General features: G+C 42.9%; 1 protein-coding gene and 1 pseudogene across 1 annotated transcript; both read right to left on the bottom strand.

Annotated features, from left to right (window-relative positions):
- Positions 1 to 44,677: 44,677 nt before the first annotated feature.
- Positions 44,678 to 107,136, bottom strand: LOC143638109 (E3 ubiquitin-protein ligase RNF213-like). The gene is given in 56 exon segments (XM_077105622.1): positions 44,678 to 46,167; positions 48,123 to 48,298; positions 48,383 to 48,475; positions 48,908 to 49,102; positions 49,654 to 49,731; positions 50,893 to 51,094; positions 51,322 to 51,502; positions 51,788 to 51,871; positions 52,214 to 52,310; positions 52,312 to 52,350; positions 54,789 to 55,037; positions 55,598 to 55,689; positions 56,643 to 56,823; positions 57,424 to 57,583; positions 60,015 to 60,109; positions 61,287 to 61,321; positions 62,103 to 62,184; positions 62,500 to 62,742; positions 63,151 to 63,261; positions 63,974 to 64,102; positions 64,220 to 64,222; positions 64,844 to 65,034; positions 65,208 to 65,421; positions 66,084 to 66,195; positions 68,158 to 68,257; positions 68,349 to 68,518; positions 69,213 to 69,395; positions 69,487 to 69,587; positions 72,729 to 72,849; positions 73,464 to 73,644; positions 73,863 to 74,076; positions 75,370 to 75,524; positions 76,680 to 76,825; positions 77,531 to 77,722; positions 79,890 to 80,028; positions 80,314 to 80,458; positions 80,862 to 80,989; positions 81,411 to 81,542; positions 82,271 to 82,389; positions 83,312 to 83,407; positions 83,940 to 84,070; positions 85,616 to 87,162; positions 87,165 to 89,223; positions 89,870 to 90,025; positions 90,233 to 90,426; positions 91,342 to 92,494; positions 93,498 to 93,662; positions 93,772 to 93,912; positions 94,882 to 95,099; positions 96,119 to 96,284; positions 97,084 to 97,670; positions 100,505 to 100,654; positions 100,833 to 101,006; positions 103,277 to 103,457; positions 106,507 to 106,524; positions 107,125 to 107,136. Coding segments are annotated over 56 exon segments (12,570 nt in total). The 3' UTR covers positions 44,678 to 46,013.
- Positions 107,137 to 127,271: 20,135 nt separating this feature from the next.
- Positions 127,272 to 131,057, bottom strand: LOC143638128 (large ribosomal subunit protein uL18 pseudogene; annotated as a pseudogene).
- Between the last annotated feature and the right edge of the window lie 13,122 nt (positions 131,058 to 144,179).

The following is a 144,179-nucleotide window of genomic DNA, read 5'->3' as shown; positions in this document are numbered from 1 at the left end:
AACACAATGTAAGAGGAAACCCAGAGAATGGCTACTCACCAAAGGAAGAATATTAATACAAAGAAGGAAATTACAAGAGAAACCAAATGAGAGTCTGGGCACTGAAAACCTTAGTACTGAAGTGAATAGAAGCCTTAGATGATAAACAGTGAATCAGAACATGCAAAACAGTTTGCAAACTTAAGAAGATTATCTGGAATGACATGCAGGTAAAGAGAGCATGGAAAGAATGAACAGCAGAGTAACATTTTTGATATGAGGTGTCCCCCAAATGCTTATGAGTTATACATTGCAGAGTTGAAATGATGAGTTTATGAGAGCTGAAAACCAATTCGTAAATTACACCATTTGATAGACTGATAATTTGGATACATTCATGAGTGGTAACTTGAGGCAGATATGGTATTGCTAGAAAAAGTATGTCACCAGGGGCATAACCTTAGGGATTATAGTATCCCTGATGACTTGCACTCAAGCTCTCTCTGCTTCTTGGTGGCAACATCTGGACTTGTTTTCCAATGCAATACCCTTCAGGAATCATGTATATACTGCCACACTTTGGGCAGACAACAATGTGCTCAACTCACCATGGACTGAAACCAAGAAAAAAATATCTTTTTCTCCTCAAAGCTGTACTTGTCATGTCTTCTGAAAAAAGTGATGAAAAGATGACTAGAACAACCACCTAAGAAATTTCTTGGAAACCATGAGCATTGCCAACAAGTACTCAATTGTAAACACCAGAGGAGGGAGAAAGAGTGTAAAGAGAATCAAAACATACATGAAAAAAATAGTGCATAAAACATACCAAATATGATGATACACATGAACCCATACACCAAGGTGATAAATACCAAGAAAACACACCCAGTGAGACCCTCATCAAGACTCTGTAGTCCAACTGTCCAAAACTGAAAAACAAAAGTGACTCTGAGAAGAGGGAAAAAATGCAAATGAAAACACAGAAAAACTGTATATCATAAAATGAGCCTCCAGAAAATAAAGGGATGGTGATGGCAGACTAGGATGCTCCCGGCCCTTGCTCTCCCATTAGAACTCCAAATGACAACAACATACTAGGGAATAAACTTTTGGCAAGTGAAGCAATCAATCCACATTCTGCAGCTATCAAATGAATGATTACCCATTTCAGGAAAAAAAAATCCAAATAGGAAATTTTATGACATATTGGTTCAACTTGCCCCACTTGCTTGTGACATGGAACAGCAAAACTGGAAGCAACATACACACTGCTGCTAACTTGCTCTGACCAAAGAAAGAAACACAAGTAATTTTCAACATTCTGGCATCTCAGAAGGGATGTCTGGGAGATTGTGTTCTGTCTCACTTGACTCAGTATTCACTTCAGAAAGAAAGGGTAGCATATTTTAGATCTCGGGTATAAGGAAGTTTAAAGCTCTATTGGATATGAGGTGTTGATCTTCATGAGGCATGCACAACTAATAGCAACTGGGGTCAAGGAACAAGAGCAGTAAATATAATAGAACATCAGAAGTCCCAGAGAATGAGTATGAAGGACTGTCTGAGAAACAGACACTTAAAAGGAATGAATATAAGCATATTAGGAAATTCCAGGAAAGATTGAGCCACAATGGAACTGAGAAGTCATTGTACTTCCTGGATGATAACTGAATGGTTTGCCTTGTATGGATCTAGTGTATAAATACTATAGGCATAGTGACTGTCCTTCAAATGACCAGTTTAAAAAAGAAACAGAAAGAAAGAAAGAAAGAAAGAAAGAAAGAAAGAAAGAAAGAAAGAAAGAAAGAAAGGAAGGAAGGAAGGAAGGAAGGAAGGAAGGAAGGAAGGAAGGAAGGGAGGGAAACTTGACCTACCCAAAAGACCAAAATAAATCTGCCTAAAGCAACAGTAGAAAATAAAAAAGGCTTAAGACATATTACAAAAAGACATCTGTCAGACTTCAATATCCTCAAGGGCTAAGGGACAACAAGGATAGAGAACTAAGGAAAACAGGAAAGAGGTGTCAACAAAAAGATTATGAATAAAAGTACAAACTGTAAAGAAGAACCAAATTTTGCAATAATAGTAAAACTTGAGTATAAAATAAAATAGGAATATTAAACTGCAACTCAAATATGAAGAAGAGTAAGTTGCAAAAGAGATCATTTGAAATTATCCACTCTTTTTTAAATTAATTTTTATTGTTGGTTGTTCAAAATATTACATAGTTCTTATATATCATATTTCACACTTTGATTCAAGTGGGATATGAACTCCCATATCCACTCTTAAGACAATAAAATTAATGAAGAAACAAAAACAACTACTAAAGCACACAGCCACAAAGCAGACTTAAAAGTGAATTATGGCAATATTCAAATGAAAAGTCAGAGAGAAAGACATATTGGAAATAATAATGGCTGAAAACTTCCCAAATGACAGCTGGGCATGGTGGTTCACACCACTATACCCAGCAAATTGGGAGCCTGAGTTAGGAGGATCACAAGTTAAGAGCTGGCCCCAGCAACTTAGCCAGGTCCTAAGACACTTATCCAAAATGTGTCTCACCTGGGCACCCGGGCACATGGGTAATTCCAGTGGTTAAGGAGCTTGAGAAGGAGGATCATGAGTTCAAAGCCAGCCTTAACAAAAGTGAGGCACAACTCAGAGAGACCCTGTCTCTAAAAAAATACAGAACAGGGCTGGGGATGTGGCTCAGCGGTTAAGTGCCCCTGAGTTCAATTCTTTGTATGCCTCCTCCCTCCTAGGAAACCCTCACTGCTAATGTGCCCCAGAATTTAATTCCTGGGACAAAAAAAAAAAAGAAAGAAAGAAAGAAAGAAATCTTGATGATAAAAGAAGAAAAAAATTATGAAAGCAGATTTATAAAAACAAAAACCACTAATACACTAGGGATTCTACTCAAGAATATCAGATTTCTCAGCAGAAACCTAGATCATCAATAGCATCTGGGATGATACGTTTAAAATGCTTAAAGAAAATAAACTGACAAACAAGAATACCAGGGCCAGCAAACTGTCCTTCACATTGAGAAAGGAATTAAGACATTTCTTGACCCTCCCCCCCACCAAAAAAAAAAAAAAAAAGAAAATAGGTGATCAACTACATTGCCAGTAGAGATGCTGTTTAAGAAATTTTAAAGGGAGTCCTTCCAATTGAAATTAACAAACCTTCAATAGGAATGCAATATCTTAATATAAAGTTCTCTGGTGTATGTAAATGTATGTGTATGGATGGAAAAATATAAAAGATTATTTTTAAATTGGGACTTTTAACTTTTTATTTTCCTGAAGCAATGAAATGGAAAAAAAACATGCAAATTGCACATCGATAATAATGAGTAGCCAACAGATGAATTTTTGTGACAATAAGACAAAGGGGAGGAGGAAAAGCTGCAGAGGAGTCTTGGATGTGATTAAAGATATTGGCTTAAAATGCATTGTGGTAACTTTAGAATGCTACTTGTAATTCCCTTGGCATCTAAAGGAATTTGATGCTCTTTTAACCATCAGGAGTCACTTTAAGTGTAAATAGGTAAAACTCCCAAATCAAAAGCCATATGTTGGTAAAATTGGTCTAAAAACAGGATCTGAGAAGATTGAAAGTGGTGGATTAAAAGAAAGTTTGCTTTTGCAATTGCTCCATTTCTTTGGATTCCCGTGCTTGGGGCTACCGCTTCTCGGCAATGTAGATTAATGAAGAAATTCACTGAAATTCATTATAAGATAGGCAGAGACTCTTAGAGACCCAGAAATTCGAGCCTACAGAACAAAGGAAAAGAGGATTTTTGAGCCAACCCAGTGGCATCTGGGGCAGAGGTTCACCACAAAGGGGAGGGAATAACACAAACAGAAAAACACAAAGGACAAAGATGACATAGAAAAACCTGGAGAACAGAAAAGCAGTCTACACTTGGCTGTATGAACCTGGTGTTTGAAAAGATCTCTGTGCTACTTGACCTGCAAGCAAAAGACCTGAGTTGATTCCCTCCAAATAGGCTAAACCACAGCCTGTTATTGTGCAAGCTGAGGAGATCACAGGAAATATTACCATGCTGTTTCTCAGCCCATTCATGAACATCACGCCCATTTTTCACTTTGATCAGGACCTTCCTACCTGCAGTCACACAGAGCCAGAGGAATGACTGCACTGCTGCCCCCCATATAACAATATGGGGCTCCCTCATCCCTCCCCCTCTTAGGACACAGCAGACATCACCATAACCCTCCACATGTAGTAGCCTCCACCTTGAGACAATGGACAGACAAGGCCTAGAGGCAGCTGCCCACCACAGCACTGCATACAACAGTGCTACAGCCCCATCAGGTCACCCATGCCAACACAAGGCCCACCCTTTCAACTCCATCTCTGAAAGCCATCACCCCTATCTTGGGACCTCTTTGCCACCATCTTGGGTTACCTCTGCTGCCACCACCACCATCTTTCATTGAATCAGCTTCCATCTTGGGACACTGGATGGGGCCAGGAAACCCAACTACAGGATTGGTTACACCAGAGTTATCCCTGCTAGGTGTGCTATTACCCACCATCTTCTTGAAGAAGCAGGAGAGAGCCTTGCATGGAGTTGCCTCTTTTCTCATGCTAACAGCCAATATGTTTGGAGTCCTCTTTCACTTTTCCTAAGATCTAATGTCTCTATATTCTCACCCCCTACCTCATAAATACCACACCCTGTACCCCTGGCCTTCTTTCTTTGCCCATCATTAGGAAAAAAAAATCCAAACAGGAAATTTCATTACAAGCTTGCTCACCCTGCCCCACTTGCTTGTAGCATGGAACAGTGCAAGAGCAGTGATGAGCTCACTTGCACAGTGGACACCCATAGGTGTATGGAGATGCATGTAATCCACTGAGCCTGCAGAGAATTTCTGCCCACTCTCTGCAAGCCACCCACTGCCATTTACTACCTCATTACTGAACAAATAAAAAACAATTTTCAACATTCTGATATCTAAGAAGGGACACCTAGCAGGTAGCTTTCACTCACTGGACTCAGCACTCAGTTAAGAAAGGAAGTATAGCATATTTTAGAGCTCAGGCATATGAAAGATTAAAACACTGTTTGATATGATGTTCTGATCTACATGAGCACGATGTAGGGAAACTAGGAAACAAGGAATGTGGGGAGTAAATATAATAAAACATCAAAAATCCCAGATTATGGGTGAGACTTTCATGGAAATAAAGACACTTAAAAGGAAATCAATAAAAGTATGCTGGAAAATTGGTGGAGAAACATATACAAAACCCAGAGAATACTGAACCAAGCAAAAATGTACTTGGCTGATAACTGAACATCTTCCCGTGTGTGGATCTAGTCTGCATATGCTAGGCCTACTAGTGATTCTTCAAATGATCCATTTTTAAAAAAAAAAATACAATGAATAAAAAAGGAAAAAACCTGACCTACTCAAAAGACCAGAATGAATTACCAAAGTCAAGCCTGAAAAATAAGTCTGAAGATATTTTACACAAGGACACATGCCAGAATTAAATATGCTGAAAGGCTAATGGACAATATACATTCAGAACTAAGAAAAAGTGGAAAGAGATGTAAACAAAACAGATTTATCAAGAGATACAAACTGTAAAGAAGAGGATTGTAGCAAGAGAATAGACAGGAATAATTTAGAGTAGTGAAGTACATGGGAAAACAGTAGGGAAAACAGTAGAGTACATAAAACAAACACACAATTGTATTTAGAAAAATATAGATGTTAAAATAGTAAAATTTGGAGAGAGAAAGAAAAATGAAAGAAGAAAAAAGAATAAAAGAGGGCATATAAAACACGTCTATATTATATAATTTAGATGACTCGGTTTTCAAAATCCTATTTCCTACAAAGTTCTTGGTTTTATGTATGTTGGGGATGTGATGGCTGTCCACTGGAGATCCAATCTGTGAGTTGCCCCCACCTTATATGGTGAAAATGTTGTGCCAAGATGGAGGTGGTCTGCTTTCAGTGCCAGGTATCTGGTGAGGTGCGGAGAGCCGGGTGATGGTGTTGTGCTGTAGGTGGGTATCAGGTGAGTGACCTGCATGGGAGCAGAGTGATGCCTTGGGGATATGCAGATGTTTTGATAGGTGATTCTGCGAATGTGCTCTCCAAGTCTTGCATGGGCTAGAACTTTGGGCTTTGGGTCCTTATCCAACAGCAGGCATCCTGCTTGAACGCTGAGGCCCAGAGCCCTGCACGGGTTCATAGCACTGGTGATTTCTGGGGAGATTGGCTGTATAGGGGTCTTCTAACACTCTCAGAGATACAGTATTCTGAATAGGTGATATCTGGATCCCAGAGGGACACAGAATACTGCCTCCATCTCTCCCTCCATCTTTCCAAGCTGTTTCATTAGTAAACATGTTAATAACAACAAATTGTTCATAAGGGGAATGTGGATGATATTGGGATCTGCTAACATTGTTCTTCCCAACAAAGGAGAGGTCTTGGAACCCTACCAGAGCACTACAAACCTGTAGGGTAAAAACAATAACTCTCCAGACACAAAGAGCTGGGAAGGAAGACACACAAGCAACATGAAAAGACAAGCGAAGAATGAGCCCCAAACAAATCAAGACACCAAGTCCTTAGAATCATTGGCAGCCACAGCAGAATAAGTGACAGAAAAAAGGTTCAGGATGTGTGGATAAAATGTTATGTGAACTCAAGGATGATATAATAGGGCAAATACAGGCAGTGAAAGATCACTTTGACAAGGAGCTACGTAAACAAATACAAGAAGAAAAGATCACCTCAAGAGAAGATAGAAGTTTTAACAAACAAACAAACATAAAACCCAAACAAAAAGAAATCCTTGAAATGAAAGAAACGATAAACCAAATTAAAATCTCAAATGAAAGCATGACCAACAGAGTTGATGACTAGGAAGATAGGACATCAGACAATAAAGATAAAATTAAAAGTCATGAAAAGAACATAAATCACAAAGTGATAATGGTAAGAAACCATGAGCAGAACATTCAAGAAATATAGGATAGCATAAAAAGATGAAATTTAAGAGTTATTGACATAGAGGAAGGCATAAAGATCCAAATCAAAAGAATGAACAAGCTATTCAATGCAATAATATCAGAAAACATTCCAAACTTGAAGAATGAGTTGGAAATCCAATTTCAAGAAGCCTACAGGATGCCAAATACACAAAATCTCAACAGTTCCACACCAAGACACATCATAATGAAAATGCCCAACATACAAAATAAGGAGAGAATTTTAAAACCACAAGAGAAAGGAATCAGATTACATATAGAGGAAAACCAACTAGGATAATGGCAGATTTTTCAACACAGACCCTGAAAGCCAGAAGATCCTGGAATAACATATATCAAGCTCTGAAAGAATATGGGTGCCAACCAAGAATCTTGTCAACCCAAATTAAGCTTTAGATTTGAAGATGAAATAAAAACCTTCCATGATAAACAAAAGTTAAAGAATTTATAGCTAGAAACCTGGCACTACAAAATATCCTTGGCAAAATATTCCATGAAGAGAAAAAAATCAGCAGAGAGATGTAGTACCCTAAAGAAAAAACTAATCAAAGAAAAAAATCAAGTCAAGATAAATATCAAAAATAAAAAAAAATGGCTGGAAATACAAACCATGTCTCAATAGTAACCCTGAATGTTAATTTAATGGCTTAAACTCACCAGTCAGAACATATGGACTAGCAGAATGGATCAAAAATAAGGAAGAAGAAGAAGAAGAAGAAGAAGAAGAAGAAGAAGAAGAAGAAGAAGAAGGAGGAGGAGGAGGAGGAGGAGGAGGAGGAGGAGGAGGAGGAGGAGGAGGAGGAGGAGGAGGAGGAGGAGGAGGAAGGAGAAGGAGAAGGAGAAGGAGAAGGAGAAGGAGAAGGAGAAGGAGAAGGAGAAGGAGAAGGAGAAGGAGAAGGAGAAGGAGAAGGAGAAGGAGAAGGAGAAGGAGAAGGAGACGGAGAAGGAGAAGGAGAAGGAGAAGAAGAAGAAGAAGAAGAAGAAGAAGAAGAAGAAGAAGAAGAAGAAGAAGAAGAAGAAGAAGAAGAAGCAATAATATGTGAGAGAGACTCTTCTGATAGGAAAATACATATACAGACTGAAGGTGAAAGGTTGGGTAAAATCATACCACTCAAAAAACTGCAGAAGCAAGCAGGGTTTTCAATCCTCATATCAAATAAAGTAGACTTCAAGCCAAAGTTAATCAAAAGGGATAAAGGTGGATATTACATACTACTCAATGGAACCATACACCAACAAGACATAGTAAATAAATAAATATATATATATATATATATATATATATATATATATATATATATATATATATTTCCAAACCATGGTGCAGCTATGCAGCTATGTTCATCAAACAGTCTTCTCAAGTTCCAGAGTCAAATTGACCACAACCCAATAATCTTGAATGACTTTAACATACATCTCTCTCCACTGAATAGATCTTCCAAACAAAAGCTGAACAAAGAAACTATACAACTAAATAATATAATAAATACCTTAGAATTAACTGAAATATATAGAATATTTCAATCTGCATCATGCAGATAAACTTTCTTCTCAGCAGCACATAGATCCTTCTCTAAAAAAGACCATATCCTATGCCACAAAAAACTCTTAGCAAATACAAAACAATACAGATACTACCATGCATTTTATCAGATCATAATGAAATAAAATTGGAAATCATTGACAAAATAAAAACTAAAAATTTTTCCAACAACTGGAGATGAAACAATATGCTACTGAGTGAACAATGGGTTGCAGAAGACATCAAGGAGGAAATTACAAAATTCTTAGAGGAAAATGAGAACACAGACACAATATATTGAAATCCCTGGGACACTACAAAAGCAGTAATAAGAGGAAAGTTCATTGCATGAAGTGCATTTCTTAAAAGAAGAAAAATTCAACAAATAAATGACCTCACAATAAATCTCAAAGTCCTAAAAAAAGAAGAACAAATCAAGAGCAAAAGCAGACGAAGGCAAGAAATAATTAAAATCACAGCTGAAATCAATGAAATTGAAGCAAAATAAAAACAACTGAAAAAAATGACAAAACAAAAGTTGGTTCTTTCAATAAGTAAATAAAACAGACAGACCCCTAGCTACCCTAACAAAGAGAAAGATAGAGAAAATTCAAATTACCAGCATATGTGATGAGAAAGGTACTATCACAACAAACACTATAGAAATACAAAGGATAATTAGAAATTATTTTGAAAACTTTTACTCCAATAAAATAGAAGATATTGAAGGCATTGACAGATTTCTTAATTTATATGATTTGCCTGGATTGAATCAGGAAGATATACACAACTTAAACAGACCAATAACAAGTAATGAAATAGAAGATGCCAACAGAAGTCTACCAACCAAGAAAAGCCCAGGGAAGGATAGATACACAGCAGAGTTCTACAAGAATTTAAAGAAGAACTAATATACCAATACTCTTCAATTTATTTCAGAAAATAGAAAAAGAAGCAGCACTTCCAAACTCATTCAATGAGGCCAATATCACCATGATTCCAAAACCAGGCAGAGTCACATCAAAGAAAGAAAATTTCAAACCAATATCTCTAATGAATGTAGATGCAAAAATTCTCAATAAAATTCTGGCAAATCTAATAGAAAAACATATCAAAAACAAAAACATATCAAAAATATTATGTACCATGGTCAAGTGGGATTCATCCCAGGAATGCAAGGTTGGTTCAACATACAGAAATCAATAAATGTAATTCAACAGTTCAATAGGCTCTACAAATCATATCATCATCTCAATAGATGCAGAAAAAGCATTTAACAAAATACAGCACCCTTTCATGTTAAAACACTAGAAAAACTAGGGATAACAGGAACATATCTCAACATCATAAAGGCTATCTAGGCTAAGCCTCAGTCCAACAACATTCTAAATAAATAAAAAAATTGAAGACATTCCCTCCAGAAATGGGAGCAAGACAGGGATGCCCTCTTTCACCACTTCTATTCAACATAGTTCTTGAAACACAGGCCAACGCAATCAGACAGATGAAAGAAATTAAAGAGATATGCACAGGAAAAGAAAAAAATTAAATTAGCAGGGTTTGCTGATAACATGGTTCTATACTTAGAAGACCCAAAAAGCTCCACCACAAAACTTCTAGAACTAGTAAATGAATTCAGCAAAGTATCAGGATGTAAAATCAATACCCATAAACCAAAGGTATTTCTGTATATCAGTGACAAATCCCCAGAAAGGAAAATGAGGAAAACTACCCCATTTACAATATCCTAAAAAAATAAATAAATGAAATACTTGGGAAGGAACTTAATGAAAGAAGTGAAAGATCTATACAATGAAAACTACAGAACCCTAAACAAAGAAATCAAAGAAGACCTAAGAATATGGAAAGATCTACTTTGCTCTTAGATAGGCAGAATTAATATTATCAAAATGACCATATTACCAAAAGCACTATAAAGATTTAATGAAATTCTGATCAAAATACCAATGACATTCCTCATAGAAATAGAAAAAGCAATCATGAAATTTTTCTGAGAAAAATAAGAGACCCAAAATAGCTAAAGCAATCCTTAGCAGGAAGAGTGAAGCAGGTGGAATCACAATACCAGACCTTAAACTATACTAAAGAGCAATAGTAACAAAAACAGCATTGTACTGGCACCAAAACAGATTGGTAGAACAATGGTACAAAACAGAGGACACAGAGACTAACCCACAAAATTACAATTATATTAGACAAAGGTGCCAAAAACATGCATTGGAGAAAAGATAGCATCTTCAAAAAATGGTGCTGGGAAAAGTGGAAATCCATATGTAAAAAATGAAATAAAACCTTGCACAAAACTCAACTCAAAAGTAGATCAGGACCTAGGAATTAAACAAGAGACTCTGCATCTAATAGTAGAAAAAGTAGTAATCTTCATCATGAGGGATTAGACCCAAATTTCCTTAATAAGACTCTGAGAGTGCAAGAATTAAAACCAAGAATTGATAAATGGGATGGAATCAAATAAAAAAGTTTCTTCTCACAAAAGAAACAATCTGTGAGATAAACAGAGAGCCTTCATCCTGGGAGCAAATTTTTACCCCTCACTCATCAGAGAGAGCACTAATCTCTAGGATATATAAAGAATTCAAAAAACTAAGCACCAAAAATAAACAAACAAATAAATAAATAAATAAATAAATGGGACAAGGACCTGAATAGACACTTCCCAGAAGAGAATATAAAATCAATCAACAAATATATAAAAAAAATGTTTATTTTCTCTAGCAATTAGATAAATGCAAAAGATAGTACATATAAAAGACACTACAGAAATAAAAAGGATAATTAGAAATTATTTTGAAAGCTTACACTACTCTAAGATGTTGTAACACTCCAGTCAGAATGGCAGGTATTATGAAGATAAACAACAATAAGTGTTGGCGAAAATGTGGGGGAAAAGGCACACTCATACATTGCTGGTAGATCTGCAAATTGGTTCAGCCAATATGGAAAGCAATATGGAGATTCCTTGGAAATATGGAAATGAAACCACCATTTGACCCAGCCATCCTCTCCTCACTCTATACCCAAAAAGACTTAAAAACAGCATACTATAGGGACACATCCACATGAATGTTTATAGCACCAAAATTCACAATATCTTAACTGTGGAGCCAAGCTAGATGCCATTAATTGAATGAATGGATTAAAATAAAATGTGGCATATATACACAATAGAATTTTACTCAGCAATCAAAGAGAATAAAATCATGGCATTTGCAGGTAAATGGATGGCTTTGGAGAAGATAATGTTAATTGAAGTTAAAAAGACCCCCACACAAAAAAAAATGCCCAATGTTTTCTCCTAAGGAGATTGACTCACAGTGAAGTAGGGAGGGGGAGCATGGGAGGAATAGATGAATTCTAGATAGGGTAGAGGGGTGGGAGGGAAAGGGAGGGAGCAGGGGTTTATCAAGGATGGAGGAATGTGATAGACATCATTATTCAAAGTACATGTATGGAGACATGTACTTTGACATGTCAACATACTTTATATACAGCCAGAGATATGAAAAATTGTTCTGTATATGTGTAATAAGGGTTCTAATGCATTCCATTGTCATTTATTTTTTTAAAAATAATCTACAAAAGAAAAAGAAAAAGAAAGAATGGCAACCAAGAAAAAAATAATGTCAGCTGGGGTTGTGACTCAGCAGTGGAGTGCTTACATAGCTAATGCAAGGCTCTGGGTTCAATCCTGAGCACCCATAAAAATACATAAATAAAATATAGGTATTGTGCCCAACTACAAAAAAAAAAGAAAACAAATAATGTTGCCAAGCACAGTGGCACATGCCTGTTATCCCAGTGGCTCAGGAGGCTGATGCAGAAGGATCCTAAGTAAAAAGCCAGCTTGAGCAAAAGCAAGGCACTCAACAAAGCAGTGAGAACCACTCTCTAAAAAAAAAAAAAAAAAAAAAGAATACAAAATCGCGATGGGTATGTGTGTCAGTGGTCAATTTCAATCCCCATTAGATCTCCCCACCCTAAATGCAAATAAAATAATGTCTTAAGAGGAACCTATGTGGGTGAAGAAACAGGAAGACTCCACTAGGCCTTTGTTATATGAAAACAACAAATACATTTTCCTGAGGCATTACACTGACAGGCAATAGATGCAGTATATAAGAGTCATTCAGATGTTTATGGACTTCCCAACATCAAAGACCACCCACCAGCTCTCCTGAAACCACTCTCTCTACACCTTCAATATCTTCAGAAAGGTGCTATCACCACCCATCTTAGGACCTGATCAGCACTGGGGATCAAACCCAGGCAGAGACTGGACCCAAGATTTCACCCATATTCCCTAGTTCACAGGATATAAACTCATAATAATCCTCATATATACATTTACAGGGAGGTTACAGATTTTTCTTTTAGAAAGAAAAGGCACCAGAGGCGGCAAAGGTATTCCAAAAGGAAATCATCCCTCCTTTGGCTTCCAAAGATCACTACAAAGTGACAAAGGTCAAGATTTCAGGCCACAAATTACCCAGCTAGTAGCAAAAGCACTGGGGATATACTATTATCTACATTTCCTTAAGCATCATTTTCGTCCAGTAATATAAAAAGCGCCAACCATTCCCTTAAGAGTACTTCTGCTAAGTAGTCAGGCAACATCCAAAACTGAATAAATTTATAACACATTGGCTTTAAGAGAGTTAGAAATACTCTGAAAGTTAATCTGATGTTACATCCATATGAGATATCAGCAAATATAATCATTGACCAGAAGTGAATCAGATTCTACACTACCTGATTGATCTGGGATGAGTTCAGACCACAGTCCAAGAATAAGGAAATGCCTGTTGGCCATGTCCAGTAAATTCCATAGAGATACACAAGAAAGGAGAGCCAGGAGACCAGGTTTTTCTTGAGACCTGGAAGGATGTGAAGCCATCAAATCAGCTACAACCTAGATGGAAGGTACCTTACACCTCATTTTAGCTCCCTCTATGGCCATAAAGGAACTCAACATAACAAGTTGGATCAACCTCTACTGGGAAAAAAACCCTCCCTCAGGATCCTAAAGATATTCCAGGCTCACACACAGTTTCAAAGAATTCATCCTATGGGCTGTGAATTTCTTGAAGAATCTGCTTACTGTTCTGGCATTATAACTCCTCAAAATCAGATATGTACTTCATAATTATTAAGTGAAGTTTGCTTGCTCTCTTTGCTACTTCACTTTTGCCTTAGGACAACTTCTCCAAGTATGAGCAGTGACTAAAGCCTTTAATCTCTCCTCTTCTTGGCTCTGCCCTTCTGAAACCGGACCAAAAACAGTTTTTACTGAGACTCTGGAAACAATGAGTTGAAAAACAAACTCTTCAACTTCCTCTCAAGTTTCTAAAGTTTCCAAATGAAGCTACAGAAAAAACTTCTATCAACATCCCTTGCTCTTATGGAGCAATATTCCATATCCCATCACTAACTTTAGCATCCCAGATCTGGTGTGTTTTATTTCTCACAGCCAGCTTCCCAGCTCCTTCTTTGCCTCAGGGCCTCCCATTATCATGGATGAGCCCACTGGCCCTTTCTAAAGCAGTGTACTCTCACTTCAGTAACTCCCCTTGCTCTGTCTACTGAGTGTCTCCTCCAATTCTCTGTCCCTAACTAAAAACCCCCTTTTGTTGCATCCATCTGGCAACAACACCTTTTCATGACTACAAGAACAAAACAATTATAAATAGAAGGAAGAAAAATAGCTGGATGTGCTGGAGCATACTGGTAATCTCATAATATTCAACAAATGTGGCAGAAAAATTAAAACTTCTAGGACACCCTGGATCCCTTTACCAGACCCTGTCTCAAAATAAAATTTACAAAAGGGCCAGAATATACTTCTGTAGTTGGTATAATTATGTCTAGCATGTGTGAGGCCATGGGAGAATTCCTTCGTACTGTAAAAGGAAAAAAAAAAAAGAACACTAACAAGAAAATAAAGACTACATATTGGAAAAACACACAGCTACTATATTGAATCATCAAAGATTAAAATCTTTTCCACAAAAATGAAAAACAGACAAGGATACAGGTTTTTTTTTTTTTAGATAGAGAGAGAGAGAGAAATTTTAATATTTTATTTTTTAGTTTTCGGCAGACACAACATCTTTGTATGTGGTGTTGAGGATCGAACCCGGGCCGCACGCATGCCAGGCGAGCATGCTAGCGCTTGAGCCACATCCCCAGCCCAAGGATAGAGGTTTTGACTAGCCAGATCAATCAGCAATAAGTAGAGAAAATGGTCATACTAAGAGGAAAAGAAGAAGTATAATTACCTTTGACTAAAAGCCAATATAAATTCATATCTCAAGAACCTTGAGATCCCAAGAAAATAATTAGCAAAATGAATAAATACAATAAAGTTGCTGATACATAATCCAACCACACATAAGCTATGTTTGTATGTACTAAATTTAAAATATGGGAAAAAATCAAGAAAACAATTCAATCTATCATATCAAATAAAACATAATACAAGACCCTATGTAACCAAGAAGACCAAGGATTTATTAGCTGAAAACTATATAACAATGAAGGAGACACAGAATGACATCAAGAAGTGAAAGACATCAAATATCATGGGCAAGAACACTTAGATGTGTTAACACAAATTTGTTTTTGTAGTTTCAACATTACCCAAAGCAATCTATACTTTCAGTGCCATCCCTAAGAAAATCCTAACTTCTTTTTTATGAATACTATATTCATATTTTCATATTATATTTTATTTGTACTTTTTAGTTCTACATGAGAGGAAAGTATATTTTGACATATTTATACAACTACAGACTACACCTTATTTTAATTAGAATCCCAGTTTTGTGGTGGTACATAAAGTGGAGATTCTTGGCTGCAAAAATTTTAAAATCCATCCTAAAATTAACATGAAATACAAGAGCTACCAACTATTGAAACAATTCTGAACAAGAACAACATTGGAGGTCTGACACAGCTTAATTTCAATATTCCCTGCTGAAAAGCTACAGTCATAATAAATGGTGTAAAAATGAAAGAAAGAAACGTAGGTTAATAAAAAAGAGTAGAAAATCCAGAAACAAAACAAAACAACCCTCAGGGCTGGGGATGTAGCTCAGTGGCAAAGCACTTGCCTAGCATGTGTGAAGCACTGGTTTGATCCTTAGCATCACCTAAAAATAAACAAATTATAAAGGCATGTTGTTCATCTACAACTACAAAAATGTTTATTTAAAAAAATAACATAAGTTCTCAAGAGATTTCTCACAACAGCATTCCATGGAAATGGACAGTCTTTTCAACAAATGCTGTTAAGAAAACTGGATAGATAGCCACTCACCAAACAAGGAAGTTGCACCCTTATCTGACACCATAGAAAAAAAAATCACTCAACATGGATAGAAGACCTAAATGTAAAAACTGCAACTATAAAATGCATAACACACAACAGAGACAGTCTATTACAATGGATTTGAAAGTGATTTTTTGAATAGAACACAAAAAGCACAGCCAACAAAAGAAAGAATAAACTACATCAAGCCTGAAAACTTGATTCTTCAAGGGACACAAACATCAGTGAAAGGGCAACACCCTAAATTCAAGAAGACACTTGAAAATCACATTTCTGATAAGAAATTAAGATCTATGATATAAAGAGCCCTTATAGCTCAACAACTAGGAAAGAACAACCCAGTATTAAAACAGGTAAAGGACTTCCAAAGAAGATATGCAAATGGCTCAGAAGCACATGGGAAAATGTTCAACATCAATAATCAGTGGGGAAATCAAAATCACAATGAGATGCAGCTTCACACACATCATCAGGGCTACCATCAAGAAACAGAAAACACCAGTGCTCCTGAGAATGTGAAGGAACCGGAACTCTCCTGCACTATGAATTAGAACACAAGTGGTGCAGGCTCTGTGGAAAACTCATTGGTGGTTCCTCAAATTATCAAAAGTAGATTTCCATGATCCTTCAATTCTACTTCTCTGCAAACACCTGCAAAACATTACAAGAAAAGGCATGGAGAGATATTTATACACATACAATCACTCAAGGATTGTTTATTACACTCAAGGTTCCATTGAGGAAGAATTTTTAAAAATTTTTAGCTGTGCATTGTAGTTATATATATGCATGGAATATCATTTGCTCCAATTCAGTCTTAGAACTTGCCTATTCCCTCCCCTTCTACCTGGCTCTCTCTCCTTTCTTCTTGTCTACTGGTCTTCCTTCCATGCATGTATAGTTTTCTTAACTAGAGCTTTACAGACATACATAAAGATGACATTCACTATGGTCTCTTCATATAAGTGCATTGGATAGTTTGATCAAATTCATTCCACTATTTCAGCCTTTTCTTAACCCAAGGAAGAATATTTTACATGTAGCATATGATGGAATATTATTTGGTCTGAAAAATACAGGAAATTCTGACCTATTATAGAATAGGGATGGAACTTGAGAATGCTAAGTAAAGGACTATATACTATATGATACTACTTATATGAGGTACAGCACATAGAGAGAATGAAATAATACAGAGAGGAGAATTGTGGTTTCATAGGGCATAAGAAAAATTGAAATTATTGCCTAATAAATAAGCTTCAGTTTGGAAAGAAGAAAAAATTTCTATGGTTTCATGCTGGTATCAGAAGAATGTCAAAATAAGAGAAATAAACACCACTAATGCACATTCTGAGTAGTTAACTTGGAAAATTTTGCTGTATTTGATCACATATAAAAATTAATCTCTTGTTTATTTATTTAAACATAACTAAAACCAAAGAGTTCTCCACTAGTAGAACTGATCAGTAAGAAATGTGAAAGGATAGTTCATGTTGAAAACATGATTTATTCACTCAGTCCTGCCAAGAAATGAACAATAACATTGAGGGTAGCGCCTCAGAAAAATTTAAAGCCAGTATCATTGTACATTTAGTTTTTAACTCCTCTCCTAATGTAACTGAAGTGCGACTGTGTAATATTTATAGAGCTCATGGGTTTGCCAGTACATGTACACCAAGAGCTCAGGCATGTGCACACATGGACCATCAATAGACCCCGGCTGGGAGGGGCCTGTGGGGACTTATCCTTAGGGTCTTGGCCTTTGTCTTGGCAGAAGGAAAAATCCAAGGGAAAAAACAACAGGTGAACAGACATAAACAACTCTCTCAGCTCCTCTAAAGGACATTCTGTCAACTCTAGTGAACTGCCCTTGTGCCCACCTGCCCATGACTGAGAGAGCAATACCACATAATACACTGTACACATTGAACTTAACAGCACTAAGCAAGATGAAACCAGGAGCTAGCCATTCATCTCTAACAAGCTGGATTGGTGAAAAATGAAGCCTTTTCCTCTCACACCTCTCTGTCTCTTCATTACTGGCTGTCTCAGACAGAGCAAAGCAGCACAACCAAACATTTTATAGTTATAATAGCTGCAATCCTCTCTAATCATCAAAAAGAAACAACATATTTACAAGACACAATGGCACAAGGGGGATTGCAACTGGCCCACAAGAACAGGAAACCAGCAAGCAAGAACGAAAAAGCACAGCAGTGCAAACGTTAAGTCTAGTGCTCCAGGTGTGGAATTAGGACACATGACTGGTGTGATATGGGCCCCTGAGAGCTTGGGCATCTTCACCCCTCCAGTCTGGCCTGGTGTGGGGCCACTCCCTGGAGCTAGCTGTGCTCACTGTCTGTGACTTCCCTTGGCAGTTGTTTCATAGGTCATTGATGAGTTACTGAGGTCTTCATTACAACACTCACTCCACCCTCACATTTGACAGATACCCATTTCTGGGCCTACTAGCTTGGACTCTGTCTGGGACATGCACTTCCGGGCCTCAAGACTTTACTCCAAAATATCAGTGCAAACCTCCACAAACCCATGACCCTTGCATTCTGAAATTTTGATAACCATCATCAAATGGACAATGCCAAGGTCAGCTGTAACAAGAACATTAGCCAGACCAGCCTGGGCCATGGCCTCTGTGGGTCCATATGGTGTTAGTAACACAACAAAATAAATCTTCAGGTAAGGAATCCCATGACATTCTCCTCTCCAACAAGTCCTTGAGCCTACTACAAGTGGGTCCTTCCCATTCCTGAGATGCCTCAAGTTGCCTTCTCTAATGTACTGGTGCCAATTACTCAGCTTCTTTGTAATACAAATAATCCTTTTACCAGCCACACCAGCCTTGGCCCCAACATTGTGAAGCTTTCCTTTCTGGAAAACCTGAGAGTATTTTATACCTTTCTACTCTGGCTTTTTATAGTGAGCCCCAATGTAAATCAGGCTAAAAGCAGCTAGTAATACCCAGGCCATAAATCAAATGCTGTACTGCCTTGAAACATTCTCTGCTGGATTAATCAGTCTGTGTTTTAGTTGCCTTTTACATTACTGTGACCAAAAGATCTAACAACAACAATTAGAGCAGGACAAGTATATGTAGCTCATGGTTTCATAGGTCTCACTCCACTGACCACCAACTCCATAGCTCTGGGGCCAAGGTGAGGCAGAAAATAATGTTGTAAGTGCAGGGAGTGGGAAAGCAGCTCAGGATATGGCAATGAGGAAGCAGAGAGAGAGAACTCTGCTCACCAGGGACAAACTGTGTACCCCAAAGACATGCCCCCTTTGATTGACTACAGGTACCATGTATGGATTAACTGGACTCATTAGGATTAAACTATCAAAACCCAAACATTTCCCCTCTAAACTTTCATGTGTGATGCTATGATATGGGTCTTACACATGAGCTTTCCAGGGACACCTCATATCTAAAGTATAACCTTCTCTTACCTTAAAATAAGCCTCCCATGAATTCTAAAGACATGTACAATGTAGGCTAATTCTTGCCAGAAGTAATGTGAGTGGGCTCTATACCAATTCCCAAAATGGTACTTATTTCAGTCTCAAAATGTCATGGACACAGCCTCTACTGTCTGCATTTCTCCACACATTCTGATCTGACCTCACGTCAGCATCACCCACAAAGCTCTCTTCTAGCAATCTAGGCTTTCTCTAGCCTGTTTCTCCAAGCTCTTCCAATGTCTCCTGGAAACCAGTTCCAAAGTCCTCTAAATCACATGACCAAGTATACTCAAAAACACGTGCACATTCTCAGCACTCTTTTTCTGGGTTGATCACTTTTCTGAGTTAATCAGTCATGTGCCACAGTACTAAAATATCTGAGATCAACACCATGAAAAGAGAAAAGATTAATTTGGGCTCATTGTTTGGAGGATACAACCCATGATTTCTTGGCCCTGTTGCCTTTGGACCTCAGTCTGGGCAGTATAATATGCTTGAAGAAAACTGCTCACTTCAATGTGGCCAGGAAGCAAAAAGAAAAAGAAAGGAGGTAGTGACAGAAAAAGGCCCATGTCTCAATATCCCATTCCAGAGAACAACTCCAATGCTATGATTAACTTCCACTGCATTCTGCCTCCTAACACCTCCCCCTACCTCCCAGTAGCACCATCCACTGCAGACCAAGCTTTTGACTCATGAGCCTTTCCCAGACGATGATTACCCAACCCTTATACTTATACTTCTCAAATGCGTGAGACTAACATAATTATATATCAGGACCACACATTCTACTAACATCATGAAAGTCATCAAGAATTACATGCCACAATATACAAAAAACACAATTACTAAGCATCCTGTATACACAGATATAGGGACATGGGCCTTTATCTATCACTACCACCTTTCTTTTTCTTTTTCCTTCCTGGCCAGAGATTCTAAACACACACATCCACAAATCCATGAACATACACCTAATCACTTGGGTGCCTGCATACAAAACACAAAAATGCTAGTCTTGCATGCAATGAGACAGAGAGTTGGATACCAGCACACACGATTAATGCACACATTAATCTCTATCCATGTATGAATATATACATAATTTCCAAACAGGAAAGGAGAGACAGACACATAAATATATCCAAATCATGAATATAAAGAATCTTTAAAATACTACAAAGTATTCCACATCTCCAGAATGCAGCCTGCCAACCTCACCAGCCAAACGTTCCTCTTCACACCCAGAAATGGCATAGCATTCTCCAAAGAAATACACTTTGAATACTCCTAGCAACCTCATTCCCAATGAAGAAATTTATAGAATTCAACCAACCATCTACAAATCCACAAATCAATTTGCATGCCCATGACACAAAAATTATCTCAAGTATATCATCTAAAATACACATAAGCTCACTTATAAATCCCAAATAAAACAGGTGAATAGAATACATTTGATTTTACTCAAATGCTAACAAATAACTGTATCATGTGACCCTAAAACATATAAACACAATTCCCACAGCCCCTGTATATATGCACAATGCCACCTCTTCATCACATACATAGATCCTTACTTCCCAGTTACAAATAACTTTCTACATCATACATATATGGCCCCAGAATGCAGACATCAACTGCCATGTCCCTTAAATACACATACTAATTGACACTTAAATAGTCTCCTTCTCACAGCTATTACTAATACAGGCAACACAAACACACATACACCTGAATTGTGGTAGTTAATACAACCTCAAGACAGAAGTAACTATCCATAGGCATCTCATTTCTACACAGTTACCCATTACATAAAAATATGCTAATATGCCCAATTATAGACAAAACATTATACTATACAAGCTCACACACTCCCAAATATGAATAACTCCTTGTCTTCAAAAATGAAGAACCCTACCAATTCCACACCACACTTGAACATATTCATCCTACTACTCCACCAAATTAGTAACTGACCAGCCTTCAGGCATGCAAGTACATATACATGAATAAAGAAATTTTGTATAAAACCCACATAACAAAGTACCATATCCCAAATATACAAACACCCCTCCTCCACTTCCCAAATACATCAATCACATGGCAAACCCAGAGATATATACCCAAACACATTCATTAACATAGCCCATACACAAACACACATATTACACCCAAACATCCAAAGGTGCATTCATGAGCCTAAACAAATAAACAACAGCCCTCCAAATACACCAAACCCTGCACAGTCTCACAAAACATATCATGACTTTCCCTTGGTCTCAAATAGCCACCCAGACACCACCACCCACACCGGTGAATACTTATCAGATTCTCATGGGTAAGTTGAAAACAAAACAAACCCTAAACTTTGAATGTATTCAACACATTAGGGACACCAGCACACCACAAAAAAAGAGTAAAAAACACTCAAGCCCTCTGAATTCTTACCATCCCTCCAGGAAAAGCGCAACATCTCATTTTCTCATACAAATAACCACCCCATGATCTTCATGCCCATCAAAATGAAAGAAAAACTTACTGGCATCCAGAAATACATACAAGGACTGCCCAACAGCCCACCAACACCATGTGAGAACATATCATCAATTTCACTGAGTAATACATGAGAACCACAAAATCGAATATAAAATATGAATCTTTTTATTGCAAAAATTCCTTTTGTTCAAATGGCTCTCTTATAATAATTATAATCAAAGAGTCATCATGAAATAACATATAAGCCCTTCACCCAATCAAAATCCAATTCTCTTAGCTTATACTTGCCCTATCTCTCACAGATTATCTGCACACTATAAACCCAGCTAGAAATGCACAAGACCCTCCCTTCTTGGAAACTCCCTAGTACAAAGTTATGGGAGAAGGTCACACCTGAAAATATGCTTGCCAGAAATGTTGACCATGCCAGGCACGGTGGCACACACCTGTAATACCAGCACCTTGGGAGGCTGAGGCAGGAGGATCGAGAATTCAAAGCAAGCCTCAGCAATTGTGAGGTGCTAAGCAACTCAGTGAGAACCTGTCTCTAAATAAAACTCAAAATAGGCAGGGGATGTGACTCAGTGGCCAAGTACACCTGAGTTTTAATCCCCAGTAAGCAACCCCCCCTCTGAAAAAAATGAAAAAGAACTGTTGACCACAACAAAACCCACAAACCACTCTAATCAAGAATTTTAACAGAGAAACCTTGATCACTTAAGTCTTGTTTAGGTATACTGGACCAGAACTCTTGGTGACCATACATGAATAAAATAAGATATCAACAGACCACACTCCAGAAGAGGCTACTTTTTTGAAATACCAGACAACTGATGCACCCATCTAGGAATATCATAAGTTCCTTGAAGCCTAACATCTTCCATTCCATCAGGCCAGCTTGTTGCTAATAAAGCTCACTCTCACTAATTCTCAAGTCATTGACTCTACTGAGTTACAGTGAAAACACACACACACAATGTAAAATGCTCAACAGAACACAAATTCTCTCCTGAAATTCTTCCATATCAAAAATATATATGCTAGGGGCTGGGCCTGGGGCTGGGGCTCCGTGGTAGAGCACTTGCCTAAAACACCTAAGGCACTGAATTCTATTTTCAGCACCACATAAAAGTAAATAAATAAAATAAAGGAATTGTGTGCATCTACAACTATGCTAGCTTTTAACCTCTCATATACTGGTCTCACTGCCCCTAAATTAACATATATTAACCCAAACATTGTACAAAGACACACTACTCTAAAATACAAAAACAACTCCCACAATCCTGAACACAAACACACATTTGTTTTTTTTCTTCCTCAGAATGGAAATGAAAGTAATGAATTTGAGCTGAACAGTACTAGACTATGTTCGATACTGACACCTGCAGGCTGGATCTATTCTCAATGAAGGGACTTGTTTACCAATTTCTGAGAAGGCTGCTGGAAACAGCCTTGGCTGTCAGCTCCTTTGACACTGCATCAGCTATAGAGAGCACCCTCAAGAGCTCTTACAACTTTCTAGGGAGGTTTCATGGATAGATGGGTAATAAAAAGATGAGCATAGCCCTAATGACAATATTAATCCTCCACTGACACATGAGGTTAGCTGAGACTGTTTGGGGGCCTGAGTCATATTTCAACTTTTCCTCGACCTGATTATGCCTTCGTTGAACTTTTCTTAAAAAAAAAAAAAAACCAGCATGCTTACAAAACTGTCTCAGGAACTGAACTGCAAGGAACTCAACATAAGACAGCATTCTTTGATTCCTTCAATGTTTACTCATTAAGCACCAAGAGGCACTGAAAGACCATCCTCTTATGGATATTTCACCCCACAGAAGAAAATAGACAATAAGCAAGTATATGTATTATGGATTCACACATGGAGTTTTTGGAGAGATCAGTCAGAAATTAGATTAAGGGACAGGGTCTCTACAGAAAGAAGGGAAGGGCTACAAATATAGACTTGAGGAAAAGTGCAAATGGAAGAATGCATTCCCTCATACTAAATGGTTCCAACTTCTGTGTTTTTCTCTTCACTGGATACAATCTTATCTTAAGATGTACATTCATTTTCGGGTGCACTAGATACCTAGTGAACCCATATTGTAGACTAACAAACACTGGAAAATTCAGCAATTCAAAATGATATGCATTTGTCCTCTCAGGCATGGCATCTGAGGGCCAGGATTAGGGATGGCTCTGCCAGATAGCTCTCCTTCCCCAGTCTGACCTCACTCAAGTGACAGGGACATGCAGCTCTCCCAGGGCCATATCCTCCAGCAATCAGCCTCATGATGTCCTCCTGCCAATGATAAAAAAAAAAAAAGAGGAGGACTTCCAGCAAGGCAGAAATCTCAGAGCCAGGACACAAGGAGTCATATGGCATGGGGGAGATTCAGTGAGGTAGGGAACCAGGTCATTTCTGCTACTCCCTCAACTAGGTGTAGACTCTGGGGAACAAATTTTACCCAAGAGCAAGTTATCATACTTGAACTTTTGGAAAGTCAAAAACACACCCTCCTATCTCTTTTTTATTCTTCATTGCTTACTTAATGCAGTCACTGAAGGATGCTTTGGAGGATTTGAAGACAATGGGACTGCCCCCTTTCCCTGAGGTATCAATCCTACATGAGACAGATGCTAAACTCAATGTTCTTATGAGGGAGAGGTGGAAGTTGGGGCTTTAGGAGCAAGAGCAGGGAGCCCATGTTCCCCATGGGGTATAAAATACATGCTGATGCACTGATATGGATGGAAAGTGGGGGGCGTATTAAAGAGATGGATATTCTGGATGGACCAATAAACAAAATACCAAACATTTTGGCAACTACTAAGAACACACCATTCACTGCTCCAAGCACTTTACACCTTAACTCTAGTCTTCACAATCGTGTAGATTTAGCTTTATCATTCCAGTTTTATAGAAAAGTAAGCTGAGGCTCAGAGAGGTTAAGACACTTGAACAAAGCCACTTGCCAAGGGTCAGTGCATCACTGAACACTGTGATACACTGTGTTTAGTGGCACCAGTTTGTTTGGGAAATTTAAGCATGGTGGGACACTTACACCCCTGTAAAATAGAAGTCAAGGCTCTTCTGCATACTCCTAAAGCACATCTTACTAGCATACCTCTAGTGTGTGTGTGTGTGTGTGTGTGTGTGTGTGTGTGAGGTTTGGGAGGCACATGGTAGCTGAGGCACAGATTTTGCAGGCTTTCGACAGCTTAATCCAAGAAACCAGGTATCTCTGCCAACCAGCTGTGTCCCAGAGAAGCCAACAGCCCCTGTAGCTGCCCAGCTGCTTATCAGAAGGTTCTGCATGGAGAGAACATCTCCCATTTCACCTCATGCCCAAGAAATCACACAACTTTATGACTTCTGCCCATGATGTAGCCAACGCTATGAACGTTCTGCTCTCCATAGCTATCTGCCCACCATGCTAACCATTTCATGACCCAGATCCAGGACCACACAAATGGTGAAGAATTATGTTCCTGCTTCAGGAACAGACCTCACTGGATCTATCCACACAAAGAAGAACAGAAATCAAAATTTAGGAGGATTCTTTGGCCCTGAAAAGTCAACTAACCCAGCGAGGATCAATGTAGTTATCTCTGCATAGACCAAGGGTCCATAATCCCTGATGCCCAACTCACAATACATGTAGAGAATCCAAACAGACTGTTGCCTGAATGTCATTACTTCACACAAACATGTACTCATACTTACTGATCTCACACACACACACACACACACACACACACACAATCATGAGCACTCACACACACACAAACACATACACACACACAATATGCTAGTAAATATTTAATAAGATGTTCTCCAGGGGAGGCAAGCAATCCTTCACTTTTTAAAAAACAGAATATTTATTTTTTGTTGTAGTTGGACACAATACCCCTACTCCATTCATTTATTTCTGTGGTGCTGAGTATTGAACCCAGGGGCTCACACATGCTAGGCAAGTGCTTTACCGCTGAGCCACAACCCCAGCCACCATGCCTTCACTTTCAATGTAAGTGCTGTAACCACCCTGCCATGACTGATTTCAGCCTACCAACCTGATGTCACTGAACACAGAACTAGACAGAGATGAGCACCAACAGCCCTCACAAGCTAGTGCCAGCCAGCTCCAGCCCATATGTAAATATGTGCACACATTACACCTGTACCCAAGAAGGAACTTCAACTCCAACCACAAATGTACAAATAAATCTACAACACATATCTCTAAAACACACACTGCTCATAACTCCTACACAGACACAGATCTATGAAATAGGGAACAGGGTCAGTAGGTGTCAGTGGGTCTTGGTTTAGCAGGCCACTTATGAGCTGGTCTTGGTTAACAAAAGATACCTGCAGTTTCAGGCCTCCTACTCAACCATAAATATCCTGCTTGCGTCTGACTGGACAAAATAGTATTCTACCTAACTACAAAGTGACTGCAGTCTCGAGCAAGCTCTGCCTGGTTCCTCACACAGATGCTGCAGATATATTCCTAACCCTAATTTTCACCTTGTTACTTATTGAGGCTGATCACCATATGTACACATACACCCATTGGTTGCATAAGTAAATGCTAATGAAACTGAGCAGGGTTCCACAAAAGACCTCCCAGTTCCAGAGAACCCCCTTCATATTCAACCCCTGCTTATAAATATTACTTCCCCTGAACAATATAAGCCACCAACCAGCTGACTGGAAGGCTACTCGGCCTCTAAATACGGCCACACTCAGGCTTTCGAGTGTGTACTTTTGCTTTGCAATCAAGCTCTTTCACTTTCCCTAAAATCTGGGCCTTAAATTTGTTTCTGCCAAGAAACCTGAAGGTTTGAGATTTTTGAGGATCCTACATTTCTGAGGACCTTCTCAAACCCTTCACTGGTGACACCTGCACCATCAACACATAGACAAATTACCAGTTTCTACCTAAAATAGAAAACCCTAGCACCCTGAACGTTCACATCATTCCCATAACTATGCACACACATTCACATGTGCTAGATACAAACATACAACAGACACACTGTCCATATGCACTTTGACATAACAACCACATTTCTGAAAATAAACTTACATGATTCATCCACCCCATAGCTCAATATACACAAAGTAATACACATGCCAAAGACACACAATATTCTCTAGCACGCCACTTAAAAACACACATCAAACCACTTATAAATTTTAAAAATTTTTAATTTTTTAAAATGGAAACCAGATCCTACATCCCCCAAATACTAAGCAATATGTGTAGCATATTACACACCTGTAATACGTACAAACATAATTCCCATGTTTTGGCATAAATGCACAAGCCCAGCATTCCATCAGATACCGACAGCCTTACTTCCCAGTTACATACTAGTAAGTCCCCACATTGCCCCAGAAGATATTCATCAAAATTGCCATACCCCTGGAATACCTGTACCCATATCCCATAAACATTCTTACTTCACACAACTCTGATTGTAAAACACCCCATACAAAACCAAAGAATGCTAGTAACTACAAATTCAATACACACATAACTCTCCACAAGCATCAAATAGCTACATACAAATATGCAAATATCATCTCACACTACCTGCATATACAAAGTCACACACTTCCAAATATTCACAAAGAAATAAATCATCCATTTCCCAAAATGGAGAATAACATACACTTCACATCACATCACAATCACACATATTCATTTGACAACTCCTCAAGATTAGCCATAGACCTGACCTCATACAAGGAAATACAAAAATTAATAAAACAACTACAAACAAACCCACAACTATACATGATATCCTGAGTACACAAACATTCCCACTACATTGCCCAAAATGGATTGCATACCCACTGAAAATATACTCAATGACGTTACTAAAGCATTGCCCATATGCACATGCACATATCTATTCCAAATAACCCATGATATAAACTAAAATTGCTGCATTTGTGGGGCGGGCAGTGCAGAGTTCCACAGGTGAAATATCCAAAGCCAAAATACAAACACCTACACCAAACTCCCTGAGTTTATATGTATTATTTCTCACACCCTCCAAATGCAACTTTCCTACTCTCCCACTGCAGATACAAAACTTTCTCTCAATAATCCATCCAGAAACATACAAATCTCAGATTCTCACCAGCCAACTTCAAACATAACAAACCCAAAACTATGAATGCAAATAAACACATTAGGAACACCATCTTCAAAATGGACATGCAACCAAAAATTCATGGCCTCTGAATTTCCATAATTCCCCAAAAGGTAAAAAGCTTGCAACATAGTCAGATGCAACCATGCACCCCACAATTTTGCACCGCAGGCAAAAGAAGAATCAAAACGGATTAGCATCCCCAAACCAAACTCTGACATTCCAGTGGCCAATGAACATTTACAAAAAAGAACGCATAACTTCACTAATGTAAAAGAAGAGCACCACAATATGCAATAATACAACATGACTCTCTTTATTGCACACGACTTGTGGTCACACGGTTCTCCTATCATCATTTAGGTGCTCTGTCCCGACGTGCCCACCAACAGCCCACCTAGGAGGGCTCCTCAATCACAGTGTGACCAAAGAGGACTCAGCACACTCGGCTCAGTGTGTTCCCTTCTGCAAAGTTGCTAACATCATGAGAAATGCGCGTCCTTCAGCCTAACAACCCGGATGCCAGTTGACAGTGTCCCCAACATTCACAGCTTTCACCAGGAACAAGGAGATGACCTTCACCACTTCCTCTGACACCGACAGGAGCCATGGACCTGCTGACCTGGACCTCGCTTGTCAAGCACTGCACAGGTGCCCTGGAGACCGGGCGCCACACAGGCTGCAAGGGACACAGATGGACAATGGCCATCTCACTGGCCAACTGCGCCCCTCAGTTCCAGGCCTGGTGCGGGCAGCCCACGCCCCAAGGGGAGGCAAGGCCGGCGCCTGGGCTGCCCAGCATGGCACAGGGGACGGAGGACCGGGCCGGGACACACTGGGGACCAGAGAGGTTCGCGGATCCAGTACCTCGGGGCCTATGGGACTAAGTCTGGACACCGCTATGGGAGCCCAGCCGGCCGTTGGGAACCCGCCGTCTGCGCTCGCGCCTGCGCCTTGCCCTGCTGGAGCCCCAACGGACGCCCGAGTCCCAACCGACCCTAGAGCCCTTGGGTGGTGGCCCGCAAGCGCCAGAGTGCCTCCAGCCAAGGACGTGCGCATGCGCGAGGGGTCCAGAGTTGACTGGAAGCCAGGAGCAACCAGGAAGAGAACCAAGTGGGGCTGAAGGCTTCCAGGTGTCTCAGGAAAGGCGGCTCCTCCTCTTCCCAGAGACTCTGGGCTGGCCCTTCATTCAGCCTTCAGCGAGTGCATCTGCAAACCTGCCATCCCTGCATTAGAGACCACCTGCTGCAGTACTTGGATTCTCTGGACCCTGAAACACAGGCTCATCTTGGGCCCAGGGATTTTACCCCTTTTGCACTCAGTCCTTTTGATTCCTGTTGTTCACTCAACCAAACATCAGTGTGTGCTTTCTTCCCAGTCCATCTGTAGGTTCCAGTAAGAAACAGTTTTGGCAGACAAATAAGGTCTGGGCAACCTCTGAAAACCCCATTCCTTGATTTTGCCTACTGCTGCATTTACTGTCCTCGGCATATTACTGAATACGGAGAGCTCTCCCAATAGATATGGATGCTCAAATGTTCTCTCTAAAAGTTTTTCTTCTATGTTTAATGAAGACTTGGCAATGTCCACCAATTTCAGCAGACAGCAAAATGATCCTCTTCTTTTTCTCCTACATGGCATACTTTTAGCTGGAAGTTGTTCGAATGTGTACCATGGATTCTCATGACCTTAGAACAGACTGAAAAAGAAAATCCACTCCTTTGATGCTCTCTCTGGGGATTTGGGTAATTAGTATCACTCTAAAAGATAATGTTGAAGAGATGTCACAGGTGACACTGACAAGGGCCTCCCCCTGCATAGACCTAAAGGCTCTACAGGAGGCAGACAGGGCCTTTAGCCATTCGGCCAATGTTCCTGATTAAGTGGACATCCATGTTCAGAAATCTTTTTGTTTCATGATAGGGCAGAAGGACATTTCACGGCTCCTTCTCATGGCCTCTTTGCACGAATTGGATTTGAGCTAGTAGGCTTATATGCATCTGGGGTCTAGCATTTTGAAGCAGTGCAAAACTGATTGCATGGGGTAGAAGGTGAAGCAAAGTATCAAAGCACTGAAGCAAAGTATCAAAGCACTGAGTAGAGAGTTTGCAAGGGCCCTGAAATCTATCAGTCTAGCAAATAAACCTTGCTTCGAAAATATACTCTCCATCATTAGTTACAGTAAATCATTATTTTTTTAAAAAAATACTGATTGTGGAATGAGGAGAAGACACTTTTTCCATACTGCACCTATCATTTCACTTATTTCACTGATTAAAAGAAACCTGCCAGATATAATATCAATGACATGAATGTGGGAATTAATTAGAAGACTTGACAAGCGAAGAAGACAAAAGAAGCATGTTTTCAGTTCCTGAGTATCAAAGATTGCCTCTGGGTTCCTTTGAAAAGGCTTATAACAAGATGTTGAATATTTCATGAACACCAAAGTGTGCATTTTGCAGACATGATGGGATGGAAAACCATTATATCCGGAGAATGCAAGCCACACCCTACAGCTTAGAGTATTGGCTGTTTATACCCATGGTGTTATGGCTGATGAGAGCCCTGCTCACTGGCCCTGCCCAGCAGGGGGAGAAAACAAAAATGATAGGTGAGGCTTTGGAATAGAGGGGCACCTGTCATTCCACTCTCCTGTGCATTTGAGGAACTATTCCAAAATGGCCCAGAGGCACACACCACTTGTATCACTACTAAACTACTTGATGTGAACTTGAGGTCCTTCCATACCTGCCAGAGCTCTTCATGGAATGTCTGCCCAGTCCCCACCCAGGCCTGCTGCCCTCAGCCCCTCCCCCCACCTGCAGAATGTCTGGACCCAACATTCCACTGGGGTTTACATTCAAGCTTTGCTCAGTTGGACACTGAGCATCTGCTATAGCCAGGTCACTCTCTGAGTCCTGGGTTGACATTTCGCACTCTGGAGACTGAGAGACTCTGTATCCAGTGTCCTAGCCTTTAGAAAGAGGTGATCCGGGAGGGTTTGTTTTTGTTTTGTTTTTGTTTTTGTTTTTGTTTTTGACTTCTGATCACTCCTTAAATCCTTCGGAATTTGAATGGAGTGCTCCCTCCATGTGAGTAGAAGTAGAGGAAGGAAAGACCACTAGAGGACACACTTGACATGGCTGAGGAAGCCCAGGGAAGACTGATACTGCCCATGGGGGAGAGGGCTTCTAAGACATAGATCCAGACGACTCACAGGAAGTACATGGGGCCAGCAGAAAGGAGACAGGCCAAGGGATTGAGTCCTTGAGAATGGACACAGGTCACTGCATGATTTTTTAGGCAGTCAGAGATGGTATCACAATGTTGGGAAGTTTGGGCTCCCTGAGGGGGGGAGAGGCTGAGACCTGAGTCTATTCTTCAGACACATGGAAGCTGCCTGGGATATCATTCTGAGGGGTTCACCTGAAGGATCTCAGATCAGTGGGCAGTGGTGAGAAACATTCTTAGCTAGAAAACAACCCAGTGGGGTTCTCCAGGACCACAGATGCAGTGTGATATACTCTCTGTGGGTGAGGCTGCAGGACTCTCCAACTGCCACAGCCCAGGGCACCTTGCCAATTCCTGCCCAGGAAAACTTCTCCTTTCCCCATTCAGACAGTTGGTGTCCTTGATTCCTAAAGGTCAAGGAACCCAGAAAAACCTAACCCACATAGATTTGGACCCCTGTGAGGTCTTCTGAATTGTTATCACTTTCATGGAAAGAGGAGTTCTTTCAGAGCTTCTTGGTGTTGGCCCCTCTCTGTGGGGTAGCCCAAGCCCTTTATTTCATGTTGGCAGGAAGACTTCTCTCATCTTCCTTGTTTGGTACTCCATGAACACATGTGGAGTGTCCTTCTTTTTCCAGGATCAGGTTTGAAGATGACTGGGTTATTTTCAAGAGAAGAAGGAGAGTAGCACACAATTAGGAAGGGGCCCTAACTCATATTGTCACTTGAAGTTAGGCAGGCGTCCTGATCAACGTTTGCAAGTGTGGAAGTGTGGTGGACCTCACATTCCTTGACTACACTAGTGAACAGCGATGTGCTCCAGACAACCTGGCCACACCTGGCAGCTGGCACAGACCTGATTTGCTGTGATATTTTCCTTCCTCTGTTTGGGAGCTCAACGGAAAAGGACCACAGAATGGCACCAATTCTCAGTCCCAGTACCAACATGACCAGTGGCTGTGAAAATCTCTGAAACGCCCCAATCCTCACCATCCCATCACCTTCCCTGATCCTCAGCAGCCATTGCTGGTCAGGGCAGCGGAGGGTCTCAGGGAACTCATTGTCTAACACACAGACCTCTTCCCTGAGAATAGAGCTTGTGTGTCATGGTAGGGACCAAAGAACACTGGGGACACGGCAGGCCAGAATCAGTCCCCCATTTAGTGTTTACTGTGGGAAATTCTGGGAGAAGCACCCACATTCTGAGCAGGAAGTGCTTCTGGCTGACCTTCAGGGTTCCTCAGCCCCTAGCTAGGGACATATTTTATTCTGGGGATTTTTGTTTGTTTGCGCAAGTCTAGGAAAGAAGGGGAGGGGTACACAAGGAGTATAAGCAATAAGAAGGCTGAGGAGGTGATGGGGCAATAATCTTTAGAACCTGTCACCTTCACAAATGACCTTGGAGTGCCTAGAACTTCCCAGGGGAAGGTCCCTTACCCTGTTGGCGAGCATGGGGAGGGGCATGGTGCCACTGAACTGAGTCACATTGATCCATTTCTAGGGAGTCACCAGCACCACCACCATTTGCCCGCCTGGCCCCCATCGCTTTCCCAGTGAATGCCCAACAATCACCAGATGGAGTGTATGGGGAGGGCGCACTGCCCACATTCCAGGATGCGATGCCACCAGATGACTCCAGTGGACCTCAGAGCAACTATGAAGATTTCAGGCACTGGCAGCATTTCAAGACCCTGGTCCACAGGCACCTTCCTCAGACTCCAGATGTGGAAGCACTTTCTTGCTTCCTTGTGTGAGTGTTCTTCCCAGGGACCCAGAACTGCTCCTACAACTCTGACAGGGGGAAAAGCATGGGATGGACAAAGGAGGCCGGGATGTAGGAGAAATGGAAGGGAGGTCCTGAGAGTAGGGGACAAGCTGAGAGACCGACATTCCCAGGAACATTGATCTTGCAGAAGTAGATGAAATGTGCCTCAACCAGGTGCCCATGAGAGCCCTGTGAGTGCAGCAATCTTTGTTTCCAATGATCCTCTCCATCACTCAGAGACTCAAGGTCAGGGGAGGTTCCTGAGCTAACCTGAGCCAGGATTTGGAGTTGGCTGTCTCACTCCATAAGATGGTCCCTCCCCTAGCAATTTCACCTTCCATGGACCTGATTGTTCCTGGAACAAAAGACATCACAAGGAGAAGTGGGTTTAGGGGTACTGGCCCCAAGGGTGAACATTGCACACACCCACACACTTTGTCCTGAAACCCCAATCAGGATCCTGCGGTGATGTGGCACTCATGGGGAAGCTCACTTTGGATTCTGGATGGGGATGCTTATCTTTGCCCCAGTTTGTAGCCCTGCTCTGAGGCCATTCTTTGCATGGTCTTGGTTATCTTGGGCTGCCATACTGAATGCCATAGACTGGGTAGATAAAACCCCACATGTTCATTTCTCACAGTTCTGGAGTCTGGAGTCCCACAGGAAGGGTGCCTAACCCAGAGTTCCATGAGAGGTCTCTCTTCTCCTTGCTAGAGAAGATGGCTGACTCACCTGTGTCCTCACATTACTGACATGTCTTCAGTGTCTCTTCCTTCTCCAGGAAGACCACTAATGTCCCACCCTCTGGATCTCATCTAACCCTCCTAAGCACTAAAGCCAATCTCCAGATATCACCACTTTGGGGCTTAGGGTTTCAACAGGTGGATTTGGGAGGATAAAAAGATATTCAGCACATAATACACCATACCACAGAAGAACCCAAGTAAAATCACAAGGCCAATGCAGACCTTGGTGTCAATGTTTGGCATAAGGAACAGTGTCCTCGAGTCCCAATGCGAATGCTTTGAGATGAACAAGATGGGGCAGATGTAACAAAGGTAGGAGGGCATGTTGGGAAGATAAGAACAGAGGGTGACCTTGTGGACCCTGACTGATTCCAATGAATTCCAGCCCAGTGCTTTGGTCTCTGTCCAAACTGCAGCCCACCATAACTATGGAGGAGACCATGTGGAAGGGTTTGCAGGAATGGCAGCACACATGCAACTTTGACTGGATGGCCTTCTATGAGACTGTAGAAAAGTGAGTCAGGTTTCAGGGTCCATACCTGAGTGCTGGAGAATCATGGTTTGCACAGCAGGATCTGGTAGGGCCTGTCACCTACCCATGTTTTGGTTCCAAGGCATCTAGCTCTCCAGATAGCGGCTCCCTCTAGCTGGAGGCCTGGACATTCCCTCTGCAACAATCCCAGAAACTGCAGCCTCCATACTCCTGATCCCAACTTTGCCTTGAGGTTCAGGGTCAGGGTGGGGAGGACTAACCAGCTCAGCCAGAGGATCTCCTTGTGCTTTGTTGGCTCTGCAGAGGTGAAAAGTTGCACTAGGCTCACACAGGCTACCTGCCTGGGAACTGGCACCTCTTTACAGTGTGGTGTCAATTATAACTCATGAAAGTGGCCACTACTTCAACCTTGTGTTCCAGAATGTGTGGCAGTGGGGAGTGCATATCAGGGGCATCCAGCACCTCAGATGCCCCGAGGACATATCTCTGGACTTTACAGCCCTTTCTCTATATAATCCCTGGCATACTAACAAGGGAAGAGAAGGAAAAGAACCAGTCCTCATTGGAAGCAACCCAATGTTCTCAGTTTAGTTTCCATTTTCACATGACCTCTCCTGTCCTTTGGTCTCTCAGGTGATCTTTCCAGGGTTCATGATCCCAGCCTCATGTGGGAGGACATTTTGAGATACCCATATTCGATATACTTGGGCCACATGGACTCATGTCCTAGGCAGATGGTGTGTTGACTCTTTACATAGGCAGGGGGAGAGAAGATAGCACCTTGGACTAGGCTCTATCCACTTCAAATCCAAGGGCATCTGGAATCCCAAATGTTCAGGGGCTGTTCCACTGGCAAGAGAAGTGCCCTATTCTGAAAAAATGTTCACATGTGTGCTATCACACTCCATTGTCACCTTTTTTTAATCATAAATTTTTATGGGAATGTGTTTAGCTCTCTCTTGCTGCACAATCTCAAAGACTGGAGAATGTGGAAGATTGAGCCTCTATGGGATTGGATGTGTCTGACACTGGAATCTATCATCAACTGAAGCTTTGGGTCCTCTATTTCTTCAGCCTCAAATGATAATGAGGAAGCAGAGAACTCTGCTCACCAGGGACAAACTATGAACTCTAAAGGCATGCCCCCTTTGATTGACTACTTCTAGGTCTACCCTACTTGCCTACAGTTACCATCCAGTGAATCCATATCAGTGGTTAAAGCACTCATTAGTATTAAGCTCTCAAAACCCAATCACTTCACCTCTAAACCTCAAATCAGCATCACCTACAAAGCTCTCTTCTAGCACTCTAGGCTTTCTCTAGCCTGTTTCTCCAAGCTTTTCCATATATCCCAAAAACCAGTTCCAAAGTCTTCTGAATCACCTGATGAGGTAGTGTCATAAAAATGAGCACACACTTGGCACCATTTTTGGGGGGTTAGTCAGTCATCTGTCACAGTGTTAACATATCTGAGATCAACATCATGAATGAAAGAATGATTAATTTGGACTCATTGTTTGGAGGATACAATCCATGACTGCTTGGCCCTGTTGCCTTTGGACCTGAGGCTGGGCAATATAATATGCTGGAGGAAAACTATGGCCAGGAAGAAAAGAGAAAAAGAAAGAAAATAGGGAGAGGGAAAGGCTCAGGTCCCAATATCTTATTCTGGGGAACAACCCAATACATGATTAACATCCAATATCTTTGAAGTACCTGAGTGGGGTCTCTTGAAAACTGTGTGAGGTCTCTGTGGAGCTAGGTATAGAGGATTTTCTGTAAGATTTATCTTCTTTGAGGTCTCTGTTGTGGTGAGATATCTACATACTCTCAAGTGTGGGTTGTCTATATAGGAGGAGGTCTGTGTGGGAGACTGTGAGGGCTTTGTAAGCCTGAGGGGCACTGTAGGAGGTCTGGGAGAGACCTCTGTCAGGACACTCTGGGGCAGTCTTTGTGTGTTGTCTCTGGGTGATGTGTATATGGGAGAATTCTGTGGGAAACCTGTAAAATCTCTTTTTGAGGTCCTCTGGGTCTATGAGGCAACATGAGGTCCTGTGGAAATAACTGTGTAAGGACTCCCTGAGAGACTCCAGCACCATCACCTGGTAACTGTGCATGGTTTCTCTGTAGACAGTCACTCTGTGTTATCTATGGGAGAGATCATCCTATGGTGCCACCACACAAGTTTCTTTGAGGCTTCTCTGTGCTGTTCTGTGTCAGAGGTCTCATTGGGGAAAGTCTCTGAGGGTGAGCTTTGTAAGGTCTCTGGGAAATCTCTGTGAGGTTTTGTTGTTGCAACAAGAGTTCTGTACTGTTTCTGTGGTTTCTTGTATAGTCAAATTTCAGGGGTCTCTGTGAGATCTCTGTGAGAATCTTTGAAGCTTCCATAGGGCCTGAGAGGCTGAGTGATATCTCTGTGAGGGAGCTGTGTGAAGCCTGTGGCACTGAGAAGTTGCTCTGGCAGGTCTCTGCCTTAGGTCTCTGTAAGAGGTCTCATTGCAAATCTCTGTCAGAGGACTGTGTGGAGGTCTCTGTGAGATCTGTGTAAGGATCTATTCCCTTATATTTGAGGGCAATCCTTGTTTGTTTTCTGTGTTAGTGGTCAGAGGTCTCTGTGCAGTTCTCTGTGTGGGTCTTTGTTTGGATCTGTCATTGTAGGGTCTGTGTGTGGGTCCATGTGTGTATCTTTGTGAGGTCTCTGGCTGTCTATAGCTTAAGCAACAGACACTTGTTTCTCATCTTCTAGAGACTGTAAGTGCAAAATTAGAGGCCCACCATGGATGGGTTCTGGGGAGGACTGTCATCCTGAATTGTAGATGGCAGTTTTTGCATTGTGTCTTCACATAGTGAAGAAAGAGGGGATGCTTGTTCATGAGGGCTAAGCTCATTCTTGAGAGCTCCACTCTCATGACACTCCTTTCCAAAGTCCTCAACATCCTAACACCATCACATTAGAGATTAAGTCTTCAATATTTAAAGTTGGGGTCAAGACATTTAATCCATATCTTTTCAGCTACTAGGAATGGAAGTAGAAAATCACAAAAAGGGTTGAGTAATGGATAACACTCAATTCTGAAGATTCATGTTTCAATTTGTACTTGGTTCAGCTTCTCCTGATCAGTGTCTTGGAAGCAAGGACTCAAGGCAACACTTGGACAATGACTAGAGTGACTTACATGCACTGCACACACCCAGCAACAAGGAACAGCACACAAGCAGGTGGATGCTAGCAACAGGCTTTGAAGGAAAGTTGTTTCAAGACTACAGAAAGCATCTCTATAGGTATTTCCAGTATCTTGTGTCTCCAAGAGTTTTTCTGTTTTGCATTTGATGATCCACAGTTTGTAAACTGTTGATTTTTTATTGGTCCATAAAAATTATACTCAGCAATAAAAGAGAATAAAATCATGGCATTTGCAGGTAAATAGATGGTCTTGGGGAAGACAATGCTGAGTGAAGTTAGCCAGTCTCCCCAAAAGAAAACAAATGCTGAATGTTTTCTCTGATACAAGGAGACCGATTCATAGTGGGGTAGGGCGAGGAAGCATGGGAGGAATAGACAAACTCTAGATAGGGCACAGGGGTGGGAGGGAAAGGGAGGGGGCAGGAATTTAGCAAGGATGGTGGAATGTGATGGGCATCATTATCCAAAGAACATGTATGGAGACACAAATTGGTGTGAATATAATTTATATACAACCAGAGATATGAATAATTGTTCTGTATATGTGTAATAAGAATTGTAATGCATTTAACTATCATTTATTTTTTTAAAGAGAGAGAGAGAGAGAAAGAGAATTTTTAATATTTATTTTCTAGTTTTCGGCAGACACAACATCTTTGTATGAGGATGTGTGCTGAGGATCGAACCCGGGCCGCACACATGCCAGGTGAGCGCACTACCGCTTGAGCCACATCCCCAACCCAAATTTTTTAAAAATCAATTAAGAAATTTTTTTAAAGGAGAATAAATACACTGAATAGTGGGTTTTATTGTGTTATATTTGTATATGTACCTTGCAAATTTTTTTTAGTTGTAGATGAACATAACGCCTTTATTTTATTTATTTTTATGTGGTGTTGAGGATCAAACCCAGTGCCTCATATATGCAAGGCAAGTGCTCCACCTCTGAGCTACAACCTCAACCCATGTACCTTGCAAAATTTGATAGATTTAAATCCTTAGTACCCACTTGCCCTCCCTTTCTCCATTCCACTCATTCCCTTTCTCTACCTTACTGCTCTTCCTTCTAATTTCAGGAGTTTCCCTTTTTCTTCTTAAATTCCACGTTTGAAAGAAAACATGGTTCTTGATTTTCTGAGTCTACCTTATTTTGTCTAATACAGTGTTCTCCAGTTCCATCCATTTCCCTGCAAATGACATAATTTTGTGATTCTTTATGCCTGAATTAAATTTCATTGTCTATATATCATATTTTCTTTATCCATTCATCAATTGACTGATACCTAGACTGGTTCCATAAATTGGTAATTCATAGAATAATTCACAATTCACAAGAGTGAATAGTGCTACTATAATCATGGACAGGCATGTGTCACAGTTGTATGCTGATGTTAGTTCTTTGGATAAATACTGAGGAGTAAATGGTTTACTGGATGATATGGTGGTTCCTGTAGGTATTTCTGACAGTGGAAATAGGGAAGCAGTCCCCCAGTGAGCAAACTCCTGGGATGGGGGGACATAACTGGTGCCCTGATTTCCATGATTGGAATGCCCAGACATTCCCTGCTGAGGCTATTAAGATAACTATGCTGATGCACTACCTGGCTTACATAGTGACATCCTTTGAAGGAGAGAGGCTATGTGTTTACATTAACCTGGACCTTATCTTAGTTAGCTAGCACTCAGGGTTAAAGGAATACTGGTCAAAGTGTAATCACTGTTAGTAGGTAATATGTAACTTTTTGGGTTATTAAAATGATGGCAGAGAGGGGTAAGCATTCCTTTTGTCTGCCATCCTTCTGTCTGTTTCCACCCTTCCTTGTGTGTCTGTGTCTGTCCTTTGTGCGCCTCCTCCACAGTTCTCCCCACACAAGTGTTCCTTTACAGTCTTGGGGGGAATCTCCATAATGATTTCCATATTAGCTGTACTAATATAGATTCCTAGAAATGATGCGGATGGTCCTTCCCCACCCCGTTCTGCCAGCATTTATTGTTATATGTATTTTTAATGGCTGTCAGTTTAAGTGGAGTGAAATGAAATCTCAGTGGAGTTTTGATTTCCATTCTTCTGATGACTCTAGTTGTCAAACATTTAAAAAAATTTTTTTGGCTGTTTGTACTTCTCCTTTTAAGAAATGTCTCTTTAACTTTTTTGCCTATTTATGGAATGGGTTTTTTGATATTGAGGGTTTTTTTTTAGTTATTTTAATATTCTAGATATTAATCCTCTGCCAGAAGAATAGCTGGCATTCTATAGATTGTGTCCTTGTGTTATGAATTGTCTCCTTTGCTGTGAAGAAGCTTTTTAATCTGATGCCTTCTAACTTATTGCTCTTATTTACTGAGTTGGAGAAGTCCTTAATATTTACTGAGTTGGAGAAGTCCTATTAAGAAAGTCATTGTCTATACTTATATGTCGGAGCTTTTCCTTTTTTCTCCTCTTTCAGTTGTGAAGTTGAAGGTCTTTTCCTAGGTTTTTGGTCCAATTGAGCTGACTTTTGTTACAGAGTCATAGATAAGTACCTATTTTTAATCTTATGGATATCCTGTTTTCCCAGCATCACTTGTTAAGGAGGCTTTCTTGTTTCCAGTGTAACTTTTTGGCACCTTTGTGGGTTTGTTTCTGTGTCTTCTATTCTGTTTCATTGATCTACATATCTAAATGTATGTTAGTACCAAGCTGATTTCATTACTATGACTCTGTAGTATAATTTAAAGTCAGGCATTGTGATACCTCTAGCTTTAATCTTTTTACTCAGATTTATTTTGACAATCAAGGGTCTTTTGTTCTTCCGTATAAATCTTGGGACTTGTTTTTTATGGTTTTGAAAAGAATATCATTGATATTTTCATGGAAGATTACATTAGATCTGCAGATTGATTTTGGTAGTATGGTCATTTAACAATATTAAATCTTCCTATCATGAGCATTTGTGGTCTTCCCATATTTTGTTGTCTTCTTCAATTTATTTTTTCCATGTTTTGTAAATTTTGCCTATAGAAGCTTTTCACCTTTTTGGTTAAACTTGTTGCTGTTTTAAGTTCTTATAAGCTATTGTTCATGATTTTTTCCTCTAATTTCTTAACAGACACATCAGTAGTATATAGGAAAGTGATTGTTTCTATATGTTGTTTTTGGATCCTGCTACATTGCTGACTTTGTTTATCATCATTAGAAGTGTACTGGTGGAGATTTTTGGATCTTCTAAGTTCAGTATAATATCATCTGCAAACAGAGACAATTTGGCTTTTCTACTTGAATTCCTTTTATTTCCCTTTCTTACCTAATTTCTGTGGCTAGAGTTTCAAAAAAATATATTGAATAAGAGTGATGAGAGTGGACATTCTTGTCTTGTTCTTGATTTTAGAGGAAATCCTTTCAGGTTTTCCCTATTCCATACAATGTTGGCACTGGGTTTGTTGTTTATGGCCTTAATTATGTTAAGGCCAGTTCTGCATATCATCATCAGCAGGACGATCACCAGCAGTGTCAGCTTGGGTGGAGGGTGGTTGCCTCAGGGTGGCAGGTGGCAGCTGAAGGCACCCTGCACAGCTGTAGTGCAAAGGTTTGGGTAGCAGGCACCCCTAGGCAGTGACTCTGGGTGGGAGGCTGTGAGGCATAGAGGCAGACACACTGCAAGGCTTTCCTCTGACCCTCCCTTGTGCCTAGGCAGACAGGGGGCAGGAAGGAACTAAGCAGCAGGGCACTGCTATCCCCTCATTGCTACCTGGAACCCAGGACCTTCACACCTAGAAACCACAGTAGCAGCTAAATGTGCTCCCATAGTGGACTCAGTGTATCTGAGGAGAGGGGTTGAGCACTGGGATATGCTGAGGCCACAACACTTTCTCTGGTTTTCACCCATCAGCAGATCCCTCGTCCCCCAGAGACACCAGATTTTAAACAGTGGCTGCAGCAGCTTCTTGGCCTGGGTACATTGTACTTCTAATCTTGTTGAGTCTTAGAATTTTTTGGTTTCTTGTAAGATTTCTTTGATGATCCACTCATCATTACTGTGTGTATTGTTTAATCTCCATGTCTTTGTATATGTGGTTTACTTCTTGCTGTTGATTTTTAATTTTACTCCATTACCATTGAAACAGGATATGTGGAATCATTTCATTTTGTTTTCATATTTGCTAATGATTACTTTGAAAATCATCAGAGGCAGGTAGTACAGTAAAGGAAAAACTAATCAAAGAGGAAAACTAATTCAAGTTAAATAACAAAAATAAACAAATATGGCTGGAAATACAAACCATGTCTCAATAGTAACCCTAAATGTTAATGGCTTAAACTCACCAATCAAAAGACAGGCTAGCAAATTGGATTAAAAAAAAGATCCAACAATATGCTGCCTCCAGGAGACTCATGTGATAGGAAAAGACATACACATACTAAAGTTGAAAGGTTCCAAATAATCATACCACTCACACAGACTGTGAAAGCAAGCAGGGGTTTCCAAAATCATATAACATAAAGTAGACTTCAAGCCAAGGTTAATCAAGGATAAAGATGGACATTATAAACTGCTCAAGGGAAGCATACACCAATAAGTATATAATAATCATAAATATAAGTCCCAAACAATGGTGCAACTATGTTCATCAAACAAACTCCAGTCAAATTGACCACAAAACAATAATCTTGGGTGACTTTAACACACCTCTCTAGCCACTGGATAGATCTTCAAAACAAAAAGTTGAATAAAGAAACTACAGAACTCAATAATAACACAATTAATAACTTACACTTAACTGACATATATAGAATACTTAAACCTGCATCAAGCAGATACATTTTTTTCTCAGTAGCACATGGATCCTTCTCTAAAATAGATGATATCCTATGCCAAAAAGCAACTCTTAGCAAATATAAAAAAGTAGAGATACTACCATGCATTTTATCAGATCATAATGGAATGAAATTGTAGATCAATGACAAAATAAAACATAAAAATTTCTCCATCACATGGAAACTAAACTATATGATACTGAATGAACAATGGGTCACAGAAGACATCAAGGAGGAGATTAAAAAATTCCTAGAAGTAAATGAGAACATAGACACAACATATAGAAATCTCTGGGACACTGTGAAAGCAGTACTAAGAGGAAAATTCATTGCATGGAGTTCATTCCTTAAAAGAAGAAAATGTCAATAAATAAATGACCTCACACTACATCTCAAAGCCCTAGAAAAAGAAGAACAAACCAGCAGCAAAAGCAGTAGAAGGCAATAAATAATTAAAATTAGAGCTGAAATCAATGAAATTGAAACAAAAGAAACAATTAAAAAAATTGACAAAGCAAAAAATTGGTTCTTTGAAAAAAATAAATAAAATTGACAGATTCTTAGCCAGGCTAATGAAGAGAAGGAAAGAGAGAACAAAAATTACCAGTATACACGATGAAAAAGTTAATATCACAACAGACACTACAGAAATACAGAGGATAATTAGAAATTATTTTGAAATCTTATACTCCAATAAGATAGAAGACATTGAAGGCATTGACAAATTTATTAAGTCATACAATTTGCCCAGATTGAGTCAGGAAGATATACACAATTTAAACAGACCAATATCAAGTGAGGACATAGAAGAAACCATAAAAAGCTTACCAACCAAGAAAAGTCCAGGACCAGATGGATACACAGCCAAATTCTACAAGATCTTTAAAGAAAAACCAATACAAGTACTCTTCAATTTATTACAGGAAAGAGAAAAAGAGGCAGTAATTCCAAACTCATTCTATGAGGCCAATATCACCCTGGTCTCAAAACCAGGCAAAGACACATCAAAGAAAGAAAACTTCAGACCAATATCTCTAATGAACATAGATGCAAAAATTTTCAATAAAATCCTGGCAAATCGAATAGAAAAACATCAAAAAGATTGTGCACCATCATCAAGTGGATTTACCCTAGGGATACAAGGTTGGCTCAACATATGGAAATCAATAAATGTAATTCACCACATCAATAGACTTAGAAGCATGTGATCATCTCAATAGACACAGAAAAAAGCATTTGACAAAATATAGCACTCCTTTATATTCAACATAGTAGAAAAACTAGGGATAACAGGAACATATCTCAACATTGTAAAGGCTATCTACGCTAAGCCTCAGAACAACATCATTCTAAATGGAGAAAAATTGAAGGCATTCCCTCTAAAAACTGGAACAAGACAGAGATGCCCTCTTTCATCACTTCTATTCAACATAGTTCTTGAAACACTGGCCAGAGCAATTAGATGAAAGAAATCAAAGGGATATGTATAGGAAAAGAAGAACTTAAATTAGCACTATTTACTGATGATATGATTCTATACCTAGAAGGCTCAAAAAACTCCATCAGAAAACTTTTAGAACTAGTAAATAAATTCAGCAAAGTAGCAGGAATATAAAATCAACATCCATAAATCAAAGGCATTTCTGTATATCACTGACAATACTTCTGAGAAGGAAATGAGGAAAACTACCCCATTCACAATAACCTCAAAAAAAAGATATTTGGGTATCAACTTAACGAAAGAGGTGAAAGATCTATACAAAGAAAACTACAGAACCCTAAAGAGAGAAATCAAAGAAGACCTTAGAAGATACAAAGGTCTACATTGCTCTTGGATAGGCAGAATTAATATTATCAAAATGACCATACTACCAAAAGCACTATACAGATTTAATGCAATTCTGAACAAAATCACAATGGAATTCCTAATAGAAATAGAAAAATAAATCATGAAATTCATCTGGAAAAATAAGAGACCCAGAATAGCTAAAGCAATCCTTAGCAGGAAGAGCGAAGCAGGTGGCATCACTATACCAGATCTTAAACTATACTACAGGGCAATAGTAACAAAACAGCATGGTACTGGCACCAAAATAGACTGGTAGACCAATGGTACAGAATAGAGGACACAGAAATTAACCCCAAAATTACAATTATCTTATATTAGACAAAGGTACCAAAAACATGCACTGGAGAAAAGATAGCCTCTTCAACAAATGGTACTGGAAATCCATTTGCAACAAAATGAAATTAAACCCCTGACTCACCATGCACAAAACTTAACTCAAAATGGAAAGGACCTAGGAATTAAATCAGAGACTCTGCGTCTAATAGAAGAAAAAGTAGGCCCTAATCTTCATCATGTGGGATTAGGGCCCAACTTCCTTAATAAGACTCCTATAGCACAAGAATTAAAACCAAGAATCAATAAATAGGATGGAATCAAACTGAAAAATTTCTTCTCAGCAAAAGCAACAATCTGTGAGGTGAACAGAGAGCCTACATCCTGGGAGCAAATTTTTACCCCTCATACATCAGATAGAACACTATTCTCTAGGATATATAAAGAACTCAAAAAGCTAAGCACCAAAAAAACAAATAACCCAATCAACAAATGGGCCAAGGACCTGAACACACACTTCTCAGAAGAGGATATACAATCAATCAATAAATACATGGAAAAATGCTCATCATCTCTAGCAATCATAGAAATGCAAATCAAAATTACTCTAAGATATCATCTCACTCCAGTCAGAATGGCAACTATTATGAAGACAAATAACAATAAGTGTTGGTGAGGATGTGGGGGGAAAGGTACACTCATACATTGCTGGTGGAACTGCAAATTGGTGCAGCCAATATGGAAAACTGTATGGAGATTCCTTGGAAATCTGAGGATGGAATCATCATTTGACCCAGCTATCCCACTCAGTCTATACCCAAAGGACTTAAAAATAGCATACTACAGGGACACAGCCACATCAATGTTTATAGCAACTCAATTCACAATAGCTAAACTGTGGAGTCAACCTAGATTCCCTTCAGTGGATGAATAGATAAAAATAATGTGGCATATATACACAATGGAATTTTACTCGCAATAAAAGAGAATAAAATCATGGCATTTGCAGGTAAATGGATGGCACTGGAGAAGATAATGCTAAGTGAAGTTAGCTAATCTCCCCAAAAAAACCAATGCCGAATGTTTTCTCTGATATCAGGAGGCTGACTCACAATGGGGTAGAGAGGGGAAACATGGGAGAAATAGATGAATTCTAGATAGGGAAGAGGGGAGGGAGGAGAAGGGAGGAAGAAGGGGATTAGCAAGGATGGTGGAATGTGATGAACATCATTATCCAAAGTACATGTATGAAGACATGAATTGGGTGTCAATCTACTTTATATACAAACAGAGATGAAAACTTGTGGTGATTATGTATAATAAGAATTGTAATGCAACAAAAGTACATGTATATAGACATAAATTGGTATGAAAATTTGTGCTCTATATGTGTAATAAGAATTGTAATACATTCCGCTGTTGTGCATTTAAAAAAAAAATAAAATCAATAAAAAGTAAAAAAAAAAAAAATCCATCAGCTGGCACAGTGCATGCTAGCCTTGAATTCAGTGCTATGCCAACACTGTCTTTCCAGCTGCCCTTGAGGCACAGTGGAGGGGAGGGGAGCTATGTCCCCAGCACATAAAGGGACAGAGTAGAGAGTCCTATTTTGCTTGCCGGTCCTGTTTCTGTGCAACTGCCACTTTCCATATAGAGACGCAGCTGGCCAGCAGTATCTCTTCTGGGAACTGGGATTCCACTTCCGGAAGAACTTCGCTCTCCTTAGTTTCCATGTAACTCACCAGAGTGTCCCTCAGGCTGCAAAATCAGGCACAAGAGACAGTGTTTAGAGCATTCAGGAGCCTATCAGCTCTCACTCTTTCCAGGACTGGGGTGCTAAGACCAGAAATACTTAGGGTCAGCTTCAGGTCAGCCAGCTGCCCAGTTCCTGAGCTGGACCTGGAGTCCTAGACTCAAGGCTTCTGGGGGGTGGAGCTTCCTCGATGATGCTCAGCTAGGCCATTTCAGGCACTCCACTGATGGGCCTGTCTGGCTGCATCAGAAACAAAGCTTTGCCACTCAGAAAAAGGAAGGTGTTCCCTCTCATGGTTTATCTTACCAAAGGTTGCAAATTCTCTAGGAAGAGGAACTTTACTGTACAGGCATGTGCCATACGGCCTGAGGGCAGAAACAGCAAATGTAGCCTGACTGTGCATCCAGAAAGCCAGTCAAGTGAAATACCTGCCTCATACCACACATAAAAGTGAACTAATGAGAGAAATGTGCAATGTAGAACTATAAAAGCAGCAGGAGAAAACAGTATGGCTTAGCACCCTGGGATGTGATAAGGAAGTATGTCCCTATGGCAGCTTTTTTTGGGGAGGCAGGGGAAGTACTGGGGATTGAACCCAAGGGTGCTTAGCCACTGTGCCACATCCCCACCCCCCACACTTTAAAAGAAATATATTTTTAGTTGTAGATAAATGCAATAGCTTTATTTTGTTTATTTATATGTGATGTTAAGGAGCGACCCCCAGTGCCCCACACATGCTAGGCAAGTGCTCCACCACTGAGCTACAATCCCAGCCCACATCTCCACCCCTTTTCAATATTTTATTTAGAGATAGGGCCTTGCTGAGTTGCTAAGGGCCTTGCTAAGTTGCTGAGGCCGGCTTTGAAGTTACAATCCTCCTGAGCTCCTAAGATTACAGACACACACCACTGCACCCAGCCCCACAGAGGCTTTATGAAAAAAATCCTATCAATTGACTTCTTACTTCTATCAATTGTAACATGTAGATCAAAGGAAATAATCTATTCTATACAAAGAGCTTTCACAAATCATTAAAAAAGAGATAAAGGGGCTATGTAGACCACTCACCTGGGTTTGATTCTCAGCACCACATATAAATAAATAAAATAAACATATTGTGTCCATCTACAACTAAAAAATAAATATTTTTTAAAAGAGTGAGATAAGGGCTGAGTTGTGGCTCGGTGATAGAGTGCTTGCCTCGCATGCGTGAGGCCCTGAGTTTGATTCTTAACACCATATAAGAATAAATAAATAAGATATTATGTCCATCTACAACTAAAAAATATTTTTTAAAAAGGAATAAACTGGCTAGGGGTGGTGGTATATGCCTGCAATCCCAGCAACTCAGGAGGCTAAGGTAGGAGGATCACATAGTTGAGACCAGCCTTAGCATTGGTGAGGTCCTATCTCAAATTAAAAAATAAAAAGACCTGGGGATGCAGCTCAGTAGCTAAGTAACCATGGGTGCAATCTTTGGTACTAAAAAAAAAAAGAAAGAAAGAAAGAAAAAAAAACATATCAACTGCCCTGCCCAATAACCAGAAGCTACCAAGAGCTATTTCCGAGGATGATAAACAAATGGTGATAGATTTAAAAATGTGCCCAGCCACACAAGTAGGTAGGAAAACAAGTGAAAACAAGACATCATCTTTTGGCCATTAGATTGACACAAATGTAAAATTCACAAAATTTTGGATATTTCAGATTTCACACATTGGTATAGCTTAATCTACCTAATCTAAAATGCATACTTCTTTGACATAGTTAGGTCTACTTGTTATAATGAGCATATGTGATTTCATAGTTATCTTTTAGAAGTCCCCAAAAGATTAAAACCAAAGAAATAAGTTCTCAGTTGCTCTGGTGATGGAGAACAGTAGACAGAGGGTCCTGTGGTAAGATGGAACTACCTTCATGTCAAGGGAGATGCCAAACATTCTAGGAGTGCACACCCTACCTCCATTCAGGGTTGAAGCTCTCCCGGGCCTGGGTGTTTCTTAGTTTCAACACCAGCAGCTCACGGAGCTCCATGAGGAAAGCATCTAGGTCTGTGTGATTCAGGAAGGTGCTGAGGAGCTTAGCAATTTCTGGGCTGAGGTCTGCTTTGTACCTAGAACTGATTTCCCAAAAGGGATCCTAAAAAAGATGAACAAGTACAACATCAAAGCCTGGGACCAGTGTGCAGCACCCTCAGTCTGGGCAGAGGCAGGGCAGACTCTCTTTCTTCAGTCGCAGTAGCTGTTCCGATTTATGAGCAGAGAGGAATTGCCAGAGGACAATAGCATGTTTTAACTGACATCTGCTTAAAGCCTGGAAAAGGAAGAGAGTCCCAAGTAGGAGTGAAGGCTCACTCTGAGTGGTACCCAAGAGCACTTCTCCCTAATTTTGTCCATTTTCATCATGAGGCTATCTCTGTTCCATCCACAAGTCTACCTGTCTCATCTTGGAAACATCTGAGAGTCTCCCCCTCCTGCAGCAGCTTGTAACTGTGAGTATCACGCAGTGAGCAGGTAGTCAATGTCCTCAGTCACCTGTGCATCCTGCTCTACTAGGTGGTCAGCACTGAGCGTCCCTGCCTCTCCCGTCCTCAGTGTGCACTGAAACTCTGTGGACTGGTAAGGGGTAGGGTTCCTGACCACCCCTTTCCCCAGATACCTGCACCAGGCTCCTGCGTGGTGGCATTCTGGCAGGAAACTAAGACCAGGTGGTCCTGATTCTCCTTGAAAAGCACAAAAGACCTACCTTTAAAACCGGAGTTGTTTGGTCGCTCATTCGCAGGATGTCTTGGACATACACATTTAGGTGCATATTTGGATCCCCACCAGCTGTGCCTAGAAAGCCCAGAGTGACCTCTATGATAGACAGTGCTTCACAGACATCACTGTAGGACCGAAGCTCTCCACTGATGGCACCCATGCCCGAGTTGGGGAGGGGGCTCTGAAACCAAAATCAGGACAGAGTCTTGGGTCAGGCTATTGCTTCTCCTACTTAGTAAGAGCCTAACTGTGAGCTGACAGCACAGGCGGGGCCAACTATCCAGCACTTATGGTAAGAGCTGATGCTTGTGCTTGAAGGGATGCTGAGTGCCGCAGCCTTTCAGACTTTGCACAGAAATCAGCCCAAGTTAACTGAATCCACCACATGATCCTTGAGGACAAGGAGAGGCACAAGAGCCTCTCCACTTTTTGGTAGCAGAACCTAAGGAGCAGGAGTAACCTTTAGCACCTGAAGCAGCTGCTGATCTGTTGCTGAATATTGATATCTGGTCATGATATCATCATTGAGAAAACAACCCCCAAGGGGTCGGTCTGTTCTCATCAAGAAAGTTTGGTGATCTGCCATCCTGCTTGCCTCTCTGAGCTCTGGGCTCCCTAAGCTCCTCAGGGAGCCAGAAAGCCTGGTGCTTACAGCAGACACCAGGATGAGATTGTACTGTCCTTACATATGTAGATGGAACAACCCTGCAAGTGAGGGTTTATCATGACCACCTGTGCCGTTTTGTTCTTAATGTCCACAAAGAGATGTTCGAAGTTCCAGTCATGTCTGTATACCAGCGTGGGTATTCCCTATGTGAGAAAGAAAAGAAAGTTTTTGGAAATTAAAATAGAGGAGGCTTCCATCTGATGACAAATGTATTCTTCAGCAGTGACTCAGTGGAAGTACCAAGCCGGACAGTATATTCCTGGGATGTAACTTTGTTGTGTTCTGATGACTCTGTTCTACCCACACTCTTTGGACACAGTAACACAAGAAATCTAGCCTGGCTACAGTGACCTTGCAGATATTGCCCTGTAGAACAGTGTATCTGCCGACCACAAGAGAGGAAGAGCGCTGGAGGAACAGGAATGGGAATGTGCACATTTGTGATCTATCCAGCAACACTGAGCAGAGACTGTGCACAAGGCAGCCACTGTCAGGATGAATTAAAAATGACTTTAGGCTCAAACAACTGACAGGCTGACTATAATGAAGGAATAAATACATCTGAGAATGACACCTGACTGGACCCGTAAGGATGAGTGCAGCTACGGTAAGGGACAGTATAGAAGTGCCACTGTGTTCAGGGAGTCAGGAGGCAGTTCACAGGATTTGATGCAACAAGGAAGGAAGGGGCTGGAGACACCAGGAAGGTTGAGCTAGGGTCAGGTGACAGGGCCTCTGTGCCAGATGGGGGAGTGTGGTGGAGGCCATGTAACTGTCCACATGCTGTGGACTTGCTGGGGGTGGGGGTTCCTGACCGCCCATTTCCAGGGGTGCCTGCACTGATGCTCCCCACATAGGGGCATTCTGGCAGGAAACTAAGATGAAGTGGTGCTGCTGGCACTGGACAGCTGGACTGACAGCTGAATGCTCTGAAGTGAAGCCAAGGCCATGGCAGTTAGAGGACGAGGGAATGGGGAAGTTCTGCATGGTGGTTCCTGGGCACGGACTGCATATGCAACTGAAGGGGTGGCAGCAGTGAGGTCTTCTTGGTGGTGCCATTAACTATAGTGGAAACCCAGTCCACTGAGACTTGAGGCTGCCCTGGGGGACAGGTTCAGACAGTGATGGTGATGTGGAAGAGAGCTGGGGATACCTCCCGGTCCAGAGAAGGTGTAGGGACCACAGATCACTAGTAGGGAGGAGATAACACAGACAAGATCCTGGGTGTCACTTGTCTGTTCCCCCTGAAACTCACAAGGGCTGTTCATAACTACAGCAAAGCGTTGGCAGAGGGCCCAGCCTACCTTGAGGGTCAGCTGGGGCTTGCCCTGGAGGAAGTGGCTGCTGATCTGCCGCTGGATCTTCTCCAGGTCAAATTCCTGTGAGGTCTCCCCACCTTGCTCCACTTCATACTGACAGTTGGAGAGAATCAGAGGCATCAGGTCCCGCTCCACTTCGTAACTGACAACATGCAGGTCAGTGATGTCTGAGGCATCCTCAGAATAGCTGAGGGACACAAGATACAGGTCTTAGTGTCCAGAGCAGGTGTGTGAGGCCTAGGGCTTTGGGGCATATGCTCCTGCTTCTGCCCTTATAGTGTAAGCAAGTGAAAACCATGTGCAAATACGGGGCTTTATTGAGGAAGGCTGAGAGAAGATCTGGGGGACAGGAGCTGTTGCTGGCTAGAGTCTGCAGCCCAGCTTGGTGGCAGGGGTGGTGAGTTTACACAGTACCTGTTGTTTTCCTTGGAGAACTTCTCCAGCGTGTAGATGATTTCATTATGTAGATTAATCAAGTAGCTAACTAACGCAGTTGAGCAGAGACCCAGGCCCCGACGCCGGGGCAGGATGACCTTAAAATCTGTGTCCAGATCCAACTCAGAGTTGTAGTAGCCTTTAGGTAACTTGATTTCACCTTTAAAAGACAGGGTCATTACTAAGCAAAGGGATGTTGCTCCAGGTGTTTGTCTGGAGGCAGGGGAAGAGAAGGGAAGCCATGGGCAGCCATGTCCAAAGATCTAGGCCCTGGCTGTTAAGTTTCTAGTGCCCCCAACTCCTTTCTGATTCCATATTTATAGACTCAAGATGACTGAGGGTTACTTTGGAGGTTGATTCATGTATCTCAGCACATCCATCAACAGGATGTGTTGCCACACACACATCAGGGTGCTGGAAGAGCCACGTAGAGGAGGACACTTACCATTGGTCTCCAGTGATCGCCTCAGGGCATTCCATGTGGACAGGAAGATGGTGATCCTGTTGTGGCATAGCTGCCTTAGCCCATCTGTTGAACACAACACTTGGTAAGAGCCCCATGGAAATAATCCCCACCACCACGCTGGCCAGGGTCAAACCACAAGGCGTGTTCCCAAGAACCTGACCCTGCACCTTCCCTCACTCAGCAGCATGCCTGAGTTTCAAGTTTTAGGCTGCATGAGAAGCTGGAGAGGCTGAGGGCTTTCTAGCCACAGCATTGGCTCATGGCCATCTCTGGGATTTAGCATCCTTTGCCTCTTTCTCTACCTTAGGACCTGAGCCCCACCCTCATGTCTCAGCCTGAATGATCCTTTTGAACCACCAAACATAGATGGTCCTGATCTTTGGTTGCAGCAGACAGCAGTCATACCTGAACTGTGACTGCTAATAAAACTCCTGATGGAACAGGAATATTCATCTTCTGGAACATTCTGGAATTGTTTCACTAGATCCCTTTGCAGGGCCAAAAATCTCAGGTAAGAATTTCACCAGTCTCAGTTCTGCTTCCTGGAGAAGAGAAGATAGCTCAGTAACACTTCCTCTATTTAACTGAGAAACAACATGGGGTGTATAGATTTTAGGGCAGGCTGGGGACTTTCTGTGTAGTTTAATTTGGTCAGTGAGTTGTTTTACATGATTATACCCTGAAACTTGCAAATGGGAAAGGAGTCATCCCATCCTTTCACCAAGTGGTGAGGGATGTAGGATGAACTGGATCAAGTCCCCGCCCTCCTCTAATAAAAAGCTGCCTCAAGGACTGAGCTGGGCCCCATCTCTCAGTTTGCACAAGAATCAACTCTAGATGACCAAAGACCCAGATGTAAGACTTGACCTCTGAAGCTATCAGCAGAAAAACAGGGGAAACACTCCAAGACATTGGCATAGGTGATGGGTTTCTGGATAGGACCCCCAAACCAAAGGAAGAGCAAAATGACAAATGGGATCACATCAAACTAAAAAGTTTCTGCACAGCAAAGGAAACAACCAACAGACCGAAGGGACAACCTAACAGAATGGGAGAAATAGCTGCCAACTCTTCACCTGACAGCAGGCAAATACCCAGAATATATAACTCAATTTTTTTAAAAAAATCAAAGTAATCCAATTTAAACATGAGCAAATGATCTGAATAGACAATTCTCAAAAAAAAAAAAAGAAATATAAGTGGTTAACAAATATATGAAAAAATGCTCAATATAATATCCATCAAGGAAATGCAAATCAAAACTACAATGAGATGCCATCCTACCATAGTTAGAATGACTCTTATTAAAAAAAATAATAATATAGGTGTGTAATCTCAGCTACTTGGGAGCCTTAGGCAGGAGGATCACAAGTTTAAGGCCAACCTCAGCAAGTTCTAAGTTAGTCTAGGCAATTTAGTGAGACCTTGTCTTAAAAAAAGAAAAGGCAGGAAATGGGGGCTGTAGCTCAGAAGTACAGCATTGTTTGCTTAGGAAGCCCAAGAAGGCCCTGGGTTCAATTGCCACTAGTCCCCCACACCCAAAAATAGATGAACCCAAACATAAAATAATAAATGCTAGCATAGATGAAGAGAAAAAGGAAATCTAATATATTTCTGGTACAACTGTTAATTAATACCTCATAATAGAGAACAGTATGGAGGTTCATCAAACTAAAAAAAAAGATCTACCATGTGCTCCAACTATTCCACTCCAAAGGAAATCAGGTATCAAAGAGGTACTACATGCTCATGTTTATGTGGCACCATTCACAATAAGACACAGAATCAGCCTAGAAGGCCATCAGCAGATGAATGCATAAAGAAGATGTAGTTTAAATACATAATAGAATATGATTCAGCTATAAGAAAAATGAACTCCTGTCATTTTCAGCAAAATCGATAGAACTAGAGGACATTATGTTAAGTGAAACAAGCCAGACACAAAGACAACATCAATGCATGCTATATGCATACATGGAAATTTCACACCAATTCCCATTATGTATATAGCTAATGAATTAATAAAAATAAGTAATTTGAGAAAAATTTTTTAAAAATTGACTCTTGGGACCACGGTTGGGTGTGAGGCTGCTGAAAGGAAAGACCAAAGCCTACTGCAGTGGTAGCTGATGTGATTTTGGGTTTTGTTCTGAAGGGCCAGGATCCAGCATCCTCAGTCAAATAAAACCATGTCTTAATAAGAGATCACAACACTAACATGAAGTCCTTCCTAGTGTGAGCACCAGATGTTCCCCAATCATTCTGCTCCCTGCCAGCTGTGGTACTGGTCCATGAAGGAGGTGGTGTGAACCTCTACTGTGGCCCAGGAGAGCTCAAGTGGGTGAAAGCTGGGGATGGTTTCTGGGTCTGGCAGGTGTGACTCTACACCCCACAGCCCCATCATGCAGCACACTGCCTCCCACCTACAGGGCATAGGGAGGGCTCTGGTTTGGTTTTGGTGTACATTCTTTGTTTTTAATATTTTTTAATTGTAGTTGGACACAACACCTTTATTTTATTTATTTATTTTTATGTGGTGCTGAGGATTGAACCCAGTGCCTCACACGCGCTAGGCAAGAGCTCTATGGCTGAGCCACAACCCCAGCCCCTTGGTGTACATTTTTGACTGTTCAGCAGGCACTTGCTGGTGACCACCTACTCAGCTTCTGGGGATGAACACAAGGTATCACAGTTGAGTAACCAGTGTGGTCTCTCCTGGCCTTCCTTAGAGATCACTGTTAACCTCACCATGCACTATGTAATGTGCATATTACTCCTGTGACTTCAGCAGATGTGTCTTAAGATCTCTGCGCTCTTCCCTAAGACTCCTGATACAGGTCTTGCATTCAGAATCACAGTGCTGATGGGGTTGCTTAGGATTCTGCCTCCAGGAATGATGACTTTGAACCCAGGCACAGAGCCTCCCATTCCTCAGGGGAAGTCTACCAGGAAAAGGGGGCAGCCCATGAAGCAGACACACCTTCTGCAGGAACTGCCAGAGCACGGGCACCATCTCCTTGCCGTTTTTCTGCTCCACAACGTGCTGGAGGTACTCGACTGTGATCTTCCTGCAGCTCCAAATCTTTGAGCAATGAGCCACACTTTTCTGGGGCAGCTGGGGCAAGAAGCTTGCTGGGTCACCATATATGATTTTGGCCACAGGGCTAGAGCTGATGCGCTCATCCTGGCTGATGAGTGCGCCCACAGTCAGCAGGGTCTTATCTAGATGCTGGATAAAGAAATGACACAGCATTCTGCAAGTGAGTCATTGTCACAGACAACCAGGCAGCTCTTGGACCCACGGTAGCTCCTTAGGAATCTGCCTGCACAACCCGGATACTTGCTTTTGCCATCTTTCACTGATTGGGGGGTTCCTTGTTCATAGGGCTTTTGCCTCCACAAACAGAGTGAGACTCGGGGCCTTTATTTCACTGCCCTTTTGCTTCCTGACTTCCCTGACCTGCTGTGGATAGTCAGCTCTGTGATGTTCTCAGCAGAGCAGTCATGAATCCAGAGAGATTGTCGATGCATTTCCGGAGGGTCTCTGCCTCTTACTTTCACATCCTGCTATAAAAAGCAGTGGAGCAGGCTGCCATCTGCCCTATGGGAACTCCTGATAATCCTTGGCCTTACTTAAGACTAGTGCAGGAGAGGGATAGCAGAAGGAGGGGTTTCTCCAGGTAAGGCCTCTAACAGCCCTCCTGAGGATAGTGGGCCAACAGTGCTCACAGATGAATGGGACCCCCTCCTGGACAGAGGGCTAAGGAGTGGTCACCACTCACCACTTACCTCCAGTTCAGGCAGAAGAAGAGCTTCGACATGTTTTTCCCAATTGTTTCTATGTCCTTTTTTTGACAATTTTGCATCAAAATTTAAATGCCCTACAAAGAAAATCAAAATGTGTCTGTTACCCAACAAACAAAAAGCAGCACTCTCTATACAGTAAACACTGAATAATGTTAATAGAGATAGTCCTCCTTTTGGGGTGATAACTTCCTAAGTTCACCAGGTACTGTCAACACCAGCCTCCAGGCCTTGTGAAGACACTTTAGTCTCTGATAACCCTCCAGCCCACAGTTGTGGCCTTGAAAGTATTTTAAACAAATGGCTAAGGACAGGACGTGAATCAAAAGCCTAGGGGCACAGCAATGCTGACAGCTACCCAGAGCCACCTCACTGCTGAACACACCAGGACAAGAGGTGCTCGGCAAAATCAGTGTTGCTAAGATGGGAAGGACATGCTAATGCTGGTTTCTGATGAAGACACCCCTGAAGTGGAACAGATTCTCCGGTGGTGGTAACAGACATTTTATTGTTACTGTTATTATCTGTATGCTTTTAAATAACATTGTTCTACAATGGTACAATGATTGTTTTAAAAGACTTTTGCAAGTAAGCAAGAAGAAACTGAAATCCCTCCTAATGCCACTCAGATAACCACTTACAGATTCCCCTCACAGACCTTTGCTTTTAGCCTGGATTTAAATGTTTAGAGTAGAAGAGTTAGCTTGGCAGACAGTGTTTTGTAGCTTCCTTTGTTTATGTAACAAATTGTGTACATGTACATATTAGGTCGGGGTACAAGTGTGACATCTCTGGAAAGCAGAAGTGGGACATGTCACCTGCTGGGGTGCCACGTGCTCCCAGGGCACAGGTTAATGGTGCATGCACAAGCACCAGGTATCAGTGCTGCAGGCCCAAGCCAGGCAGGTGGTGTGTGGAGGAGTGCAGCAGCCCCTCCAGCCCCCGCAAGGAGAGCAGAGCGCTTGCTCCCACTCCTATCATGCTATTCACCAGGAGCTGAGGGAGCCTGGCCCCTTGGCCTCTTGCTTACTCCAGTCAGGGAGTGGGTGCTGCTCTTTGAGAAGGCAGCGCAGCATGAGGTGGACCACATGGGTGGTCTCGTCGGCACTCTTCCCCAGCATCTTTGTCAACTGCTCCAAGTCTCTCTGGATGTGCTGCTGCAGGAATCCTTTTGGGTCACTCACTGGAGGCTTGATGATATTTATCACAGCCTGTGAGGGCAACGAGACAAGACGTGTAGTGAGATCAATGCGTAGAGGACACAGTGAGAAGCCAAGGGAGCGAAGCACCAGCACTGGGGAGAGGGTGGTTTCTAGGTGAGGTCAGGGTGCTCTCAGCATGACGCAGGCAGCAGAGGAAGGAAGGGAGGTGAGTAGAGCCAGAGATTGCTGGCTCTGATGTCATCCTGGAGCAACAGGGAATGCTTCCCTGCACCTCCTGCAGCCACCACAAGGGTGTAGGTGACAGGGTCCCACCACCTCCCCATGCCCAGGTGTGGGCATGGACAGTTATATACTCTGAGTAGTCTATATGATCTGATTGTTGCATTGTATACACATGCTAAGATGTCACACTGTAACAAACGTGTAATTGTTTTGTGTCAGTTAAAACAGATTTTAAAAATTAAAAAAATGAGGAGGATTTTCCATAATCTGAGGAGTAGTTCCCCATTGCATCATATGCCCCAGAGGGAAAAGTAGGATCTATAACTTTTGCATTACCCTGTGGACTTGTAGACAAAAGGACTGGATGCAAACACAGCAGGTTCTTCCTATATCAACATAAGAGAGTCTAGCGGTAGCATCTTATACCTCGGGATTTTGAGTGGCTCCCCAAAGCATAGCCAGATGAGTGAGTAGGCGCATGAGAATGAAGATGACTGGGGACAGGTCTCGGTCAGACACTACTATGACATCTCTGGGTTGCGGGTGGCCTAGCACATGGCCAGTCTTGGTTCTGTCTGTGCTGTCTCTGGAAAGGATGAGAGGAAACAGGGTGAAGACTAGAGATATCTGTTTCTCCTCAGCTCCAGGGGCCTCACATGTTAATGACTAGGTTCCCAGTTTGGTTTTTTTTTTCTTTTTTTTTTTTTTTTTTGGTTTTGGTAATGGTAATGGGGATTGAACCCAGGGGCTCAACCATTGAGCCACATTCCCAGCCCCCACTTTTTGGGGGGCACTAGACCACTGAGCCACATTCCCAGCCCTATTTGGTATTTTATTTAGACAGACAGGGTTGCTCAGTGCCTTGCTTTTGCTGAGGCTGGCTTTGAACTCACAATCCTCCTGTCTCGGCCTCCCGAGTTACTGGGATGATAGGTGTGCATCACAACACCCAGCTAGGTTTCAAGCTTTGAAGAAAACACTAAAAGAACCAATTATTCCAAGCCTAGACCACCTCCCTCCACATCTTTCTCTCTTTAGACCCACCCAGCTGGATGGGCAAACTCTGCAACTTTCCCAATGTTAAATGGCTGCACGATGTGGCCATTAGGGCAGGGTGTCAGGATGGAGACCAACACTTTCCTCATGACAGCAAGTTTGGGGCATTTTTGCATCCATGTGAGGATTGTCTATGTAATTCTCAATTTTCCCAAATCAAAAACTGGGATATACAGACTGGAAAAAGTTTTCAAGATTCAAGGACATTGATAATTTAAGAAGATAAGTCTAGACTATTTTAAGCTTTGTAACAGAAAAGCCAGATAAATGGTGAGGTAGAAGGTGCTGCATGTCATCTTAAGGGAGCTCTGACAGCCACACTCATCTCAGGATCAAGCATGGGACTGTGAGATCAGATTTTTATTTTTATTTATTGTTTTCAGTTCTGGGAATTGAATGGGGGCTTCACATGTGCTAAGAAAGTACCCTACTTTTGAGCTACACCCCAAGTCCTTTCTATTTTTATTTTAAGACAGTGTCTCACAAAGTTTTCTGAGCTGGCTTCAAACTTTCAATCCTCCTGCCACAGCCTCCTGAGTAGCTGGGATTACAGGTGTGCACCAATATTCCTGGCTGAAGGTCAGATTTTTATCTAGTTTCTGAATCTGGTATAGTTAGCCTTATGTATCTGCAGTTCTGCGCCTGTGAAGTCAACCAACTGTGAATCAAAAATATTCAGAAAGAACTGTGTACTGAAGAGTAGTTTTTTTCTTGTCACTATTTCCTAAAAATATGATAAATGGGTATTTACATAGCATTCAATTTGCATAAAGTATAATAAGAAACCTAGAGATGATTTTTTAAAAGTCTATGGGAGGGCTGGGGATGTGGCTCAAGCGGTAGAGTGCTCACCTGGCATGCATGCGGCGCTGGGTTCGATCCTCAACACCACATACAAATAAAGATGTTGTGTCCACAGAAAACTAAAAAATAAATATTAAAACATTCTCTCTCTCTCTCTCTCTCTCTCTCTCTCTCTCTCTCTCTCCCCACCCCCCCCTTCTCTCTGTCTCTCTCTTTAAAAAAAAAGTCTATGGGAGGCCAAGTACAGTGGTGCACACTTGTAATTCCAGTGCCTTGGGAGGCTGAGGTAGGAGGTTCACAAGTTCAAACCCAGCCTCAGCATCTTAGTGAGACTCTATGCAACTTAGCAAGACCCTGTCTTTAAATAAAATATAAAAAGGGCTGGTGTTGTGGCTCAGTGCTTAAGAACCTTAGGCTCAATCCCCAGTACCATTAAAAAAAAAAATGGTTTACAGGAGGATATTTGTAGGCCACAAGCAAATACTGTGCCATGACATATAAAGGAACTGAACATCTGGACCTGAGTATCTATGGAAGAAAATGTCCTGGAAACAAGTCTCCACAGATATGGAGGAATGGCTGTAGTTAATATGACTGATTACAGGGCTCGAGCTGGAGCTCAGTGGCCGAGTGCTTGCCTAGCACATGTAAGGCACTAGGTTCAATCCTTAGTACCGCATAAAAATAAATAAAATAGTACATGTATGAAGACACGAAGGATGGGGCTCTACTTTGTGTACAGCCAGAGATATGAAAAATTGTGCTCTATATGTGAAAAAAAGAAAAAATAAAATAAAGACACTCTATCCATCTACAACTAAAAAAGTTTCTAAAAAACACTGATTACATGTGTCTTTCACTTTTCTCAAATTAAAAAAAACAAAACAGGGAAGGGGTGCAACTCAATGGCAGAGCTCTTGCCTAGGATATGTGAGGCCTCGGGTTCCATCCCCAGTACCACAAAAATAAAACAAAGCAAAAAACCCAAAAAGCTTCAGCACTACATGACTACAGATGTGCTTGATGTGGATCCCCAACATGACACAGCCCAGATGTAGAACAGTGGTGTTAGTGATCCTATAATTCATATGATTCATCTGCTGGAATGGACTGCCCAGCGCCTCAGGCTCCAAGGAACGGAAGCTGAGTCCACATACCTGATACTTTGGAAGCCAGCATGAGGTCTATGGTTGATACCTCCTATTTTAGCACCACAGTCAACACAGAAGCTCTGCTCCATCAGCTTGCCACACTGGGACATAGGGAGGACACACATTCAGCACTGCATCCAGCATTGGTACATGTGCAGAAGCCACCCTGCATAGGAGGTGGTGTGTGCCACAGACTGCATCTGGTGCATGTGTGTGTTAGGGAGGAGAAGGAGCCCTGGGGAGAGGGTGGGCACTTAACCACATATACTGTTCATGGGCAAATGTGGCTTCACTTTCCAAAAATAAAGTTTTTTACTCCCAAGTAGAGTGACTAGTGTGTATAGCCCCATCTTCCTTTCTCCTATTCACCGCCTTCTCCATCCCTGTGTCTAGCATGCCAGCCTCTAGAACATCGTTATCTAACACCAGGAATGATGGTGTTAATAACTTCTAAGCAGACCTCCTCACATCCACTGGCAAAACCAAAAAAAACCCAACCATAAGATTTGCCACCACTAATGGGCCCAGGTTTCCAAGTTAAATGGCACCCCACTACATGCTATGAATCATAGCCACAGCAGGCCCCTCCAGCTGCAGTGCTCAGACCACAGAACTCAGTGATAAGAGGGGCCCTGGAATCTCTTCTTATTTCACTCCTCAGACAAGGAAGCAAGTGGGAGTCAGGAAGGGAAGTCACATCAAGGAGCATCCTGTTCACTTTAGGGAGCAGCACACATAAGTCTAGTCCAGCAGCAGCATGTTGCTCAGCAAGTGCAGATAGAGCAGCCCAGGAGATGCCCTGGAGTCCCAGATGAGCAGCCTGTGCTTGTCTCCCAGGGCTCATCACCCATAAGTCTTTCCTGTCCTCTCCTGTCCTTTGGTCTCTAGCCCACATTCCTCTCTGACTAGTGAACCAGCTGAGGGTCTGTGTGGCTGAGCCCTGCTGCAGGGCCAGGGAGGGAGGTAGGGCTCCCAGCCAGCAGCACCATGGCATCCCAGGAGACTTGGGCAGTGCCTGCAAACATTCTTGGGCATCACACTGGGCTAGGGGGTGCTGCTACACCCAGTGAGCTGAGGCTAGGCGTGCTGCTAAATATCCTGCAATGCACAGACAGATCTGCAGGAAAGAATCATGTTCACAGTGCCATTTAGACACTCAGTTGGAACACCCTGAGTAGCCCTCAGAATACACCTATGTCTCCCTCATTCCCTAGGCCCTCCTTCCCCTCCCAGATGGGAAATGCACATTTTGAGCCTCCCCCAAACACCATGGCTCACCTCTCCTACAGAACATGGATGACCATAGGGACAAGCTGTTCAAAGAACAATAGGACACATGTTAGCTAGTGAGTCTCCACCAAATGACCTCTGTGGGAAGGGGAAGTTGCTGCCCTCCTCTCTAGCCCTGACCAACAGGACACACAGCCCATGTCCTCATGATCTCACCAGAAGCCTTGAGCCATGCCATCAGCTAAGTTTACTTGACATGTCAAGTAAACTGGAGCTCAGTGAACACATGTCATCAGTGAAAAATGTCTGCATTTAGCTTTCAGAGAGAGGTTAGATTCCATACACACACCAGGGGTAACTTAGTGGCAGCGGGGATAGTGTTTTATACTTTTATATTCTCTTGGATTTTTCCTTTTATGGCAAGAGAATGATTTTGAACAACTTAAAAAATAGTTTTAGAAGGTTATTTACTCAAGGCAACAGCATAACTCACATAAAGTCAGAGGTTATATGGCTGTCTCCCAGGTCCAGACTACAGGAAGCTCTCTCTGGGTCAAAAACCCCTGGATTGTGACTAGCCTTTGAATGAGCCTCAATATGGTCCCCAGGTCCCCCTTATTCTAAATGGCATGTTCTGCCGAGCAACAGTGCATTCCAAAGGGTCTTGTCCCATGACTATGCAGGGAAATGATTTGGTCATCTAGCCAGCCAAGTCTGTGGCCCTTGAACCACCAGGAGGAGGCAGGTGACATGGGCCTTCAGCAGAACCTTGTGAAGCCAAGTACAACCTCATGTCTGGCATGGCCGCAGGCTGACCTTCCAAGCTGAGAGGAGTGAGACCCTTCCTCTTAGACCGATACTCACTATACCAGTGGACGCCTTCCAGACCCTCCCACTTCTGGGCTTGAGCCAGCAGGTCTTCAGGCATCATTGGAAGAAAAGCATTCTGAAAGACCAAGAGCAGAAGTGGCCCTGCTGAGTGAGCCTGTGGGCTGCAGCTGCAACCCAGCAAGAGGGACAGAGTGAGAAAGTTTCTTCTCAGCTCGAGAGCTGTTCACAGAGGATGAACAACAGCTCTGTGTGAAACAGCAAAGGGTAGGGCATGTTTTCACCAGCACTGTGCTGAGGATCAAGTGGGGCAACAGGGCAGAGAATCTAGAAGATGGACAAGTCGGAGAGTTCCCACAGCCACCGGCCAGGTCTCAACATGAAAAACCCTGAAGTTTCACTGTGAAACCAAAGTCATCATCATGCAGCTTACCACCATGCTGGCTGGGGAGAAGGCCAAGTTCCTCAGGGGCACCAAGACTTTGCTCTGTCCACACAGAAGGACAGCCGCAGTGTGAACAGCCATTTCTGTCACTGTTCCTTCAAGACTGTCAGCACCAGGGCCCGCGCTCAGCAAGGGCAGAGTGTTGGCCACGAGGGATGCTGCGAAAGGCCTAACCCCTGGAGGAGACAGGATCTTGCTGTCCTCAACGAACCTGCTCACAGCCTCGCATTGATGGCATGAAAGATGTTTTTCATGTTAGGATATGTCAAAGAAGAATACTGTGTGAACTTAGGGTTTTCTCTTTGAAAGTCACATATTTTGATACTGAGTGCACATCAAATATCAAGGTAAATATATTTAAAGGATTACTAATGGAGGAGAAATTCTTCAGGAAAGAGAATTTTCATATAAAAACACAGCAACCTCATTCCTGAGTGCAGATCTCAACACTCTGTTTTGATAAACATTAGGTAATGTTCCTGAGACTGTAAGATTTAGGGTTAACAGAAAATAGTTCTTCCACGTAACAAGGGTACACCCTCTTTTATCCTGATAGGAAATAAAAGTTTATGACTTCTACTGTGCTCAGAAAGTCCCTCCTAATCATGAGACTGAATCAAGCCCCAATGTGTCACTCACCTCTGGCTTAGGATGGAGGTTCAAGTTGTGGGAGCAGTGGAGAGCAGCCACTTCTCGGAACAGCGCCAGCAGCAGGTAGACGGCCTGTTGAGCTCCGGGGCTCCTGCAGGCCTGCGGGTGGAGCGTGGAGCGAGCACTCAGAAGCTACACAGCGCTACCTGGAGCAACCTTCCATGGGCCACGTACCATGGCCCTCCACGCACATGACTGTGGCTATGAGTTCAGGTTAACCTCAGTGCACAAGGGCCAGGCAGTCATGATGGAGAAACAGAAGTCAGCACCTGTTCTCCTCCAACTACTTCACTGGTCTTGGAAATGTTTCCTGAGAAGTTTTTCTATTTCCTCTTTCCAGCATAAGGCCCAGATAAACTGGGACTCAAAAAGGAAGCAAGACCAGAACAATTTAAAGATTAGAATCCTGGGGCTGGGGTTGTAGCTCAGTGTTAGAGCTCTTGCCTAGCACGTGTGAGGCACTGGGTTTGATCCTTAGGACTGCATAAAAAGTAAATAAATAAATAAAATAAAGGTATTGTGTCCATCTACAGCTAAAAATATTTTTAAAAGATTAGAATCCTAAATCCCTGTATCAACATCAAAATAGACACATAAGCATATATGTGGATTGTGAATCCATACAGCTATGGATTTTGCTAATTGTCCTGACATCTTTCACTTACCAGTGAGACCATAGGCATCTGCCTCCTGGCATATAGTGTCACTCTAGAAGCTGTTCAGAGGCCCTCTCCACCACATCTGCATCCTTTGACATAACCAAGGTCAGGGGGGCGACCTGCATCAGGGAGAATCTTTGAGCCCATCCTACCATAAGAGCAGCCTCGAGGCCGGAGACCTTGCACTCGAGCATGGCTTTGCCCACTGCATCACGAAGTGCCTTGTACTTGTCCCCATGCACCAGGTATTGGTCCATCTGGCCCGTGTGGTCTTTCTGCAGCTCAAAAGAAAAGGGTTAGTCATGGTGGAGTGGGTTGAGGTGTTCTGCAAGGCCCATCTCCATAGGCTAAGAAAGACAGCAGACACCACTGGAGGCTGGAGGTAGCTCAGCTGGGACTCCCTATAGGGTCCAGGCATGACAGTCCTGGGAGTCTTCAGGAGCATGGCTTCCACAGGGTCGGAGAGCCCAGGGAGGAGGGAGGCTGACCCTGGAGCTTCTTGCTTTCTTTACACATGGCACCACCCCAAAAGAGGTGACAAAAAACATGTCATCTTTGAGTCCCAGTTGGTCATATTAAAGATGCCAAGAGCTGCAGTGCCATATTTTTTAATCCTAGGACAGTAAGAATTTTCAAATTTTTGAGCACTGGGAACAGAGAAGCCTGAAAGCCAAACTCATTACACTTGTCTCTCAATTCTACCCACCTCTGCCTGGCACAGAGCACAAGACACAGCCTGCAAGAGGTCACCTTTTAATTTACTGGAAGCAAATATTAAAAAAAAAAAAAACTCTTTCACTTTCCCTGAAGTGAAGCCTAGATAAACAATGAACCAGAAACACACACAAGTGTGCACACACATGTATCCATGCCTACCTTTGCCCTATAGCAAGTGGCCTAAGCCCACCCTGAAGCAGAGACCAAGGACCAGATGCCTGCCTGTGTCCTGCCTGTTGTAAGGGCTGGGAGGGTGAGGAGTAGTGCCCATAGCTTGCCCACTCTGCCAGGGACCTGAATCTCACCTGCTGTGCAATGACTCCCTTGGGAAACACCCACTGGCACCGATGGCCCTCCCTGGAGAGGCTTTTCACAAATTCCATCCCATGCAGGCTCGCGAGCCTCCGGACGAGGTACACGCGGTGCCAGTCGTTCCCTGCCTGGGTGCAGAACTGCTGGACATGGCGCAGGTAGCACTGCTGTTCCTCAGCCAGCTCTGAGAGTGCAAGGAGAAAGCTGGTTAGCGACTGGGGACTGAGGGCCTGCTTCTGGGGAACTCAGTAAAAAACACCCAGAAGAGGGGACCATGGTAAGGTCCAGCAAGACCCTAAGGACAGTTCCTGTCCTTCTGAAACTGTAGCTAACTTCTCCAAGGTAGAAAAGACCTGCCTGATCCCTCCTGAAACTCCAAGAGGAGGTCAGAAGCTCTGTCAAGACACAGGCGAGTCCTGGCCAGCTCCTGCAGGTACTCTACAGATGCCGCAGTGGCAGGTCCTTGGCCTTGTCTCCCTGAGGAGCAGGTCTGTAGGAAACGGCCTTCCTCCCTCAGGCAGTCGAGTTCACTCCTTGTGGAGTAAGCACTGGTCTTCTCCTGAATTGAATCCTGAGGAACAGAAAACAAGAAAGAAAAGGATATTATACTTTATAACAGGCAACTCCCCAATCTTCTAAAATTGCCAGTGAGAATTCAAGGGAAAATAAAAATCATTATTATAGATCTGAGTATAAATTTTTGGTTCATAGAAAACAATTGAAAAAGCAAACCTATGAGAAAAAAAATGTGTATAATCTTGAAATTTGGAAATAAAAATATGAAGACATTAAAAAGGATTCATGATCTCGCCAGCTGGGGATGACCATTGCTAACCCTGATGTATAATCCTCCAGGCTGTGGAGTCTTCGCTTTGCACTACACGCATGTGACTGACAATGTAGTCACATACTGCTTAAAAACAGGGACACCTGCAAGAATGCATCCTTAGGGACTTTCAATGTTGTGTAAACATCAGACAGTTTCAGATACTAGGCAAGGATCTCACGAGACCACCATCACACATGCAGTGAAGGAAACATCACCAAGTGGCTCCTGACTGTGTGTGTGACATCTAAGAGCAGGGCAACGTCTTTGAAACATCTTTCTTTTTCCACACGGAAAAGAAACATCTGTTAATTATACTGAATAAAGCTGCATTCTGTCAGTTTTCAGAAACTCTGCCACTGCCTAAACCATATGGTTCAGATGGTTTTAAGAGGCAGCCGGCTTACTTCTAGGCAGTTGATGAAGAGCATGTAGAGTTCGGCCTTATCTTCAGTGATGAACGCTTTTTTCTCTAACAGGGACAAATAGGCTTGGATGTAGTCCTTCACTGCTTGGAAGCTGTGAAAAGAGAAATATTATTCCTGGTGATGTCAGGATCACCCTACACAAAAGCGCATCTATTAATCTATTATCCATCTATTTCTCTGTGTGAGTATAAAGGTATAATACATACATATGCAGGTATATAGGTTTAACAGCTTTTTATTTAAAATGCTTGCACACTCTTGGAGGAATATGAAATTCCATACTGCAGTTCAGCTGTTCTCAAACATTTTGGTTTAGGGCTCTTTTACAGGCTTAAATTTTATTGAAAACTGCAAGAAACTTTTTGTTCAAGTGGGTCAAATCTATCAATGTTTATGGTATTAGAAATTAAAACTAAAAAGTTTCAAGAATATTTATCAATTCATTTAAGATAAAAAGAATAAACCCACATGTGTTAATGATGTTTAGAAGTGTGGCTTTTTTATAGTCCTATAATTCTTGGAAGCCTTGTTTAACAGAAGTCAGCTGACTTCCTACATCTGCTTCTGATGCTACATTGAAGCGTATAAAGAAAATCTGGCCTCACACATGATGTAGTTGGAAAAGGAAGAATTTTTAATAGTCCTAATATATATTTGGGGTTATTCTTTCTCAATACTGTACCAACACTTGAAAAGTGATCATTTCTGAAGGGTGGTTATGGGACTTGATACCATGTCAGTTATTTTCATCATCAACTATATTACCATTCCGTAGACTACTCTGTTATGAATTTTTCCCAGTGCTATGGATTGAACCAAGGGCCTCACTGTATGCTAGTCAAAAGCTCTACCACTGAGCTGCATATCCAGCCACTATATCATTTTTTGATTCTGTGACATCAGGCATTGGTCATTTGGAAAAGCTTTGGTTTGCTGAGTAAAGCATATCTTGAGATGTTGGCATCTTTTTAGTCTACAACCTGTTGTTGTAGATACCTACCTACATTCATCAACATCACCAGAGATCTGTGGTCTGGTGGTCACTGGTTCAGGCAAAACGGCAAGGCCTGAGAAAAGCAGCCAATTCTTATCTGGAGACATTTAGGAGTGGAATTCTTTGAGATAACCACTGTCCTCTGGTATGCAATGTTTTGGATCTATTTCCTGCTTCTACACAACATTAAAAATCACAGCCTCAGGCTGAGGTTTTAGCTCAGTGGTGGAGCACTTTCTCCTCAGGTTTGAGGCACTGGGTTCCATCTTCAGCACCACATAAAAATAAACAAACAAAATAAAGATATGCATTCAACAATAACTAAGAAATATTTTTAAAAAATCGAAACCTCAGGGGTTGAGATTTAGTAAGGCTCATATGTGAAACTGGCATTTGAAAAACTACATATACACAGTGGAGAAGATGACCATGACTATGGTTGCAATTTCCTTCATGCAAAGAAGCTTTGGCAAAGTTACTGCAAATATGGACATGTTGAATAGGCAAATTACTGTCTCAGGATTATTTTTTAAAACTCTGAGGTCTGGGACCCCCTCCCCACCAAAGGGTCTCTGCCAGCACGCTGAGAATTGAAGCTCAATGAACACACAGGATCAGCCAGAGAACACCATGCGTGAACATCACTGACCGCGTGTCTAACTGAGAAAACACATAGTCCACGTGCTGTGGAATCTTGACCTGGAGGACACCGAGGGTAAGGTACAGTCTGAGTTACCACCCTGCAAATCACACCCTGGGGTGGCCATGAAGTGAGGGTCAGAACCACCATTCCTAATGCATGGGTTCTGCATGTTTCACCACACCAAGGGTCCTTCCCAGAACTCTGTCTTCTTACTTTTACCAGACCCTGGCAATGCCCAACTCACATGCACACAGGGTTCAGGGTCTAAACATAATCAACAGAGACCAGGTTTCCTCACACTGAAGAAACTTTCCCAGATCATGAGCTAGGATATTTGGCAGCACAAAGACCAAGCCCAGTCCAGCCCGGAGAAGCTGAGGCCTCAGACAAGTGTGCCTTCAGGGAGCCGCTCCCACCTGTACTTCAGGAGCAGCTTCAGCACCACGGAGCGGATGACAGGAGTCTTATCCACAGCATCATCAAATGGCGAGAGAGACTTGGTGTGTTCCCAGTATCCTTAGCCAGAAAGAAAAAGGTGCTACTGCTCATATCATGGCACAAAACAGAGAGGAACTGAATCAAGGTTTGAAGGAAAAAAGTAACTCACGTTGGGGAGCATGCCTCAAAAGCTCCTTCCGCACAAAGAGTAGAGACAGCAGCTCATCAATCACACTCTTCTGAGGAGGGGTACTGTCTTTGAAGCACTTGGTAAAAACCAGATCCATGAAGAAACTGTTGAACATCTGCCGGAACTGGGCATGTTTCCCAATGGCCACCCTGAGGAAACAGTGAAAACCCCAGTCAGAGGATTCAGAGAGTGTTCCCAAATCCCTGCATGCAGAATGATTTGAGATTCAGACAGCAAATCATTTTACATCAACAGATGCAAGTGTCTACTTCTGTTGATATAGCTTGTCTTCAAAACTGCAGACAGTTTCTACACACATCTCTTTCAGGAACGCCTCCATCATAGAACCAGACAAAGCCTGTCCCAGAACCCCTTTACTGGGAGGAAAGAGAAGGCAAAGCAACCAGTGATGGAGCACGACCACGGTCTGAAGCCCACAGCACCATAGCTCTCTTCCTGCAGCTCCCAAACACTGGGCAAGAGCAGGTGTGTGGCTTGATGGTAGAGGGCTTGCTTGCCTAGCCTGCACAAGGCCTGAAGTCCACCCCTGTACACACCACTCAGATGAAAAGGAGGACAGAAAAGCTGTATCTAAGTTTCTCGGGTCTCTTTCAAGGGCTTCATTTATTAGTTTCTGAATTTTGCTGTCTCAAAATGTTGCGGGACATGTGTGTCTTGGGGAGAGGAATTCTGAGGTACCCAAATGGGAGTCTCACTTCAGAGAGTTCTTTGAAGCCAGGCTTTTATCAGATGGAGGTTAATAGAAATTGAATTTCTGAATATTATATTTGAGAAAAAAGGACAGAAAAAAGAGGAAGACTTTTAAAGAGAAAAGTGTTTTACCTGTGCTTTTGGGAAACTGTCATAGAGAACTCCTCTGGCAGGACAGTTAAACAGTAGGGGCAGGTCATTTGCCTGGAGACGAGCCAGATCTTGATGCAAGGCAAGCAGTACACATGGCCACAGGGCAGACACACAGGATCTTGAGCATCTCCCAGGCAAATGAGGCATGGCTGCACTCCAAACCTGAAATCCAAGCAGGTGATGGGCTCCAAGGCAGATGCCAGCACCCCAGGGGCAGCAATCCCTCTCGCCTGGAGCCCAGACCCTCTCTCACCTGGCCAGGCTCTTGCTGGCTTGCTCCTTGCACTCACAGAGAATGGTCATCACAGCCACAAAGGGCCTGTGGGTCTTGAGGTCAGAGTTCTCTTGAACACACTGGAGGAGAAAGGCCTGGTGAGGGGTGGCACCCATCGAGGAGGGGCAGGGGTCAGCTGTGCCTTGGGGCAGCCCAAGGCGTCAGGGATTCTTAGCAGTTTCCCATCCTTTTATCTTTTTGTGGCTCTGCTGCTTTTAAAAGGGAAGAACCAAATTCCCAGTGTCTAAATTTTCCCTCTTCCTTCCTTTTCTTTTCAGGTCTGCCCCTTCCCTTCTCTTGATTAATTTCAAACTTTAAATGATAATAATGTAATGACCATTGCTACACACCATTAAGCTCTGAGAGACCTCAGCATTTTTGTAATATTGGCTTTAGATCTTATTTTATTTATTTACTTATTTAGAGATGGGGTCTTGCTGTGTTGTCCAAGCTGCTCTCAAACTCCTGGACTTAAGCCATCTTCCTGCCTCAGCCTCCTGAGGAGCTGGGCTACAGGTATGTACTGCCACCCTGGTTATATCATATTTTAAAGTAACAACACATAGATCCAGTTGTGGCAGCACAGGCAGCCCTTTCTAAATAAGTGTCCCCCCTCCGCTCCCAGGTAACCACATTCCTAAGTTTCTCTGAGGTCTTGTGTGCCTGTGTAAACATCCTGCCATTGTCCTGTGCCATTCTGCCCTTTAAACCCTGTGGCCTGGGAGGCCCCACTGCAGGCCCAATTCTGTGAGTTCCTGGTTGGGAGATCAGCTGCAGATCACTGGCATTAACCACTGTATGGCAGCTCCCATGAATATTTCAGATACCTCTTTCCAGTAATGGATATTTAGTGTGTAGTTGGGTTTTCACGATTCTAAAGAGTGCTGTACTAACAGTCTAGCGTATGTCTACTTCAGTAAAAACAAGAAGTTGGGCTGGGAAGCAGCTGGGTGGTGCAGCCCTTTCCTGGCATGAATGAGGCCCAGAGTTCCACCTGAGGACCACAAAATAAATCAAAGTGTCTCCAGGACACTCATTTAGAAATGCACATCTTCAGCAATGCAGGATAGTGAATTTAATGATTTAATGGCTGTTTCTGAGAGTTTGTGGTCAGGCATGATATTGAAGCCAGAATTAGACAGGCTGATGGGTCAATTCAGAGAATGGAAGGATTGAAATGTTAATTCCTTCAGAACACTTCCTCCACCCTCATCAAGATAACCTGCCCCTGCTCCAACATGTTGCTAAGGTAACCTGTCCCAGGGATTGTCCCTCCCTATAGGGAGTTTTAATTAAGCCCCCTTCCTGCCCAGATCACTCCACTTTGACCCCTCCAGCCCATCTGCTTTTCACCTTTTGGCCATCCCACCAAGCATCTTCTGGGCCTAGTCACTTACACAGGAAGGAGAGAGATAAAGGAGAAGAGAACAGGAGAACAAAGGAAGCCTAGAACATATAAAAAGGCAGAACACCCTCACTTCTTGGGATACCAGGATACCGGCTATGGCCCCCTTCTGTCTTCTGGGAGAAGTCTATGTTACCCATTTTTAAATATGCTTTATATGCTTGCCTCTGCGTGTTTCTCTAATGTTCAAACTTCACCATGTAAGGAAGCAAAACTTGTCACTGGTAACCCGGGGTATCAGTGTTAGTACTGATGTTCTATAAGGGCATTATACAAGTAAGAATAGTTCCCTATTGCTACTTTGCAGAGGGTATATTTTTTCTAAATCATACATTTTGTCAAATGCTCTCTTTACCTTTTGAAATTATTATTTAGAGTCTATTTTTTAGCTTATATAACTCATGACATCCATAGATATTTTTTAGCCATCCTTGAATTCCCAGGATTGATCAAACTGGAAATGATGTGTGTTTATTATCCTGATAAATTTGATTTGTTAATTAACAAACCAACTCAGCAATGGATAAAGGACTTAAGACATTTCTCCAAAGATACATAAATACCTCAGAAGCACAAGAAAAGGAGCTCAGCATCACTAGCTATTATGGCAATGAATATCTAAACCCTCTGAGGGCTGGGGTAGTAGCTTAGTGGTAGAGCACTTGCCTAGAATGTGTGAGGCTCTGGGTTCTATCCAGAGCACCACAATAAAATAAAGGAATAAATAAAAGTATTCTAAAAAAGCTCTTCATTATTAAAACATTATTCTTCATTATTAAAAACAAACTTCTTCATTATTAAATTTTATTAAAATTCTTCATTTTTAAAACAAAACAAAACAAAACAAAAAACTCTGAACTAGGCAAGGTGGCACATACTCAGCGATAAAGAAGCCTGAGGCAGGAGGATCACATGTTCAAGGCAAGTCTCAGCAATTTAGCCAAATCCTGACTCAAAATTTAAAAAAAGGCTGAGATGTAGCTCAGTGGTAGAGCACCCCTGCATTCCATCACCAGGACAAAAAAAAAAAGAGAGACAGAGAAATTTAATAAATTAATACTGTGAGTCCCCTTCTAGTTATACATCCAAAAGAAGTAAAAGCAGGCCTCAAATAAGTTGGTGAACACCAAAGTTCAAAGCAATCACAACAGTCACAAGGCCTCTGACATTCTGGTCAAGTCTGGGTATGCCAATCTATTACCTGTGTGCCCGCCTGCATTTCAAAGGCTGCATACCTGTCTACAATGGCCTTTCTCAGACACCCTGACAGTGGGCACTCTGGAGGTCAATGGCATTCCAACCACAGGATGAGATCACACAACAGTTACCCTAGCCCAGGTCATGGGGTGAAAGAGGTGGGAATCTGGTTGTGCTGAGTGACCATTGTTGCCAGACAGCCTGGCCACAGAGATGGTGGCTTTCTCTGAGGGGCACTGGTTGTGCTATCATTGGCTTTATCTGGTGTTGGGAGCAAAGGCTCAGTGGTTTTCTATTCCCGTGGTCCAATGAATTGCGTGTATTTTGAAGTCCCCCACTGCAGTGGCATTCTCCTGCATCACTTTCACCCTGCTCAGGGTGGTGGTGACTTTGTCCCTGAGGGCTAGGATGCTGGCCTGCTCTAGGTCAGCTTGGAGGTGGGTGGAGCCTAACTCTTCAGCTCTTGCAAAGCATCCACAAGCAAGTTTCCTGCAAAAGTCCCGTTCTACATAGTCATTATTATCCCTAAGTGACATGCCACGATACAGCAATCAGGCAGGGCAAACTCATGAACAACACATGTCTCTGCATCCCACCAAGAGACATGCCCAGTGCTCACCTTGTCTAGTGAGAAGACGTACTTGGTCACCAGCTGACCCAGCTCAGGAATCTGGCTCCCGGTCCCCAGGAGCACGTGTTCCACAAAGAGTGCAATGGAGAAAACACGATTCCACTGGGTTCTGTCAAAAGAGGGTATTACACACTCAGCTCCAACAGAGAACTCTGAGACAGGAGGAGGGGATGAGAAGGCAGGTGTAAGGCAACACGGGAAGGCGAGCTGACAGGAGGGATTATCCACCAGCCCTGCCCTCAGCACTCCCCCGGCTCTCCATGCAGGCAGGACTTTGGGTCTCACTTTGCTATCTCAGCATGCTCAGCCTCTGTGCTCACTCTCTCATAATCCTGCACACAGTGAGTTCCTCTTGACCCTCACAGCATAGCACAGGTTGGGACCCTCCCCACCCTGAAGGCCTGCCCCTCTGCTTGCTCTGCCTGCCCCTGTCCATTCTAATGGCTCCTTGCCACCACAGTGGTTCTCCAGGTGCAGCTGAATAACCTGCCTTTCTGTGGCTCTGGGGCACCATGGCCTCCCTGCATGTGGTTATCCTCTTTCTCAAGCATCTAACGAGATGCCGGGCACTTGACAGGGTTCATCAAGCGCAGAGTGAGTGCACAAAGAGCCCTTCCCGTGGCAGGAGCACCTGCTCACCCTGCTGCCAGGTGTGCCAGGACCTGGAGTCCACTGATGATCACAGGCCGAGCATGCCAGGGAGAGTCGGGCTCTGGGTCTCACCTGACCTCCACAGTGACAGCTCTGGCTATGCTCCCACTGCCTCGAAAGTACCCATCCGAGCAGACAAGCTCCAGTGGTATGGACAGCTTCTTCACCAGCTGCAGCCAGGCCTTGGGACTCGGCTTCAGGGTGTCTCTTATCAGCATTTTAGCACAGGCCATTGCAGCCAACACATCTAGTGGGAAGAGGAGAGTGGTCACATGACCCCACAGGGCCCCTTAGACCAGAGGTCCTGGCAGAGTGTGTCCTTGCATTCCAGGCTCATAACCTGCTCCTTTGGGTCTTGACAGGAAGCACTAGCCAGCTCTTCCCAACACCTCTGGGCTATGCTGACTCCCAGGCCCCTAAAGGGTCTCTCCTTGTGCTCCTGGGGACAGGCGCCTCCCGAGGGGGGCTGTACCATCTCACTGCCAGCCATGTCGTGCTTCTGTACAACTTCAGAGAGGCTCTGTAGAATCTGTGGGTGGATAGTCAAGATTCTGGAGAAGTTGTGCAGCCGGGTCTTGAAATGTTGATAGGCCAGGTGCACCCACAGCAGGTAGAGCCCTTCCTCGGGCCTCTCTGAGGCTGCTCGCAGCTCACAGACACAGCACCACAGAGCCATCTGCAGAAACTGGGGTTTTGAAAGGTTTTCAGTATGAATTTTTAAATTATAAAGAGATGTTTTCCTGTGGGAAATCAGAACTATTCAAAAATCACAAAAAAGAGAATTACAACCCAGACTTCCTATCTTTCAATTGCTTTTCAGTAGAGCCTCTAGCCATTTTCCGAGCTGTGCCTTTCCTCAGAATCATTCTCAAATCAAGATCACTGTGTTCCTGATTTTTTTCCACTCAAGATTAGATTATGAGAATCCTCTATCACTCATTATCTGTGCAAACATTGTTTTTCAACGGTTGCAAACAACCATTTTAAAATGGACATACTATAATTTGTCCCTTCTTCATTTATTGGGCATTTAAATTGTTTCTAATTCTTCATAATCAGACAAAAAGCAGGAAAACCTTGCTGTGAGCACCTACCTGGCCTCTGATGAGTAGCGGTGGGGGGGGGGGGGGCAGGCTCTCCAATCACCCTGCCATGTGACCACTGCTCAGCATCTGCCCAGGAAGCCTGTAAGCCCTCCCTTCTTTTTGAAAACTCAGTTTTGCCAGATGAGCAGGTACAACTGGCATCTAGAGACTCTATATGTTCTCTTGAGTCACTGGTAGGGCTAAGCATGTGAGCAAAGCTTTCTAGAAACTTGCACAATTACACCCTGTGTACCTGCTTGTGACTTCTACCCATTTTAAAAATAAGAGTATATTCTGCTCCTTCTCCGCAAACTCCTCACTAACCTTTCGTCATGCTGGCTAGAGTATATTCTCTCATATTCTCCATCTTCTTTTTCTGTTCTGCGTGTGACTACCAGGCAGCTGAGTTTCCATCTTGGGCTGGGCTCTGGCTCTGCAGTAAGCACCTGCCTGATGGGACTGAGGCTCTAGGTTTTCTCCCCAGCACCAAAAACAAAACCTATTAATCTTTCCACTGAATTTCACTTATTATTCTTACCTTAAGAGATCAGTTACATATTTATCTTAATTTTGTCAAGAGAAACTCAACAATTTCAAGAGGGGTGATACAAGGAATCTGGAAAGCTTCTCAAGTTACTAGAATGTGCATTCCTGGAGGCCTTGGGGAGTGATGAGGATTGGCCCTGTGTTCTGAGAAGCTCAGGGGACATTCTCAGCCTAGTGTTCTGCATGGCTTCATTCTGTTCTAATGAATGCCTGGCACTTGACAAGTGCAGATGAACCTACATGGTAGCACAGATGAACCTAGCACTAGCTCTCAAAAGCTGAGTTCCCATGTTTGCCCCCAGTCCAGACCATGCAATTTCCACACATGACCTTGAGTGGATACCTACCTTCAGCTCCTCCCAGGTGGACACTCTCATGGTGAAGAGCAAGAAGTCCCTCAAGTAGCACTGAACCAGCTCCTGCTGCTGCTCTCCAGGGAGCTTGGCAAGAAACATGCCCAGGGGAGTCTGCTGGAAGATTTCTACTAACTTATCTGACCGTCCTGCAGGGAGGAAGCCAGAGTGGCTTGAGACAATTGAAGCCACAAGCTGAGAGAAGCTTGCTCCCCAGGAAGGAGAGCCATAGGCTAGAGCAGCCCCTGTGGGTGACTCAGAGACAAAGTGATATTGGTTGCCTTATGGGACTAGAGAGTGGTGGATGTATAGACTAGGGGACACAGAAAAAAAGGCAGGATCAACATTCAATTTAGGCCATGTTAGCCCCAACAAGAAAAAAATATCTGAGGGAATCTGAGTTTTGTGCTGCACAACTGTTCAGTGTAATGGGCTCTAGTAACCCCGGGTTCCTAGGGAATCAGGACTGAGTGGGCTATTCATCAGGGCTGGGGCCAGAGACTATGCCAACCAGGGAGATTTGCCTTCCAGCAGATGGGGAGTTGGCTCCCAGCTGCACACTCTGCTGGACCAGCAGGGTTGGGTAGGGCATTGCCCCAGGTGAAGAAACACCCTCTCAGCAGGGAACAGACTGCTTCACATTGGTTTAGGATATGCAGCAGAATACAGACCCAGGAAAACAAGTTCACTTTGAACATACTGGTTCTCTAAGTAAATGTTGAAAAGATGAGTTCATGTGTACATGAAAGATGACTTCCAAAAACAGCCCTACCATTGGCTTTTCTGGAATGACTATGGTCAAACTCAGCCCCCAGCAAGTGACAGCAAAGCACACACTCTCTAGCTTGTGTGACTCAGGATGGATGAACGGTTTAGCATGGAAGAAGGGGACACACTTTCATTGCTAGAATTTGCTGAGAAAGCTTAAAGGGGACCTTTCCTGGGTTTGAGCCTCAGGACAGGAATGGTCAACTTGCAGCAGGTAGCAAGCCCCGTCCCTGCTGGAACATGCTCCAGTTCACCAGCCTGCTGGTCAGTACACTACTAAATCACCTCACAGGCTCACTTGATGGTGTGACTTACAGGCTTCTGACTTCCTGATGACTCTCACTCCTTCAGCAGAAATTTCAAAATGAAGGCAGGACATGAACTTGAGCCTATTCCACATGCAAAGTGTGAAAACTACAAGTCCCAGAATTTACCAGGTGCTGGCTGCTGTCTGCCCACTGATGGTCAGGCAGTGTCTTTGTGGATAAAGGCTGCTTCACCAGGGCTGCATTGGGCCCATCTTGAGCAGGTCTCACCTTTTACATCTATGATGTACTGGGCCTGGACCCAGAGCTCTTCCACATAGTCCCTGATTCTCCAGCTGAAGGGGACACTGTTGCAAGCACCCTCGGGAAGGCTCATATAGTTCTGCATCACGATGGAGGACATCTCACTCTTGGATCTGCAGTGAGGTGAGGTGAATGAGAGGTGAAGGTGCTATGGGCCAGAGGTGGCTCCATGGTAGAATGCTTGCCTGGCATGTGTAAGGCCCTGGGTTCCATCCCCTGCACCACATCAAAATAAAACAAGGCTGCATAGACAGTTGCTGTCTCCTTTTATGGCCAGGACTCCTGCTGAACAAGAACTGGTGGGCTACCTCATAACCCCTGTTTATAGATAGAATGAAAGCAGGCCACCTATGCAGGGCCTAGGAGGGGCCCAAAGCCTCAGGCAGAACCAGGTCTCCAGTGCCTGCGCCTGTCCCTCCCTTGCACCTTATTGGCCTACATTCCAGAACTGAAGTCCCTGCAATCTGAACAGGAAACTTGGGAAGGCCCCGCACAAAACAGGGATACTGAGTCTGGTCTGATCAGAAGCTCGAGGTTGCCATCTCTGTCGATGAGAGAGATCATGCATAATGGAACATGAACATGATTAAGGACATATTCTTTCCAAAGGGCAATGTCCCCACTGCACACAGAGTCTAACCCGGCTTTCTGAGCTATCACAGGTGCCCTGAGAGAAGAAAATAAGGAGAGAGGAGATGGAACAAAGGCCTGCAGCATGCCATGGCCTCTAGGATGTAGAAGGAGCTGGCTAAACGTTCCTTGGAAAACAGAGCCTACATTCTCAAGCTACTGAGGGTGACGTGTGGATTTTCATTCACCTTATGTTATTCATCACAAGCGGAATGTTCAGCAACTTAGTGTTACTAAAAAGATACATCCACAGGTCCCGGGCCCAGGCTGGTGAGTCTGGTCTGATCAGAAGCTCGAGGTTGCCATCTCTGTCGATGAGAGAGATCATGCTGGCCAGCAGAGGCGTGACTGTGCCTTGGACTCGCTTCCAAAGGGTATGCCTGCAGCAGAGTGGGACAGGGGATAGGGGACAGTGGCTCAGTATCACAGCCAGTGCTGTTCTTGACACCTCCTTCCTCTGTGTCAACAAGCCATCTAGCTTACAAGCCAGGGTTGCAAATTGAAGTTTCTATCACTTTTAAGTACAAGAGATTCACAAATGCAATTGTCTTAAGATTAGTTAGCAGGACTGGATAGAACTTAATTCTACATCTAATAACAGTAACTAGTGCCTTGAAAAGGTGAAGAAATATTTGCTGCATTTTTATATAATTTTTTTTCAGAACAAGCCTACTAGGTTCTATAAACAAATCAAATAAGGACCAACTTCACTAAAAAAAATTAAATGAATATTTTAAGGAAAAAAAAGTAGCTATAGATAAAATATAATAAAGATGAAGAGATCAAACTAAATTTGATACAAAGTTAAATAAGAAAATATGTTTATCTAGAATTCGGCTTTTCTTATAGGTGTTTCTGTAACTAACCCTGAGTACTTTAGACTGACAGTGCTTAATTGGTTGAATTAACTACATCTCACGTTCATGCTAAAATGATATATTTTTTACTCATGATAAAAGACAAGAATTAATAAATATTTGTTTTGGGGGAAAAAAGTGAAGCCCTTTGTAGGGAATTTTTTTTTCTGGATATATAGTACACAGGATTCTAGAGATAACTTAAAAACATCTACTGAGAAAAAAAAAAAAAAATCCATTAGGCAAGGACAATGACCTTGACTTAAGACCCCAGACTAGAACACACACAATGGATGTGGGGGAGGCGGTGAAAGGGGCCCTGGGCCGAAGCAGCTGAGAGCCCTGAAAAGTGCTCCAGAGTAACAGTCACCACAGAGGGTCTCCAAGAGACCAAATTTAAAACAACTTGAGAATCAGAAAAAAAAAAAAAAAGAAGGCAACAGGCTGCATAACATGATGAACTAAAAACCAGAGGACTCCTGGCCTAAAGGACTCCAAGGAGGCTGGCTATCTAGCCCCAAGGGTATGTGACATTAAGTCCCGGACACACAGTGCTGGTGAAGTGTCATGACATCCTGCCAGCCTCAGAAATGAGCATTGAGGGTACCATGCAAACAGGTCCAGTTGTTCTTGGGTGTTGCTGGTGACCACGGGGAAGAAACTGGTCTCGGGTGCTGTGGAGACCTTGGGGCAGTGAAAAGGGAGGCTGGCAAACCCAGCAAGACCAGAGCAACAGTGGCAAAGGGGCGATGGGACATGGCTTGGACATGTGCTAGGAAAGGGAGACAGACCATTCAGGGAGACAAAAGCATGTTCAGTTTCTGGGCTCACAAACTTCCTTCAGATAATGTAACTAGGAAAGAAGTCAAGGAGCACTGCAGAGCGAACTTGAAACAGAAAACTTCCTGTGGTGAGGAAGCCAGCACCCATGGGCCCTGGCCTCCCAGGACTCTGCCTTCGCCAACATTCCCCCTGTGGGCCACGTGGTGCAGCAGGCCTGGAGCCAGGGGGTCAGAAGGGCAGAGCTGGAGGGACCTGGAGAACCTCAGTGGCCTAAGATCATCCTGCCAACAGGTGGTTTCAGACCCTCAGACCCTCCATCTCAGACCCTGAGCAACCCTCCTGTCCCCATAGCACAGGCTCCTCAAAGGTTGTCTCAAGTCTGAAGAAAAGGATCATGGTATTACAGGATAATAAATGATTACAGATAATAAATGACACTCCTGGGTCCTATTTTTGTACTTGCTGTTACTTCAAGCTGTAGGGATGGGAAGATAATTTCTGTTACTTCCCTGCACATAACCATCTCAATTTCAATAACCTTGAATGGCAAACCTGGCTTTGGTTTATGACATGCTGGCAAACATCCTGAGAACAATTTTTTTTAAAGTTTTCTATTATGAAAAAAGTTAAGGACACAAAATCAGAGAAAGGAAGCCAACCATCCCCATGACCACCATTCAGGTGGCCAACAATCCACCAAGACCAACATCCAGGTGGCCAATAAACACCCTAGGACCACCACCTGCATGGCCAATAACCCACACATGCCCACCATCCAGGTCTGTTTTGGGCTCTTGGAGCAAAAACATAGCTCTGCCCCCCGCACAGATGGAGAAAGAAACACCTGGTGTGCTCCTTCCCCTGGGATGGTATAGTAGGTCCCTGCACTGCCCACTGCTTGCAGTACCTGAAGGTGCCGGCCTCCTGGAGCGCATCCTGGTTTGCAGCCTCTCACCCCACCCACTCCTTCAGACTGCAGAGCTGGTTCTCTTCTTGCTTCTTTAGAAGGAAGGAGAGGCGCATCTTAGATATCCGCAAGAACGCGGCTGTGAAAAGGCAGAAAGGACATAATTTGGTCCACCTGTGGGCACCAAATTGGAGGCTCTGCTGTGCTACTTGACCAGTTCTCCCGCAGAGGGAAGCTACAAGTCCTCTGGCCAGGCCACCTCTAGAGCAGAATTCATGAGATGTCCTGAGATTCCCGCTATGCCAGCTGCATCTGCCAAGCCACAGAAACCTAGAAGGGCAGCTCTCCATACTCAGCCAACTGATTCCCACTGCTCAGGAAGGGCTTGCTGGACTAGGATGAGAAGCAGGGACATGACTCATACCACTGCACACACTATCCCTGTTCAAGAGGCTGAGGAGGATGGTGACTCTCCTCATGTTGCGCGGGCAGCTCTCCTGGTCCCTGAGCATCCCCACGACACTTTGCACACAGCTCCTCAGCAGTCTGGTGGTGTCCAGGACCTGTGCCTGCCAAGGGAGACAGCACATCGCCTGCTGCTGCCATGTCCAGGGTGGGTGAAAGCTACGCTACCCACACGAGAAGGTGGCCTGGTGTCCACCTGCCCAAATCAACAGTGACCAATCTCCATGGTGAAGCTGACCTACTGACCTCACCCGGCTGATACCTGTGTACTGCCCAACCCCCAGAGGACCACTGGCAAGGTGATGGCTGACATCTTGAATTTGGCCAGTAGTTGAGGGACAGCTCCTAGAGCTAACTAAGAGCCTTCATAAAGAAGGGAAAGGCAGATCTTGTCCCCTACACTTCCAGCATAAAGAGAAGGCAAGACTCAGTTTGACGCTGGCACAGCTGCCTGTGCTTCTCCAGATCAGCCACCTGCAGCCAACAGGGGAACAGAGGAGAACTCACTTCACTGCCCCGCAGGTCCGCAGTATCCCATTCCATCTCCTCAGAAACTTCCTTTTCCATTTCCATTTCTGCCACCTCCCCTGACTTGCTGGTCTCTGCCTCCATCACCTCCTCCTGGTTGCCTTTCACTGCAAATGAAGGGAACACAATCAAGTCACCACTTGGAGAAGGAAGGGGGTGGGTAGTATCAGGTCTGTGCCTAGGCTGAGCCTCACCAGGATTTCCTGTCCCAAGCTTCAGTGGCAGCTCCAGTTGAAGGGACATCCATCATCCACTAGTCAGGTGCCCCACAGCCTGAGCTAAGGGCTGGCACATGACCCACAGCACACCAGCTGATACACTAGATGCTGCTCCTTGGCCTTCCCAAGGCTCTGGTTATGTTGACCATGAGCCAGGCAGTTCAGTGCCACATTCTGAGTTCCTGCTGCAGGCAGGTGCCAAGACTCAAAGGTGACTCAAATGTGGCAGCCCTGACTCCAGCTTCACAGGAGGCTGCCTAACTTGGCACCTTTCACCTGCCTTTCGGCCCCCACCTCTGCAGTCTGTCACCTTGCAACTCACACTTTGGGCTGCCTCCTGGCATGAACAGCTGGCTGATGGTGACACTCTGCAGCTTAGTCACATCAGCAGCCATGACTGTGGACCTTCGGAGGTCATCAATGTGCACAGACTGCCACAGCCCTGTGAAGAACAAAGCCACCAAGTCTTCTCACATCTTTCTGCTTTCTTCTTGTGTGTCATGAGTAGGGGCACACCTCTGTCCAGATGCTCAATCACACTACTGTCAGAGTGATGATTGGCACCTCAAAGCCTACATCCCCAAACACACCAAAACCCATCAGACACCCTACATCACATCAGCACACTCACCATCAACATGGGTGTTGAGGCTGATTTATATAGTCATGCAAAGTCTCCATGGATCCTGTTCACAGTTCTTTACGTTCATCTTACCGTACTTACTGTCCCATAATTAGAAAGTGCTGCAAGGTGCTGACAGTTTGACTTTCCATCTATAAAATTATTAAACTTGTTTCCCTCTTTCCAAAATACCAATTGTCTTACATAAGCCAACCGGTGACCTTCCACAAAAAAAGGGATGGGCTGATTTGAACACAGTACTTTCCCAGGAGCAGGCAAAGGAGTCAGCACTAGGGCTGGTGTGAAAGGGGAAGATCTCTGAGTCATTTGTATAATGAAGAGTGGGAACAGGAGTGTGTCCCATGCACTCCTGAGGTAGATCAGGCCATGCTGACACAGCAGCAGCAAGTCCCAGAGCGATGGCTGTGAACAGTGAGCCCAGAGAAGCCCAGAGACAGATGGGGTTGGTGTCTAACCTAGATGCAGCATGGGACCCCAAGAGGCAGCTCAGACATACTTAAAGACAGTCACTCATCTTGCGGCCCTACCTCCATGGAATCCCATGTAGGATGCTCTATTCCTCATCCGGGACAGTTTTGTGATGAAATAGAAGAAGACGCAGCCCTGAGTTCCTTGTATTTTGTTGATTTCATTAATAGCAGAATACCTATTGAGAAAACAAAAATCAAAACAAAGCAAGCAATGGAGCAAAAGCTAAGGTGTGAGATGGCTGCCGTGTCCCAGGAGCTGTTGGGGCTTTACCACATTCCACACAATTCCAGGGGCCACCACATCTCTCACGAGAGGAGAAGGGTGGCTTCCAATTGGCAGGATCACTTCCTGCCTCTCACTGATGATCAGAATCCCCACCCGCCCTGCAGGTCTCAGGGCACCCACATGCCAGAGGTTGGGGCTTACTGGCCTTCCCATTTTGAGAAAGTACAGTGTGGTACGGTGGCCCTTGCACACCCAGTGGCCGCAGATCACCTCCCTATAGGATCTGGCTGGGCCTTAAATTGTACTAGGCTCCCAGTGCTTGAAAGGGGCAGAAGTCACTCTTAATTACATGAGGTAACAGAACACAGCAATTATGAAAGCAACAGATTTATGAACACCACAAAAATGTTGAATAAATATTAATTTATTTATATAGTCTTACTGCCCTTAAACTTATGATAAGTTCTTTTCTTTTTTTTTTAGGCAGTACTGGGGATCAAACCTAGGGCCTCAGACATGCTAGGCAAGTGCTGTACCACCAAGCTACATCTCAGACTGAACTTTAATTTTAATTATGTGATTCAAAATCAAAATGATCAAAAAAGGACTGTAAATGACTGCACACACAGCTTTAACACATTCTCCTAAACACTACAAAAATTCCATTATTGATAGGTCTAGCATTCCACAATTTCTGTGCCATTACTGGCCTTTTCCTTCATCCTTTACTCTCTAGCTTCTCTAGCCCATGTCAGGAGCTGGGAGGGAGAGTCATTCTTATTTCCACACTGTTTTCATGGAAAAAATTCTTCAGGATGTCCTGGGGAGATTTTGGCTTCCTATGTTTTTCTAGAAAACTACTGAGAACATACTTAGCTGATGCAATGAGCTGAGCACTGTGAGTGCCATCATCAAAATCCATCTGGACAATGAGGATTTTATGTCTGTCTGTCTTCATTAAGCTGCTTCTGAAAGGAAAAGAGAATCACCCAAGTGAGTCCTCTGTCCTAAAACATGGGCAGCCACAGCTCAGGAGGCTAAGGTAGGAGGGTCACCAGTTCCAGGCTAGCCTCAGCAACACAGCCAGACCCTATCTCAGAATTAATAATAATAAAAATTAGGGCTGGGGATGTGGCTCAGTGGTAGAGCAGCCCTGGGTTCAATCCCCAGCACAAGCAAAAAACAAAACAAACAAAAACATGGATCATAACACTCCACAAAGTGAAGGGAAACACAGGCCATGCAGAACCCAGCATCCAGGTGGGGTCTCCCTCCACAAGGTGAGGATGCAATCCAATGGAGAAGAAAAGGGCCACACAGTGCTCAGGAGACAGACGGACACAGCTGTCTTACAACTGGGGCCAGAGGGGCATACCAGGAGGCTGAGCAATGAGCCTCCATAGTACTCAGAGTTCCTTACAAGTGGTTACCACACCCTGGCATGCGATACCATGTTCCCAGGGCAGGGGCCAAAGGTGATGGGCAGGCAGGGCACCTCACCGGACTTCCTTGAGGAATGAGTACTCAGTGTCAAACTGCTGCAGTGACAGGATCACAGACTTAGGGCCCTTCACCTCTGCCCCTAGAGCTTCGCAGTCACAGTTCGTCAGCAGTCTGGAGAAGGTGGTGACCTACAAAATGGGCACACAAGCAATCAGCTGAATTTAAGTAAGAGCACAGAGCACCAGGTCAGAACCCAGGGCCAGTGGGCACTCAGACAGAAAGAAGCCCAACCCAGAGCAGTTTTTATATACAAGGAGTGGCTGAGGCAAGCAGAACCTCCAGGGTCAACAGATGGCCGAGAGAAGACTTGCCCTGACTAAAAGATGCTTTGATCTCCTCCTGAGAGGTCAATGTCTCTCTTCTTGCTTTTTTCCCTACCTGGGAGCCTCCTGATCCTTTAGGGCTCAGAACAATGCCATTTCTTCTTGTAATCTTATTTCATGCTCTCAGGAGTTATCCACTGGCAATGCTCCCTCCCCTCAGTAATTCTCCATTCTCTGCCATGGACCACACCCCATAGTGCAAACCCAGACATCATCAGGCACATAAGCTCTCCAGACCCCATTTTTTTTTGTACCAGGGATTTAATGCAGGGATGTCTAACCACTGAGCAATAACCCAACCCTTCCTTTTAGTTTTTATTTCGAGACAGGGACTTGCTAAGTTACTTAGGGCCTCCATAAGTTGCTGAGGCTGGCTTTGAACTCTCAATACTCTTGCCTCAGCCTCCCAAGCCACTGGGATTATAGGCATGTGTCACTCCACCTGGATCTCGTCCCCTTCTCTGGGCCTGTCCTTACTGACAAGTTTCCTATTCCTACATCCAACCACACAGCAGACATCCAAACCTATTCAAAACAGATGTCACCACTGGCTCCCAAACCCATCGTTCCTTCCTGGGAACTCCATGATGATAGCACAAAGCGACAGTGAGCTCAAGAAGGCTGTCCTCCACCTCCTGCCACCCTCCATGGAATTGATGATCAGCCCACCCATGCTGCCAGCTAACCATTTGCAGTTTGCACCATGCCAGAACTTCCTGACAGATCTATCCTCTCAATGTCACTCTCTTACTCCACTGTCTTTCCATCACCCAGTCATTGGGGCATGTCTACGTACACTTTCATTCATAGCTCCTCTCTGTGCAGTCAAGACCAAGCTCAAGGCTATCCACAAGGCCCTCCACATGTCTCTCCACCTATCCCATCCCCACAACCCAGCACTCACAGCTTGAATTTCAAGCTCTGTCAGCAGTCCCTTCCTGGTCTCCTGCACAGATGCAAATTCAGACTCAACACCTGTGCTCCAAGGATCCCTCTGCCTCTGACACATACACAGCCAGCCCTCACAGCGGGCCAGTGTCTTTTAAGGAGAACCAACCTCGTCCATTATGAGAAGCTGTCCAAGAATGAGAAGCAGGCCAATCACTTATAACCCGGGTGGGCCCAGCACTCTGGGAAGTGAACATTGTGCCCAGTGCTGCTGTCAGAAAAGAGCTCTGCTCACAAACAGGTGAGAGAGACCAAAATGGACTTATCCTCGTTTTGCCTAACATGGAGGGGACATACTGGTTTTCCTTCTGAACAGTGCCTTAAATGGAGTTGAGACCTTCTGGCACCAGAGAGCAAGGGCTCTTGGGAGAAAGAAAAAGGAAAGGCTATGGGGGCAGTCACCTCTGTGAAGATGGCGTGGCGCTCCAGGTCCGCATTGTGAAGTTGGGCCTGGAGGAAATCTGCAAAGGAGTGGTGCTGCTGCTTGTTCCAGTATTCCTGGGACAGGGTCTGTGCAGCAAATGAACCTAGTGTGGAGGTGCTCAGCCGCACCACAGCATCTGGTGTGGCACAGTCCAGCAGGATCAGCTGGGCCTCCTCAGATACTCTATGATACAGCTCCTGTGTCAGGTCCCCAGGGCCCTGCCTCTCCACAGCCTGCAGTACCACAGAGGCACAGGCATCAGAGTGGTAGCCGATGAAGACGTCAGCAGGGCTGTACTTGTGCCCAGCCAGGAACTGATGGGCCTTCACGTCAGCAAACTGCTCTGCCCACTGCATGAGCTCCTGCACAATGCTCTTCTGCCACCCCTGCAGCACCAAGCTGAGGTCCAGGTAGTGCTTCTCCACCCAGTTAATGAGGGGCACGGGGAACTGCTCGTACACCACATTTTTCTCCTCAATGACAATCACACGGAAGTCAGGGTGGACCCGACACTTGACGTGATGGGTGCCGAGCCCGAGGTCCACGTACTTCTGGCCCCTGAGGTAGACGTAGTACTGGTTGAGCGCATCGTACAGGCTCTCATAGAGGTGCTGCAGGTTCAGCAGCACCACCATCTTGCCAGTCTCCATGCAGATCTTCACCCGGTTGATGTTTCTGCAGATCTGGGTGTACTCCTGGTCCCAGGGAAAACTGGAACCAAAGATGATCTCGGGCTGCTGGTCCTCACTGAAGAATAACTGCTGCAGGATCTGCAGGGCCACATAGTTTTGGGTCAGTATGAGCAAGTAGCGGGATTCAGCTTCTTCCGGTTCCCCTACTGCTGGCAATATGTTCTGCATACTCCCACAAATGTTCTGCTTGATGAGCTCCAGGGTGCTGACCTCTTCCACACACCCGGCCTCAGGTAAACTGGCCATGAAGATGTCCAAAGCAGGGATGTCATCTTTGCCACTGAAGTTCCGAAGGACTGCCTGTGCAATATCCTGTGGAGAAGGCTTCATGTTAGATGCTCTGGCGGTGGCAAAGACCATCTTGATGAGGCTATAGTAGTCGCGAAGCCCAAAGAATTCCTTGTTCTGCCTGCTGCACACTGTTTCATAGGCCTTGGCAAAAGGAGCGAAGTACCCTCGGACCCTGTCCTGCACCAGGCTGTCTGAAGAGCAGATCCCTCTGGCACTCTCTATGAGCTCCTTCTCACTGGGGCTGTCGCGGGACACAAAGATGCCCCGGTTCATCTTGTCAGGGTCGAGAGCCCAGTTGAAAATACCTATGAAGCCGACTTTCTGATGGGGGGCAGGATCACCTTCAATGTACCCATCTTCCAGCAGTGGGTGCAGAGCCTTCAGGGGCATTTTGGGGGAATCTTCTGCCAAGCCAACCTCATCCAACACCACCACAGACACCTACTGCTGCAGGTCCTTCCCCTGCTGGAAGCGAGCACACTGCTTGAAAGTGTTTATGATGCCCTGTGGGGTGCAGTGGGGGCTACACTGGAACGACACCGCTGCTTCAGGCTGCGGAAGAGAGCGGAGTGCGCGGCCTGGCCCTGCATGGCATCTGCAACTATGGTCTTGGAAAGAGATTTGGAGGTGCCAGGCTTTCCCACAAGGAATAGGGGTATCTTCAGCTCAATGCAGATGATCATCATGAAGACGTTTTCCTTCAGAGCCAAGTTCTTGGCTATGGTTTTCCTCAGAGGCACCCCACTCAGGAAAAGATCCTGTGCATGCGTGATCTCGTCCAGGATGACCCCACTGTTGTCATATGGTTCTGGAAAATACCTGCAAATGGCTCTGCGGTAGGACTCCTTCTCCTTTAGGGAGGCGTGGTAACAGACCCCCACAGCCATCACCAGGGACCAGAGGACGGGGTCTCTCCTGAAGTTATTTTTGCTGACTCTGGTCTCACAGAGAAAGGTGTTCAGCTTCACCAAGAGCATCTCGCTGTGGCCATGAAACCATGTGAACACCTTCACACAGCGCTCCACATCCCGGAGGATGACGAAACTGCACTCACTTTCAGTGTTCCTCATGAACCTCTGAGAGACAGAGAGCACTTCTGTGATCACATGAGTCTCGTCCTCACTGATCCTGACATGATCCACCAGTCTCTGCACAATCTGCTGGATGTAGAGCTTTTCAGCAGTGTCATTCAGTTGCCCAAAGTCCCACACCAGAGGAATCAGGCTCAGGGGCAGGGCATGGACACGGTACACCAGCTGCCTGAGGGGAATAGAGCCCAGCCTATCTGCTGTCTCCTCTGCACTGACCCTGTACCCCAAACCAGCTGACTCCAAACAGCAGATGGTCTCCTGGGAGTGCTTCCTATAAGGGTTGCAGACAGCTATTATGTGCAAGCCTGAGTCCTTCTCCAGGGACTTGCCATCCATGGTTTGGTCACACAAGATTTCCTTAATACAGCTTATGGCTTCTGTTGTGTTGGCTTCATCAAATAACAAGATGGTGTCCAGCTGGTGTTGGTCTTTATTATATAAGGCAGTTTTCTCAGCCTCCAAGACTTTGGAGTGGATCATGGCTGTGGTTGTTCCTCCATGAACCTTGACCAACTTCATGGTCTCAGTCTGGGTACCAGCACGCCACAGATCACAAAGGAATTTAATGAGCCTGGTTTTCCCACAGCCTGTTTCTCCCAGGATGATAACTGGGATCCCACAGCGGAATCGCATCTCAATGGCCAGAATCTTGAGCATGTTGTCTGTTGTAAGCTCATATGTTTCATCGGGATCAAGGGCCTGAGGAATTCCTAGTGATTGGCAGAGTCTCAAGAGTTTCTTATGTCTGGGCAGATTATCAAAGTCAACATTAAAGGGCACCCTCTGAAGCAACAGCCCCTTGTATAGTTCTTTTGTCATGACATCTTTCCTGATTATCTCCCCATTGAGATGGTTGATGGCATCAACGCTGCCATTCTCATTGGGCCGAAGATGGAAGCCTATGAATGTCATGGTCTTGTGGTCACCATTGAAGAACACATATGGGTGAGGCTCTGATTCCCACCTCCTCCAGAGAGTGAAAGGGGTGAGCTCTTCCTCATCAACCCCATCCATGGTGACCATGTGCTTCCCTGGGCTCTGGTCAGAGATATGAAGCGTTGGTGTGGCAAAGTCTCTTGCCATGAAGATCATGAAGGTGACCACAAAATTCTTGAAGCCTGGTAGTGTAAATCCAGTAAAGCCTGGATTACAGAACATACAGGCCTCACAGTCCTTGAGCTGACAGTTGAGGAACCGAGCAAAGTTCTGGAGCTCTGACCAGGAGGGGTTGATGACCCCACAATATATGAGGAGGTGCTGGATGCACTCCCCTAGGGTACCTTCAACAGAGCCTGCTTGGTATTGAAATGTCTCTAGGTTTTGTTTTTGATGGAATCTTTTCAAATATTGGTAAGGTCTTTGGAAAGTGGTACTGCGGAATTCTCTCTCGTCCATTCCAGGCTCTCTGAAGCTTCTCTCAGGGCTCAGCTCCATGGCTATCACTTCTTTGGGAGGTCTGCAGGTGACTCTGGGGAAGATGTCAAGAAAACTAAACTGGGGGGCATGTGAATTCTGCAAAGGAGAGACATAAATATAAGTTAGAACTTGATTTCCTGAAAGATGTATATTAACCCTCCACGCGATCTACTCAGGATTGGCCTTTATGAAAACAATCACTTAAATACACAGTGATTGTTTGCATTCTGCAGCCTCTCATTCACAGAGGCTGGCATCTGCACCTTAGGGTATTAAAGAAGCTCAACTACAGTAGCTGTATTATTAACCAGGAATCCATTTCCAACCCAGTCTCCTGTGGCGTGATCTCTCCTCCAAGCACGAACACATGTGCAACCATAGAACTCCCACCAGCTAATGGCTTTCTATGTGCAAAGTCGCCCTTCTATCTTCACTGGCAGTAAAAGAGACAATGGCCATCAACAGAGGAATCTCCTGAATACTCAGCACAGGTGAGACTCAACCCAGACATAGCATGGATCTGACAGATCCAGAAAATGCAAGACGCTGCCAATCAATAAATACGAGAGCATTCTCATTCCAGACATCATTAAGATCTAAGTCTAAGCATGCATTTCGCCTTACACATACTCGCTGCTCCCTTAACATGAAAGTGGGAAACAATTAAGATGTGTCAACTCAGGCCATAGGCCACAGCAGCAAAGGTGTGCTGTGATCACCTGCAAATGCCCTGTGTGCTTACCAGCTTTGAAGACCTCTTTGGCAGTACTGAATTTCCTACTAGGATTTAAATGATATATAAATGGCATGGGTTCCGAAGCCACATTTTCCCACTTATATCCATTAGGTAATGTAAAATGAGGAGTTTGAAAAGAAAAACCCAAGTTCCAGTCTGTACCTAAAGACAGAGAAGCATGGGTTGAAAATACACAAACGCCAACCATTTCTTCCAACCCCCAGGACCCTCCTGTCTTGTTCCTAAAGAGAAGGGTACTGACCACAGGTAGGTGTAAAAAGAAGGGACTCTTCATACAGGGAGAAGCAAGTAGGGCCCTTGGAATTACACCTTCTGATGTGGCCATTCAGCTGCCAAATAGGCACTTACCGAAGCAGTCACATCAAAGTGGAATATCATAGGCGTTTTCCGAAACTGAGCATCCCAGAAAGATAGGAGGGAGCCCAGGATGCGGCCCTCATCCACCCGAGTGTCAGTCAACCGAACAATCTTTAAAGGCACCTTTTCACTATTTAACTTCTTTTTCAGTTTTTCATGCAATCTCTTCACATAGAGAGACTTCCCTGTAATGTTAAAATAAGGAAATGAGATCCCAAGCCCATGGACCAAGAGGAACAGAATCCAGAGAGATTAGAAGTTACTTCTTAGGCAAGAGCAGTGGCATACACTTGTAATCCCAGGAGCTTGGGAGGCTGAGGCAGGAAGATTGCAAATTCAAGGCCAGCCTCAGCAACTTAGTGAGGCCCTAAACAACTTAGTGAGACCATGTCTCAAAATAAAAAATAAAAAAGGCTGAGGATATGGCTCAGTGATAGGGCACCCCTGAGGTAAATCCCCATTTAAAAAAAAAAAAAAAAAAAAAAAAAAACAGTTACTTCTCTATGTAAAAATCAAAACTGATGCAATGGAACATCAGATTAGAGCATAATTGCACCATGAAGCCAGAGTCCCTAGCTGTCACCCACTCAGCATCCTGGCATTCTCCATGATGACAGCAGTGGAAGTATAATAAAGTAAAAGCAGAGGTATGTCCTGAGCAGGGAGGGGAGGGCAGGTTTTGTCCTGACAGGGCACAGTGATGCTCATGGGATGAAATCAACAGAATGGAAGTCACCACCTCTTATTAAGGACACATGACAGTGACTGAAGGGAGGGTGCAAAGCACTCTTCTCCTGGAGCCAGAGCAGCTGTGCCTCCTCTGATCACACCAATGTGACCCAGAAGAGGTCAAGAGTTTACACAAGAAAAAAGTGACCTGCAGAGAAGTCCATGCCAGGAGGAGCTGGGCTCCCAGAAACTACAACCTGGGTGGAAAGGGGGCCCCTTCTAGAGGAAGCACTGACTGCAGGGAGTCAGACCCTCCTGAGACTCACTTTCCCACCTGCAGAGAGGTGTCATCTGAGGTGCCCACTGCTGCAGAGGCAGGGGTCATTGGGAAGCCCTGAGAGACTGCCTTCCCACCCCAGCGCTCTCATTACCAACTCCAGCTCTCTCTGAGACCACGAACCCCACACACATCCGGTCTCTGAACACAGCTGCCACCGACAGGGTCTGTGCTGGGACCTGGTAGTGATGTGCCAGGTAGTCCTGGATGGCATGGAGGGGTGCCTGGGGGATGAGGTGGACTTTGTACTGGCTAAAGGCTGAGGGCAGGTAGCACCATTCCCGTGCCGCGATGCAGACCACCACCAGCTGGTAGTCCTCCCGGGGACACTGTGTGCACAGGCTGCAGAAGAGGGCCTCTGCCTGGCAGGCCACCTCGTAGCTCAGCTGATCCGCAAACAGCAGGCTGTAGCCCTCGTGCCCCTGGGAAACTGGGGCCAGGCATCGGTGCAAGAACAGGGCAACCTCCTCAAATGTGGTCCCTGGGGTGCAGAGTAGCACCTCATCGAAAGTGGGCAGGGGCTGACCTGGGGCCTGCATGTAGATGGCCAAGGTACCCAACAGCACCTCAGAATGGCCACACAAGACCAGGTTGGGCTGGCCAGCCTGCAGGCCCATGGGGAGAGACCGCTCCACAGGAGGCCTGCCCATCCTGGCCAGGCGAGCCAGACAATGGCCCAGGGCCTCCAGGTCCAGGCAGCCAGGCAGAAAGACACTCATGCTCTCCAGGAACTGTTCCATGGTGGCCCTCAGCTTGGTCACCAGGCTGATCTCAGCGGATTGCAATGGAGGTAATTTTTCCATCACTGTCCTCACGTGGTGTCTGGGAGCCTCACTGAACCCCTTGGTGGCTTTTAAGACATCAGCTGGGGTGCAGTTGACTTTGATGAAGGACAGCATCATGAGGGCAGTTTCGCTGGGACTCTGCTTCCTGAGCTCGGTGCTCAGGAGGACCAGCTGCTCTGCCGTGTAGAAGTTGAGGTAGAAGTGCTCCCTGCGCTTTCTGCTCACCAGCTCCTTCCAGTCTTCCAGGAAGTGCTCCATCTGCCTACAGAGGGCTTCCAGGAGCTGGGTGACGTCCCCACTCTCTGTCAACTGGCTTACCAACTCCAAGTGGAAGTCCATGCAGATGGAGATGCCATTCCTGGGGCAGCAGTAGACCTCGGCAGTCCAGGTCCGGAACAGCATGTTTCCCGCAGAGTACAGGTTCAGGAAGGCTTGAATGAGCCGCTGCACATAGCAGAATAACTGGGGGAAATAAGGGCATAAGGCAGATGTCACAGTGAGCTACTGCAGGGGGACATGCTAATCTAGACACACATGGGTTCTAAGTCAAGGGTTTTGGGTTCACTCCTCCTTCAGGGTCATTGGGAAACACGAAAAGCCTAGAAGAGGGCAGCTACCTTCAGGAAGAGATCAGGTGGCAGATAAGAATGTTGACTGTGGGCTGGGCTGGTCTCAGTGGTAGAGCACTTGCCTAGTATGTGCCAGGACCTGGCTCTATGGCTGCACTGGAGGAAAAATTGTCTACTGTGAAGTGCAAATAAACTGTAAGGAAAGAACCTATAACAGGAGTGGGGGGAGGGAGGGAGGAGTGGGGGGAGAGAGAGAGAGAGAGAGGGAGAAGGAGGGAAGAGAAAGAGAGAGAGACTATTACAAAAACCAACAACCTATATCTACAATTATTTTAGGGTTTTTTTGGTTTATTTTTTTTTGGTGGGGGTTGCTACCAGGGATTGAACCCAGGGTGTTATACCATTGAGTTATGTCCCTGCCCTTTTTCATTTTGAGACAGGATCTCACTAAGTTGCTGACGCTGGCCTCTAACTTACACTCTTCCTGACTCCGTCCTGAGTCACTGGTATTACAGGCATGTGCCACCACACCTGGCTCAGTTACTTTAGTTTTGATGAAGAGTGCCCATTAGAATATTGAGGTGTTTGACTTTGCCAATTTACAGAGTAAATGAAGCCATTCATACTTCTCAGAACTATCTACTTGGTCACCTCCTGCTAAATGCAGCTGATTAACCACCAGTGGTGACAAATCTAAAGGATGCCTCCAGGGCCTCCAGGGCCTCCAGGGCCTGTCCCACCTCAGATGTGGCTCCAGGCAAGGTGCACCCTGCAGACCCACAAGCTCCACTCTCTGGAGCCACTCTGTCCACCAGAAGCCAACCCCTGCCCCTTCCCCTTTGCAGGAAGCAGGGCAGTGAGTATGCCCAGCCTGAGGCAACAGGGCACCTGCTCACCTGAGAAAACCTCTCCACTTCCATATTCTTGTGGTCTTTCTTGCCAGACATCAGCATCAGCTTGTTTAAAAGATCCTTCAGCTCTTCTAAAGTGTAGGAGCGCTCTGGCTCCAGGCCACTGTGACCCCCAAGGAGGATCAGGTGCAGGATGGCATCTGGGGAGATCTGGGAGGCAAAACGTGATTAGAAGCCATTTTCTGGTGGCTAAAACGCTCACTCTGCAGCAGACCAGTGCGTGCCACCAACAGTGCACCTGGAATCTGGGAGGGCTCACCTTGTGGTCGCTTGTGGATGCCCTGATCTCATAGATGCCTCTGCTGTTGATTGCTGTGGCCAGGGACAGAGACGAGAGCTCAATGGACCCATGGGTTTTCTTCACTGTCTTCAGCCACTCCAAGTTCCTAGCAGAATCTCGCTGTTGGGATAAAAGCAGAGAACATGGGCCAGGGTTCGAATGACTATCTTCCTGGATGTCCTCCTCCTGCCTCTGCCCTTGCTGGGCAAACTCCAGCCACCCTCCACTAGGGCTCCAGGCATAACTTCTTGCCTGAGGCTGCCTCAGGTACCCCTGCCTGTTCCCTCAGGACCCTGCCTGTTCCTCAGGACCCTGACCACTCATTGTGACTGCACTGGTGCCAAGTTTCTAGCTGATACTTAGAATGCACTTGGCCTGCACTTATAGTTGATTGGTAAGATAGCCACAGGATGTGCTCTCTGGTGGCAGGCCACCATCCTCCTGGGTTCCCAGAACAAAGGCCCTCTGAGGAGAGATGGTTGACTGAACAGGAGCCCTAAATTCTTAATGTCCTGCATTGGTCCCTGAGCATGACCAGAAGAACAGAAAAAAATCGCAACAGAAAATGAGCTTCTAGCAGAAAAACTGCAAACTGCTCTCTCTGTCCATCTCCCCACCCTCCAACCACATACGGGACTGTCCCAAGGCTGGTGCAGGCCTCTGGACATCTCTTCTCATTGGGTAAGTTATGAGTGTAAGTTTACTCAGACGCTGGTACAGGTAGTTTACTTAAATGTTTTATTTTTCTGATAAAAAAATTAATCAACATCAATTGTGAAAAATACCAAAATGTAACTAAATAAAAGGACAGTTACTAAATTCAGAGAAAACTGCTGCACACCCTTTCACACGCTTCCTACTGTGCTCTTTCCACACTTGTCCTGTAGGGTGGTGACTGCTCTTGACATGCAGCTCTGTAGTTCTCTTCCAACCCAAGACAAAGAAAGCATTTCCATAGTGAAGAAAATCTGGTTTTAAACATCAGTTTAAATGGCTGCCTACACGCCTCCATGCCCACATGCCCTCAAAGCACAGCTGCTTCCCAAGGCTGCAAGACCTCCACACCTTGGAATCAGGAACAAAACTCACCAGCTTACTGGGCAGATGGGGGTCATTTTGCAGAGCCTTCCAGAGTTCTCTTAAAATTTCCATGAACTTTCTGAAGTCTGCCTTCTTGTCCAGCTTATACAGCAGGGACGCATAGCCCTGCACAGCATCATGGAAGCAGGCCACCCGGTCCACGTCAATGTCGCTTTCTCCAGCTGAGATGGAGGCCAGGTCCACAAATACCTTGAGCTCAGTGATGCCTGGGGCAGAGAGGGAGTCAGTACAGGAACACTCCATGATGCTGCACAACTCTCACCTGGGGCAAGATCCTTCGTGAGGCCATCGATAGACACTAAGTAAACACCTAGCGTGTGTGGCACTTCCTGCCTTCCGTTAGGACACCAGGACACATTTTCTTTTGCAGCATATGATGACACCACTGACCAGCATCTAATGTTTACCAAACAATGTCCCAGGCACTGGTCTAGGCTTGTGTGTACCTTATTTCCTTTAATCTACAAACACTATCACCCAAACAAAAACACGTTCCATTGGTAAATAATTTGAATCAAATGTATATGTCAAGATCATTGTAATGTTTTGAGCAACTAATAAAAAAAATAATAATAATGGGCAATCAATTATTTAAAAAACTGAGATAATTCCCCTAGGTTAATTACTAATCAAAGAATGTAAGTCAAAGCAGACTCAGGAGTACAAGGTGGAAGCAGCAAAGCTCTGGATGAGAGCTGGAGCCAGTGACGCCTCAGTGGCCAGCAGGAGGTGGTGTGTGAGTGCTGTCCCCACTCCACCTCCTTGAACTTTCTTTCTTACCTCTCCTCCCCTGCCTCTATCTAGTCCACACAACCACACAGGCTCTATCTAGTTCACACAACCACACAGGCTCTATGTCTAGTTCACACAACCACATAGGCTGCCCAGCCCTAGTCTGGAAGAGAAGTATACAGGTTACACAAGCTTACAGCAGCAACACCCCTCTGTGGGCAAGAGCATGCCTAGGCCTCTGGCAGAATGAGCTTGAAGGAGAAAAAGGAGTCAGGATGCTTATGAAAATGATGCCAGTGTCCACAGATGGAAAGAGCAACAAAGGAAAACAGTTTTAACAGAAGTCTGAAAAGCTGTCCTGATGCAAACTCCACTGTGGGCCTAGAAGCAGACACTGCCCCCGCAACCCAACACATGCAAATGATTGAGGCAGGACATCCTTAAGGTCAGGAACCCCATTTGGCAAACACCTGAAGCTGAGCTCCCACCATACCTCTCAGCTAGTCGTGTAGCCAGCTGACCAGCTCCTTCTGCAGGGCCAGCTCCTCCAGACACTGGCGGCGGGGCTCACCGATGTCCTGCAACAGCTTCTTGGCCTGGATGAGCTGAGGGCTAATCTGGTTCAGTCTCTCATGGTGGGTGGCCTTGAAATCATCAATCTGCAAGATGAAGCTTTGCTATGGGCTGTTCCAGCAACCACCCACACCTGCCCTCCAGTATGCCTGGACAAGCAGCTGCTATAGCAGAGCCTGACACATTCTTGCACCAAAGATAGCATGACCTCCACAGCCCTCCTTGCTAAGCTGCAGTTGCTACTGTCCCCAGTACCCAGGTCCTGTGAGGAAGCTTTCATAGACTTTGAAACCTGCTACTCACAGCAGCCCAGCCAGGTCCATGTTGTTAGCTTCTCTGAGGGGAGTTACTCATAGACTTACCGAAGGGTTCAAGTCTAGGTATAGACAATTCCACACTATGTGTTAAATTTTAAGCATTAACATACCTGTCTCTACTGAAAATCCACACACCTTAGAAATGTGAGACTAAGAAACAGGAAGAGATTCAGGCCTGAGCAATGTACCATTGGAGCAATTGCACAACAGGAGCAATGTACCATTTGGCATTCCCACTGCAACTAGGAGAGGTATCTGGACAGATGACAAAATATTTCCCTTTGTGCTTTCATAACCTAAAGAGATGAGATTCCTCTGGAAAGGGGTTGGTTTTTCTACCCTGAATTTTTGGTTCTCATATAGACCCAAGAAAACTCACTAGCTAAGGAACAGTCACACTGTCTCAAGCAAAGGTAAAAACCCAGGGCTTGGAATGTTCCAGACTTAGTGCAGCCCAGATGAGAGTCCATGGAGGAGGCTGCCTCACTGATTTTCCCAGAAAACCTGGGGCTTCTAAGGAGTCTGAGGTAGACCCCTACCTCCCAGGAGTTCCCAGAAAATAACTTACAAAGTTTATTAAAGTGTAAATAACACTGAAGTCACCAGTCAATCCAAAATCCTTTTTGAACTGCAAGATGACCTTGGCCGAGCTGATTGCCTGGTGCAGGCTATAGTACTCCTTGATCTGTTCAACACGCTCTGAGATCCAGCCCCTCTGGGCCTGGGGGTCTACTTCACACATGATCTGGAGGTCTAAAGTCAGGTCATAGTATTTACCTACAAAGTCCTTGAAGAAGACATTAATTTCTCCAAAGGTGATCTCTCCTGACTTCAGATCCTGAAACAGTTTCATGAACCTCTGGTAACAAGGCGAGTACAAGTACTCATAGGCCTCTAAAAGTGCAAGGGTTTGTCTTTCAGATTCTCCTTGGAGATGGCTTAATGACTCTGCAGCTTCTTCCCAGAAGATCTGGAAGATGTGGCTGTCCATCAGCAAGTCTATCCTTGCAGCCATTCTTTGGACCTCACGGTCCAGGTTGTAGTGAGTCATCAGCTTGCAGGCTGAGGACGCTGGCTGTCTCACCCTCATGGCTTCATTCAGTCTTTTGCAGTTCAGGTCTTCTGAGTGTCTTGCTTCAATCTCTCCAAAATCCACTTTGGAAACCACAAGGAAACATGGAAGTTAAACTGCTAGACACGGTAGCATCTTATTTTACTTTCCTAGTATTTCTAATAACTTCTTTGAGAAAACACAAATTAATATTATTTATGGGATTTTTTTTTCTTAAGAAGAATTCATCCCTCCTCCCCTCCACCCTGCCACAGGATTGTTCATCAGTTTTCATGATAAAGAACAGACTGGAAACTCTTGTGTGGATAGAACAGTTGGAAACACAAATCCATCTCCCTCCCAAATCCCATTCCAGTGACAGATTAGAGAATGCTTTTAAAACATCAAAACCAGCAGGAACAAGGACAGTAGAAAAGAAGCCCAATAACAACACAAGCTAGAAGTAGAAAGATGGCCACACCAGTGGCAAATAACACTTGGGGCCTGAGAACAGAGACCCTAAGGACACAGCAGAGGTGAGTTCAGCCAGGCCCAGCACAAGTTTCTGGCACTCAAGGACACTAGATGTTAAGGTCACCCTAGACTGGAGGAGGCAGAGAGGGAACTGGAATTGGGTTCAAAGTCTGTTTAAGAAGCATTTGGTGAGAGTCCGCCTCCACCATGGAGGCAGATGGGGGCTGCCCGCCCCTTGTCAAGGGGCAGGAAGGACCAACTGCAGGGCTCTCTGGCCTGGAGGCTACTTCTAGACACACACCTGTCTTGGGCAGCTACAGAGGACAGGGAGTATTCAATATAAGGACAAAGAGGATGACACAGTCACCAGGGCAGGAAAACTGGAATAAAAGTGGGGCTCACTCTCCTCCTCTCCCTCTTGGCTCCAGAAATCTGGCAGCAGGCAGGGGGTGCAAATATGACCAGCTCACAAGAGAAGCCTCAAGGACTAGGTCAATTTAAGGGCAGCCACAGAGCCCAACAAGTCACAGCCCAGAAGCCCTTTGCCTGTCCATCCACCTGTGGGGACTGTCTTCATACAGACAAACGAAAATCTCCAATCAGAACAGAAGAAGTTTTAATGTGGGAAATATATCCAAAAAAGCCAATAGGTATTGTGTAGCTCAGTGGTAGAATGCTTGCCTAGCATGCGTTCAATCCTCAGTGCCATTAAAAAAATAAATAAATAAAAAATTTAAAAAAGCCTAGCATCCATCCCCAACATGCAAAAAAGGAAAGAAAGAAAGAAAGCCAACAGATAAAAGCAACTTGGATGAAACGGGAAAAAATGGGAAAACATGCTGCAACCATGAACCACAAGAACATAGTATATAAATGAATATTTCAAGAGAAAAGGGAGGGGCTGGGATTGTGGCTCAGTGGTAGAGCACACACCTAGCACATGTGAGGCACTGGGTTCTATCCTCAGCACCACATAAAGATAAATAAATAAAGGTATTTTGTCCATCTACAACTAAGCAAAATATCTTTAAAAAAAAAAAAAGTTTGGGGCATGATGGTACACACCTGTAATCCCAGTGGCTGGCAAGGCTGAGGTAGTAGGATCACGAGTTCAAAGCCAGCCTCAGCAAAAGAAAAATAATAAACAAATCAGTGAGACCATGTCTCTAAATAAAATACAAAAATAGGGCTGGGGATGTAGCTCAGTGTTCTAGTGCCCCTGAGTTCGACTCCAGTGCCAAAAAAGAAAAGAAAAAAGGGAGTGCCTTCAAATTAACTATATATAAGAGCTGAAATGAAGAATTCAATGCCCAGGTTATAGGAGGAGATTGAAGAGAAGGCTCAGGAAGTGAAGCCCAAGCAGGAGAGATGTCATGGGAGTCAGGCAACCATGCCAGGAGGCCCAGCAGCTGCTGATGTGCACCCTGCAACAGGGAAAGCATAATTAACCAATTCAGGAGAACACCCTAGAGCTCTAAGACTAGATCTCTGGCTGAGACCTGCCAGTGCCCCATCCTAGAGATGGAAAAGAGACCCAAGGCCAGGCACAGATTAATGTCAACTTCAGAACACTAGGGCCCGACAGTTCTCAAGAGCATCCAGAGAAGGACAACAAGCTCCATACAGAGGATCAGTAGCGAGAATGCATCTGACATCCCAATGCAGCACTCAGGCAGCACTCTGAAGGAAATTCTGCCCCTGGCCCAATGATCAACCTATAGCAGGGGCATAGTTCTGTATCTGGCCTCCTGTGTCCCATTCCCAGCAAGCAGTAGATGCCACCCTCTGTCAAACAGGAGTCATGCACAGGCCAGAGATGCAGGACCTGCCCTACCAGCCCAGAGGCCAAGGCAACCCTGGGAGACAGAGGAGATTAAGGGCCAACTACCCGCTAGGGAAAATAAGCCCTCTGTCCTGGGAGATCTTCAGAGACATCCACTCAGATAGCTAGTTCAGTTTGGGGCTGAATTTGAAATAAACACAATAAAAAGGGGGAAAAGGAAGTACCAAGGAAAGAAATGCAATTCTACCAGCTACAGAAACTTTGTGCCAGAACCATGGAGTGGCCATAGTCCACCACACGGCTCGCCTGTGAATCCTATGTTCACACCATGGCGAAGGCCCTACCCTGAAGAAGGTACCAGTAACTCAGGACACCACTGGGAGTGACAGAGCAGCAAGGAGCCTCATGTTCAGGGCACAGACTGGAGAAAGATCTACACCTCCCCTCCTTGGGAAGCCAGCATAGGACATTGACACTGGGAAATTGGGGACATCGACGGGTGTAGAGGCACACAAACAAGAATGTACAAGGGAAGCTGCTTCCCTGGGCAAATGCATTGAAAACTGGGTCAAGAATGTTTTTTAAAAGCTTCTCCCTGAAAAATAAGGCCCCTCTATTTGTGGCCTGCTTCATCTCCGTGACAGCTCTCAAGGGTTCCTTGCGCAACTGCGGGAGCAGTACCTTGGATGAGATGCTTCACCTTCCCACACAGCCTCAGGAGGCTGTCCACCTGTCTCTTCTCTCTCATCAGAAACATGACTTCGCCCATCCTCCAGTCCAGTGTCTCTTCCATGTCACAATTTTTCTCTTGGAATGAAGAACTTTCTGTCTCTGGAAAATAATGACAAAGTCAGCCAAAGGAAACAAACTTCACGATATCCCTTTCTCTCCCTGGGAGTGCCCCACAGTCACCATCAGAAGGACAAGGAGGCCCCCACTTGGTGGTAGAGAGGAGGACAGCCAGCACACATGTGAACATAGGCTTCTTACCAGCCTGGCCTCAGCTCACCTAACTGCCACAGGTCCAGAAACTGACTTTTGTGCTTCAGGATCAGCTCCAATCGTCTGACCAATATGGACCCATTCAGGACATCACCAGCAACCTCTGTGAAGACAGAGCTGGCGGCAGCCATCAACCTCTTGGCGTCCTCTGTGATGTTGGCTAAGAGTTTCTCATCTGTCCCTGAGAAGATAACGAGCACAATGAGCATGCGGCCCTCCCCTCTCCTTGCCATTAGAACCTCTCACCAGCCCCATGCCCACACGGCGCTGGCAGCAGTCAGTGGTGTTTCCAAATGCGCTGATGCCTCACTCAGCTATGCCTGTATCTATGAGGTTCAGGTCTTAACCTAGTGCATCTCCTATCTGGGAGGAGGAGACCCTTCCAATGGCCAAAGTCAGCCAGGAGAACCACAATGCTCAGGGTTGAAGTCCTGAGCCCATGCTACAGTGAACGTATTTCTTGAACTACATATGATATTCTTGGAAATTCACCTTGTGGGAGACCAACCTTGCACGTGACTGAGTCATACTCCCTGGCTGGGTGCTGATGTACTCAGTCACAGAAATGTGGCAAAGCTTTCCCCATCCTTCTTGGGTTTGAGGGACAGTGCCTTGTGCATAGATGTGTCTTGCTACAGCACCATGGGTGAAGTTATGCTCACCTGTTCCTTTGTAATATAACCCCTTGCCCTGCTTAGGATAGAATCTTTCATGGAAGTGCCTGTGTGTGTCCCCTTCTCTTACTATGCCCTTGGATGTGGCCTACTCAGATGTCAGTCAACATGCTGACAACAGACATCATAAAGATAGACTCAGCCCCCTGAAACCTGACCCCTTGCCTCATTTGAATAGCTTCTCCTCAATAAAAGGGGTCAGCACGTGCTCTCACTCTCTCTCTCTTCCTGCGGACCCTTAAAGTCAGAGGAGCCGTCACTGCGACCCCAAACAAAAAGGTATTTGTGTCTCTTTTATTTTATTTGGTGTACCCAGTCAGCCCAGTTCAACTGGAGTGATCCCTGAGCCTTTTAGTCACAAGTACAGAAACCCGGCACATCTGTCTTGAGAATCCCTGCAGTAGTAGGAAAATAAACTGCAACAGGACAAGCTCACATCAGAGGCCACTCCACGGGTGCAGGGAAGCATCTGCACAGCACCCAGGAAGGAGGCATATCCATGCTGCAGCTTCATGCTCTGCCTATCTTGTCTGTGGATCAAAACCTGGAACATGAGCTTTTGGAGCAACTAGAGGACAATATTTTAAAACATGACTAGTTTAACTGCCAGACTATCTCACAGTAATATGAGGTTCATATAGTATTATGAGAAGACCAAGTTTATTTTTACCATAAAAAACAAAGATAAGGGGCTGGGGATGTGGCTCCAGGGGTAGCACACTCGCCTGGCTGCACAGGGCGCTGGGTTCGATCCTCAGCACCACATAAAAATAAAATAAAGATGTTGTGTCCACCCCAAACTAAAAAATACATATTAAAAAAATTCTCTCTCTCTCTTTTAAAAAACAAAACAAAACAAAGATAACAGGAGGCTGGGGTGCAGCTTGATGGTAGTGTGTTAGGCTAGCAGGCATGAATCCCTGGTTCATCCCCAGCATCACCCCTATACAGAGTGCAGCTGAGATGACCTTCAGTGGGAGAATGGACCAACCCAGGCACATCCAGACAAGGGGACTTTACTCAGTGATAAAAGGAATGAAACCATGAAGCCAGGAAAAGACAAGGAGGAGCCTTAAATGCATGCTGTGGAGTGTGACAGTGAACTCTTCCCCAGCAGGCTGCTGTGGCCCGTGCACACAGCAGCCACCGTCAGAACCACACACTACTCCTGCCTATGACCTGGTGTAGAACAGAGCAGCTGGTTTGGCTGAGACAATCATTGGCCCTGGGTTTTTATTGCCACACAAGTGCTTTCCCACTACAGGATCTGAATCTAGCAATTTACACATAAACCTGCACCATCATTTCCAGGGCAACACACGACACTTGGGAAGGTGATAGCTGAAGAGTCACTTCATGTTGTGTTAGTTATCAATATTGGTCTCAAAATGTGACACATGAGCTTCACAGGGAGGCAAGCTGGGCTTGGACTGATTTCTAATCATTTGTTATCTTGGACACAGTGAGTCTCCAACATCCTGGTTAAGCAATGTGCCCTGGGTACTTCCATTCCCTCATCTGGAAATCAAGGGGCTTGGGGACTTTCAGAGAGGTTGCTTCAAGGACCGTGTGTCCCCCCAGGAACACATATTCAGCAGGCACTCAGCAGACAATGGTTCTAGTGTTAGAAGCTCTTTATGCCTAACACCTGCCTGGGCACCTCCATGCATCCTGCCTTTACCAAACCTCGGCACATGCAGGCTGAGGACCAGGTTCACTACCTTGCCTCTTCATTTGCCCAAGGAAGGACAGAAACTCCAACCAGTCCTACACGCACCGTGCAACTTGAAGAGCTGCTTCACATCAGGCCCCGTGAGCAGGTGTTCAAGAATCTCATCCAGGCCTTCCACAGACTCCCTGTTGTTCCTGGGTCAGGACTTGGTGATCACAGCAGACACAAGGCTGCCAAATTTCTGCAAATCATGACAAGAGACTCCCTCCAGTACACTGATCTGAGACTAAAAGAAAATGAATTAAAAGAGAGAGTTGAGAAGATTTTACTGATTTGTCTTTTAATGACACAAGTTAGCACCCAAGAGCATTTCATAAATCTACTGAAGCTAGTTTTATAGTGCCTCAAAAAAAATAATAATACAGAAGAGAGATTGGGCTACCCCCTGGTAGCTTGGTGTATTGGAGGCCCTGGGTTTTATCCCCCATATTGCAAAAAGAAAAGAAACATAAAATACTAAATATTTCCTAGGGAATTTCCATTGTCCTGGCCTGGCTCCTTATGTGAGGTGCCGGAGGTTTGAAGATGCATACACATGCACAAATACACCCCTACAACCCCAAGTCACACACCCTCCCAGCTCATTGTCAGCTTCTGTATTTCTCTTAGACTTGCCTGTCATGAAAAATGCCAAAAACAAGATGAGGAAAACTTCACTACATCACAAACTGCCCTCAAACACCAAAGACACTCCAATTCTCCTTCTGATGCTTCACCAAGAAACAAAACAGTTTTCTTCTTTGCATTCACATTTTTGTAAAAAAATGAAAAAGTTTCAGTGATCAATAAAAAACACAGGATGAACTAATAACAGGTACTTTTGACACTTAACAGGATAAAAGAAAACATTAATTAGCAATGAATAAAAAGTTATAGACCATAGGGAAGTAAGATTTATCCCAGGAATAAAACCATGTTTTTACATCAAAAATCAGTTAATAGGCCTGGTGTAGGGGCACATGCCTGTAATCCCAGCAGCTCACTAGGCTGAGGCAGGAGGATCACAAGTTGGAGGCTAGATTCAGCAACTTAGTGAAGCTCTGTCTCAAAATGAAAAACAAAAAGAGCTGGCAATGTGGCTCAGTGATAAAGCACCCCTGGGTTCCATCTCCAGTCCACACACGCAGACACAAAAACATGAATACATCATACTGATAGAAAAAGTGACACAACCATTGTAATAGATACAGAAGAAGTATCAGGCAAAACTCCAAGAACAAGACCAGGATAGCCAATTTCACTCCTTTCACAGTGCCAGAGTTGCTATCCAGGGCAATTAGGTAAGGAAAAGAAAAAAAAAAAGTATTGGGATTGTAAAGGAAGTACTAACTTACAGGCAGATAACATGGTCATCTATGTCAAAACTTCAAAGAAGGTACTCTCCCACGGATACCCCGCTAGAGAAAAGAAATGAGCCTGCAAAGCTGTAGGCCACAGAGACGAGGTGCTGCCCTGTTCCAAGTGCTAGTGATAAACAATCCAAAAACATATTTGAGAAAACAATTTTTAAAAATATTTTTGGGACTGGAGATGTGGCTCAAGCAGTAGCGTACTAGCCTGGCATGCGTGCGGCCCGGGTTCGATCCTCAGCACCACATACAAACAAAGATGTTGTGTCCGCCGAATACTAAAAAATAAATATCAAAAAAAATTCCCTCTCTCTCTCTCTCTCTCTCTCTCTCTCTCACTCACTCACTCTCTCTCTCTCTCTTAAATTTTTTTTTTTTTTTAGTTGTAGATGGACACAATACCTTTATTTTATTTAATTTTTATGTGGTGCTGAGGATCAAACCCAGTGCCTCACAAGTGCTAGGCAGGTGCTCTACCACTGTGCCACAACCCCAGCCCTGAAAAAATAATTTGTTACAATAGCAAAGGAATAAAGTACTTAGGAGTAAATTTCATAAAAGAAATGCAGACCTCACCACTTGCAAACTGCAAACTACTGTTGAAAGAACTTAAGGACCAAAATAAATGGGGAGACATTCCAGGTTCAGAAGCCATGAGATGTGACATTGTTAAGAGGTCAACACTCCCCAAAATGACTTACAGATTCAAAGCCTTTGTTCCTGGCCTCTACTTCCTTCAGCAGACCTAATGACTTCCTCAGTTTCTGTTCAGTCACACTCAACCCTGAATGCCTCTCAGTCACCAGAGTCTGTGATTCCTCTAGAACAATGTTCACCTCAGCCACGTGGACTTTCCTCTCCCCCATCTTATCCCTCCTGATCCCATGGCCCATTGTGTATTTCTGCCAGACCCCAACCTGACTCCTCAGTGTGACTCAATGATACTCTCACTGGGAACCAAGCCACAGAGCTATCTCCCCACAACAACTATTGGTTGCCTTCTCCTATCCGATTGCCATCTCCTGTGCCATTGCCTTCTCCTGTCCCATTGCCATCTCCTTTCCCAGCAGTCTCAGGCCATATTCTCTCCACCTGTCTCATCTCATCCCTCTCTTAGTGGCAGATGACTGCCAAAGTCTGTGGCCTCTCCCGCTCCCCACACAGTGAATCCAAGAGAGATCATGCTTCCCACCCACCAGAGGACTCACTCTGGGCAAACCACCCACTCTCGCAAGTAGAGGCTGAAGTGACTTCTTTCATTAACCCTGGTGTCCAGAAACTGATGGAGATACCAATCAGGAAGAGAGCAGGAAGGAAAATTTGTAATGTGAAGACAAAAGATGAACCAGTCTACTCCCTGAATTCTCTGGGAAGCACAGTACAGTCCCTGGCAGGGAGCAGGACACCACTATCCCACGACCCTTCTGAAACACAAAAGGCAAGCCTAGAGATGCTTACTTTTCCTCGGCAGCTCTTTTACACCATTTTTACAGCAGAAATGCAGCCAGCTCTTTTGTGGCCTCCCCATTCTGCATAGCAAGTCTCTGGTGGCTACTGTCAGAATGTCTGGGCCCTCAGCAGACTTTTCCTCCATTGCATTCAATGAAATGCTTGATTACATTACAGGGCAGGTGCAGGCTGCACCTGGGCCACTCTTTTCCTCCCAGTTGCTCCACCCTCTTGTTCAATTTCAGCCTGTGACTCCAACCTTGTCTTGCTCCCAGTCACCATCACTGGCTCAGATCCACCATCAGGCCCATCTCCCATCATCTCTCCCAAGTTTGCAATGCCATGTTCCACTGAATATCACATGTGGATTTCCATGCCCCACAAGCCAAGAGGAGACCCAGCTGCTTTCCCCTTCTGCTCTTCAACACCTGGAATACTACATTTTAAGAATACAAGTAGAAAGTAGAGAGGCTTTACCTTATTTGGTCCAGAAGTCTCAGAAAATCACTTCTGAGAACAGGGCCTCCTGTGATCACAAGCCCATCAACAAGCTCCCAGGGGATTTCTTCAGCCTTGAGCTTCAGGAGAAATGGGAGCAACACCTTCAGAAGAGGTTTATGCTACACCAGTACAGACAACCACCCAATATCTACCCACTTCTGAATCTGAACGAGTCCTGGGACAACATCCCAAGGGCAGATCAGGCAAAGGATAATTGTGGGTCTTCCTGTAACTCAGTAATTCCAGACAACAGAAGCCCTCCTATACAAGAGACTGGTTCAGAGAGGGCAGAGATAATCCAAGAAGGAAGGATTCCTAGGGTGTTTGGCATTCCAGGCTGGGCACATATCATGTCTCTGCCCCACCTGGAAATTCAAACACTCACAAGATAACTTGGGATAGACCATCCTTAAAAGGTGGGGAAGTCTTCAGGAACACCTCCCAGGAAATCTCCCTCCTTGATGCTGGCACAGGTGGGACCTACCCCTCAGGGTCCTCAAGCACATAAATGTCCTGAAGATGAAAAACTCTGAGGCTTCACTACCTCCACAGCCCGCCCTCCCCTCCTCATCCTCCTGTGACTCCGCGGCTGACTCCATTGGCCATGATGGGAAAAACCACCCAGAAAGGTCCAGGACTGAAGGAAGTAGCACAAACTTCAGTTCCCACCCTGAAGAGTCCTCATTTGAGTCCTTGAGCAGAACTCCATCTAGTGAGAACTGTGGGCTCTCAGATGCTCCTTCAACCACAGAAGAGGGCAGCTTGCCCTCTCAGCCTCACACTTACATTCTCATGGGCAGAACCTGGCACAATGGTACTGTCCTGGGATCTGTAAGAGAGCCTGGAACCAAGTCCAAGCCTAGAAATGGGCAGACATGAGTCCCTGGGGAGTGGAGGTGTGACCTTACAAGTCTCATGCCACAGCATGTCATCACTTCAGGTAGGACACCAATTTTTAAAGGCTGAAGAAGTCAGAGAAATAGAGGATGAGGAGGAGGAGTCTTCTAACTGGGGAATCACCAATGAAATCAGAAAGACCATAAAACTTCCCAAATGTTCATATTAATCTGGGGAATTTAGAATCTCAGAGGATCAGTAACACCCTCCTATAAGTTCTATTTCCCAGGGCCAAGATACTACTCATGCCTGAAAGCAGAGACTGAGCCAGAGAACCAGCCTCAAGAACTGGCTACAGGTGTCATCCCGCAAGACTTTGCCACTGACATGTTTCATCAGGACTGTGCCCCTGAGGTGCTCCTGGCTACAGACATCCTAGCTTCCTAGGAGCATGTCCAGTAGCAGTTCATCAACTTCTTGGGGGCTGTATAGACTCTTGACCAGTGAAGACAGCAGAGAAGACCTACAGGAACCCAAGATCCCTGAGCTCCAGGATTCAGGGAAGAGCAGGAGAAATAAGTTAAGGCCAACTGCCAAGAGGGAGGACAGAGTGAGGCCCAGGTCAGAAGCATAAGAAGAAAGACTTTCAGGGCCACTCTGCCTCAGTCATAAAGGTAGGAGACATTGTGGGGGACAAGTCCTCCCAGGCTCCTTCAAAGAGGAACTTTGGGGACAGAATAAAGAACTTTCTGCAGAATATTGTCCCCAGTGAAGGCAAAAGGCAGGCAAACTCCCTACCCAAAGTCATGACCCCATCAACTACTACCCAAAGCCAAAGGTCAGTCACAAGCCGACAGCTTACAGATAAGAGGGCATCGGAAGCCCAGGCACTCATGACCACTGTTGAATGGATCATAGAGCAGAAAATGAAGTTTCATCATAATCTTTCTTCCCACAAGAAAAACATGTGAAAGAGGAACCACAGACCCCTGTGGGTAGGCAATCCCATTATTCCAGGGGTTCCTCCTCCCTGGAGCAAAGGAGAGGGATGAAAGCTATGGCTCCTGGTCACCAGGCCACCCCAGGGGCCACAGCCATACTCCAATCAGGTGAATCAGAAACCAGGATAACAATCCAGCCTTGCTGCTCAAGGAGTCTGCACCTCTGTCCAGCCCCTGCCAGCAGAGGACCCAGGGTGGGAGGTATCTCGGGCCACAGTGTGCACTATCCAAGGCACTGTGCTCTTCAGAGACGTTTGTTGTCTCGTCAGCATCAACATGCTTCCCACTCCTATCCTGCTGGGAAGAAGTTTTTCCCACAATTCAGACCATACTGAGAAAAACTGTCCTCATGTGAGCCCAACCTGTTTGATAATGGTTTCTTCTTAATGAGGTGACAATGGCTTAATAATACTGCTTTTTTTTTTTTTTTTTTTTTAATCAGAGAGGCTTTTGTCTGTCTTGCTGGGTCTAGGGAAGGAAGTCATATCTGTTCTTCATTACTCTGGATTCTAGAAGGAAGTGGACATGTAGGGAGGTGACAGTGGCATTGAGTACCCACCCTTATGCCAGATCAATCCTCTCATTACAACTTAAGAATTCATGACTTGATCATTAGAAATAAGAGAATGCCTTAGGGACTTATCAAGAATGGGGCTACCCCACGAGAAATCCACCCCAAGGTCTGAATCAGCCTTTCCTTCAATCCTGATCTTTGTGAAGGTATACAGTTTGGGGTACAAGGATACCATGGAACTTAGTAGCTTCCCATGTCCAGGAAAGTTATACTTTCCTGGTCCTGAGTTCAGAGGTGGCCAGAAAGTCCCTGCTGCTGGATGTCTTGGTGGGAAACACAGGAAAACTGCCCTGTGAACCCTTGCCTTATGGAGGTTAACATAGAGATGGGCCTTTCCAGCTCCTTTTTCTTCAGGCTGCATGCAGTGGCCATGTCACCTATTTCTGCTCCTGCCTTCCTCACTCTCTAAAGCAGTGGCCAGAATGAAAATTATAGATCTGTATGTGTCTGGGTGGGAACAGCAAGTTGGCTGCTAAGGGCTGTGTCACATGCAACTTGCTAACCCTGAACCCCCCAACCCCCAGTTGGCACAAATATGTGTGCACTAACCATCTGACATTGGGGCAGAGTGGGCAGAGAATGGGATGTGGAGGTTTAAAATGGAGCCAAAGAAAGAGAATAACATGGGGATATCACAAATGGTGTGGTTTATGGGAAGCCTCTGCACTCCTATTACCAGCCACCAACCTGAGGGACTGAAAATTGTGGACTCACTCTGGCCTCAACCCTATGCACCCTCTCTAGCTCCCAGACCACAGACCTGGAGAAGCCCCTTTAGCAAAGACACAGGCTGGAGAGAAAGAACGGATGAGTTAATCAATTGGAGTAGCCAGAACTAAGGAACTCCAGCTGTGACTCCCAGTTAGATGACCTTTAGACATGGCCCTAGCTCTTCTTCTGCAGTGGAAAAGCAGGGACCTAAAAAGTCCAAAAGGAGTAGCCTGGAATCACAAAGCAAGATTCTCTAGGCTTCCAGAAATTGCTTTTCCAGAGACTAGAAAAGAAAAAGTGATTCAGTTAGAACTTGTCATATCATGGCAGTGACTTGTCCAAAATGTAGGAATAAGCTGGGTGGGGACAACCAGCAGACTTCCCTGACCTCATTCTGCTTCCAACACAGGCTTCTTCTTCCTGCAGCCTCTCCACATGGGAAAGCAGGCAGGTCCCAAAGGACAAAGAAGAGAAACCATGTCTGCAGAATGCTTGATGCTATGGCCCACCTGGGGAAGGCAGCAGCACCACTCATGGGCCCTCTGCCCTGTTTAGTGATGGAGAGTCCTGTACCATGAAGTGCCAGCAAGGCAGATGACACAGGCATGGTCCTGCTCTAATGTCTGAAAGTACTCCATAGGTAAAGCCAGGTAGTCCTTTCCAGTGCGAGAACAGGCCCTACAAGCCAACCCTGAGCCAGGTCCTGTCCCTTATTTGAAAACAGCAGACCTCAGAATAGGCCTAGGATCAAGAAAAGACCCAGGCACCAAATGGGATAGAACAGAGTCAGATCCTTGAATCTGGCCCTGCTGGGCCCTCTCAAAGCACAGAGAGGCAGGTTCTCTGGGAAGAGGACCTGGATGTGAACCCCAGGTATTGCGAAGGGATAATGCCACAGATAGCGAAATTGATGGACAGCCAGAGCCATGAGAAAGGAAGTCCTGTTTCCCTCTGCTTCTGTCAGCTTTGTCATCTAGAAAGGGCAGTGATTCCAACAACCAGGAGACATCCCAGAGACCCACAGTGAGACCCCCACACAGAGATGTAACAGAATCCTCTGTCAGACACAAGTAAGACCCCCTGGCACATAGCCATTCACAGACCCAACCTAAAGATGGCCACAGAATCCACTACAGAACCTCTAACACAGCAGTCACAGTAACACAAGGACTTCCCTCAGATATAGCACCAACTTCAGGGTCCTCACAGATCTCACAGAACCCTTGACAGACTTCCTAAAAGAACCTCTGAAAGATCTGTACTAACAGAGACCTCAGAGAGACCTCAGAGACACAGAGTCTCCGACAACAACCTTTCACTGCCACATGGTCCTCATGCAGTGATCTCTCACATAGAACTCCCACAGAGTTCCAGACCAAGGGGAAACATCTCCACAGAGATGTCCTACAGATTTCCTCAATGGTCTCATAGAGACCAACCACAGATAGTACACAGACATCTCACACAAACACATTGACCACATGGAGTGTCCTCCTCACACAGAGACCTCATACAGACTTTACACAGATTTTAAAAGACCCACACAGAGATATCACACAGGCACCTCAGAATTCCCACAGGGACTGAACACAGAGACCTTTCACAGAAATTTTCTACAGAAAACCCCACATCATTTTTCTTTCATGTGAAACTCCTTAGCCAACTGGAAGCACAAGGACACTGGCCAGACCCCTGAGACACTGAGACACTGTCAATGTGGCCTCCCAGATGACGTTCTCTGCTTAGGAAAATCCTCAGGAACTTCTGTTCCTCTGTAATGTCATTGCCTCTGAACAGAAGAACTGCAGATTCTAAGTGTAGACCTGAAAAATTCCTTCCTCTACAGGTGTTCACTATCCTCAACTTTGACCCACAGTTTAGAGAATCACAAATTTTAAACACGAATAAAATGCAGACAACATTCAGTGAGAGAAATCATCATCTTATTTGTCCAGTATTAGTTATTATCTTGTCAAATGTATAAATGGCCCCCCTTTTATTTCTTTGGAGACAGGAATTGAATTCTGGATTGTTGACTAGTCTGGAAACACGATAAACACCTATAGCAGATGGACTCTAGGAATGATATGAACCAGCAAACAAGCATCTGGACTCACATCTACCTCCCAGGGGCTGAGCACCCACACAATATCCTAGGCATCCACACAAACAGAGAATAATTTATGGAGTTACAAATGTAAAGTGATAGAGAAGAAAAAAGAGAAGCTTCCACTATCAGAAAGTGTACAGTCTCTCCTCAACCCCGCCTCTCCTCCCCGCCCCCACACAAATATAACCCAAGTTGAGAAACCAATTCACACTAGGCACTGTAGTTAAAATGGGATATATTGTGAATTAAAAGATAATATTCTGCTACTATGAATTATATAGTGCAGAGCAGAAAATACAAAATTAGCCCAAACCCCTCAGCCATCCAGCTGCAACTACAATGAGGGACCATAACCACTGGCTTCAGTAGGGGAACTGTCGAAAGTCAAGTGATCTACATCTGCCTCAAAATAATCCTGTGCAACTCACCTGGTTAGAACAACCTCAGGTTCTCACCCAGTGCCTCAAAGTCCTGCAGGGTGTGGCCCCTGGGGCTCTGTGGCCTCACTCTCACCATGACCCTCCCCCATGGCACGCCACCCATGCTGAGGTTTTCCCTGAACCATTCTGGATGCTGTTCCTTCACAGAAACCCTGCTTGATTTCCCTGTGCTTGGAATGATCACTCCTCAATGCTGCAGGGCTCCTTCTCTTCTCAATGGGCTTCTTTCTCAATGCCCATCCTCAAGATCTTCCATGGTTCCCAGGAGGGCCAGGTCTGCTCTTCCTAGTCCATACCCCCTGCCTGACCCAGTATTTTTGTATTTATTCATTGTCACCCCCTTCCCTAAAGTACAAAGAAATGGGAAGCTGGCTGCCAGAATCAGGCACTTGGAATATGTCCACAAATGACTGATGAAGGCATGAATGGAATCCATAGGAAGTGGGAACTTAGGGCCAGAGATGACCTGGATTTGTCTTAGAAAGCAGTTAGAGACACTCTAAGTGGTCACTTCCCAGAAAACTGACAGCAGCCCAGAAAACTCCTGTCGGCCTGGCCTGGTGCTGGACTTGGGAGGCAGGAGGGTGATGTCCTCAGTAGATTTGGAGGGGCCACTGTGCAGAGGTGGCTGAACTTGTGGGATCCTGCTTTACTCTAGTGAGTAACGACAGAGAGTGGGTGGAGAGGTCTGGGGAGCTTAAGGGATTGGGCACCTGATTTGTCAATGAAAGCCATCTGATGTTAGGGTAATGGCAGAGCCCGGCTTTGCTGACGGACCCACCACCCACCAGCACTTCTCAGTGTCATCTCCACTATGAAAGAAAGTAATTTCCATGGGATTATGAACAATGGTTATGAGACTTGGAAAATGAGTCAAGAAATAACATGAATGGAAAATAAAAAGCTGAACAAATAGAACGTTTAATTAGGAAACTTAAAAATTTCACAATACACGGTTTTCTATCTGGCAACTGCTAATAAGGAACCTAAATGAATCTGTTATGATCATTAATCAAAATAATATTAAATTTCTATAACTTGCTGAGTTGCTGTGGTGACCATGCATGTGAGCAAAGTGAATATTCTGATATCTTCATCTTGTTAACCTAACTAATATTCATGAATAAAATGATAATGGGAAAATGAAAATAATCTAAATATATTTTATCGCACTTTAGTTTTACTTAATAATACCAATGGGATTCAACCCTTGATTCCAATTTACTATTTTTCCAAAATATTTCCTGAAATAATATTAGTAACCCACTACTAACCTTATATGTGCAATGAAGATGATTTTCTTAGAATTTCCTTCCCATAATGCACTGTTTGCTCAAGTTCTCTAAAAACAATTCTCATAAACATAATTATGCAGATGTAAGGCATGTTTCTTAGTTAAAAAGATCATCTGCCAGGCACACTTCCTCCTCTTTTATTGGTGCCACAGATTTCAAGTTTACTGAAAAATGTTTTTTTCCTTTACAAGAAAGGATAGTTCAACCCCACAGCCCAGTGAAACAGCAGTTTCTCCCTTACATCTGCTGTCATCAGATGCACCCAAGGACATCTGCACAATGCTGGCACTTCCCTGGGTGTGTATGACACACTCCACATTTCCCAAGGGCAGGAGTGAGTCCCTGCAGTTTTCCTTTGCATGAGGGGCTTTTCAAGCTAAGGTGTTAACAACAGCTGATGAAAGGGTGCTCCTGAAATGTCTACTTCTTTCTGTAAATTAATATTGTTCACGAGGAGACTTCCCATGCTTTGCTAAGTAGAAAATCAGGCATCTCTCAGCTTTAGAGTGTATGTGCTCCCCACAAATAGAAGGTTTGTCCTTACCACAGGGAACTGTGGATTATCCCATGGAAGGTAGAGGACAACTAACAACCACCTGCCTCAGGAGCTACTCCCTGGGTGAGCAAAGGGGATTAACTGTTTTCTGCATTTAGAATCAGTAGGGAAACACTAGTCCCTGCCAAGGGCCTCATGAGCACATTTGTAGGATCAGGAGTTCTGGCCACATTCCCAGAGGGTCCATAAACCCATAATGAGTCTGGAGAAGCAGCCATGCTAGCAGGTTTGAGCACCTCCCCCCAACACCCCCCACCCACACACCACTGAATGCTAAGGACATGGCAGTTTATTTAAATCATGCAAAATGGTGGTCACTGTGTCTGGTTAGTGATACCTGTGAGCCATCATTATCACCTCAGCCCCAGGCTCACTATCGGTGAATCAGTTTAGATGTGGAAGTTAGGACCCCTCTCCAGATATATTCCAGTGCACCTTGAACATCCCACCTGAGAGAGTAGGTAGCTCCAGACAAGTCAGAATTTAGTCTCAGTCACTGCCTCAGGAAAACCCAAATCAGGATGCTCCCCAGCCCCAGTGCCACCATCCCAGTACACAGAAGGAGTGTTTCCAGTGTGTGGAACTTCAGATGCCCTAGCAGGCCTTGTGCCCTGCTACCTCACATCTCCCATGGACTCTGGGCCCCAGGAAAGGGTTATTATACAGTATTGTTTAGGAATAATAGCAAGAGGGAAAGTCTATATGTATTCAATACAGATAAATTATTCTTTGTCAATATTTTTAATTTGAGGTTAGTTGAATCCATGGACAAGGACTGCAGATACAAAAAGTTAACAGTATATATTATATAAACCACAGCACATTATACAAAAGGGACTGCTGATATTTAATTCAAATAAAAGCCTCTGTTCTTAATGGCTTTGCTATGACCTTCAGGGCAGGTTCCTCATTTCTTGCAGCTGTAGTTAGTTTACCATTGGCTTTACTAGTCAACTGGCAGACAAAGTTCTCCTGCAAGGAACATGACTTTATCAGGATCTTGCTTGTTCCCTTCATAGTCTTTAGGTTCTTGACAGGAAAGTTCTTAAGCCACAAGGCCATTCTGGGTTGTTCAAATATAACTAGACAATGTCATCAGCAAGTCCTGTAGAGGGGCACCTACAGCTGGGGTCATCACCCTCTGCTTAGAGGGAATAATTAGACATCCCTCTTCAGACCTTCTGCATAGAGGTTACTCCTCTTCACTGCAGAACCCAGGATCCACAGGGACCTGGACTGTCAAGGATCAGGGAGGCACCCTACCACCTGCTCACTAACAATGAAGAAGACAAGGATGCCCCTTCTGCTTGATATGCACACACAGGTTCCAACAGTTTCTTCCCCACCCAAGGTATCTGTACTGCATGGCTCCTGGAGCTGCCCTGGGGCCCAGGAGTTGCTGCTTTACAGGAACAATCTTCAACTTTATACATTTATGGAGCCTCTAAATTAAAAAAAGAAACACTTGATATTCCCAAATCAAGGTGTGATGTAATTTTTTGTTTTGCCTTGGCCAAGTAAAGAAGTAAAAATATTTAAAATAAAACAGAAAGTTAAAAACTTCAAACTAATTTTATGACTTTGATTTCTTAAAAGTAAATTTTAATGCAAAATTGAATCATGAGGTCTCTAACATCCTAAGTGGATTAATCTCAGAATTGAGGACAGCACTTTTAATTGGACACATTTTACTTACATCAAACCTATCACATCATTCTTGCTGTTCTCATTCCCCAGAGACCTGGACTCTCAATGACCTTGGATTCTGTCTTGGCCAAGAGGTGGGAAAATGCAAAATGACCCCATTTTATTCAACAGTGTTGACAAGACACACTGAGCCTTCATCACATCCTTTTGGGATGACTGATGCTGGTGGCAGTGGCCTAATATAGCGAGATGGGAATCAATGTGTGTTTAAAGCTTCTAGCCGTGTCTCGAAGCTGATCACATATTTAAAGTGTTGATTTCTCTCACAACATCACTATAAACATCAGATTGGCCTTATGGATGAATTAAGTCAGTATTTTACCTTCAAGGAGTGACATCACACTAGTTTTGTCTTCTAGGTTATGTCACATGGATTCATAATTCATAATTATTCTGCACAATCACTTTGGATTTTGGATTTATAGTCTATATATGACTACTAACCATGCATACGATATCGTTCATTTTTATTAAGCAATCAACCACTTGATAAGTCTCAGAGACACTGGTTTTTCTTGGGCTGTTTACTAACTGACTGATGTATAAAGTCACTTATTATAACTTGCTAGGGAAACAAAGGCAGAGCTTCTCCAGCCATGCCACCCACCCTCATCCACAGGCCCCGTGAGTCCTGCTGCTATAAACACTGTGGTGGCCTGAGGTCCCTGATGCTCACTAGAAACAACCAAACTCTCCACACCTACCTATTACGGTTGAGTTATGTGCCCCCAAACTCATACGTGGTCTCAACCACCAATACTTCAGAATGTGACTTTATTTAGCAATTGGGCCTTTAAAGAAGTAATTAAGGTAAAATGAGATCTTCATGATTGACTATAAACCATTCTGACTGGTGATTTTTTTAAAAAAGAAAGTACTCTGGATAAAGAAGTAGAGTGTCAAAAATGACAGCTATACCCAGCAGTGTTAGTCTTCAAGAAAACAAGAGAGATAAAGAAAGACTTTAGATAAGAATAAATTAAGGGAATGAATGACCACCCAGCACCACTGAAGATACCTGTTATGGTTTGGATCCAGAATGTTTCCAAAAGGCTCATACTCTGATTGCTTGATCCCAACGCAGTAGTATTCAGAGGTGGGGCTTTTTAGGAAATGATTGAATCATGAGGACTCTGACGTCCTGAGTGGATTAATCCACTGATGGCTTCATAATATGAATGGATTACTGGGGTGAGGCGGTGGAAACTGTGAGAAGTAGGGTCTAGTTGAAGGGAGTGGGTCCTTGGGGGCAGGCCCTTGGGGAACATATCTTGTCACTAGCCCCTTCCTATCCCTCTCTCTGCTTCCCAACTGCCGGGTGGTGAGCAACTTTCCTCTGTCAAACCCATCTGCCATGATGTTCAGCCTCACCTTAGGCACAAAGGAATGGAGCTGGCCAACCCCAGAATGAAACCTCTGTAACCATGAGGTAAAATAAATCTTTCTTCCTTTAAGAGTTTTTTTCAGATATTGTGTCACAGTGATAAAAAGCTAAACTAATACAAAAGGGAGTACTATACTCAGAAGAGGAAGGAAGATAAAATTATCAGCAAATGTGAAAAAGTGAATCTCACTAGAGGAGTAGACATGCAAATGAGAAATAGTAAAGAATCATATATCATCAATATGGTAAACTTCTAAAATGAATAAGACCGGAAGAAAAAAAAATGGTACATTCAAAACTACCAGAAGAAAAAAGGAGCAAAATTACAGGAATAAGTACATACCTTTTGATAATCACCCCGAATGTAAATGTTTTAAATTTCTCATATAAAAGATGCAGATTGGCTAAATGGATTAAAAAATAAGACCTAACAATATGCTGCCTACAAGAAATTTACCTCATGTGCACAGTGCTAATGAAAGAATGAAAAATGATTACAAGTAAAGGGAATCCAAAAGCAAAAAGGAGTAGCTACTTTTATAACTGATAAAACTGACTTTAAAATAAAAACAGAACAGAAAAGGAGGTCACTATATATTGACCAAGGGAATAATTAATCCAAAGATATAATTATTATAGATGTATAAGCAATAAGTCTTGGAGCAACCAATTTTTAAAAAACAAACATGATTAGAGATAAATGGAAAGATAGGTCACAGTAAATACATCTTCTAGACACCCCCCCAAAAAAAAATCAAAAAAAGAAACATAAGGGGCTGGAGTTGTGGCTCAGTGGTAAAGCACTTGCCTAGCATGTTTGAGGCCCTGGGTTCAATCCTCAGCACCACATAAAAATAAACAAAATAAAAGTATTGTATACAACTATTTAAAAAAATAAAAAAGAAACCTCAGATTTACAATATACTTTAGATCTAACGGACTTAACAAAATCTTCAAAATATTCCATCCAACAGTTACAAAATACACATTATTTTCTTCAGCACAAAAAATGTTTTCCAAAGTAGACTATATATTATATCATGGAGCAACTCCTACCGAAGTTTTTTCAATAAAATAATTTCTTGTATTTTATCTGATCACAATGAAAAGAAACTAGAAATAACTGCAGAAATTACACAATCACATGTAGATTGAACAACACTATTAAATGAATAGCAGATTATAGAAAAAATCAGATGGAAAATTTTTTAAACTCCTTGAATCAAATGAAATGGAACCACAACATATCAGAACAGGAAAAGCAGTGCAAATTTATAGCAATGGGTGCCTAACTCTCCAGTGGTTTGGCATGATGAGTTCAGAGTGAAATGTTTGAGAAAAATATTACATGTTTTAGCCAAGGAAGAAGGTAGAGTGGCATGGGGTCATCTTAAGTGGTGCCACAGACAAGAAGCCCATGCCCTCCCAGTACCAACCACCAGCTTAGAGGAAGGGGACAGCAGAGACTAAGTTGTTCACCCCATTCCACCCTAGGCCTCTCTCTGCCCTGGTTCCCAGATTACAGGCCTGGAGAAGCCCCTTTAACTCTGACACAAATGCAAAAGGAAGCAAATCCTTCAAGCAGAGATGATAGATTTCTGAAGGGTATATTAATAAGCCTGTACAACACTGTCTCTTGAATTCCAGAAAAGATGAGTTGACAATTGGTAGAAAAGCCAAGACCAGGGCACTCAGGTTATGACTTGAAGCCTAGTGACCTTTACACATACATATAAGCTCTACTTATGTTACCTGGAAGAAATCGGGACTTAAGAGGGCCAAGGAGCCAGCCTGGGGTCACAAGAACAAGTCTCCTGGCTCTAGTCCTTGTTTGTCCCATAGATTTCCAGGGGGAAAGGCAATCAGAGAGGATATGTTCCCACAAGGGAAAGTGACCTGTTCAAAATTTGGGAGTTTCCTGGGTAGGGGGACAGGTCAGGACTGGTCCCTTCTGGGCCTCGCTCTGATTCCAGTCCAGATTTCCTCTTCTCACAGCCTGTCCACTTGGGAAAGCAGAAAATTGCCAAAGCAGAGAGATGAGGATCCATTTCTCCATAGTGCTCCATGATGTGCCCTACATATAGTGAGCAATGGGCACTGCTCCATGGGTCTCATTTATTCCCTGGTGGGCAGTCCTGCTCCAGGAGGCACCACTGAGCCAGAAAACATGAGTTCTATTTCAATGCCTATCAAGATACTCCCTGTACCTGGAACTGAGCAGCCCTCAGGGTGTGGGTACAATCACCACAGGCCTCTTCTGAGCCTTTCACTCTCCTTTCCAGAGTGAAAGCAAAAATGGTCCTGGGCCAAGCACTTCTGGGTCCTCATGGACCCAAGTGGCAAATTCTGGGTGGGAGAGAGTTGAAAAGGTACAACAAGGCTCCTGAGGGGACAAGTGCCCCAGACAGTAAAGTCAAAGGACCAATCAGAAGCAGGAGGGGACAAGCTTCTGGCCCTTCTCTTGCCATCAGCCTTGTCCAGGGAGGCATTCTACATTGTTATCTCTTGGAAAAATTCCCCTTCAGAGACTACAATGCTGTTGACAATGTCAAGCACTTTTACTTATAAATAACTCGCACAGGAAGAAGTTCCTCCAAGTTTTCCCAGACACAGCTATACTTTCTGTCCTTCTCACCATGTAAACAGTATGACACATCCAACTCCACACAGTTCCAGTGGCTTCCCCCTGTGTTCTCTAAGGTTGGTCACGTTCATAACCATTCTTGTAACACAATCAATTGTAATTATTTCCAGGGCCAATATGGATTGCAGTATATTCCAAACAGGTGACTACTCAGAGGTCTGCTAGGGCGCCCCTCCCTGGGCTGGGGTATCCTGATCAGAACCTCCATCTCCCCATAAACACATGGCCCATGCTTCTCACTCCTGTGGAACCACAGTTACGCAAACCACACAGGTGAATCTAACGTCCAGAAATCTATAAAATAATGTTGTGCCAGCCACAGTGAATAGGGATTAGAAAATGCTAAGCTGTCTCTAGGGAACATGGCTGGCACAGCCCTGCAGTCTGATCATTTTTGTGCATTTGCTTTTCTCACCCTCATTCACTCTCATTATGTCTACAGCTCTTCCTTCCCGCCTTTGTCCAGTACTGGAAATTGCTGCCATCTGCTCCCTCATGTTGTCACAATCTCTACCATTTGATGCCAACAACCATTTGACCAGCCAGACATCTCTCGGCTCAGGAATCCTACTGAAACTTTGCAAGCAAGCCCATCCCACCACCCTTCTATATTCCTGCCATAATCTGTTGCTAGGAACACTTTACATACCTGTCTCCAACATCAAGAAAAACTTCATAAGGTGCACAAATTTCTTTTGTATGCTGTGGTCCCTGGAGTGAAACTTTCCACATTCTAGGTCTATGACTTAGGCAAGTCACTCAGTGTCTCCAAACATCACTTCCTAAAATGAGAATGAATATTAATAATATTGTAATGAAGAGGAAACAAGTTAAAATATTAAAATGCATAATTCCTACTAGATGATTTTGATATTATCAGTTTTAATTTTTATTTTACTAGTATTACCAACTTAACTGGATAACTTTTATATTATAATTGTTTTTATTTTTACTGCATGATTGCCAACACTTGTTAAATAAAGTACACACAATTGTGATATATTGTTTCCAGAATTAAGCAATTCACTTTCTAGCACAAAAGCTAAAGTTTAATACACACTAGAGATTTACATTTCTGAGAAAAAAAGGAATATTCTTTCAAGTAATATTTCAAATTGTTTTTTGAACATGATATTTACCATGTTTCTACTAATTTACTTTGGTGTTAAAGGACTGTTTTCTGTAATCCCAGTTACTGCTATTTTGACTGTGAACAAGCTGCACTCACAGAGTTCTTCAAAACTGACTTTGTTCTCTCCACACTGCATAGGCACACCTACTCCAGCCCTTGGGTGAAATCTAGGGACCCCATGGCTTAACTGCTTATGTTCAGATAAGGAAAAATTCACTAGTTCTCTCCAGGGGCAGAATGAGGTCTGGTTGCAGTAATTACTCTGCCAGTCCCAGGTTCATAGTCAAAACAGGACACTGCATTGAAACACAGAGTTTCTTTCTCAGGAACAGCCAGACTTACTGGAATCCTGCAGAGCCAGTCCAGCAAACCACAGATAACTTCTCCCTTCGCATTTGGTACATCTACCTCTTTTGACAGACAGGCCTAGTGATCTTATCTCTGACCACATCAAGTCCAGCATCTACCCTGGAGTAAAAGAGCAAGAAAATTATCACTTGATGGGTGCTGCTCTTCCCTGTGCCCACAAGGATTCTATCTGAACTAGACATGCGTTCAGAGGGGATTCCTTCATGGGCATTCCCTGGGGTTTCCTGGGCCTCGCTCTTGTAATTCCTCTGGCTGGTCCTCACAGTTTCCCACCTGGATCACCTCATCAAGTAGTACCCTTGCTGTCACCCTCTCTTTCCCCACCCCAGGGCTCTCAAGCTGTGGTCTAACTTTGGAAAACATGTTCCTCCAACTTGCTGGAGCCCCTTTCATCATGCACAGTGACCACTGGCAGCTCCTAATCCACCCTCTAAAGTTCAGGCAAATGAACTTGCAGTAATTTAACTTGATGGTTTGGTTTGATTAAGCCACATACAAACAACAACACTGACCCTGCATCATATAATGTCCATTGGTTTCTATTTATTTTGCTAAATTATGTCTGCTTTCCAATTTTTGAAACTTTCCACACCAAGTAATACACCTTTGAGCTATGTAAGGAACGTTTACAGGAAAACAAGTGGCTTGATGACAAAGAAACATGTTTATTTTATGCATTCAGATAAACATATATCCAAAGCACACCTGCTATGCTCATGTCCACCTCCCCAAAAGGAAAAAAGAAAGATTTCATTAAAAAAATATGATGTCTTTACAATTGATGAATCTGTCAATCATGGAAATTTATTCTGTCACTTTGGAAATTGATTCAAGAAAAGGTTCATAAAAAAGAAGTCCAATACATTTCTACACAGTACAGTACCTCTCTAGAGATGAAGCCACCTGCCACATTTCCTCTGATGGGGAAGGTGGGTACAAGTTCAGAGAACACTAGGAGAGCAATGTGTCCAGATGATGTAAATTGTCATATTCTATCTTCAGATGAAGAACTGGTCAAGAAACCCATGCTCAGTATCATGAATAGGGACTCACTGACAAAAATCACTAGCAGCCGTTCTGCATCTACGAGGAAAAGTTGGTCACTGTATTGTGCCTCTGAGAAGTACAGCCCCATGAGAGCTTTCTCAGAAGTTCTTCCACCATGTTCCTATTCAGAGAGAAACACAGGTTAGAGTTGAGTGATATCCTTTATTCAGCCCAACTCTCTTACAGTTGAGGCAATGGAGGCCTAGAAAAATGTACTTGCCCAACTTAACAAAATAATTCAACTCCACCACACATTTCTGGGTAACCTAGTGCTAGTCATTGAGCTTTTCTGAATTAGTTAAGTTGTTCAAAGATGGCAGAGGTCTGAGGGCTTCCTAGGTACCTCCGGCAACTAAGCCCTAACCTATATTTCATATGACAAAACTCCAGGAGGAATAGAACTAGATCATGGACATTCAAGTGCACATAAAGACATTGGTCAACCCACTATGTCTCTATCCTAAGTCTCAGAGTTATTGGGACCTACCATGTTGTCCATTTGTCTGTTGTCATCAATAGCTGTCTTCTGCAAGGTCAATTTAAAGAATGATTTGGTATCTGTGCCTTACTGAGGTGAAGGTGTGTCAGCTCTAAGTGATAGCTTTCAGGTTCTAAATGACCGCCTTCAGATCTCAGCTCTGACCCCAGATCCATGGGAAAGCCCAGCAGTGGCACCCGTCATGACCCCACAAATACGGGTCCTTCTAAATCAGTATTTATATTAGGACCCTTCAAGGACTGTCCTTCTTGCAATAGTTCTAGAATCTTAGGATTTTCCATGATTTACCTGAATATTTTCAGCACAGGAAGATGCTATGAGATGCATCAAGATATTCCTATCACTCATCAGCTTCAACAGCTCTCTCCTGCAAGGCCAATTTAAAAGCTTTCTCTTCTGCACAGGCTCATTCCCATGGACATTTACAGGGTGGTCATTTCACTTAATAAATCACATTGAATAAAATTATGGGGGTCTGCTCATCCATACATTAGGGCTTCTACTATCTCACATGGAAGGACTTCTGCTCTCTTGAGGCAATCTCATATGTGCTTGATCTCTTTCCAGGCCAGACATAACCCAAATGCTCAGTTCACATAAGATGTTATTATTATTAGTGTCTACCTTTGAATTTCAACCTACCATAAGCCATTACAGCAAAATCATTTGTTGATGGAGAACACTATGCATATACTTATAAAATGAGACATGAACAGAACACCATGTCATTTTCAATAGAAAGTATGGCTTATTATCTATAATCTTGGAAAAGTGAAAAAAAATGAATTTCTCTGAGCCTCAATTTCTATGTTTAGTAAATGAAGAGACTGGGTCAAGAAGCATCTAAAGACCCAAAGTTATCACTCTAGACATGCTGGACTTTTAAGGCAACTGCCAGGCAGGCTGCAGACCTAGCCAGGTTCTGAGTATTTGTATTTTTATTGTTCACCAAGTCTCATTTCATGGTAAGGCTGTGGAATTTTCTTTGTTGGAAGAAAGAACAGCAAAATAAACTTCTCTGCAGCATCTGCATTTTCCCCCTCTGGCACAGTTTAAGGGACATGCTGTTGCATTTCCCATTGGCAGAGGCACAAGCATGCCTGTTTAGGAACTACTATTAGAAGCTACAAAAAAACCAGCCAGAGTAAGCTGCCCCAAGTGGGAGAAGGAAGGGCTCTTTCCAGGCAAATGCCAGTATAAAAAAGATGTGGGGTCATGGTAGGACAATCATCAAAGAATAGCTATTCTTTCTTTACTTCTTTTTTTTTAATTCCTCACTAAGCCTGCTGTGTTAGTCATCTTTCTGTCACCACAGTAAAACACTAAAAATAATTAACTTATAAAGAGAAAAGATCCACTTGAGCTCACAGTTTAGGGGTTTCCAACTTAACAAACAGGAGAACCTCACTCTTTGGGTCCTAGTGGGTGTGCCAGATGGCAATGCTGGGGAATGCCTGGCAGAGCAAACTGCTATAATCAAGCCAAGAATCAAAAGAGGAAGAAGAGACCAGGGTCCCACAATCTTCTTCAAGAGTATGTCTGCAGTGACAAGAAGGTCTTCACTAGGGACCACTTTCATAATGTTCTTTTGGTTCCTGACACTGCCAGCCTGGGGAACAAGTCTTTCATACATGGGCCTTTGGGAGGACATTCACCACCCAAACCATAGCACCTGCTAACAATTCATTAACAAATTAAATTTGGACACCAAAACATTCCTGATCATGGAATGTTTTCTTGGGATCTTCTCTACTTTTCTATGGATCTTGGGATTTTTCAGTGGACATGGACTCTGCTCACAGGGTTAACACAAGACAAAATAATGAAAATCTTTAGCATGCCCTAGACATCAGTGATAGTTAAGCACCTAACTAATAAAAGAGAAATGTATAATTGGGATGCCACTATCTTTTTAAAGTTTTAGTTGTTCCCACCTGATCTACAATAATGAAGGCAAAACAAAGAAGACTCTGAATAACTTGGAAGCCTGGTATCACCACTGACATTGACAACATCTAGGAAGATCTCTTTGTTTGTTTCCCCACATATTTTATTGATCACTCATCTTTTGGTAAAATGAAGCCAGTGCATTTCTCTCTGCAATCACACTGCAATGTTTCAGTCAGTATTGATAATAAAATGCTTGCCCCAAATCCTAAAACAGCTGAACTCACATCTACAGCAATGCCCCAAGAGCTCCCACATTTTGCTAGTACATTCTCAAACAGGAAGATGTATCTAATCTAATGCTGATCACATCACACGATTAACCACTGTCAAAATGTTCAGACTTTGTTTTACCTATGAAGAGGTAGTAGGTATATAAACTATATCAGGCTTTTTTTAAAGCTCCTTGCAAACCCTCATAAGTTAACCCATGCATAATTCCCTCCTTGTAGAAAACTGCAACACTATTAGGGCAGTATATAGTAATAATAATAGGGATACCAAATTATAGCTAACTCATAATTACCTTAGTATCATCTAGAGTTGATATTTTTCTTAACATTATCTCAGAATGTGCAGGTTCAAATTCTGCAGAGGTTAAAGTACCTGTTTCTATACCACCAAGGTAGTACAGAAACAGTTTCCCAAAGGAGGGACATTCCTTTTTGGTTGGTGAAACAATGTTGAGGAGGAGAGGTACACACAGACACAGTTACAAAGAAATGGATAGGAGCTATATATTCAAAGAGACTGTGGCTCACATCAATTAAGTTAAGGGTAATTGTCATTCACTAGACTTGATAATTTAGTTCTTCTGAGAAGCAGGCATCAAATAGGAAGAGTCAAGGATTTGTGTACAACATGTATTATTGCTATCTACCACACAATTATTTTCTAGGTAACACATTGTTGCACATAAATATATGCTTACATACAGTATGTATGATTTAGGAACATTTATTAACTTCCAGAAAAATTTATGTGCTTACATAGATGTAAACAAGACACCCTTAGAAGTACAGAGTAGAATGGCCCTGTCTGGGCTTGGGCAAGGAGGAAATGGAGAGATTTTGGTCAAAGTGTACAAAGTTTCAAATATGGAGAATAAAAAAGCTCCTATAATATAATATGCAGTATGGTGACTATAATAACAACACTGTAGTGTTTACCTACTATTTACTAGGAGAGTAGATCTCAACTGTTTCATCAAAGAAAGAATGAAAGAATTATAAATGGCATAAGGTGATGGCTATGCTAATTAGCTTAATGAGGGCAAGCATTTCACCATGTATACATATTTCAAAATATCTGGTTATCTGTTTTAAATATATATCTTTTTATTTGTCAATTACACCTCAATTACATCTCAATAAATCCAGAGAATAAAATAAAATATTTTTGAAAGATTCAAAAGAAAGCAAAGGACATTTTCATAAATTTAGAAAGTGAATAGAGAACTGGGAATGAAGCTCAGCTGTAGAGCATTTGCTAGTACATGTGAGGCCACAAGCTCCATCTCCATCATCATAGGAAAAAAGAGTAAAGATTCTCTGAAGTGTTTGACATTTATTGATGTAAAAAATCATTTATCCTTTTTTCTTTTAAACTAATAAGCAAAGACTTATTGGTATTATTTCACAAGGAAAGAACTTTTCCAGAAAATAAGGACACAACCATTAACCCCCACATTTTACCTGTTTTCTAACTTTTTAAAAATACTTCTTGGCTACCACATTACAATCCCAATGCACATCTAAATAAGCATGTCAACTCAGTAAATCCTTGAATTTCTTAATTTTGGTTTTGCACAGAGCAAACACCCATAGGAATTTAACTTTTACAGAAGAGCTTAACATACCTGTCATGTTACAGTACACAAGAGCTGATCCGAGAGGGGTACTTCCATCCAAGTCAATGTAGTAGAGGCCTGAAGAGTTTCCACTGTGCTTACATGCAGGCTTCAGATGACCACTCGTATAGAACTGCAAAGAAGTCACAGTGTTACAGAGGGGCTTTGAGGGAATGGAACTCTCCGTATTGCCCATGGAGTGGGACTTTTCTCCCATGAGGCTCATCTTGCATCGTTCTTGGTCATGTCTTCTCTCAGAGAGTGTCCTTCCATCTCAACTCTGCAGCAGGTAGATTAGGAGGCACAGAGTGAAAAATTTGAGGATATCTACTCTGAATCAGAATCCTACACATCCCTATTTTCAAAATCAAACAAATTAGATTTATTCTAGTCTAGTCCAAGGATTTCAAGTGCATTGGCTTAATCTGCCTAAATGCTGTTATTATCTAATGATGATTAATTTTTTAACACTTCACTTAGTAATTATACCTTTTGTTTACTTAAAAAAATTTATGTTAAAACACATTTTTCCAATAGTTGAACTATTCACATTAGCAACTCTTCATGCCATTTATTTTCTGGTTCAATAAGTTTATTATCTGTATCTGAAAAAACTTCATAGAAAAACTGTTGTTTGTTTTAGCTCTCTGCAGCCCTTTCCTGAGCTCTGAGGAAGTTTGCCTTCTTTTGAGCTACCCGATCTTTCTTCTGGGCAAGGAACATTTTAGGACTGTTCCACCTCTTCTTTTTAAATTCTCTCTTGGGCTTTTTCTCATAGACTGGATTCTCTCGTATAGCAGAATGAGCTTACTAATACATCTCCTCCATCATGTCAGGGGTAATGTTGTTCTTTATATACTGAGAAAATTGTTTCTTGTAAGCATCTTCATCTTCTTCCATTAGATAACACATATAATCTGCAACATTCTGACCCATAATGTGCTTCCAATGTACTTCTGCACTGAACTTCTTGCTTTCAGAATCATAACCAGGGAATCGTTTGGTACTATGGGGGATAGACAAGCCTCCATCCACAGCTCCCTTCAGGGCCCCAAAAACTTTATAGCCAGTTGTAGTTCTAGCAAGGCCTGCATCCAAATAGCAGGTGAAGGCACCAGGTCGACCATCAATGCTTTCCATACTGTATTCATCTCCAGTAACCTCCACTTAGCCTTAATAAATCTTGTCCATACCAAATCTATTGAGAAGCCTACAGGCCAGTAGCAGGCCAGTACAATATGCTGCAGCATAATTTGTTAGGCCAACTTTCACACCATATTTTGGTAGTTCATGTGCATATGCTGTGCAGACTATCATATCCCCTTCTATATGGGCATAAGTAATCTGGCAAATGATATCTCTGTTAGTTACACAAACTATCATCCTGTATTTGGGTGTGTTGTACTTATTTTTGTCCTGGATCACCAAGCGTTTCCGAGCATAGTAATCAGTTTTGCCCTCTTCTTGAAAACTTTAAGAAACCCCATCCTGGAGCTGGGGATGTGGCTCAAGCGGGAGCGTGCTTGCCTGGCATGCGTGCGGCCCGGGTTCGATCCTCAGCAACACATACAAACAAAGATGTTGTGTCCACCGAAAACTTAAAAATAAATATTAAAATTCTCTCTCTCTCTCTAAAAAAAAAAAAGAAAAGAAAAGAAACCCCATCCTGCGGAACAGAGCCCGGGTCCACGGATCCACACAGACCTGCAGGCCCAACAGCACTACAGGGGAGAAAAGCTCTTCATAACATTTTTAAGTTCATTTTTAAAAGACACTTTCTTAAATGCTTTGCAAATGATTATCAAAAAATTAAACAAAAATATTTTATGTCTCTTTTTAATTTTAATTTATCCTAATTCACAATTTTTTAATTTGTACAACAAATGCTTTGCTATATAAACGGCAAGTGATTAAAATCTCCACATGTTGAAACTAATTGATATTTAGCATAATTTTAAATGAATAGTCAATCTATAACATCTCCTGTGTGAATCACACATTGTCTTGATGGGAAAACCCTTCAGAAAGCCTCAAATACAGGCCACAGCTACCAGAAAAGAAATGCAAAATCATCAGATGAGGTGTCCATACAGACAGACTTGGGCAGTGGTTATGCAAGTGACACCAAGACAAGAGATCCTAGTAGAACTGAGGATACAAACTTAGGCCATTCCACAGTGACTGTTCTCCCTCTCTCTATGTATATGTGAGTGTGTATATATACACATATACACACACACTCACACAAAGTATGCATTTATATACCACTGTGTTTCTATATGTATGGGTATATATTATATATGTGTGTGTATTCCCCTCATTTCAAATAGTTAAGAATGATCCAGGGATGTGTATAAAAATTATTTTTCTCTTATCTCACAGAATAAAAGGACACAGAAATGTCTGTTTAGTTCAAGGATATTACAAAAGAAAAAATTTTTGTTAAATATGATCAAGGGTCCAGTGTGTACAACCAGAGGCCTCCAGATCAAGAGTCCAACTAGTACCATCTCCAACTGATAAAAGTACAGACAACATGTATTGTTTTCCCATCATGCTTGGATTTTGGCCACTTACATTCACATTTCTATAAGTAAACATGCTAATAACCGCCTAGGAAAATAGCCCAGAGTGATGCATACACACATTTGGGCTGGGGCTCAAATTGCCTATAATAACAAAGGAAGAGGAAGAATGATTAGGAAAAATTTAACCTAAATGGGAATGTATATATGCATTAATTTTATACTTGGAACTTCAATCCCTGTTGTGTACTTCACCAAAAAATAATGGCCCCATGATCACTTGGTTTTGATTTGGCAATATTTAACTTTCCTTTGATATACCCATAGAAGAATCACAATAAAATAAAATCAGTTAATAAAACAAATCATGGGCCACAGGAGGAAGACCCTTTACATTTATCAGTCAAGTTTTTCTTCTCATGGTTACTTGGATTTATGTTTAGATAACAGCTACTGATACCAAACATATTTAGTGGGTATCTGCTTTGTCTAAGAAACTTTTCTAGTGTGATAGGAGAGGCTGTAAGTAAAAGAAACCATCTCAGTCCTAACTCTGCACCTGTGGCCACATCCTTAACCCAAGGTTTCCGAGATCAAATGTCCAGCCCCTTTTAAATGAGAAGTTCCTTAGTAAATTCTTACCTAGCAGAGTAAAAATAAATGAACATACAAATGGATCTGATCACTGGATATGCAGGGGGTGAGTCACCTTCTTTTGCTTCTCTGTGGAACTCTAACATCTGGAAACCCAGGGGTCTCATTCCAAACTGACACACTAGCTCCCTGGGATTCAGTTCCTACAAAGTTAGATTTGTGACAATCCATTCTCTACATTATGTCTCACCGTTTACGTGTGAATAAAATTAATTCACATGGAATAGTTTTTTTCCCCAGTCCTAGGTATTAAAACCAGGACCTTGCACATGCTAAGAAAGTGTTCCACCACTAAGCTATATCCCCAGTCCTTTATAATTTTTATTTTGAGACAGGGTTTCACTAAATCACTCAGGGTCTTGTTGAATTGCCAAAGCTGGTCTTGAACTTGCAGTCCTCTTGTCTCATTCTCCCACAGGTATGCATAATGTGCCAGGCTCATAAAAGGTTTTTTAATGGTACAATGGTGGTATTGCCCCAACAGGAAGGGACTGAAGGAGGCAGTAGTGAAATGTCATGCTCCTCCTCTAAAAACCAAGTGTCATACGACACTCTTGATGTTTGGAGTCCCATCTCCACAGCACTTCCCCTTTTGAGCAACCAATAAAAAAATAAAAAAATAAATTATATATCTTAAAAAAAAAGTGTCATACGAATTAAAACAAACAAATAAAAAGTCCTAAATGAATAGAAACAAAAGTAAATAATCAGAAAACCATGAGAATTTCAGGGGCTCAATCATATGTTTCTAAAAGCTAATAATTAGTAGTCAGTAAAGTTTTGTTAGCTTGAAACCTGACAGAGACTAATTCTTGAGAAAGAAGATAAGTGATGGTTGACAGCCCTGGCTCCAGGCTCAGAGCTGTGAGTCCATGTTAATCTCCTAAGCCTCCTTCCTCCCTCAAGTGCAAATGTAGGTAATAATAACTCTTACCTCCTATGCTTGTTTTGAGGATTCAAGAAGTTAAAACATGCAGAGAATGATGCATTCCACTGTCATGTATTTTAAAAATAAAAGCAATTAAAAAAAAAAAAAACAGTTGCAAGAACAGTAAAAAAAAAAAAAAAAAAATGCAGAGGACTAAAATTGGGCAGGCATATGGTAAATTCTGCAGATGTGTTAATTCTTTCCATCTCCTTCACCGTCAAACAAGAGCAAGACTGGCCAGGACCTGAAAGTTTATCTGTTTTCTCATTATCTAGAAGTACGGCCACATTTGCACCTCTTCTCATACTTCTGAGGCATTCCTCATTCAATTATATGTTGATATTCTGGCCACACATTATCTTTGGAAGACAAGAACTGAGAACTATATGTGTGCTCAGATTGAGGAAGAGAACAAGATATCCCATTGTGTGTTCTGGATGCAGTTTATTTAGTTTTAACTTCCTTCTATATTTTATTTTACCACACTTATATTACCTTTGCTGGTTATTTTCTTTTGCCTTTTTTTCTCTCTATGCTTTTGTATTTGATGTTATGAATTTTTAAAGTTACTTTAACATCACTGGGAAATAAAATTGATTAAAAATAAACCAGCCAAAAATGAGTCTGTAAAAAACTTTTGCTTCTTGTCTTCTGGTACAGGGGTTCACAGACACAAACACTTATGCACAAAATAATGAACAGGAAATCAGAACAGAAAGGAGAGGCAATAGGTTGTGTAACTTACAGGAATGGCAGGTAGCTCCTGCACAGCCCACATGAGTGCAATCAAAGGAGAAGGACTGGGAACATTCACCCCCATGTTCACAATAGCTGGGCAAACACCTAAAGAAGGACAGACACGTTGCTGTTTTTACATTCAGTCATAATAAAATGTGTATCTCACACTAGTATGGTATAGGAAAAGAAGGAGGACAAAAATCAACAGAAACATTTCAACAGGACCAAAGACTGTGGAGTCTGTTCTTACCGTTTATGTGGGAATAAGATCAATTCACATTGAATAGTTGTTTTTTCCCTTGAGTTGTCTCAAGGTCAACTAATGTTCAACCTCAAGTCAGTAAGTGCAGTGCATGCTACTGATTCTCATGCATTTATGACAGGCAGATTTTCTATTTATCATAAAAATGTTTTTCCTTCTCATAAAAACATAATATTGATTTCATACCTGACCAGGATATAAACAGCTTGCAATGACCATAGGCAGATATACATTTCCCCTCCATCCTTCCACACCCTTGTGATGTGACACTGCAGATCTTTCCATACATAGGCAGAGCCTGCATTTCCACCTTGAATCAGAGTTGGGCATGTGACCAACTTTGACCAAAGGACATTTTAACAACACACAGTAATTAGTAATCAGGCACAAAAAGGACAGTTCTCTTTTGTAAACCTCAAATATGTTTCTGGTACATATGAAGAATGAAGTGGGGTTTTTTTTTGCCTAAAAGCACAACAATATAAATCAAGAATCAATAAATGGTATGGAGTCAAACTAATAAGCTTCTTCTTGGCAAAGTAAACAATTATGTGTAGAAAGAGCCTACAGAGCGGGAGAAAATCTTTACATATACATCAGAGCACTAATCTCCAGGATATATAAAGAACTCAAAAAACTTAACACCAAAAAAATAAATAACCCAATCAATAATGGGCTAAGGAACAGAACAGACACTTTTCAGAAGATAAGACAGCTGATCAACAAATATATGAAAAAAATGTTTAATACCTCAATTACTAGATAAATGCAAATCAAAACTACTCTTCATCTCACTCCAGTCAGAATGGCAGTTATCAAGAGTACAAGCAACAATAAGTGTTGGTGAGGATGTGGGGAAAAAGGTACACTCATACATTGCTGGTGAGACTGCAAATGGGTGCAACCACTCTGAAGAGCAGTATAAAGATGCCTTAGAAAATTTGGAATGAAACCACTGTTTAACCCAGCTATCCCACTCCTCGATTACAGCTTTGTAAGGATAGAAACAGATGTCATTTATCTTTTATTTTTTATTTTTGGGTGGGAGGGCTGGAGATTGAACTCAGGGGTACTTAACCACTGAGTCACATCCCAGCCCTATTTTATATTATTTTTAGTTAAACACATGGTCTCACTGAGTTGCTTTGCACCTCACTTTTGCTGAGGCTGGCTTTGAACTCACGTTCTCCTGCATCAAACTCCTAAACTGCTAGGATTATAGGCAAGCACCACCATGCCCAGCCAGAAGTCATTTTATAGCCCAGTGGAGATGTAATCTCCAAATAAAATGTGGTCTTACTTCCTGTTGAAGTTCAGTTTACATCTAATTAAATATCATATTTTAGTATTTCTTATGCAAATGAGCACATAAATCCAAGTCCTACAAAAGATCTTCAAACCAGCTTTCTCCTTTCTGCTTGATCTCTCACTAGTGACTTGGTTTTGGGGACTCATAAGGGTCTTATGTGGGTCACGTTTCTAATGTGACCCCAAAAGTCATAGATCCTGCTCTTCAGAATAAAAACAGCTGAAAACAAAAACAAGAGGATTTAGGTTAGATGCTTAAAATATATTTGATGAAGTTAACTCTGAAATAGAATCCAGGAAGAAATTCTGTAATCTTAGAGCCAGAACAACGTGAAATGAAAAGAAAAAAATATCTTCAGGAAGAAATTCTGTAATCTTAGAGCCAGAACAACGTGAAATAAAAAGAAAAAAATATATCTTGTGGTCTTTCCATGTAACCCTTCTAACTTAAAACATTGTGACAAAAAAAATTTGTAAACTATATTATTTTTCATCTATTTAAAATTTAAGCATCAAATATCAGGAGAAATTTACCTTTACTTTGTTTAAGTATGTATGATTATATACATATGTGTGTGTATATATATATACACACACACATATATACATGTGTATATATATATGTGTGTGTGTGTGTGTGTGCATATATATATATTAACATGTATCCACATGAAAACAACTGTAAATACTTCTAGCTACAATTGCATATAGATTGTAATTCTAAACAAACCAAAATTCAGGCAAAACACTGGCCAAATTAGTGACCACAGTTCAGCTCACAAGGAAACTCAGCATGCTGGTTGTCAAGAATTTTTGGTTTATAAAAGAAAGAAAAAATTTATTTTCACTCCCAGCTTTTCAACCAATAATCAGTAAAGGAAGGTATTAGGAAAGTGTGGTGGTGAAAAACCTTTTGGCTAAGAAATTCCACTCCTGAAAATTATCATAGAAATAAAAGCCTCAATATCTGAAACCACATGTGCCAATGCCAATGTTTGTAGTGGGGAAAAAACTAGAGATAGGATACCCACCTTCAGTAGGAAAAAGAAGAAAATACTGGTGCACTTTCATAATGAAATGTTAGTAGCCATTAAAATAGAACTATACCTGGTTAAAAAAAGAATCCCACAATGTGTTACTGAGTCAGAAAAGCAAATTTGTAAAAACTGCCAAATTCAGATAGGTAAGTATTTATAAACATGTACATGAATATGAGCCAGTGATAGATCTAAGTGAGATTTGATTATGCTGGATACAATAAGGTAGGCAAACTAGTCCAGGAACATGACAGTGTTGGGAGGAAATGCAGTTCTGCAGGGAAAAAGCAGAAGGAAATAAAAGAAAGCCAAGCAGAAAGAAAAACTGGGAAGTGACCTCAGAGAAATTCTATGGTAAGTTCTGGCCTTTCCTTCCCTCATGGACACACAGATTCAAAGAAACACAGAACAAGTCTTTTTATGAAAAATGAAGACCCTATTTCATAAGAAGCACGAAACTAGCCACATTGAAGCTGGTAGCAAAACCCATGAAACCCTAAGCCCTTTCCCAGCACAGTGTCAGAGAACTATGAAACTGCAGTACCAGCTTCTTCCAGGGGAGGGAAGGAAAGGTCTAAATTGTACATCCAAGTCCAATGTTCTGAGGGCTGCCCATCAGTCTGGTCTGATTTACTTCTTACCTGAATCTGAGTCTTAACAAGAAGGGACCCTGTGTGGGAGTCCCTGAGAACAAAAAGAGCAGTGTGGAGGATATCTATCAAGCAAGTACGCCCTGTAGCCCCTCCCCAAGGCTCAACACAGAGTGCACTGCTGAAACCCCCAAATCCTAGGTTCCTCATGGGGAGGGGAAGAGATGGACTGTGTATCCAACGTTCCAAATTTTCCAGTGACTGGCTTCTACCCACGGGACTGGTTCCTTCTCTCCTATCTTGAAGCAAGTAAGAAGCTGGCATGCTGTGGACATCTAGGAGATATGAGAACAAAGACGGCAATTTAGACTAGGAAGCAAGCACCTGCTAAGCCCCTCAACTAGAGCAGAAAAGCAAGAAGGTGGAAACCACCAAATTTCAGTTCCTGAGGAAGAAAAGGATTGGACTGTATGTACAAGTTTCCAACTTTTTCAGGGGATGCCAAAGAGACTGGCTTCTGTCACGTTTGTCTTGGTGCACTGATAAGACCTGGAACATTTTAGATACCTGTGAGCCACTGGGGAAAATGGTGGCAGTTTGAACTATCATGTCATTACTTATATAGCCTATCTTTGTGGTTCAATAAAGTGAGTAAAGTAATCACCAAATCTCAACTTTTCTCTGGAAGGGGAGAGCTGGATCAAGTGTGCAGTGTTCCAACATTTTCAGAGGCTGTCTGAGGGACTGGCTTTTATCTCACCTCTCTTAGAACACTGATGGGACCCAGCATATCCTAGATGCATGAGGGCCACTCAGAGTATAGCCAAAGGGTGGACTATTTTGTAGTCAACTGCCAGAGCCCCTCTCCTGGTCAGCACAAATTAATCAATGAGAATCCCAGAACCTGGCTCATCTCTGTGATGAAGAGAAAAGAAAGAAACATATGCCAAACACTCATAACTGGCTTCAATCTCACCATTTTCAGCGGATGAATAAGACCTGGTATAATCTAGATGTCTGTGTGCCTCTGAGACCTCAAAGGAATCCTGGTGTGCTGCTGCATCAGAAAACCAGTGGTACCACAGACAGGAACCAAAAGCAGCAGAAGTCTGTGAATTCATGAAAGAAAGAAAGAAGGAAAAAAGAAAATTCATGAAAGAAAAAAAGAAGGAAAAAAGAAAAAAGAAGGAAAGAAGGAAGGAAGGAAGGAGGGAGGGAGGGAGGGAGGGAGGGAGAGAGAGACAGACAGAAAGAGAGAGAGAGAGAAAGCAAAGATAAAAAGAAACAGGCAAATTCCCTAACTGGGAATTTACACAACTAAATAAAGCCAAGATACATACACAGAGAGTTTGAAAGGTATGTGGCAGCGCTTCCCATTGAGGGTCTTATTCTATACAAATCCTGTTCCTAAAGACTGGAAAACGTGTTTTGTTTTGTTTTGTTTTTCTAATGTGCAGGTACTAACACTAAGAGACAAGGAAAATGAACAAATAGAAAAACATGCCTCTCCAAAAGGAATGAGACTTTTAGACCCCAATTTTACTAACATGTAATATATAAATTACCTGGCAAAGTACTCAAAATAAACTTGGGAGAAAAAAACATGAACAAAATGAAAAATTTAGCAGATACATAAAAAGAGCCAAAAGAAGTCTTGACCATAAAGAAAACAGTAACTAAAATGAAAAATTTACTAGAGAAATCAGTCTATATCAAAATATCATACTAGATCAAGCAGAAGAATAACTGAATTTAAAGATAAATCATTTGAAATTAGCCACTCAATGGCATAAAAAGAAAATAAAAAGTGAAAAAAAATGAAGAAACTTGGTAACTTATAGGACACTATTGAGTAGACCAGTATAAATAATTTTGAATGTCCAAGAAAGAAAAGACAGAGCCAAAAGCTTACTCAAAGAAATAATGAGGAAAAACTTCTGAAATTTGAAAAAAAAAGGGAGAAATATCTATATTTAGGAATCCAAATAAGAAGAACCCAAAGAATTCCACAGCGAGAGACACTATAATTGAATTGAATTGTGAAATATCAGACATAAAGAGAACTGTGAGAGCAGCCAGGGAAAAGTGACAGATCACATTACAGGGGAACTTCCCTGAGACAGTCAATGAATTTTTCAGCAGAAACTTTGCATACAAAAAGGCAGTGGAATATTTTTCCAAATGCAGAAAGGTAAACCTGCCAACATTGTCCTTTAAAATTGAAGAGGACATAAAGAGACCAGTCTTACAAGAAACATTAAAGAGAATTCTTCAAGTTGAAACAAACCAAAGCTATCTAACACTATCTATGCATACATAAGTATAAAACTTGCTGTTAGAGGTAAATGTATAGAAAAATACAGAATAATGTAACTCTGTGACAGTACTGTGGAAATTGCTTTTCAATGCTAGTATAAAAGTTAAAGACAAAATTTTTAAAACAATTTTATAAAATATGTGTATGGTTACCCAATACAAAATGATGTAAATTGTGATGTTAATAATATAAAGTTCCATGGAGAGGGGTAATAATGTAGTTTTTTTGTTTTGTTTGTTTTGGGGGGGGGATTGAACTCAGGGGCACTCAACCACTGAGCCACATCTCCAGCCCTTTTCTGTATTTTATTTAGAGGGAAGGTCTTACTGAGTTGCTTAGCACCTTGCTAAGATTTGAGATTGCTGAGATTGGCTTTGAACTCCTGATCCTCCTGCCTCAGCCTCCTGAACTGCTAGGATTACAGGCATGCACCACCATGCCCAGCAATAATGTAGTTTTTATATGTACCTGAGGTTATTATTATCTTGAAACAGACTGTTATAACTATATAATGTTTTAAGTAAGTTTGATTGTAATCACAACGAAGATATGTAAAATAAAGAAATAAATACCACTATAAAAATCAACAAAATATAAAAGAAAAAAGTATAAAAAACAGGAACAAAAGATTTATAAAATTGGCAGCAAACCTTTAACAAAATGCTAGTAATGTATTTCTGTGGCACAATAAAAAATAAATATTTGGTATTTGTACCTGATTCCTGGCACATAGCTCCCATAACTCTAAATCTCCAAAGGTCTAAGTGCCTTCTGTATGCTCATGAGAAGACTGATGACTGAATGCTACCTCTATGTACTTTTTAAATGGGAGCTGTTGCCAGAAAGACCAAAGAATCATTAGAGGCATGGAAATTTCCGCTGCATTACAAGTCCCAGAAGGCAAGAAAGGGTGAAGATTGAACTTAATCATCAAGGGCTAATGGCTTACTCTATCTACCTGTGTCAAAAAATATTCATAAAAATCACTAAACAAAAGGGTTTGGAGAACATGCAAGCATCCATGTGTTAGGAGTGTGGTATGTCCCAAACCATGATGTTTAGGACTCTTCCCTAATTTGTCCTTTGTACCTCATTTGGCTACTTATTAGAAGCTTTTAAAATAAGTTGGTTATAGAAAGTAAAGGATTTTCCAGAGTTTTGTAAGCTATTGTAGCAAATTAGTGAACCTGACCTGGGAGTATTGTGATAACTCTGTAGGCAACTCTTGAGTGTGGGTAACCCAGAGACCTGATACTTGCAAATTTCATCTTAAGAAAGGACAATCTTGTAAGACTATTCCTTAAGAGTGTGGAGTATGACACTAATTCAGGGTACTGAGTACCAGAATTGCTCTGAATTGTAGGACACACAACTGGTGTCCAAGAGTTGGAGAAATGGTGTTAGAAAAGGCAATATAAATTTGGCATCAGAAAGAAAAATACCACACATGATTGGAGTCAGAAATGTTGTAGCAAAAATATTCACCTTCCTCATTAATGATGACTTTACTATGAATAAATTAAATTCCTCAACCAAAAGACACAGGAGTGGTTGAACAGATGGAAAATCAAGATCCACCTATGTGTTGTCTACAAGAGATTCAGATTTACATATAAGGACAGATACAGACTGAGTTAAGTAATTCAACAAAATAGTCCATGCAAATTATAACCAAAATACAGCAAGGATGGCTAAACCGGTCAGAAAAAAAATGAATTTTGAGTCAAAAACTATTACAAGAGACAAAATTTTAATAACATCAAAGGATAATAAAAGGATCAATTCACCAGAAAATACCATAATTATAAACACAAATGAACTAACATCAGAGAACCTAAATATATAAAGCAAACATTGCAGAACTGAAGCAATTCAATGATAGTAGGATACTTCAATGCCCAACTTCCAATAAAGAATAGAACATCCACATAGAAAATCAATAAAGAAACAGCATAGTTGTACAACAACGTAGACCAAATAGATATAAACAGAACATTCTACTCAAGAGCAGAAGAATACATTCTTCTCAAGCACACATGAAACTTTCTCCAAGGTAGATCACATGCTAGGTCACAAAACAAGTCATAACCAATTTAAGAAGACTGAACTCACAAAAGTTCTTTTCTGATCACCATGAAACCTGGAATTCAATAGGTGAAGGAAGACTGAAAAATTCACAAATATGTAAAAATTAAACAATATGCTTTTTTTTCTATTGTTTGTTTGTTTGTTTATTCATTTATTTATTTATTTGTTGGTGCTATTGTTAGAATTCAAGGCACCATCTATGTAAGGCAAACACTTCACTACTAAGCTATATCTCCACAATTTTTTTTTTTTTTGATTTTAATTTTGAGACAGGGCCTTGCTAAGTTTCCCAAGCTGGCCTTGATCTTCTGATCCTCCTGCTTCAGCCTCCTGAGGAACTAGAATTAAAAGACCATGCTGCCACTCCTGGCTGTAAACAACACTCTCTGGAACAATCTGGTGTGTCAAAGAAGACATTTAGGGGAATTAGAAAATATCATGGGACAAATGAAAAGGAGAACACTCTGTGCCAAAACTTATGGAATAGAGCATAACAATATGTGTCCACTCTGAAGATAAAGCAAGATCTGAAACAAAAACCTAACTTTATACCTCAAAGATCTAGAAAAAGGAACAAAGCCCACCCACCTCATCAAAGAAAGAAAATCATAAATATTAGAAGAGAATTTAATGAAATAGAGAAGAAAAAAATTAATAAAATTGAGTTGGATTTTTGGAAAAATTGAGGAATTCACAGTTTTAGTCACACACGAGCAAAAGGAGATTGAAATAAATAAAGTCAGATATGAAAGAAAAGATACTACAACTAATGACATACAAATAAAAAGGATCCTCAGAGACTGATAAGACCAATTCAATGCCAACCAATTGCAGACCATAAAAGAAATGTATAAATTCTCACAAAGATATAACCTATTAATATCATGTAATGAAGAAAAAGACAATCTTAATAGACTTGTAGCTAGAATAGTAAAAATGCTGAATTGGTGAGCAAAAAATCTCCTACTAAAGAATATTTAAAGAATTTGGGGCTGGGATTGTGGCTCAGCAGTAGAGCTCTCGCTTAGCATGTGCAAGGCCTGGGGTTCAATCCTCAGCCCCACGTAAAAATAAATAAATAAAATAAAGCTACTGTGTCCATGTACAACTAAAAACTAAATATTAAAACAAGAATATTTAAAGAATTAAAAAATATTTAAAGAATTGAAGCCAATCCTTATCAAACTCTTCTAAAAAAATAGAAGAGAACATTTCCAAACTCATGCTGAGACTATCAAAATTAAAGAAGATTTAAAAAGCAAAACCACAAAACAATATTTGTGATGAACGCAGAAGCAAAAAATCTATATCAAAATACCAGAGAACTGAATTCAACAACACAATTAAAGGGATAATACATCATAACTAAGTGGGATTTATTCTTGGGATACAAGAGTGGGTCAATATATGAAAATCAATTAATGTGATTAACTAAATAAACAGAACAAAGGACTAAAAATCACTTGATTATCCTAATAGATGCAGAGAAGAAATCTGAGAAAATTCAATACCATTTCATGATAAAAACTCCAACAATTAAGAATAAAAGAATATTACCTCCACATAATAAAAGCCATCTATGGAAAGCTAATATGTTCAATGGTGAAAAAAAGTTTTTCCTTGAAGATCAAGAACAAATAAAGGAAGTTTTCCCAAGCCCCTAGGGGGCAGTGCTGCAGATACCAGTCCTGGTCTGTTGGCAGCAGCACCAGGTTACTGTGGGTTTCTTGCACTTCTGCTTCCCAACCCCCAGGATGGTGCAGGCATCTGGTGAGACCTGTTGTGAGGAAGGCACAGGCGAGGAGGAGAGGAATTTTGTACTTCGCCTATAGCAGCAACTTAATGATGGAGATGAGCTACCTCTAAAACTCCTTGGTCACATTCTTGGCCCGCCTGCAGGATTTTAAGGTTGACTTTGGCAATTTCCAAGGTAAAACCAGTCAGAGGTGGCATGGAGGCAAGAAGGCATTAAAAGTGGAATGTATGTTTTAATAGAAGTGAAAGTTTCAACTCAAGAAAGAAAAGAACCTATCAAAACTATATGATGACAAATTATGACCACACTTCCCCATCCCAACTATATAAAAAGGTTATTTGCATGGGTGCAAAAGAAAACAGTTTGCCACTGGAGTATCAAGAGAGGCTAAAAGCAATAGAAACAACTTAGTGGCACATGCTGGTAATCCCAGTGGCTCTGGAGACTGATGGCAAGTTCAAAGCCAGCCTCAGCAAAAGCAAGGCACTAAGCAACTTAGTGAGACCCTCTCTGTAAATTAAAAAATACAAAATAGGCTGGGGATGTGGCTCAAGTTAAGTGCTCCTGAGTTAAATCCCCAGTATCCACTCCCCCCCCCCAAAAAAAGGCAATAGAACCAAATGATTATAAAGGAAAGGTCTCAGAAGACCTTATTATCAAAAAGGGGGAAGAAAAGCTCTTTAGAACATAACAAAATATATCTAAGACTAAATATTCTATGTACTAATATAAAATATATTTAACATTTAAGAACAGGGATCTGTGATATCTCCATGTTTAATCTCTGTTTTCAACAATATTCTGAAGGGGAACCTCACTTTAGTGATTTCATATTTTCAGACTATAAAAAAACAGCTGATGAAGAGTTGGACAATTAAAAGGGGACTGTGAAGTCCTGTAGTAACAAGTAGATGTGGGTACCCCTGTTGACACTTAAAGCTGTTTTCTTGGGTTGATCTTAAGTGTCCTCTTGTTCTGTGACAAGGATAGATTTGCAGTTTTCTCGATGATGGTGCTGGTAAATTCCTCTGCTGCCTGGGCTTTTTTTTTTTAATTAGTGTAATAAGAGTAATCAAATTACTGACATAATTGATAATAAAAATAATAAAATTTTGGAAACTGGAAAAAAAAAAAGAAAAAGCGAGCTGCCCACTCTTACTATTTGTAGTCAATATCTTAATAAAAGCAAAGTCAGCAATTAGGCAAGATAAAGAAATAAAATGCATCCAAATTGGAAAGGAAGAAGTAAAATTATTTCTTTTGCAAATGACATTTTAGAAACAAAAACACTAATATTTTAAAAATTGGAATTAATGAAAAAAATTAGTAAAGTTGCAGGATAAAAAAAATCAACACAAAATTCTGTTGCGTTTCTAAGGAAATTGCATTAGTCAGCATTCTGACACTGTGACAAAATACCATACATAATCAACTCATAAGAAAGAATGATTTATTTTGGCTCACAGTTGCAGAGGTATCAGTCTGTGGTTGCTTGGCTCTGTTGTTTTGGGCCTATAGTGAGAAAGTATGTCACGGTTGAAGCACATGATGAAGGAGATCTGTTTACCTGATAGCAGCTGGGAAGCAAAGACAGAGAGAATGCTGGAGTCCCAATGCCCCTTTAATGTACCCCCAGTGACCTATCTTACTTTCAATAAACCATACCTCCTAAAGATTCCACTGCCTCCCAATAGTGCCACAGGCTGGGGATCAAGCCTTTAACATATTGGCCTTGGGGAGCATTCCAAATCCAACCTATAGCATTCCACCCCTAGCCCTCAAAGGCTCATGAGTTAGAAGCATGGTTCTTAGCCTGTGGTACTACTGACTAGAGGTAGAACCTTTGGAAAATTGGATCTAATAGAAGAAAGCTAATTTACTGGGGATAAGTCCTTGAAAGAGATACTGGGACCCTGGCCCCCTCTTTTCTGCCTCTTAGCTACCACGAGGCAAACAGGTTTCCCGTGCCATACCATGCTGCACAATATATTCTGCAGGGTCCAGTGACCAGAGACTAAAACCTGTGAAACTATGAGCCAAAATAAACCTTTCCTCCTTATAAATGGATTATCACAGGTGTATTGTCACAATAATAGAAAACTGACAGAGAAATTAAGAAAGCACTCTCATTTACAGTAGCATTAAAAAGAATAAAATACTGAAGATAAATTAACTAAGGAGGTTAAAAAAAAAAAAAACTTGAAGTATACAGAAAACTCCAAAACACAGATAAAAGAAATAAGACAGAAATACATGTCATGTTCATGGATATTATAACAATACTGTTAAAATGGCAATTCAATCCAAAGTAATATACAGACTTAATCCATTCTTAATGGCATTTTTTATTCAAATAGAAATCAACCTTAAATTTCATACAGAACAGAGAATCCCGTATATCCAAAGCAATCTTGACAAGGAGAGCAAGAAGCATTATATGTCTTTTTTCCAAAATATATTATAAAGTTTCAGAAATTGAAAAAGAATGGTTTGGGATAAAAATAGAAATATCAACCAAAGAAACAGAATACCAGAAATAAATCCACAAATATGCAGACAACAGATGTTCCACAGGAGTGCCAGAATGTACAATATGGAAAAGATTGTCCCTTCAACAAATGGTGTGGGGAAAACTATATATTCACAACTGAAAGAACATAGTTGGACTCTGTTGGGAAATAAGGATCTCAAAAGACTTCACTCCCACGTTTATTGTACCACAATAGCCAAAATGCATAAATAATATAAACATCCATTGATGGATTAGTGGATATAAAATGCACACATACAAACACACAAAATGGAATATCATTCAACTTTTAAAAAGGAAATCCTGCTATCTGCAGAAACATAGATGAACCAGGGGAACCATATGCTAAGTGAATTAAGTCATTTGCAGAATGACAAATATTGTATGATTTCACTTAGATCGGGTATCTAAAACAGTCAAACTCATAGAAGCAGAGAATAGAATGGTAGTTACTAGGGCCTGAGAGCAAAGAAAAATGGAAGGCTGCCATGTAACTCATGTTCCAGTTACTAAAGATAAATAAGTTCTAGAGATCTGCTTTACAATATTGGGTCTAGTTAATGTTATTGCACACTCACAATTTTTAAAGAAAGTATACTCATGTTGAGTGTTCTTATCACCACAAAAAGTCAATTAAAAGCTGTTATATGATGATACTTCATGATTTTGCAACATGCAGCCATTTCACACATAAATATTAAATTCACACATAAAAATTATATCAAACATAAATGAAAAATTATACCAAACATAAACAAAATTATGTATGATTTGTACCTTTAGAAGAAGTATATTTTAAAACTGAATCAATGAA

Source organism: Callospermophilus lateralis, chromosome 17 (assembly GCF_048772815.1).
Source record: "Callospermophilus lateralis isolate mCalLat2 chromosome 17, mCalLat2.hap1, whole genome shotgun sequence".
NCBI lineage: Eukaryota > Metazoa > Chordata > Mammalia > Rodentia > Sciuridae > Callospermophilus > Callospermophilus lateralis.
This window is presented reverse-complemented; position numbering and strand designations above follow the sequence as displayed.